At 43.5% G+C, this 112,325-nt stretch overlaps 2 protein-coding genes across 2 annotated transcripts; both read left to right on the top strand.

The window, feature by feature from the left end:
• The first annotated feature begins 5,906 nt into the window (after positions 1 to 5,906).
• Positions 5,907 to 20,975, top strand: LOC132805716 (protein Wnt-6-like). The gene is made up of 4 exons (XM_060820924.1): positions 5,907 to 6,143; positions 9,144 to 9,364; positions 11,384 to 11,685; positions 19,989 to 20,975. Exons 1-4 carry the CDS (start codon positions 6,067 to 6,069, stop codon positions 20,448 to 20,450), a joined length of 1,062 nt encoding a protein of 353 aa, XP_060676907.1. The 5' UTR covers positions 5,907 to 6,066; the 3' UTR covers positions 20,451 to 20,975.
• Positions 20,976 to 29,150: 8,175 nt separating this feature from the next.
• Positions 29,151 to 44,080, top strand: LOC132805752 (protein Wnt-10b-like). The gene is made up of 5 exons (XM_060820983.1): positions 29,151 to 29,184; positions 31,059 to 31,307; positions 31,406 to 31,729; positions 38,335 to 38,699; positions 43,378 to 44,080. Exons 1-5 carry the CDS (start codon positions 29,151 to 29,153, stop codon positions 43,834 to 43,836), a joined length of 1,431 nt encoding a protein of 476 aa, XP_060676966.1. The 3' UTR covers positions 43,837 to 44,080.
• Positions 44,081 to 112,325: the final 68,245 nt, after the last annotated feature.

The following is a 112,325-nucleotide window of genomic DNA, read 5'->3' as shown; positions in this document are numbered from 1 at the left end:
ATGCTGTCTCATTCGCGGGGACCACTCTCTTCTCGCGGTGCTCCTTGAAGTCGCTTTTTTTTCCAAACCTGCGGCTCACACACACACACACACACACACACTCGCGGCGAGGGACGCCCGGAGCCCTGCACTGAAACCGCTCCTGACGCCTCCGTCGCGGTTTGCTCTTGATTTCGTTTTCCTTTCGCTTGCAAAGTGAAATTTGCTGAAGGTGACCGTGAGTTTGTTGGGAGCTGTCACGGACCCAGCCAGCTTGCTTTCAAGCCTCTGAGTGTGTGTGTTGCGCAGTGACAAACAAGCCGAGAATCTATTCCTCTCCCTCAGTCCCATAATATCACGGCACAGCAGCTGAAGAGACTAGAATAGACATCGAAATATAATCGCCCACTTGATAAACTGGTCAACATTTTAAATATGTTCTAACCACCCCGTTCAGAGATGGTATAACACACCTCTGGATCAGGAAGTCTGGGTTCAAACCCCACCTGCTTCAGAGGTATGTACACTACCACTGTACCACAAGAACACCCCTCCTGCCAACCCTGGAATCAGGGAATCATTGATTTTGGGTTGGTTTCTAGGATTTTCTCCAATGTTATGTGGCAGCGACTTTCATTGTTTCTCCAGTCTCCCTTCAACGTTTTAAACTCTCAATTTTCCGTTTTATTAAACCGCTCCCCCAACCCCCACCGCACCCCCTAAAAACTGGGAAATTACCTGAAGGTGGAACTGCTGGGCACGCTGTGAAAACGGCTCCTGTCGCGTCCTTTCATGTACTAAAGATGGTATCAATGTCAAGGCGTCCGGAGCAGCCACCATCGTTTGGAAACGGTGCGAATTATCAATGCTATAACATCATCCATGGCGGCCACTATTTCAATGCAGTTGGAGGCAAAAAAAAACCTGCAGATGCTTGAATCCAGAATAGATAGGCAGGGGGCTGGAAGAACACTGCAAGCCAGGCAGCATCAGGAGGTGGAGAAATCAGCGTTTCGGGTATAACCCTTCTTCAGCAATCGCTGAATGTGACTTAAAAGTTCTGGGATTTACATATTAACGAAGCGAAACTAGCAAAACCATTCTAAAAGATGAAAGACTCAATCGAAGTTTGTTTAATATATTTCAGTTGCATGGCACTGTAACCTTTTGCAAAAAATTCTGTGTCTTATGGTCCTGCTCCACAGATGGAGCAGCACCTCGAAAGCTAGTGCTTCCAAATAAACCTGTTGGACTCTAACCTGGTGTTGTGTGATTTTTAACCGAGAAAAGGAAGAAACAAAGTATACTGCCACTATTTGTCAAATAGACCTGTTCTCAGATTAGCAATATGAGATGATTTAAAAGATCGATATATTGTTGCTGAAGGGTTTGAAAATTGCCTCTTCAGACAAGTTGGGGGGGTGTTCCTGATGATGACTGTCCTTGCGATGGCGCTCTCGAGCCGTCAGAGCAACGGAGAGGACGCCGGCGCCGTTTCCACCGGGGCCTTAGTTCAATGTGACATTGCTTCTTACCCACGAGGGAAAATGGCTTCAACGCTTGCCATTCCCGAGGCGTCAGAAGTGAAAGTGCGAGGCAAATTCAGATGATTGCAACGTCCTCAATCGGTAGAGTTTGACATGGCTCCAAAACCCGATCCTCTCAAAGCAGCAGAAATATATTCAGCAACAAGGCGCAAACGGTTTCCTTGTAGTCTGTGAAACACATCTTTAGTCTAGTTGGAATATTTAGAATAATATATAAAATTCACGTGCTGTTTTAATATATTGGCCGTAGCCTTGATAAACTAGAGTTAGTTTCACGTGTTTGGCATCCAGTCCGATTAGACTTTTCACCAATGAGCAAACTGATTCGTTTTTAGCACCATGCTGAGGTGTATCTGCTACATTTCCAGAGCGTGTGATGTTTTAGAAACGTTCGTGCGTTTTCAGAATCTGGCACAAGTGTAAAGATTTATCCGAGCTGAAAATGTGTTGCTGGAAAAGCGCTTATGCCCGAAACGTCGACTCTCCTGTTCCTTGGATGCTGCCTGACCTGCTGCGCTTTTCCAGCAACACATTTTCAGCTCTGGTCTCCAGCATCTGCAGTCCTCACTTCTTTAAAGATTTATCCGCCCGTGTTTCCATATGTTCAAACCTCAGTCTCTGTATCTCTGACATGATGTGACATAAAATTCCTAGCCGCTTTTGCAAGTGTTCAAAATAGATTCCTTGAGCATTAGGAAATTATTTTGCTAAAGTAATCTGTTTATTTAGAGAAACGCAGTATTTAAAACGCACTCTGCATGAATTTGTGTGTGTATGCAATAGACAATTCAGATCCTGAACTTGTCCCAGAAAAGATTTGTGTTCTACCTAATGACCTTTGTGAACACAACATTCCCGCCGCCAAGTGATAGATGAACCAATTGGAGTCTAATTATAATTTTTCTGAATCTTTGGCCATTGTTATGCACTCTCGGTGGTGAAGTTTCACATCACCCCGAAGGACATTCAGATATAACCCATACACGTGACAGTGCTAAAAAGGCCAAGGCACACATTTAAAATCCTTCAATAATTGGCAAGGAGCACTGTTTCCCCATTTCGCTATCACTTGGCAGAAAGACCTTGGTAATTTCTTTGTCTATGGGGCGCTCCTGCGGTATAGTCCCTGGGAAAGTCCAATTCGCTTTCAGCCAGAACGCCCTTGGTGTGCAGCGCTCTGTTTATTGATGGTCCGCCCATTGTAGTGTGCGGCTCAGAGATGGCATCTGATGCTATTTCCTGTACAAAGCGCTGCCGTTTGCACATATAGTTTATTACTAAACACAAGGTATGATTTTGTGCTGCTGGAGAGTGATTTGGCTGCTAAGGAGTGGTCTCAAAGGGATACCTCGTCACATTCACAATCTGAATATAAGTGCACAATTAGCTAATTCCTTCCCGCTGATAGAATATAATAAAGAATGATATCATATATAACACAATGTAATGGAAACTGCTGTAATTTAATATACAATATCATACAATATCCAGACAGTACACCCGTTGTCTTTCCAAGTGTTGCTGTAAATTCAAGGGCCGTCACCTCAGTAATCCCTTTAATGTTACGTGAGATGGTTCTTGTCTTTCCTGTTAACAACAAATCTTGTAAATTGCGCTTCGTATAACACGCTTTTACGCTAAGGCAATGTTACCTTGTTACCTGATACCTTGCTCCCTCCATGAGCCTGTCCCCACTGGGTGGTACGATGGCTGTAGTTTCCTCGGCAGGTGGTCAACGTGACCTGCTCGAATACAATGGAGGGTCCCCTGTCACTTCACTAACATAACTCCGCATCTCCATTGATCTGGAGGAAAACAATAGTGTTGGGCAGGCAATTGATTGATTGACAGTTCTCCTCGTTCTCGGCAAGGTTTAGACATGGGGTTCACTTTGAGTAAATTCGTCGACAGGTTTCAAAAAGGATTAATAGCGCCAATAAAGCCAAGATTGAAGAATTATTGCCGAGTTCTGGCAGGCGGCTATATGTTGCATTATTATTGTAAAGAAGCACCCGTTCTGATGTGGTGCCTAGTGAGATGTGAGGGACAGATTTGCAGTTCGTGAACTGTTCCTAAGTTGCGCAGCGGCGTTGTTTGCGGATTTCTTTTGGGACGTGACTATCGCTGGCTGGGCCAGGATGAATTGCCCATCCTTCATTGCCCTTGAGAAAGTGGCGGTGAACTGCCTTGGTCAATCCGACTGAGCGCCTCTTTCGGAAGGCAAGTGAGATTCAACCACGCAGCTGTGGATCTGGAGTCACATGGAGGCCAGACGAGATGAGGATAGCAGATTTCCGTCACCGAAGGGGCAGCAGTGAACCAGATGAGTTTTCAGTTACACCAATTCCTTAGTTTCATGGTCACCATTGCTAATATAAAAGTCGTTCCAAAGTTGTTAAATCTCAATTGAGTTTAAATTTCTTAGATCTTTGATTTTGAAAGTTGAATACATGTCTCTGAATCATTAGTCCAGGCTTCTAGCTTAATAGTCCGGTGACATAACCACTATTACTTTACCCCGAATGGATGGGTGCTGCTAGCTCAGTCGCAATTCTCATCTTTATGGACTATTGCATACAATTGTAATCGCTTTGGACTTCTTGCAGCATAGTATGGTAATAGTGTCCCTACCTCGGAGTCAGAACACAGACCTGAGCAAATGCGAGGTCTTGCACTTTGGAAAAAAGAATACAAGCATGGACTACTTTCTAAGCGGTGAGAAAATTCGTCAAGCCAAAGTACAAAGGGATCTGGGCGTGCTAGTCGAGGATTCTCTAAAGGTAAACATGCAGGTTGAGTCCGTGATTAAGAAAGCGAATGCAATGTTGTCATTTATCTCAAGAGGGTTGGAATATAAAAGCACCGTTGTGCTACTGAGACTTTATAAAGTTCTGGCTAGGCCCCATTTAGGATACTGTGTCCAGTTTTGGTCCCCACACCTCAGGAAGGACATACTGGCACTGGAGAGTGTCCAGCAGAGATTCACAGGATGATCCCTGGAATGGTTGGTCTAGCATACGAGGAACGGGTGATGATCCTGGGATGTACTCATTGGAGTTTAGAAGATTAAGGGGAGATTTAATAGAAACTTACAAGATAATACATGGCTTGGAAAGGGTGGACGCTAGGAAATTGTTTCTGTTAGGCGAGGAGACTAGGACCCGTGGACGCAGCCTTAGAATTAGAGGGGGTCAATTCAGAACAGAAACACAGAGACATTTCTTCAGCCAGAGAGTGGTGGGCCTGTGGAATTCATTGCCGCAGATTGCAGTGGAGGCCGGGACGCTAAATGTCTTCAAGGCAGAGATTGATAAATTCTTGATGTCACAAGGAATTAAGGGCTACGGGGAGAATGCGGGTAAGTGGAGTTGAAATACACAGCCATGATTGAATGGCGGAGTGGACTCGATGGGCCGAATGGCCTTACTTCCACTCCTATGTCTTATGGTCTTAAGACCCACCTGCTCTAGAGGTGTATTCTAGCATGACTGAGCAGCTAGATTAAAAACATTTAAATCTGAAATAAGACTGCTCCCAGACCTATGGATAATACATGTGCTGATGGCAGCCCAGCGTTGTGAGTAGTCGCTTGTTCACAGTCGACTGGAGGACTGTGACCCATCATGCTGTGTTCGGGGTTAGGTGGGGATAAGGAATTTCAGAGGGGACAAGGGCCCGGATTTTGGGAACATTGATCACTTTCCTCTAAATTGCTCAAGTTATTTCTCAGTCCTCTCTATTTATCATCGGAATCTGAAATGGCTTGGCGCAACCATGCACATGAACCGATTTCCTGTTCCATTCCTTTACGGAGCCCTTTGTCAGATGTCAGCTCCTCAAAGATCCCAGTTCAAACTCGCTTCCCCAGAAAAAGCCCTCAGACATGAGCGCATCGTGGGCGCTAAAGCCTCGTGGATTGGCGGTGGGATTTACTGGAGCGAGATTCTCTTCATAAAACAGAGGGTGGGGGGAAGTAAACTGAGGAACGGAAGAAAACAGGCTTTTCAAATACAGTCCAGTCAAATGAAGAAAGGGGACGGGGAGATATATATAAGACGTCAATTGATGTATCGGTCTCGATATGCGCATTCCATAGTGAAGATATATTACGTGATGGATGTTAAACATATTGCTTGGGTGTTGAATGGTTACTGGTCTCAGTCTTGTGCATCATTCCGAAACTGGATGCTCGAAATGACGGCCCTTCACCTGCTTCTCAAGCGGCACTGGAAGTGGGACAGGCGCCGTATTACCTTGGGAGAGGAGGGGGTGTCATTGTGGGAGCTGTGGTTTTAGTCCTCATGCCCATTTGAGGAGTCGGGATTCTCCTTCCTTCAGTCCCACCCAGTCGGACACACACAAGTCAAAAGAGAGAGAGAGAGAGAGAGAGAAGCGAAATGAAACCCCCTCCCTCCCCCTCCCCTCTCCCAGTCCTTGCGGGAGATGGAAATCCGCGGGTGAACTGAGCGGAACAGGAGAGGGAGGGAGGGAGGGAAGGAAGGGGTTCCAGTGCCTCTCTCTGAGCTGGACAGACACCGAGATGTGGCCTTTCGCTGCAGCTCAGCTCCGAGTTTTCTTCTGTCTTCTGTACCCCGCCAACATCATCAGCCTGTGGTGGTGAGTCGGGTCGGGTCTCGGGCTCCGGAGGATACTTGTCGGACAAGGCGTTGTTCGGGCTGGTGGTGGGGGTGAGGAGGGTGGAGGAGGGGGGGGGGGGTGGCTTGAGGGAACTTGTAACCGAGGAGGCAGTGGTGTTTTCAGAAGGCAGAGGCGGAAAGCAGGAGAGAGCGAGGGGAGAGAGCAGAGAGTGAGTCAGGGACAGGAGCAGATGAGAAAGAGGGAGAGAGGGGAAAAGAGTACAGTGGGGAGCGGAGAAAGAGGGAAGAAAGTGCAAGGGGGGGCAAGAGAGGGAAGAGGGGAGATAGAGACCAGTGAAAGAGGCCAGAGAGGAGGGATAAGGAGGGAAGAACGGGGCGGAGAAGAGGGAGTAGAGAGACAGGAGGGGAGAGAGAATGGGAGAGAGAGAGAGAGAATGGGAGAGAGGTATGAGGGAGTGAGAGGGCAGAGAACAAGATGGGGGAAGAGGGTGTGGGGAGAGAGAGAAGAGCGGAGATAGTGATTAAGAAGACGGTGTGATAGAGTAAATGTGAAGAAAGGATGATAGAGGGAGTGAGGAGAGAATATGATAGAGGGAATGAGAAGGGGCGGTAATAGAAGGAGTATTGAGAGAGGATAATAGAGAAAGTAAGGAGGGAGGATGATGGAGAAAGTGAGGAGAGAATATAACAGAGAGATTGAGGAGAGAGAGAGTGCACTGGAGAGTGGAGCAGTGAGGGTGAGAACTGTGAGGGTGCAGGGGCTCCATTGTGTTGACAGCCTTTGCTTACTCTCATTTGCAAACAGCACCTGTATCTGGGAAATCCCAGATAGTTGCTCTTTCCCTGGCTCAGGGCCCGCTGTTTCGAAGCGAACGAGCGCACAAATAGCAGAACCACTTCATCAGTCGGATTCCTAACTCCTCGCCGTTTATTCATCACGCTCTGTGTACTTGCGAGGAATTTGTCTCATTCCTGTACAAATTGCCTCGGAGTTCAATCAGTTGCGTTTTCTTGTACACTTCAACCGCGGTTGTGGCACAACTCCTCTGAAAACTCAACTGGTGCATGTGTGCCTGAGAACATGAATGAGTGTGTGAGAGTGTGTGTCTCCATGTGTGTGTGTGTGTGTGTGTGAGAGAGAGAGAGAGAGAGAGAGAGAGAGAGTGTGTGTGTGTGTGTTTCCGAGAGTATGTTTGTGTGAGAATGTGTGAACGTGTGGGCCTCCGACAGTGTGCTTGTGTGAGAGAGTGTGTCTCCGAGTTTGTCTGTGTGTTTCTGTAAGTGTGTGTTTATGTGAAAATGTGAGTGTGTGAGAGAGTATGCCTGACTGTGAGAGTGTATCTCTGAATGTGCGTTTGTGTGAGAATGCGAGTGTCTGGTTTTGAACGTGTATGTGTATGAGTGTACAAGGGAGTATATCTGCACATTAGCGAGATTGTGAGAATCTGAGTGCGTGTGTGAGAATCTGTGCGTGAGAGATTGGGTAGAAGTGTGTGTGTGTGTCAATATGTAAGTTTGAGTGTAGTAGAGTGCAACTATGTGTGTCAATATGTGCCTGTGAGAGTTTATGGGAGTATGCGAATGAGTGTGAGTGAAGTCAGTGGGTTTGTGTCTGTGAGTGAGAGTGTGTATCTGTGTGTGCGAGAGTGCATGAGTATCAGTATTTGTCAGTATGAGAGAGGGAGAGTTAGAGTGTGGCTGGTTGTGGGTGTAGGTGTCGGTGTGTGAAATTGTGCATGTAGTGTGAGTACATCTGTGCGTGTGTGTGTGTAGTAGTGACAGTATGAGTCCCACTGAGTGAATGTGTGTGTATGTGTTTCACTAGACATGTCTGAGTATTTATGGGAGTGTGTGTGAGTGAATATAAGAGAGGGGGATGTTTGCCCGCGTCACTGCATGAATTTGTTTGTGAGTGTGGGTGAATATATCGGTTTGTGAATATGCAAGTCTCAGTGTGAGTGTGCGCGAATGTGTGTCAGTGTGTGTTTTGGAGGTGGTCAGTGTATGTGTGCGCCAGTATGTGTCTGTGGGGTGGGGGGGGCGTGTCAATGTGAGTGTGGGTGTATGTGTCAGTGGGAGTCAGTGTGTGTGTCAGTGAGGGTGTATCTGTATGAATGTGCATGTTTATGAGTGAGTGTGTCAGTGTGTGTCTGTATGAATGTATGTGCCATTGAGTGTGTGTATGCATGTGTGTGTCACTGTTTGGTATTGTATGTCTGTGAATGTGTGTTTCTGTATAAATATATGTGTTAATATGTGTGTCAGTGAGTGTATGTCTGCATGAATGTTTCCATCAGTGTGTGTTTCAGTGATTGTGTTTGGGTGTGTTAAGAGTGTGACTCTGTGTGTCAGTGTATGACTGAGAGTTCATGGGAGTGTGCCTATGAATGAATGTGAATGAAGTCAATGGGTTTGTGTTCTGAGTGAGAGTCAGTGCATGAGTGTGTGTCAGTAAGTGTATGCGTGTTTGTGTAAGTGGGTATTTGTCAGTTTGTGCATGTGTGTGAATGCCACTGATTGTGTGAGACTGTGCGTGAGTGTCAGTATGAGACGGAGAGTATGAGCCTGAATGTATATGTTAGTGCGTGTCTGTATAAATGTATGTATCAGTGTGTGTTTGTGTATGTGTCAGTCTGTGTGTCCAGCTGTATGAGTATGTGTCAGTGTGCGAGTGTCACTGGTATCAGTGAGTGCATCAGTGATGGTAGTGTGTATCAATGTGTTAGTGAGTTAGAATGTTAGTGTCAGTGTCAGTGTGATGCATGTGAATGTGAGTACATATGTGTGTATCAATGTGTGTGTTTGTCAGTGAATGTGTGTCAGTCTGTGTGAGTGAATGTGAACGTGTCAGTGAGCGTGTTTGTGAATGCCAGTGCGTTAGCGTGTGTTTCTGTGTGTGAGTGAATGTGGATTAGGGTAAATATGTGTTAGTGAATGAGTGTGTCAGTGAAATGTGTGTGGAAGGTCTCGCTTTATTCTGAAGTAACGCTGTGCCGCTGGTTTGACCCCCGCGCTGCAGGGCGGTAGGAAGCCCCTTGGTCATGGATCCCAACAGCATCTGCAGGAAAGCCAAGCGGCTGGCAGGCAGGCAGGCTGAACTGTGTCAGACTCAACCGGAGATCGTCAGCGAGGTGGCGAAGGGAGCCCGCCTTGGGATCCGGGAATGCCAGCACCAGTTCCGATTCCGCAAGTGGAACTGCACCACTCACAAGAAATACTTCAGCAAGATCCTGCAACAAGGTAGAGATTCTGACTCTGGCCTGTGTTAGGTTGAGGAGGATAGGAGGGGGATTCTATTCCAACGTTATTCCAACCAACTGGAGGATCGAATGCACACCCATGTTGCAGGAGACCCTGGGGAGTAGGGGCAAACACAGAGCGAGAACCCCCAGACATACGTGCGAGACTATAAAGCAGACAGGGACAGCCAAACAAAGACAGGAAACAAGCTTGTCCAATAGATTGTCAGGTAGCAGGGCGAGGCAACACCCTGGCCAATCAAACCGCAGAGAGGGAGCGAGGGGTGTGAATGAACTGCTTAAACAGGGGTTAGAAAACACAGGAGTTACTTTGCCTCCTCAGAAAGCAGGGTCCCTGCTTAGTCTGGATGGATATCTCATGACTGGAATTCAGCAAAGCTCCTGCACACTGTGGATCATGGCCCTCCAGTGCGCAGCCTCAAGTCCCACTGCTGTAGGATATCTATTTATTTATGTATTTATTTACGCACGATACAAGTTGATTCACGACACACATCGCAGTCTATCCAGGTATCAAGCCACTGTCAAAGATACGGTTTTACACACACACAGTCCTCAGACAGATTGCAGCAGGGCAGAGCTGGCTGGCCCTGGGCATTCCGTCCCCAGCTTCCCAGGATATTGCTAACTTCTGCTGTCAGTTCCGACTCCAGCATTTCTGGTGCATTCCCAGTGTATTCCCAATGTCACATTCGTGTAATCCCATTGTATTGCCGATGTATTCCAGTGTAATCCCGGTGTCCCCCCTCAGTGTTGTTGGTGTAATTCTGGTGCATTCCCAGTGTATTCTTAGTGTATTCCCCAGTGTATTTCTGATTATTCCAGTTTCATCCTGGTGCATTCCCAATGTATTCCAAGTATGTTCGTGGTGTATTCATGCCTCCCACCCCCCCCATTACCTGATCCGCTCTCACTTGTTCCCCAATCGGAATCCTTCCTCCAGTCTGGTGTTATCTGTGTGAACACGTTCACATCGTAATCACTTTCAATAAGTAATTCACTTCCTGGATGTAAACTGTTAATTGCATTTTTAAAAACAACAGTCCTGGTTTCCCAAACCTCGACCCGATTCTTTTTGGGTCCCCTCATTCGGTTCCCAGTTATAAACTGCGCAGGGAGGCTGTGAAGGATCAGCAAGGAAGCAAACCTGACCAGCCAATGGTGACCAACCAGGTTAACTGTCTGCATTTGAAATTCGGTTTTGGGATGTGGCTAGCACTGGCAAGGCCAGCGTGTGTTGCCCATCCCTGAACTGTTCTTGAGACTCCACAGTCTTTTGCTGTTACAGTTTGATACAATTGAATGGCTTGCTGTGCCATTTCAGAGGGCAGTTAAGAGTCAACCACATTGCTGCAGGTCTGGAGTCACATGCAGGCCAGACCATGGAAGGACGGCAGTTTCCTTCCCTAAAGGACATTAATGAACCAGATAGTTTTTGGAAAACCCAGTTGTTTTATGACTATTAGTGAAACCAGCTTTTTTTAATTCCAGATTTAGGAACAGGTTGCATTTACATTCCTGGACTCCCACTGTTACCTTGTCCCAACCCCAAAAGTGTGGTCTCGGGTGCACAGGTTTTAGCTTGGAGTGTGACAAGGGCAGGCAGGCAGCGAAATTGGGCAAAGTTTTGATTTTGGGCTGAGTCTGCACGTGGGCAGACAACAACCCAACGCTCAGAGCCGAAATGAATCCAGAGAGAGAGGGGTGAATGTGGGACGCACTGATATTGGATGGGGGTGGGCGTGGGGGGGTGGTGATGGGAGATGGTATCAGTGCAGTTCAAAGGAGAGAAAGGAATAGGAAGTGATGGGTGAGACAAGAGGCAGCTGGAGCACAGCATTAACCTGAGTTGAATGGTCTTTTACAGTGTGAATGCATTTGATTATGGTGGCATTCATACATTGTATGTAATCCATACATTGTGTATCTGGTTAATTTTGTGTGGTGGCTGTTATACAGTTGGCCACTTGCCATATACTAGCCCTCTTCTTCTCACCAGATATCAGGGAGACTGCCTTCGTTTCTGCTGTCACCTCGGCTGGGGTACTCTACACGGTGAGCCAGGCCTGCAGCATGGGCGAGCTGCTGCAGTGCGGGTGTGAGCGCACCCTGAACCGGGTGCCACTGCCCCGCTCGCCTACTCCTGGCACTGAGGCCACAGCCTGGGAGTGGGGCGGATGTGGAGATGACGTGGAGTTCAGCTACGCCAAGTCCAAGCAGTTCATGGATGCCGAGAAGAAGCAAGGACAGAACGACATCAAATCCTTGATTAACCTGCACAATAACGAGGCTGGGCGCTTGGTAGGTTCAAAGTGCCATCAGAATCGGGTCTACTTTATTTCACACAAATTGCTGTGTGGGTGATTTTCTTATGAAACAAAGTATCTTAAGTATTAGTAACACTTGTTCCTGCTTGCCTGTAGAATCCTGACTGCCCAAAGGCCAACTTATTCCACTGTTCAATGCACTCCTGGAACATCCAGTTACTGCAGTGTCCGAGATCAATGAACACTGCCACTGGGCACCATTCAGTGGGAGCATGTCCAGTTCTGTGGGAGGCTCACTGACCTGAAAGGTTAATTCTGTTTCTCTCTCCACAGAGGCGACCTGACCTGCCGAATATTTCCAGCACTTTCTGGGTTTTTTTGTTTGTTAAAGAGTCAGACTTGCCACTGGCAACGTTTTGAATTCTTACTTCCACATAGTTGGTTCGATTTTTTAAAAGAAAAGATTCAACTAGTTAAACATTTAAGGATAGTTTCACGTCCAGATTTCATCACTGTAGGGTAGGTGCTGTTTCCTGTTGTTATGACCACTGTCTGTATCCTTTTGACAAATCAGAGCCCCCCCCCCCCCCCAGACAACTCCCTTTGCTGGAGGGGAAAATGGGCAAGGTTTATTTTAAAAATTCACTCCCTGGCCAGGCCAGCATTTGTTGTCCATCCCTAATTGCCTTGGGTAGTGATGAGCCACCATCTTGACCTGTTGTAGTCGTTCAGGTAGAGAGACACTCACAGTGCTGTTTGGGAGCGAGTTCCAGGACTTTGAGCAATAACAATGAAGGAACAGCAACATAGTCTCAATTTCTAGTCCTAGTTTGTATGTTCATTTGTAGGTTTGTAAGTCAGGGTGGTATGTGGCTAAGAGGAGATGGTGCTTTCATTGGAACTTGGATGTGTCTTGCTCTTTGTTTTTCATGGGACTTCAGAGAACTTAAGGAAACCATTCTGTCCATCATATCTATACTGGCTCTCTGCCAGCTCAAACCAAACCAAATCCCCTGTACTCTCCTTTTCTGATTTCCACCTGGCAATCTATGCCTTAACTAGTCTCTAGAGCAAAGTATTTGAAGATCTAGCTCTGGGAGAAGCACAAATGTATGACCTCAATCCTGCAGTTAACAACCCTAATTTAATTGGTCTCTCCTCAATAAGGTGCAAATGTCTCTCTTTCGGAGCTTGATCAAACCTCCCTCCAAAATTTAAGATGAAACTGCTTCCCAACCACTCTTCTCTCTCCTCAAGACTTCCTCACCTGATGAAATTACCTTTGTTTCAGTCCTAACCTGTTTGCTTTGCCATGAAGCATGCAGCTTCTCCACATTGTGGATGACAATTGTGTACTGATGTTCTATTACTAGCCAGAAATAGAAATTCATATGGAGCTGTGTTTTTTTGGTTGCATAACAAATATGGATTTTGCAGAAATCAGTCAATATTATCATGAGTATCACAATTGGTAACTTTGATGCTATGGGCTGATTAAACTGAACAAAAGAGGGAATTGATTGCATTGAAGTAATTTCCTGCCATGCACTAAATAGCAGGTGAGATACTAAGCACTAGAGTCATAGAGTCAGAGAGATGTACAGCTTGGAAACAGACCCATCGGTCCAACTTGTCCATGCCGACCAGATATCCTAACCTAATCCAGTCTCATTTGCCAGCATTTGGCCCATATCCTTCTAAACCCTTCCAGATGCCTTTCAAATGCTGTAATTATATCAGCCTCCACCACTTCCTCTGGCAACTCATTCCATACACACATCACACTCTGTGTGAAAAAGTTGTCCCTGAGGTCTCTTTTATATCTTTCCCTTCTCACCTTAAACCTATGCCCTCTAGTTCTGGACTCCCCCACCTCAGGGAAAAGACTTTATCATGCCCTTCATGATTTTATAAGCCTCATTAAGGTCACTCCTCAGCCTCTGATGCTTCAGGGAAAACAACCCCAGCTTGTTCAGCCTCTCCCTATAGCTCAAATCCTCCAATCCTGGAAACATCCTTGTAAATCTTTTCTGAACCCTCTCAAGTTTTACAACATCTTTCCGAAAGGAAGGACACCAGACTTGCATGCAATATTCCAAAAATGGCCTAACCAATGTCCTGTACAGCTGCATCATCATCATCCCCCAAAATAATATTTTAATTTTAATTTGTGGTTTGGACTTTTGTTACTTCACCCCTTGGGAGCTGTCAGCGCTATCCTCTATTTAATTTGGACGATCAGTTAGCATTTAAAATAGTGGATCTCCAAGTCACTGGTACAAGCCTTGTGGCATTGGGGTAGTGTCCTTATATCTGGATCAGAAGGTCCCACCTGCCCTCTAGGTATGCTGCAACATGTCCAACAACTTGATTAAAAGTAACTTTTCTTTTAGAACTCCAAGTCAATGTCATAGAGGAGCTATCAGTCCCAGCAGCAGAGGACCTGCAGTGCACTGGGTGACATCCTTGAAGAACAGCTTGCGCAATGCAACACAGGTTCTACTAGTGAAAAAGCAGAGATGCCACAGTGCACTTCAAATGTTCTGGTTAACTTTGACTTCTTTGCAAATATTAATATATTCACGCTATCTCATTCTACCCCCAAAATATTGAGTTTGTCCGTTCTCGTGCTTTTCCATGTCAAAACTAAACCTTAGTTCTCCATAAAATATAAATGTAATTCTGTTCAAAGTGGAATATATATGCACGAATCAATTTCAACACAGTCTGAAGAGGAAGATTTTTTCACCAATGGACCAAGTGTCAGCACACTCTTTAAATGTATTTGAATAGAATCATTTTTGAAAGGTAATGAGTAAGTAACATGTTACATGACCAATAAAAGATGGACATGTCAGATGCATTTATCTTTAACAGACCTAATACCCACATAGAGCATAGCAGGCAATAGTGAGGGAACAAAGTATCCAATTTGAAAGTGAATATGGACCAATGACAATACTCCAGTACATAGTCTTACACTGGCAGTATTCAATGCTTAATCACCAGTAAAGTCCATAATCTCTTCTTAATACAGAGGTGCATTGGTGTTCTATATATAAAGAGGCATAAAGGTGCTGGTAATGTATACTATTCATTATTTCCCTATCATCAAGAGATTAACTAGATTATTGAGCAATCTCTGACTATTTAGTTAAAACATCTTTCCACTAGAACCTGGACATTCATCCAGCATCAATACTTTCAGTGGTTAGCAGGGCCAGTGACTTTATCAATTTCATACCTTCGTTTAGTAACTACCATGTCCTTTCACCTTCAGTACAGTTGCAATGCTGATTTAAGTTAAACTAAACAACTTTATTAAATGTTCATTTCAGCATTGTTCTAGAAATGGTGTGAAAGCATTTCAATCACTGTTAATTCAAACCCTACTGTGCAAAACTGTATTTATATTCTGCGTAGCTGTAGTAGAACTCACTAAAAGTTAAAACAGTGAATCACTTGATGACTTTTAAGGCAATTTGATTTATAGGGAACTGACCTAAACTGCAAACCTATAAAGTTATTTTTGGGGTAGACTTTAAACCATGTCCCAGAGGTGAAAAGGCAGCAATCTCAGTAACTGTATTACTTAGTCTCTACTGAGAAACAAGATAACCCCAATCAGCCTGAACTGGATTCCAATCTGAAAGACAGGTGACAAGGGTCTGTATTTACAAGCTGTATTAGGAGATTGGATAGGGCAGTCTCACCATTACTGTACCATAAATAAAAGATGTCAATGAATACGCACATTCATTATTCATTTCAGGTTGTGAACTGATGGTTTCCAAATTATATTTCCTTGATAGCTTTTCAGTTGATAAACCAGTTACTGTAAATGTTTATGCTGCTCCTTTAAATTAACTTCAAAGAAATGCAGATGGTGTAATTCTTCCCAGCTGATTTCCTTATCTCTCGGCTGCCTCGGCAATGCTAAATGAGAGAGTCAATGGTTATCACATCCAAACAAGAAAGTGAGGTTGAGGCCACAAACAGATCAACCATGATCTTTTTGAACAGGCTCTCGGGGCCAAATTGCCTACTTCTGCTTCTAAATCATAGGATTGCATGTTCACCCTCCAGGCAGTAAGCACACACATTAAAAACTACCCCAGTGTGCCTATTGTGTATCATTTTCAATCCTCATCATTGCTCTTTTGTACTAGTAGAAGGACCTTCTTCAATCTTCTTGCTAAACTAATTTTCAACATAAATAGTCACAGAACCACTTAAACTACTGATATTCAAGCTTCAGGGTGTTGTTTTCATATCGGTACATGGCTGTTGACTGTTAACACTGAGACTTCTTAAATCTAACATTAGATTAAGGTTGCCTGGAAACCACTTGCCACTGTCGAAGCCCTCCAAGGCTAAAACCAAAGAGGAAAAGGTGAACTGAAACAAAGCAAGCTCGAGTGTAGTGCTGGAATATTTGTGCTACCTTCATACGTCACCTCTGTTTTTGTAGCTCTGTCACCTACTTAAATTAAGTTGGTAAATGCGAACTTGAAATTGTCATCACAGTGTGTGTCATTGAATTTATTTAAAGCTGAGTTAGACAGATTTTTGATTGACAAGGGAGTTAAGAGTTATTGGAGGTAAATAGGTTGCAACCAGATCAGCCTTGATCTTACTGAGTGGCAGAGGAGGTTTCAAATTTTTATGTTTTTGTGCTTTGATCTGAAGATATCAGCAATAGTAATTTCTAGGTTAAGGGCTCATTGGTAATGTAATTACTGAACATCAAAGCATTTTGCCAAATTTCTGTTTAGTGAGAGATGACAAAAGGTAACATAATTTGTACAGTGGACTTTTTTTTGTTTATTGGAATGAACGTAAAAATCCTGCATCATTAGTTAAATGGAGCGTTGTCATGTAGCAACTTGTGTGAAATGCTAAAATTGCAGTTAAAAAAAAACACCCTCTGGAAATGACTTAACGTTTGGGTCATGTAATGTCCAATATGTAATTAAGATTTTACTTTTGCAAATGCTAAACAAAATTCTGGTGCACTACATGTTCACAATCCATGCCTTGAATACCTGTATCATGCTAAATAGTTTAACTGTTTACCTGTTCAAATCCTGATGAAATATTTCAACAAAGTACACTTTCAATGAAGCAAATTCCAATTACAGGTATAGCAAACCTAGATAATCTTATTGCAAAATGCATAGCAGACCTGAATAGAAACAATTGAACGATAGATTGAAGTTGCTGATGGACCTGATATGTAGATTGAGACACAGAAAATTCATTGTCTCAGGTCAGTGCCCATGTCTGCAAAATGAGCCAACATAGAGAATTTATGATTCTCTAGAGTACTGAATACTGGTACAGTAATTTGATATAAATATTCGCAATGTTGGACTTTAAAAAGAGCCGATTGCCTGCACTGTGCTGAAGATATGTGTTTATCTGGAGCAATCTTTTTGCTGTCAACTCTGAGTGTGTGGTTGTTAAGGTAGTTAACTCATGTGGGGGTCAGAATTCCTATGGGCGCAACGTGTCGTAACGTTTTGAGTGTGTTAGTGAAGATTTCCTTTGTTCAGTCCCAACGAATCTCAAACATATTTTTGGAGTTCATAACTTTAGAACATTAACACATATTCAGCCATGCAAATATTTTGGACATCTAATTGCAATCTTTTGGACTACAGAAACAGAATATTTTAGAAAAGAACAAATAACATCCTTAAAACACGTGTTTTCAAATACATTTTCATGCATTCTCTTAAAACACGACCTTTTAGAACACATCTTGCAGAACACTGAACACATTATTTTACCACATACGTTTAAGAACCTGTAAACCTTTTTAGGACATGTGAACATTATTTTAGAACAAATCATTTTGAAATATTCATTTTTCACATGAGCAAAAGTGTTCTTTTAAGAGTGTGCCATTCCTTCCACGTTATATTCGGCATTCACAGAAAGCGATCACATAATGTAACATATAAACACTTTTCAGTACTTAAGAATACAGTATTATGGTTTGAGACTAGTTTCTGTGGAAAGTACAGAAACATCTCTTAGAGAACTTGTTCTTTCAGCACATACATTTGCATTTGCAATAATTGCCAGAGGGAATTTTTGAAATTTTAAAATGTTCCAGTACACTAGAATTTCACAGGAAATAGAGTTCCGATTACTGCGTATAATGGCAGCAGAACAAAAAGCCTAGATTCATTATATGTGCATTTATTATTCATTATAATAATACATTTATAATTTTACTGTAAATAGCAAGTCAAGAAAATATCTGTTTGCAATGGTACCAACACATAGCATTCATCCCTCTCTCACACTGTATGCAACATTTTTGAAACGTTAATTTGAATGTGTATGAATAGTTATATGTACTGATAGTTGGTCATGGTAAGTCAAGTGTAGTCTTCAGGTAAAATTTGGTTAGAGACTAGGGGTAACTGACCAGGAATTCCAGAAATAGTAAAATCCCCGTTTTAAAGTGGTCAATCTACTTGATTTATATTTTCCCATTATAAGCTCCTATGACCTCATTTATAATTAAAACTGCCTGAATAAATTTGTCACGAATTAATTACACCTTCCTATAAGTTGTTTATTTTCACACTTTTTCATTGAACAGCAGCATGAAGTAGTGGAAGAATTTTCAGGTAGATTAAATATCTGACAGGGTAGCATGGACGTTGCTTTTGTATCTTTCCACTCTTCCCTTACAGAATTATGTGAAGTAATGCGAAATATTCCCCGGCTGATTAACAATCTGACAGGCCTCAACGTGAGTGCTTTTTCTGTGTCCTTGGCCCCTTTTTGTTAAACCATGCCCGCCTCCACCTCACCCCCCGAGAAAGCACTGCAGCACTACCACTGGCAGGAGGGTGTCATTACAGCTTGACCGGTTCAGATTGACAATTTCCACAACAAATCTTGACATTTAAGAGACTTCATAGAAAAAAAAAGTTGAAAACGCAGAGTGATGATCAAAAGTAGTCTTTAGGTGTAGCAGAATTAGAGTATGTGTGTCATTGAACCAAGGGAGGCGAATGTAATTCAGTTCCATTGTAAAATCATTCTTATTTTTGTACTTTATTATTAACTCCATTGTCTACATCTACACTAGGATTGTCAATATCCCATTCCCCCACCAATGATGCCACTGAAGTATATTTACTGATGGGGATAGGACGAGGGTACAGCTACAGTGACAAACATATAAGAGTAGCCTTCACTGCAAACATAGACAGAAGAATTTATATGTAAATCCTCAGTTACAACAATCATAATTGCAATAGTGAGTTCAACTCGAAGTTACTTCATTGGCCGAAATCAGTGTTTAATATGTGTTAATCCAAATATTTGAGTGAGTTTGAACTTCTGAATAGATATGCTTCTGTCTCGAAGTACATGTGCTTGTATTTATCAGTGGCACATGTTGAGGAACCAATTAGGGCCCTTAAAAGCGGTAGTGTATTATTTACTATTTAAATGGAAGGTCACACCTCGTCCAAACTTTCTGTCACTGGGTAGCAATATTCTTAACTATATAGTCAAGTCTCCTGTGTTTACAACACAAATTCTGAAGTCCCACCGGTTGCCTAAGAACATACTGATAATAATGCAGAGACCAACTGCCTCAGTGTAGTCGAACTGGAATGTTCTTTTGAATTAACACAGACACATTAGCAAAGCAGAAGTGTCGTTTGCACCAGGATGCTTTTATTCAACATAAACATAATAAATGAAACACAAACCCTGAGAGTGTTAATTTTGTATTCACCTTTTACAAGATCACTTTTCTTTTAAGCTAACTTTTTACATAGTTTTACATGATAGAAAAGGTTACAGGAGCCTTGTGTGGAACACAAATACCATCAACCTGTTGGAGCAGAATCCACAAAATAGACTATTTGTTCCTTATGCCATTGCTTGGTGTGGGGAGTCTGCCGTGTGCAAAGCTTGCTGCCATGTTTTCTACATCACTACAGTAACTACACTTCAAAACGTGAGAGGCTGTCAAACACTTTGAGTTGGCCAGAAAACAAAATGAAAGCCGCTATATAAATGCGAGCCTTCATTTAATTGTTAGCATAACCATCTGTTGCATTTCCCCTCTCACGTACAAGACTAGCATTTAAAACGTATCTCATTTCAATGGAATGTCATTCTTCATAGCAAGCGCAAAGTCAATTAATTGCTGCATAAAATCAATTTCTTGTACAGATCAAACTTCTGTCTCCTTCCAGTCAACCAGTTCAATGCGGTTTTTGTGTTGTTTCAATGACAATGTTCATGAAATATATTGTTAAAGTCTTGTTTCTCTCTCTCCGCTATCGTCTTGAACTTCAGATGATTAAGAATTACATGCGAACTGAGTGTAAATGTCATGGCCTGTCCGGCTCCTGTGCTGTTAAGACTTGCTGGAAGAAAATGCCCCATTTCCGCGAGGTTGGCGACCGCCTACTGGACCGCTTCAATGGCGCCTTCAAGGTGATGGGCGGCAATGATGGGAAGACATTGATCCCAGTGGGGCACAACATCAAACAGCCAGATAAACAGGACCTGATTTACTCTGCCGAGTCCCCCGATTTCTGCCTCCCCAACAGGCGCACTGGTTCTCCAGGGACGCGGGGCAGGGTGTGCAATGGCACAGCTATGGATGTCAGTGGCTGTGATCTCCTGTGCTGTGGCCGGGGGCACCGGGAGGAGACAGTGAGCTTCCAGGAAAACTGCCAATGTCGCTTCCATTGGTGCTGTGTGGTGCAGTGCAGACAATGCGCTGTCCGAAAAGAACTCAGCATCTGCATGTAGCCAGAATGCTTCCCCATAAGACAGTATTCCTCGAACTTGCGTTAAACCGAAATTGCAAAGCAAACCATTTGTTATCCAAAGAGCAAGGATTTTGGATGGGATGAGGTGGAATATACTACTCATATCTGCGCTGCAAAGTCCCCAGGCAGGAATTCGGAGTGAGGGATAACATATGAAAATTAGCGCACCTTGCTACTCTGAAAGATTGTAAAATGTCTTGAAAAGGAGCAATTTTCTAAGTGTTTTGTGGAGTACACCCCATTGTGAGAGGGGATACGGGGCAGGAGGTGCATGTTGCCTGCAGCGTAGAAGCGCTATAAACAGTTAGTAGAAATATATCATTTCTGACTGAACACATATAGAGCTATTTTTGTATGTTTGTGAAAAGGTAGAGGGCTTTTGCCCTGTGGGTCATTAATAAAACGCTGCCCAGATCAGTGTGTTAGGAGGTCAAGTTAATTAATCGTTGCAGCATTGGGCTCCCTAATGTTGGCCCAGTTCATGTTCACTAGCATGAGATGTGAAAATGGGTTATTTAAAAACGTTTGCTTCTCTGATCAAGTGGTTTATTTTTCATTTGCTGGATATCTGTGCAGGAAATATTCTGCATAATAAATAGAATGGAAAAGATCTCAGTGTTTGGTTTTAGCCCCTGGGTGAGTGTCACTGGATTAATCTATGTGTCTGCGTGCCTGAGCCCTGAGAGAGTGAGGGTGATCAGGTGAATGTGTGATTTTGTGTGCGCGTACATGTGTATTGGGTGTCTATATGCATGTGTTTGTGTGTACGTCTATGTATGCGAATCAGCGCGTGCATATGATGTGGTTGTGTGCACTTGCATAGATTTGTACATTAATGCGTACATATTTATGCAAGTGTTTGTGTGTGTATATTTATACTGCACAGTGAAATCCAACAATTCTACTTTGTTAAAACCATGAAAAGAAAAGTTCAAAGTCGTGATGGGTCGGTAACCCGGTGACACCTTACGCTTGAGAGGCAATTGACTTTGGGGCTGGCCTTTAGTCTTTAGAGTGAAGTCTGTCTGATGGGGTACCTTAGGCATACTTGAAGTATTAAGGTTAGAGATCGGTTTTCAATGATGATGGATGGCTCATTACTTTGGTATGGTGGTCCTCAGCAGGTATTCCAGACTTAACAAGTACATACAGCTTTTTAGGATTAAGTATGAGAGCCTTTCAGAGTTTTGACATTCTGTGCTCCTGCTTTACCATCCCCGGGTCTGTAACTCCCTTCGCTTTAGCATTTGTAGAGGGATCGTGTGCATGCAGACTTCTTAATATGAGTGTATTTTTTTCCTCTTTTTGTGGGAGATGGGCATCACTGGCTAGACCATTCCTTAATACCTACAATCACATTTCTTTGGGTCTGGAGTTATATGTAGGCTAGACCAGGTAGGAATGATATAAGACCATAAGACTATAAGACATAGGAGCGGAAGTAAGGTCATTCGGCCCATCGAGTGCACTCCGCCATTCAATCATGGCTGATGGGCATTTCCACTCCACTTACCCGCATTCTCCCCGTAGCCCTTAATTCCTTGTGACATCAAGAATTTATCAATCTCTGCCTTGAAGACATTTAACGTCCCGGCCTCCACTGCACTCTGCAGCAACGAATTCCACAGGCCCACCACTCTCTGGCTGAAGAAATGTCTCCGCATTTCTGTTCTGAATTGACCCCCTCTAATTCTAAGGCTGTGCCCACGGGTCCTAGTCTCCTTGCCTAACGGAAACAATTTCTTAGCGTCCACCCTTTCCAAGCCATGTATTATCTTGTAAGTTTCTATTAGATCTCCCCTTAATCTTCTAAACTCCAATGAATACAATCCCAGGATCCTCAGCCATTCCTCGTATGTTAGACCTACCATTCCAGGGATCATCTGTGTGAATCTCCGCTGGACACGTTCCAGTGCCAGTATGTCCCTCTTGAGGTGTGGGGACCAAAACTGGACACAGTACTCCAAATGGGGCCTAACCAGAGCTTTATAAAGTCTCAGTAGCACATCGCTGATTTTATATTCCAACCCTGTTGAGATAAATGACAACATTGCATTCGCTGTCTTAATCACAGATTCAACCTGCATGTTTACCTTTAGAGAATCCTCGACTAGCACGCCCAGATCCCTTTGTACTTTGCCTTGACGAATTTTCTCTCCATTTAGAAAGTAGTCCATGCTTGTATTCTTTTTTCCAAAGTGCAAGACCTCGCATTTGCTCACATTGAACTTCATCAGCCATTTCCTGGACCACTCTCCCAAATTGTCTAGATCCTTCTGCAACCTCCCCACTTCCTCAGTACTACCTGCCTATCCACCTATCTTCGTATCATCGGCAAACTTCGCTAGAATGCCCCCAGTCCCTTCATCCAGATCATTAATATATAATGTGAACAGCTGTGGCCCCAACACTGAACCCTGTGGGACACCGCTTGTCACTGGCTGCCATTCTGAAAAAGAACCTCTTATCCCAACTCTCTGCCTTCTGTCAGACAGCCAATCCTGAATCCATGCCAGTAGCTCACCTCGAACACCATGGGCCCTCACCTTACTCAGCAACCTTCTGTGCGGCACCTTATCAAAGGCCTTTTGGAAGTCTAGATAGACCACATCCACTGGGTTTCCCTGATCTAACCTATTTGTCACCTCTTCAAAGAATTCTAACAGGTTTGTCAGGCATGACATCCCCTTACTAAATCCATGTTGATTTGTTCTAATCTGACCCTGCTCTTCCAAGAATTTAGAAACCTCATCCTTAACGATGGATTCTAGAATTTTACCAACAACTGAGGTTAGGCTAATTGGCCTATAATTTTCCATCTTTTATCTTGATCCTTTCTTGAACAATGGGGTTACAACAGCGGTCTTCCAATCATCCAGGACTTTCCCTGACTCCCGTGACTTTTGAAAGATCTCAACCAACGCTCCACTATTTCCTCAGCCACCTTCCTCAGAACTCTAGGATATAGCCCATCGGGGCCAGGAGATTTGCCAATTTTAAGACCTTTTAGCTTTTCTAGCACTATCTCTTTTGTAATGGCAACCATACTCAACTCAGCCCCCGACTCCCTTTAATTGTTGGGATATTACTCATGTCTTCCACTGTGAAGACTGACGCAAAGTACTTATTACGTTCTCCAGCTATTTCCTTATCTCCCATCACTAGCCTTCCAGCATCAGTTTGCAGTGGCCCAATGTCTACTTTTACCCGTCATTTGTTTCTTATGTATAGAGAGAAACTTTTACTATCATTTCTAATATTACTGGCTAGCCTATCTTCATATTTGATCCTCTCCTTCCTTATTTCTTTCTTTGTTATCCTCTGTTTGTTTTTGTAGCCTTCCCAATCTTCTGATTTCCCAGGCTCTTGGCCACTTTATAGGATCTCTCTTTTTCTTTGATACATTTCCTGACTTCCTTTGTCAGCCATGGCTGTCTAATCCCTCCCCGGATAATCTTTCTTTTCTTGAAGATGAACCTCTGTACTGTGTCCTCAATTATACCCACAAATTCCTGCCATTTTTGCTCTACTGTCTTCCCTGCTAGGCTCTGCTTCCAGTCGATTTTCGTCATTTCCTCTCTCATGCCCTCATAATTACCTTTGTTTAACTGCAACACCATTACATTGAATTTTGCCTTCTCTCTTTCAAACCGCCGACTGAACTCTACCATATTATGATCGCTGCTTCCTAAGTGTTCCCTTACTTTAAGATCTTTTATAAAGTCTGGTTCATTACATAGCACTAGGTCCAAAATAGCCTGCTCCCTTGTGGGCTCCATGACAAGCTGTTCCAAAAAGCCATCCTGTAAGCATTCCAAGAATTCCCTTTCTTTGGATCCACTGGCAACATTATTTACCCAGTCCACTTGCATATTGAAGTCCCCCATGATCACCGTGATCTTGCCTTTCTGACATGCCTTCTCTATTTCCCGGTACATGTTGCGCCCCTGGTCCTGACCACTGTTAGGAGGTCTGTACACAACTCCCATTATGTTTTTTTTTGCCTTTGTGGTTCCTCAATTCCACCCACACAGACTCCACATCATCCGACCCTATGTCATTCAGTGCCATAGATTTGTGGTGATATATTGGTGAAGCGGACTTTTTTTGTTAATGACAAACAATGATCGTGTCACGATCACCTTCACTGACTTTCATTTCCAAGATTAGTAATGGATCTTAAATTCCTCTAGTTGTCTTGGCTGGGTTTGGTCCCACGTCGCTCTAGCCTAGACCTCTAGGCTATCAGTCCAATGACATTACCATTACGCTACCAACTTCCGATCAGATTTTAGTGTGTGGTAGTATACATGCCCATTATTTGAGATAATTTCATCCATGTGAATACCTTTCTCTACCTGCACCAACCCGTTAAGAACCCAGGCTAAGAACCCAGATGGATGTCTTTAACACAACAGTTGAGAGCTATGACTTGCTTTAAGAACTATTCCAAAAAAACATTAAAATGCCAAAGTGAAGCCCGTTTAATCATTCATTATGGGTTATTTACTTGAGGGATTTTAAATTTGGAAAAACTTGTTTGTTAACATTGCCTTCTGCTTGTGTGTGATATAGGAATGAAGTACTTGCTGATAACCAAAGCTAAAACCTGTGCAAAAATGGACAGACCATGACCCCTTTCTACAGTGCAATGGTTAAAAGGCTGTTACCAAGTTCTTCTCTCCTTTATTTTACTCGAAGCTTGAACATGTTTAAAATAACATGCTTCCACTTAATCAGTGGAGGAAGTAGCCTGATACAAGTATGTTAAACATTTGCATCATAACAAAAAAAAACTGTTAACAGTAACTTTGTTCGACAATGAACAGAATGGATCTTCTCTCGGTTTATTTTCGTCTGGCTATCTGCTACGTGCTACAGTTGCTGTGTTATAATTTGAGATCTACGTGCAGTTCAGTGTTATTTTTATTCAGGGGATCTGGGCACCGCTGGCTCGGCCAGCCTTTATGGCCCTTCTCGAATTGTCCATAGGGCAGTTAAAGTGTCAACCACATTGTTATTGATCTGAAGTCACATGTAGGCCAGACCAGGTTCAAAAAATGCAAGTTTCCTTCCCTAAAGGGTATTAATTAATCAGACTTTTACAAAAAAAAACAATGATGACATTATCAACAGAACAGCTTTTCAACTGCAGATTTTATTATGATGGTGGGATTTGAACCTCTCCTCCCTCACGCCCCCCCCCCCCAAAAAAATAAACAAAAGCATTGGTCTGGGTTTCGGGATGATGACTCAGTGACACTAATATTACAGTACTACCTTTCCCCACTTGTGATCCCAAAGCACGTCTGACAACACACTGAACTCGGAGCAACGGCAGGATATTACAGAACTGAAATCATTTGCAAACGCGTTACCTTCACAACTTGTTGGCTCAGAGCTTATCCCGCTGATGGCTGTCAGTTGCTGGGGAATTTCCATCGCCTGCACCTGGGGGCAACCCAAGAAACTTAGAAAATAATACTGGTTGGAAATGGTTTCCACTGGGTGTGGAAGTGTTAGTCTCTTCAACGCTCAGCCTTAGAACTCTCAACACATAGAGCTGTACGGGATAGGTTACGTGTATGTGGGAGATGTAAGGGAGGGGGTTAGGGGAGGTAGACTGGGGAAGCTGGACGGGAAGAGAATGAATGGGGGTAGGGGGTGGGTAAGCGTATACCGGAGACGGATAATGGGGTGTGGGATATGTGGCTGTCTCTGGGGTGTTTATAGGCTGGTATGGCGTTTCATTGTATGTATTGGTCATGTGTTCGCATCTGTGTAGAGAAGCCTGTGGAAGTGCATGGGGTGTATAAACTGATCCGCGTTCATCTGCACGAACACCTTTCAAGTTAGTAAAAACCTATAAGCTCTTGTAGTTTCGCGATGGATTGGCTCCACGTTCCACACTTCTCCCGAATGTTGCGTGGAAATTGGGCAAGATGGATTACAGGGAGAAAGTGAGGACTGCAGATGCTGAAGATCAGAGTCGAGAGTGTGGTGCTGGAAAAGCACAGCAGGTCAGGCACCATCCGAGGAGCAGGAGAGTCGACGTTTCGGGCATAAGCCCCTCATCAGGAGCGAGGCTCATAGTGAAGGAGGCGTTTGGTATGCTTTTCTTTATTGGTCAGAGTATTGAGTACAGGAGTTGGGAGGTCATGTTGCAGCTGTACAGGACATTGGTTAGGCCACTTTTGGAATATGGTGTGCAATTCTGGTCTCCTTCCTATCGGAAATATGTTGTGAAACTTGAAAGGGTTCAGAAAAGATTTACAAGGATGTTGCCAGGGTTGGAGGATTTGAGCTACAGGGAGAGGCTGAACAGGCTGGGGCTGTTTTCCCTGGAGCGTCGGAGGCTGAGGGGTGACCTTATAGAGGTTTCTAAAATCATGAGGGGCATAGATAGGGTAAATAGACAAAGTATTTTCCCTGGGGGTGGGTCTAGAACTAGAGGGCATAGGTTTAGGGTGAGAGGGGAAAGATATAAAAGAGACCTCAGGGGCAACGTTTTCACACAGAGAGTGGTACGTGTATGGAATGAGCTGCCAGAGGAAGTGGTGGATGCTGGTACAATTGCAACATTTAAAAGGCATCTGGATGGGTATATGAATGGGAAGGGTTTGGAGGGATAAGGACTGGATGCTGGCAGGTGGGACTAGATTGGGTTGGGATATCTGGTCGGCATGGGGGAGTTGGACCGAAGGGTCTGTTTCCATGCTGTACATCTCTATGACTTGATTTACCCTCTCAACACATCTGACACTTTTTGGTTTTCTATTTATTAAACTTGCACCTTGCAAACATTCCAATGCAAACTAAAATTTGGTGCATGCTTTCACCTGCCGAATAAAGCGAGCTCAGAGATAACTGTCAAAAGCATTTTTAATTGGCACTGGGGAACAGGTGGAGTTGTGTCGGGGTGGATACATGTGAAGTAGCGCACTTAAGTAGGACAAAGGGGGGAAAACATGATGAGCTGCAGGACCCTGCGATGCACCTAGGATCACAGAGACCTTGGTGTGCGGGTCCACCAGTTCCTTAAGGTAGAGGGATAGATAGATAAAGTGATTAAGAAGACATTTGGGATGATTGTCTTTACTAGCCGAGACATAGAGTTTAAGAGCAGGGAGATGGTGCTGGAACTGTATAAAACGTTGGTAAGCCACAGCTGCAGTATTGTGATAAGATTGCACTGGATAAGCTTTGGAGGGTATTTACCAGGATGTTGGCAGGATTGGAGAATTTTAGTTATGAAAAGAAATTGGAAAGAACGGGGTTGTTCTCCTTGAAGCAGAGGGGACTGAGGGGTCCATGATTGAGAGGGATGAAAGTTATGTGGGGCATAGACAGGATAGAAAATTTTCCCCTTGGTGGAGAGTCACCGACCAAGGGGCACAGATTTGAGGTCTAAGGGCAGGAGGTTGAGAGGCGATATGGGGAGGTTTTATTTAATCATCCAGAAGAATGTGGGAATCTGGGAGTCACTGCCTGTGAGGATGGTATAATCAGAAACCCTTATCACATTTTAAAAAGTACGTAGATTTTCTCTGCGGATTTGAATAGTTGAGGGATTGTTTTGACCAGCGCAGCCTCGACGGACCGAAGGATCTTTTTCTGTGCTGTAGGCGTCTGCGACTCTACTGCCGAGCGACCAGGTTAGAGACCCAGGTAACAAAAACAGAACATGACATCTGTACTCAGAAACAGAGTTAATGTTTGTATCCAGTGACCCTTCGTCTGAACTGAAGAAAACTGGGGAAAGATGGAATTTATGCTGATGACAGAGTGGGGTTGCAGAAAGAGGTTTGCTGAAGTGCATGTGCAAAGTTGGGCTGTGTGTGTGTGTGTGTGTGTCTGTGTGTACGTGCGTAGTTTGTGTGTACATTTGTGTGTCTGAGTGTATTTGGGCGTGCATGTGTATGTGTGTGTATTTGTGTGCCTGTGTGCGTACATCTGTGTTTGTATTTGTGTGTAAGTGTGTGTCTACGTGTGCGTGTGTTTTATGCACTGTCCTCTTCCTGCACACAGACTGGGATCAACGGGTTTGACAACTCAGTCAGTCGTGAATCAGTTCGGGACAATTGGCTACATGGCACTCTGAGCCCTTTGACCCCTTACCATTGCGATGCTTTGAGACTAGAAAGTTCGAATTGAGGACATTTACGGAAGAAAATGACTCGGTACAAAGCTGTAGATTCCAAAAGAACAGAAATAACATTTGTATCCCCAGCTCTCAAGGTATCACATGTGGTTTTTCGGAGATGCATCCGGCAAACAGCAGGACATTGAAAACGCTGCTCAAATCTTCATGAAACATGACATATCTGGCAGCTTATTGGCTCGGCCCAGCAGCCGGTGAGGGTACACTCAGCACCAAAACGATCCTGAAACTGTGCGCAGACATTGCTTATTCCCGACGCAAAAATAACGCCACTATCTATTGCTGATTTTGTCCACCTCACATCAAAGAGTGCTCCATCCCTTCTGTCCGTTGTTATCACTGCGCTGAGCAATGTTGGAGTCTTTAGCGCGCCTGTTTGCATATCTTGCTGGCCACAATCTCAAAATCGCACGTTTTTGGGCGCCGCTACTAACGCGGTCAATGATTTTTTTTAAAAATCCCCTCCCGCCACCCACCACTCCCCGCCTCATTTTACCTTTACATCTACCTTTCCTGGGAATGGTGAACGCTGTGGTTGGGATCTCGGGATCAAGTAAGTACCAGGAACAGGGAATAGAGAAGCTCTAATGTGCTCAGGCCAGCCCCAACTTTCGGAGGAGTCTCTTCCCCCCCCCCCCCCCCCCCGGCGCCAATCTGTGAGCGGTGGTGGTCTAGGTACTGAGGAAAGTCACGGTACTCCTGAGAGCGAGCAGAGAGAGAGAGAGAGATGAAGCCACCAGCAGTCTGCTCCTTTCTCACATCCAGCTGGGATAGGATAGACGGTTCTGTAGACCGACCGCAGTCTCAGTCATTAACTAACTGTTTTTTTCTCACCTGGATTGAAGGAAACGATAACTTTATCATGTCTGGCGGCGACTTCAGTGGGTTCGGTCTGAAATGAGCCAGGAAGTGGGTGGGGGGTGGTGCCAAATCCTGACTGACCAGGCTGCACTAACCCTGTCATTGCACACAGCCGCAAGTTAGCTAGAGACATCTCTGCAAGTGACAGTGGAGGTGTCCAGACAGGAGCAAAGCAGCTGGTACATTTTGATTCCTTCTGCCGTTTCGGAACTCGCCGGCGGGTTCTTGTTTGCCCCGGGGGCTCTTCCGCGGTTTGCAAAGCGCCTCGGTCCCCGTCCCCCCGAACATACACCTTCCCTTGCTTCTGGGCGGCTGGCCACCCCTCCTCCTCCCTGCCCCCTTTCAGTCTCTCTCTGCGTCTCCATTGTATATACATGGCGATATAAAAGGCTTGGATGTGCGTTGTCACGTTTCTGGGAGAGCTCTCAAAGGGCTTCGGTTGCAGTTGATTTGCAGAGGCTGTCAACGGAAGCCACAGCTGTCCTGTACTTTTCTTGTGCGCGTTTTGAAATGCGCTGCCCCTGAAATAGGGTCAGTAATGGGATGTGTATAAAGAGTGCAGAATGTGTGTGTGTTGGGGGGGGGGGGGGGGGGGGGGGAGACGTTGAAGCACAGGATCAGAATGAGCAATCTACTACACAATGCTGCATTACTGTTAACATCATCCGTCAATATTTACTAATTATGATTACAAACTATTACTGGTGGTGGATGGCGTGAATGTCAAATTGCTCAGAAAAAGCTTCAGGAGCTATCTTAAGAAGTGTTTGGAATTTTGGATGGGGCTGAAGGAGGATTAATGGCCCATTAACGGGACCTGATTGCCCCCCAAGTTTTCCATGCGTTTTCATTGGTGCCTTTATTGTCTGCCCCAGCGTCTCTGCTTGAATGAAAGGCTGCTCGTTTATAGGAGAGAGAGAGAGAGAGAGAGATCATAGTCTCGATGGTTCGGAGAGAGAGAGAGGGGGGGGGTGCGTTTAAAATTTGAGGTCCAGGAGGAGAGCAGGAGTCAGACTTCCATCTCTCTGTCTGTCTGTCTCTCTCCGCATACTGCAAAAAAAACCCCTCCCAGCATCACACTGGCTCCCTCCTTGAGCAGATGCACTTCAAATGAAGTTCAATTTTCAAAGATTTCACTTGAGTATTTATGATGATCAAAGTCTTTGGTTTCAAACAGAGTTTAGTGTTTGATCCAGGAGCGAGAGGGAGAGAGGAGCAAACGAGATTGTGGGGTAGAGGTGGGGGCAGGGAGGAGAGAGAGAGCTAGAGGAGAGAGAGAGATCGAGAATAGACAGGGTGTGTATTGGGGGGCTGGTGAGAAACAGGGGGTTACGGCGTGAGAGTGAGAGCCAATGTGAAGCACCGAACCAGAGAGAGAGCGCGCTCCGCAGCGTCCCTGGCGCAGCAACTTGAGACTGACTGATCTATCTTGGTTCAATCTGCCTTTGAACTGAGGTGGGGATTCCCCACCTCCCCCCCCCCCCCCCCCCCCCCCCCCCCCCTTCCCTCCCTCCCTCTGTCTCTGAGTGGGATTTTTGTTTTAAATCCTGACGGACTCGGCGGCAGTGAACCACAGCCGAACGGGGGCGTTCAAACATGACCCGGTGAGCCCGGCATCGCACCGTACTCCGCACGGATCTGAGAGCTCGGTCCGGGGGAGGACAGGACGGAAGGGCACCGGGGCAAGGGGCGGGGGTTCGGACCCGCTCATCGGCCCCGAACTGTTCTGCGCCGGTTCACTCCCCCCAGCATGGCTGCTCCAAGAATCTCCAGACCCGTCCCTCTCCTCCTCGCCATCTCACTCACACTGTCCGGGTAAGAGTGCGAGAATGCGGTTCCGTCCTTACACCTTTACACATGGGCACCCTGTGCTCTGCCAAGGAGATGCCAAAGTGCCTCTCCTCTGGGGACAGGGCTGCTCATTCTATTCGAGTGTTCATTTCTTGTCGTTGTGGTTGTTGTCGTTTGCTTCAGGGTGGCCGGGAACGAGATTCTGGGCTTGAAGATTCCCCTGGAGCCCATCCTGACGGCCAACGCAGTGTGCCTGACCCTGCCGGGTCTCAGCAAGCGCCAGCTGGGCCTGTGTGTCCGGAGCCCTGATGTGACCGCCGCCGCCGTGCAGGGAATCCAAGTCGCTATTCACGAGTGTCAGCATCAACTCTGGGACCAGCGGTGGAACTGTTCGACTCTGGAGAACGGGGGCAAGGTCCTGCAGGACACGGTCATCCTGAGCAGAGGTAAGCACCAGCTGTATGGAGCGAGAGAGAGAGAGAGAGTTGGCGCTTGATAATTCGCCCAGTGGTAGACAGTGAGGACAGGGAGCAGAGTTGGTGGAGAGGAGGCAAGTTCAGTCAGATTCAGAAGGGGAGCCAGAATTCTACTCAGAACCAGAGGTCATAGTCTCGGGATACTGGATGGGTCACTTAGGACTGAGATGGGGAGAAATGTCTTCACCCAGAGAGTGGGGAGCCTGTGGGATTGTCTGTCGCAGGAAGCACTTGAGGACAAAACATTGAATGCTTTCAAGAACGAGTTAGATATAGTTCTTAGGGCTTAAAGCGATTCAAGGCTACGGGGGAGAAAGCAGGAACAGGGGATTGAGTTGGACGAGGTAAAAACAATGACTGCAGATGCTGGAAACCAGATTCTGGATCAGTGGTGCTGGAAGAGCACAGCAGTTCAGGCAGCATCCAACGAGCAGCGAAATCGACGTTTCGGACAAAAGCCCTTGAGTTGGACGATCGACCATGATCCTGTTGAATGGAGGAACAGGGTTGGGGGAGGGGGGCGGGGGGTGCGCGCATAGACGGACCAGGCGAGATAGCGACCCCATGTCAACATTGGCACAAATTGCAGGTGTGATGTGAAGGTGCTTGGGAGCGACTGGATGAGTTATGGTACATAGTGACAATGGTATTCCTGTCGGGGGGGAGGGGGTTGTGGAGAAGAGTTCTTTTTATATAAAAACCGACACCCCCCCCCCACACACACACACATCTCTGGGATTGTATAATGCGACAGTGACCCTGGAAATGATTGATGCTGTGGAGCCGGTGTTGGACTCCACACAACACCAGGTTATAGTCCAACAGGTTTATTTGGAAGCACTAGCTTTCTGAGCACTTTCCTTCATCAGGGGGTTGTGGAACAGGACCATAAGACACAGAATTTACAGCAAAAGATTACAGCGTCATGCAGCTGAAATGATATATTGAACAAGCCTGTTGAACCTAGATTTGTTCAATATATCGTTTCAGTTGGCTGACACTGGAATTTTTTGCTGTAAATTCTGGGCCTTATGGTCCTGTTCCACAACCCCCTGATGAAGGAGCAGCGCTCAGAAAGCTAATGCTTCCAAATAAACCTGGTGTTGTGTGATATAACCTGTTGTTGTGTGATATAACCTGTTGTTGTGTGATATAACCTGGTGTTGTGTGATATAACCCGGTGTGTGATATAACCTGTTGTTGTGTGATATAACCTGGTGTTGTGTGATATAACCTGGTGTTGTGTGATATAACCTGGTGTTGTGTGATTTGTAACTATGCCCTGGAATTACTGGTAACCCCCCTCCCCTCAGACGCACATCCACTTTGTCCTCCCCGTGTTCCAGGGGTCAGCCCCCGGTGTCTGGCCTGGCACAGGAAGCGGGGAGCCCAGCAGTAGCGGCGTATATGTCCGGATCGCCTGCTCACCCTTGAATTACGACAAGACCTTCGGCTATCCGAACACAGCAGTCCGACAGCAAATGCATATTCCGCCCCCCCCCCCCCCCCCCCAAAAAAAAGCTGCCAGAATGCGCGTAGGTTTTGTCCGTTTCCATGAATTCTGGCTTCTTTGCTAAGCACCGACAGAGGAGCAGTCCTCCCTCTGGGCAAGCTGGGAGCGCCAGGGGTTCAAAGCTCCAACTCCGCGGATTTCGGTTTTCTCATCAACCTGTTCAGAGATGTTACTGTCCATCTCTGGTGGAACTATGCACCCGGGCCTCCTGGTTCACAGATTGGGACACTATAACTATGCCACAAAGCTCCCTGATATCCAGTCCCAGTAAATGCTGGGCTGCAAACACAGACCTGACCGATGCTGGGTGTTCGGGTCCGAAGAGCGAGAGAAACCGACCGGGGCGGGGGGGGCACAGATTTCTGAGAGTGTACCGTACGTTTGGCGTTCATTGTGTTACAAGGAGCGCTGCTTGTACGCAGTGAGTGCGACTAAAACTGTGGCTCAGTGGTTAGCACTGCTGCCTCACAGTGTCCCAGGTTCAATTCTAGCCTCGGGCGACTGTCTGTGGCTTTTCTGTGGCAGTCTAAAGATGTGCAAGTTAGGTGGATTGGCCATGCTAAATTGTCCATTGTGTTAGGTATATCAGTCAGAGGGAAATGGGTCTGGGTGGGTTAATCTTCGGAGGGTCGGTATGGACTTGTTGGGCCGAAGGGCCTGTTTCCACACTGTAAGGAACCTAATCTTAAAAGCTGCCAGGCAATGTGATTCCACCAGCGATTTCCTCAGGGAGGATGGGGCCAGATTTTTCACCCCTGGTTTGGGGGGGGAGGGCAAATCGGCTAGCCTGCCTCCTCCCGGAGAGTGCTGACGGGTACTCCGTGGGCTTTCAAGTGCTTGGGCATGCTGCAGGGTCCATGGACATGTCAGCCCAGGCAGCGGCGTCACTGCTCTTTCATCTGTAAAAAAAATCACCAATTAACTGCAATCTCCTGCCTCGCGTGTCTGTGTCCCCTCCAGCACCCCCTCCCCCATTATCCACTGAGCCCGCCCCGTTTCTTTACGAAGAAAGATCTTTGCAGAACCGAAGAAATGCAAAACAAAACCCAACAGATGTTCCAGCTGAGTGGCAGATGTGTGCCTCTGGTTGGTTTGTGTGTTGACTGTGGCTGAACCGCTCCTGCACGATATGATCCCAACCGGCTCGCAACATCTGCAATGAACCCAAGCTAAGTGAATAGCTGTTATCGCCATATCACCATGTCCACGGAGGAATAGTCCTACTGACGGGATATTCGGGGATATTTGCTCACTCCAGTTCTCCAGTGGCATGGTCAGATTGAGTGATTGGGTCCAGCAGTGGCAGATGCAGTTCAGTGTGTGGGAAGTATACAGAGAACGGATCAAGGGCTTTGATTTTTAAAATTATTTAATGGGATGTGGCCTGATGTGAAAATGTATTTGCCTTGAGCTAAACGCCTTGCTAGACCACATCAGAGAACACTGAGAAGTGTTGGAGTCAGGCTCAGGGGAGGTTTACTGGAATGAGCAGGTTGTCTTATGAAGAAAGATTGCCCAGACTGACTTGTTCCCTTTGGAGTTCAGGAGGGGGTGGGGTGACTTTTATACCATCCTGAATGGCTTTGACTAGGTGATGTGAAAAGGATGCTTCCTATTGTGGGTGAGTTCATAGCTTCCCTTTGAGGGTTTTTCCCCCCTGAGAGTTGAGCAACTTTGGAAATCTCTGCCTCAGAAGACAGTGGAGGCAGCATCATTGAATAGTTTTAAGGTGGAGGTAGATAGATTCTTGTTCGGCAGGAAATCAAATGTTATCAGAGATAGAGTCACAGAGTCATACAGCATGGAAACTGACCCTTTGGTCCAACCAGTCTAGGCTGACCATAATCCCAACCTAAACTAGTCCCACCTGCCTGGCCCATATCCCTCCAAATATTTCTTATTCATGTACTTATCTAGATGTCTTTTAAATGCTGAAACTGTATCCACATCCACTACTTCCTCAGGAAATTCATTCCACACACAAATCACTCTCTGTGTAAAACAAACTGGCCCTTGTCTTTTTACAATCGTTCTCCTCTCACCTTAAAACGATACCCCCTAGTCTTGAAATCCCCACACCTGCCATTTACCTTACCTATACCCCTCATGATTTTATAAAACTCTATAAGGTCATGCCTCAACATCCTATGCTTCAATGAAAAGCGTCCCAGCCTATTCACCCTTCCTTTACAACTCACACCTTTCATTCCTGGCAACATCCTGGTAAATCTCTTCTGAACCCTCTCCAGCTTAATAATATCCTTCCTATAACAGATCTGGACACAGCATTTTCGAATAGGCCTCACCAATGTTTTGTACAACCTCAACTCCTATACTCAAAGGTCTGGGCAATGAAGGCGTGTTAAGTGCCTTCTTAACCACCCTGTCTACATGTGATGCAAACTTCAAAACATTATGTACCTGAACCCCTCGGTCTCTATGTTCTACAAGCACTACCCAAGGCTCTACTTTTAATTGTATAAGTCCTGCCCTTTTTTTCCCCAAAATGCAATACCTCACATTTATCCAAATGGAACACCATCTGCCATTTTCCAGCCCATTGACTCAATTGATCTGGCCCATATCCCTCTAAACCCTTTCTATTCATTTCAATACACTTGTATTGCACAAATTTGAGACTGTACAGTTTTCTTACAAGCTAGAAATATTAGGCAATACCTGCCTCTTACAAAAGCAAACCTCAGAGCAAAATATCCAAAGCCCTTAGTCCCTGATAATAGGATTGCTTGTTCAATGCCAAGATTGAGCATTCTGCTTCAGCTTACGTACATTTCTGTTTAAAGGCTAGACGGAAATGTGGAATTTGAAACACAAACAGATCAGCTATGATCTTATTGAGGATCAGGTTTGACAGATGAATGGCCTATTTCTGCTCCTAAATCATATGTTCATAACCACATTGCTGTGGGTCTGGAGTCACCTGTAGGCCAGACAAGGTAAGGATGACAGATTTCCTGCCCTAAAGACATAAAAGTCATAGAGATCTCCACCACAGAAAAAGGCTCTTTAGCCTACCATGTCAATGCTGGCCTGGCCAAAAAAATCTACTGACCTCCTGACAAATGAAATCAGGTAGGTTTTTACAACAATTGGTTATGTTCAACATCACTGAGACAAATTTTATATTACACCAGTTACCTACTAGCCCAGTGACAATGTCCCTACTCACTGTTCCTCCTCCCCATACAGTAAGTTCCCTTCTAACTAATGAAATGCCAGAATTGTAAATGGCTACAGAGTTTAGGGAATCTGTGAGCAAGAATCACTGAAAACATTAGGAAGGTACAACAAAACAATTAGAAAGAAGAATATCTCAAGGAAACTTGAATATAACAGATGGCACCTGGAGTTCTGCACTCAGTTCAGGGTTCTGTATCTTAAGAAGAATGTTTGAGCTTGGAGTGGGTACAGGTTCATCAGGTTATATGTTAAAGGAATTGTACAGAAGGACAAGGTGGTATTTCCTTAAGCTTGGTGGTTAAGTAATGAACCCACTAAGGATTATTAAAGGAATTTATAGAACTGCTGGAAAGAAACAATTTCCTCAGATGGTTTGGGGGAGGGGGGGGGGGAACAGGGTGCAGGGTCCAGAAGGAGGGGCAGAACTTTAAAACTCAAGCAAGGCCCCTCAAGGGAGATGCCAGGAAGCACTCCTTCACACAAATGGGAATGGAAATTTCCAACTCTCTTCTTTCCCTCCGACCTCGCACCCCAAACAGCTGTGTATGTCAGAAGCCAAGCAAAGACTCGAAAACTGCAGTGGATAGATTTTTGTTCGATAGGGTGTTCCCCACCCCTCTCCCCCAGCATCAAGACAAAGACAGTAAGGACTGCATCTGCTAGAAGTCAGAATCAATAGATGTGAAACTGGAGGAGCACAGCAGGTCAGACAGCGTCCGAGGAGCAGGAAAGGCATTGTTCTGGGCCGAAACCCTTTTCAGGACTGGGGAGGGGGAGGGGAGTCCAGAAGTAAAGAAAGGGAGAAGGGTTGGGCTGGAGGAAGGGTAGGTGGGATGGTGATGGGTAGATGCAGGTCTGGGATTATTGTGATTGGTCAGTGGGAAGGGTGGAGCTGATAGATGAATAGGAAGATGGACAGGTTAGGTCAGGTCAGGGAGGCAAGGAGGAGGGGGAGGGCTAGTCATGGAGAAGGCTGGCGACAGAGGGACTTTGAAGCTGGTAAAGTCGACATTGAGGCCATTGGGCTGTCAGCTTTCCAGGCGAAATATCAGGTGTTGTTCCTCCAGTTTCCATTCGGCCTCACTCTGACAATGGAGGAGGCCAAGGGTGAATGTGTTGCCGGGGGACCAGGAGGGGGAACTAAGGTGGGTGGCAATCGGAAGGTCGGGTTGGTTAATGCGTTCATAGTGTAGTCGCTCTGCCAACCGGGTCAAGTCTCACTCCAGGGCTAGATGGCCAGGGAAGTTGTATTCATAACACAGCCGAACAGGTTAACATTCAACCTGCAAATCCTTTTAACCCAATAGCAGGCAGTAAGAGCAGGAGAGATTCTGGGTCAGCCATGTGATGGAAAGAAATTGGACCCTCTACCATCACTGCCCATTGATCCTGACTACAACATATACAGTATATGGAATGCAACATGTAATTGAATGTGGAATTGTCATGAACGTGAAGCACATTTACGTGAAACTCAACATGTAATTGAAATACAGTCATCTGAAATGCAACAGCCCGAGTGGTCTATAACACACCATCATAAGGGGCAGGGTGGGGAGCTGGGCTAGCAGGATGCAGATGAATGGGAGAACAGGCTGGCGGGGCTGAATGGCCTCCGTCTGTCCTCATGTAACTCCATTGGGAAGCGTGTGACTGTGGAAAGAGATGGACAGCATTCTGAAGTGGTGTGTGGTAATTTTGCAGGCGCTTGTGTTAAGCTCAGGCCTCTCCCACTTAGTAATGTTGCAACAAACACGCTGAAGGCCCATTGCTGCATCTCGGTTCAGCGGCCAGCTTCGCTTCAATGTGTCAAGCCTTGGAATTGTACCTCGGTGACCCTCATGTTCTTGTGTCCGAGCAGGTTTTCGGGAAAGCGCCTTCATGTTTTCGCTGCTGGCCGCGGGGGTGACCCACTCGGTAGCGACAGCCTGTAGCCTGGGGAAGCTCCGTGGCTGCGGCTGCGACCTCAAGCGGAGGGAAGACGACCAGAACCTGCGCTTCAAGCTCCACCAGCTCCGGGTGCAGGCCCTGACCCAGGGCATCCCAGTCTCGATCCTCGAGCCCGAACAGCGTTACCCCGGCCTCCAGGACTCCTGGGAGCGGGGGGACTGCAACCATGACATCGAATTCGGGGAGAAGTTCTCCAGGGACTTTCTGGACTCCCGGGAAACCTCGAGAGACATCCATGGGAGAATGAGACTGCACAACAACAAGCTGGGAAGACAGGTAAACACATCTGTGTGTCTGGACCATTCATTGGTCAGTCTGGTGCCCGTCGTTTTGTCCAGAATCTGTCAGTGAAATTGATCTTTAGTATACTCTGGGATGAAAGGAAGGTCAGTTTAAAATGTTCTAATTCTATCTCGGTAATATGATCTGAGAATTTTGGAGGATTTCAGTTCTACAGCAACCAATATCCCACTAGTTCTAAAGAAAAGCTGCTCCGACTTGTAGCTGAGTGTTAAACAGCGCCAATCAGCATGTTAGCGGCGCCAAAGAGCATATGAGCGGCGCTCAATTATCTTATCTCCGGGGGAATTGTACCTGTGCCTGCTGAATTGTCATCTGTTTGTCTTTAAATCAGAAAGGAAGGCCGCCGATGTTTGTAGCATTAGCAGTTGAGTCCCTCAGGCTGGCGGTGAAGGGTTGTAAACCAGGTTTGGGGAAGTGCTGTCCGTCCTAGTTGAGAGTGAAATGCCTGAATCTCGATTGAGCCAGTGTCGCTAATTATAGTTTGGGCTGTGATCCAGGCAACAACTGCTCGTGTTCACAAGACACAAATGCTAAACCAAAGACGAGAGTTATGCAATCTGAAAAAAAGGGGGATAAGTATCTGCTTTTCAAAATAAAAAATCTGTCTTGGGCCTTGCTTTGCTGGTCATTTCAACAATCCAACAGAGCCATCTTATGAGAGATGTTAAATCCTCAGCCAAACCTGTTTCCCAAGGGCATGAAGATCAGGATGGTGGATAGAAGTGGCTGTAGTTTATATGCTAGCACAGATGAAATGTAGCGATTATTAACATAAATCCTTAACAATTTATACATCCATGTTGTCCTGAAAGCATGTTTGAATAAGCTGAGTATGCCAATGAGCTGAATGCATGGGCACACAGTGCCAATATGGTGACTAGTTGGAACACTCATGCTTTGGCACAGGAGTGTAAAGATGCCTGTGTGACCATGGCAGAATATTGGCTGAAATTGGCAAGTTTTGGTTTTGGTTTGAAGACACTGTCTGCTTTTAATTAGTTTTTTTTTAAAATTACTGCTAGTTGCCCCACCTCTTACCTTTACTAACCATCTGACAATAGTAGGCTGTCTTCTGTGATTAGGATTATGTCTGACTGGAATCTATATTGCAGTCTTTACTGATTTGGCAACTTTCTGCTTTAAATGTATCATTTAATTCTTCAACATAGGAAGAATCCATTTTCAGTGCATGCAGGAAGTTGATCAGGAAATCCCTGCTCTTTCTGACTGATTTCACTCATCCTCAATTTCTTAACACCAGTAATTTGAGGAAAAGTTTCACACACTCAATTAAACTGAAACCAGGCAGATGTGAGATAATAGGGCCCAGGAGGACACACACACAACTATCACAATGAGTAATGTCTCTCCATGTACGACATTTCAATTTCTGAAGATTAGATTAGATTACTTACAGTGTGGAAACAGGCCCTTCGGCCCAACAAGTCCACACCGACCCGCCGAAGCGCAACCCACCCATACCCCTACATATACCCCTTACCTAACACTACGGGCAATTTAGCATGGCCAATTCACCTGACCCGCACATCTTTGTGACTGTGGGAGGAAACCGGAGCACCCGGAGGAAATCCACGCAGACATGGGGAGAACGTGCAAACTCCACACAGTCAGTCGCCTGAGGTGGGAATTGAACCCAGGTCCCTGGCGCTGTGAGGCAGCAGTGCTAACCACTGTACCACCGTGCCGCCCTTATGAAGAGTTTCATTCATAAATTTTGTTAAGTCTTTCAGCCAGCATCAAGATAGTCCTTCTATATCTGGTGACAGACCTTTTTCTTAAACTATTCAAGTCTTTCCCAATGATCATTTAAAATGTGATATGAATTGAGAACTGAAGGCCCATTTCTGCAATTTTAGTGCATAATAAATAATAGAGAATGGTAGGAAGCCATTTAGCCCCCCACACTCTTGCCTTCATTATTCATTATATCTATCTATGTCAAAACCAGATGCACATTCCATTGGAAGCTGCTATGTAAACACTTCCTGTGAGAATTCTCACTTTAAGACGACCACATTTACTGTGAAGATAGTGGGTGGCACTATAGCAGGAATCTCAATGTTAGGCCTCACTTGCTTGTCACAGTGTCTTGGAATCCTGTTGATTTATTCTCAGTGCTCCTATAGAACTCTCTCTACTGTGTGTGCATTTGATAACTTTCTTTTTCACTTTTTAAAATTTAAATCTTAATATCTTGCTGACTTTCCAATCATTTTGAGTTTCCCTTCAATTTGGTCCCAGTAAGGTCTTGATTTTGGCCTCGTTTTCAATATTCTTAATCTCCTAAATAATCTGCCTTTCATCTAATTTTTTTTCCATTTCCACCCCACTCTTCATGAACATTATCTTGTGTGTGTGCTTGCCTCTGCTCTGCTTCCAGACGAACTTGTCTCGCATTACCACCATTTTTGCCAATGCTGGTGCCCAATGGCCACAATTGCTTTCCATCTTCACCATTGATCTCATCTTCCATCCCAGATACTGTGCCATCAATTAATTGTAAGCTTGCTTTTTAGCAACTGAGGGGGGGGTTATCTGGAATCCTTCTCGGCCATTTGCAGGTTATCCTACGTCACAATTTACTTTGAAGGGACAGTAAAAGAAAAGAATATTATTTAAATGGTAAAAAAAGCAGAAAGCTGTAACACAAGAAAACTTGAGGTGTACTTGTACACAAAACACAGAAAGCTAACCCACAGGGGCAGCAGGTAAGCAGGAAGACTAATGGACTGTTAGTTTTATTTCAAGGGGGTTGGAGTATAATGGTAGGTAAGTCTTACTGCAACTGTACAAGGTGCTGGTGAGACCATATCTGGAGTATTGAGAGCAGTTTTGGTCCTCTTATTTAAGAAAAGATATCATTTCATTGGAGGCAGTTCAAAGAGGGCTCACTTTGATGATCCTCAGTATGGAGGGACTGCCTTATGAGCAAAGGCTAAACAGGTTGGGACTCTCATTGGAATTTAGAATAATGAGAGGTAATCTCATTGAAATATACAGGATTCCTAAGGGGCTTAACAGGGTAAATGCTAAGAGGATATTTCCCCTCATGGGAGACTCGAGGACCAGACAGCATAGTCTCAACATAAAGGGGAACCAATTTAAGACCGAGATGAAAGGAATTTCTTCTCTCAGAGGCTTATGAGTCTTCAGAACTGCACGTCACAGCGAGCTATTGGGGCAGAGCTCTTGTGTATATTTAAGGCTGAGATGGGTAGATCCTTGATCAGTCAGGGAGTCAAGGGTTATGGGGAAAGGGCTGGAAAGTGAACATGAAGAATGGTGCATCAGCCATGCTCCTATTGAATGGCAGAGAGGCTCAAGGGGCCAAATGTTCCTATTTCTGCTGGTTTTGATGAGCTGAGGCAGCAACAAAGTTGAGCTATATTACAGAGGTGGACATGAGTAGTCTTTTATGTAACAAATCAGCAATGCATCCCACTAGAAATGCAGAATCCTTTGAGAAAACAAAGCCAGCAGTTCCCAATGTTGCACTCATTGACTGATGAAACAAAACAGACACTGAAATGGTTTACAACAACAAACAAAGATTCATTACAACAAATATCATTCAACACATATCATGGCATCCCCTCATACATCTTCTGGTAAACTTACATATGCACACAAATTGCAGCACAGGAATACAGATAAATTATCACAAGGTACAACTATCACAAGCGGCAACAAATTAACTGAAAGTGAAACATCGACTGTGAGTCAAGTTGCACAGAGAAATCAGACGCACAGAATGAGAGCAATACAGTAGGAACCACTGTGAGCAATGTCGCAGATCTGCTAGGAATATATTATACCCCTGAAATTGGAAACTGAAATGTCCCGAGCCCATTAAAATCTCTGGGTGAGGCTGTAAATGATGCATACTGTTCTTAGTTGGTCCTCGATCATAGACATAGTCATTTTGAACTTTGAGTCATACAGCACAGAAACAGATCAACTTGCAGATAGTGAGAAGGCAGAAAAGAGAGAGCAGCAAACCTGAGGTCTTTTCCTGCTTTTTCCATGATGGGTGCAGATATGCTGCTGCACATTTCCGTATTCCTAGCATTTTCCTTTTATTTTTGGAAGGGATTCTACTGCAATCTTTTGGAAGAAGAGAGGGGGTATTCTTTCTGGTGTCCTGGCCAATGTTTTATTTCTTAATCAGTATCACAAAAGCAGATTATCTGATCGCATTGCCGCTTTCGAGAGCTTGCTGTGCGCAAATTGGCTGCTGCACTTCCAACCTTGCCATGGTGTTCACAGCTCGATAAGGGCCTCATTAGCATAAAGCACGTTTGGGATGCCCTGGAGGAAAAAAAGGCGCTATGTAAATGCAAGTCTTTCTTTGCTTTCTCATTTTTCCAGTGAAGAAGCACCTCTCCCCCACTCACATCTCTGCCCTCCCAGCTATCTATGAGCAGGACTGCCAGAGATTTACAAGTATGTCATAGATTGGACTGCTCCAGGCAAGGATAGACTAGCATCTGATAACAGGGGTCCTATCAGATCATTCCCTTTGATTTGTGTGTTGTATTCAGAGGGTGATGGAGAGGGGTTAGTCAGTCTGTTCATTGCTCTAGTCCTTCCTTTGCTCTTTCTGTTTGATTGCTTTTCTTCTGAATTTCAGGCAGTGATTGACAACATGAAACGCAAGTGTAAATGTCACGGCACCTCCGGCAGTTGCCAGTTTAAAACTTGCTGGCAGGTGACCCCTGATTTTCGACGGGTCGGGGCTGTGTTGAAGGAGCGATTCCAGAACGCGGTCTTCATCAAAACGCACAATAAAAACACAGGCCAGTTCAGCCTGAAGCCCAGCAGGAAGAGGATTTACAAGGACATGGTGTACTTTGAGAAATCTCCTGATTTCTGTGAGAAGGACCTTGGCACGGACTCTCCAGGCACACGGGGAAGGGTCTGCAATAAGACAAGCCAGGGGATGGACAACTGTGACAGCTTATGCTGTGGGAGAGGGCACAACATCTTGAAGCAGAGCCGCAGTGAGCGGTGCCACTGCCGGTTCCATTGGTGTTGCTATGTGTTGTGCGATGAGTGCAGGGTGAGCGAGTGGGTCAACGTGTGCAAGTAAACCATCACAATGCTGCCCACACCGGGCCAGCTTCATTCTCATGCAATACAGACTCTTTCTGTCTTTTTTTTCCACTACATATTATAATGGACAAAAGGCGTACCCAAGTGTAACATGACTGGAGACTGTCCTTGTCACAATTGATTGACAGACATCAGTGTGACATTATAGGGGAGGGGATGAAAGCAACAGCACGTTTGCTAAAGATCTCTTTGGCATCATCTAATCCTTGCAGCAAGTGATTGAGAAGGGGAAATTACCAATGAGCTAAAGGTCTTAAGAGGCCATCTCAAACATGGTGGTTTATCTTATTAGCTCAGCTTGGTGACTTGGTCGGGGGTGGGGGGAGGGTGGGGGGGGGGGGGGGGGGGGGGGGAGTGGATAGGTACCTCTGAGTTTCTGAGTCCTTTCAAAGCTGCCTCGTCCCACTCCTAACCTTTGGATCTATTCTTGAACTTGCACCTGATGCTATCACTGAGGTGAATGTCTGTGCCAACCCTTCCTAATGTGTACAGGGGCTCCAGCATGACCCTGTTTATTAAGTCTCTTCCACTTTCTCGCAGCCTGTGCCCACTACAGTTGGAACTGCCACTCTGCTTATTCTCTGGCCAGCGGCATTTTCAGAATGAACACAACAATCTGCCCCGCCCCGCCCCGCCCCCTGCAGTGTTCAGCATGTCGGTGGGATCACTGACAGAGGAGATGGTTTGCTGTAAGATCTGTATGCATTGTAGCAGCATGGATCCAGGATTGTCATTCATAGGGATAACGGATGTAAAAGTGATTCCACAGCAAGGATGAGCACAGCAGAAACCTGTCAATAGCCACCATCAACAAACATGAGGCAACACCTTGTTACGAAGTTTGTGTCCCTCATAAAAGGGCCAGTTCAGTTCTTACAAGCTGGACATGTAGCAGGGGACTGGTTGGGGAAATAGAGCAGTGAGAACCAAAGGCACCTGACAAGAGAGATATTTTCAAAGTGTAGCAGGAAGGTGAAGTAGTTTTGGAAGAGAGGTGCAATGATTGCGAGATCAGTCCCCACTGGTTAAGCAGAAAGAATGAAAGAGCAGCAGCAATCCTGAGCCAGAGGAATGGAGAGGTCTGGGTTGGGTACTCCCTGGAGAAGATTACTCATACACTGAGGAGAAACCATGGAGGGATTCGAAACTGAGGATGAACTCAATCCCTGGGTCACCAAGAGTTGGGAGAGGACAAAGATGGATTTAGCGGGCATCACTAGGCAAGTGAGAGCATGGGTGAGAGAGGTTTGTATTATTTGAGGATTGAAGGGTGGAAGTGAAAGGAAAGCTAAGGAGAACACCTCAAAGTTCTGATGGACAGGCATAATAGAAAATGAAAGAAGCTGCTAATGTTTTGGAAGCTGCAGAAAGATGGAATCTCGAGCCACAGAGTCACAGAGATGTACAGCATGGAAACAGACCCTTCAGCCCAACCTGTCCATGCCGACCAGATATCCCAAATCAATCTAGTCCCACCTGCCAGCAGCGGGACCATATCCCTCCAAACCCTTCCTTATTTATATACCCATCCAAATGCTTTTTCAGATCAGGATCCAGTAACCTTAGGACATCACTGGGCTCAGCCTGAACAGCTGCTCGGACTGAGTGCCAGAGGCAGGTAAACATTGGCAAAAGGTGGAGAAACTGATGTTAGTTTAGACAGACCAAAGTGGACCGAATAGTGCAGACGTGTGTTGATCAAGGCATGTAGCTGCACAGATGAAGCATTGTGTGTGGAATGAGAAATGGAATGTTGTTGAGCTGGATTTTTACTTTAGCCAAATGCCACCCCAAGTTCTCACCTTTATAGAGGTTTATAAAATCCTGAGGGGCATAGATAGGCTAAATAGACAAAGTCTTTTCCCTGGGGTGGGGGGATTCCAGAGCTAGAGGGTATAGGTTTAGGGAGAGAGGGGAAAGATATAAAAGTGACTTAAGGGGCAACTTTTTATCGCAGAGGGTGGGGCATTTATGGAATGAGCTGCCAGAGGAAGTGGTGGAGGCTGGTACAATTACAGCATTTAAAAGGCATCTGGATGGACATATGAATAGGAAGGGTTTGGAGGGATATGGGCCAAGTGCTGGCAGGTGGGACTAGATTAGGTTGGGATATCTGGTCGGCATGGATGAGTTGGACCGAAGTGTCTATTTTCGTGTTGTACATCTCTATGACTCTAAAGTGGAAGAAGATCAAATACCAGTTCAGATCAAACAATGGAAGCTCATGGGGGTTGTTTGAAACACACTGTTAGCATGAAAGGAACCCAGAGATTGTCTGTTCTGCTCAGTTTTAGTTTCAGAACCACTTTGATAAATCAAGTACAAAGGATTTCCTGTTAAATTACATATCACTTATTATTTAACAAATATTCTGCCTCCTTATTAACTCACATTACAGCCCAGGAGGTTCAAATCCTTCTTAACAAAGTGTTCATGAGGTGGTGGCTGAATGATATTTTTGCTCGAATATTAAACCAGTGACCCAGCTAGTGTTCCACAGATTTGAGTTCAAATCCCACCATAGCAGACATTAGAGTCTGAATTCAAAAGAAAAATCTGGAATTAAGAGTCTAATGATGATCATGAATCCATTGTCGATTGTTGGAAAAACCCATCTGGTTCACTAATTTCCTTTAGGGAAGGGAACTGCCGTCCTTACTTGGTCTGGCCCACATGTGACTTCAGACCCACAGCAATGCGGTTGACTTTTAACTCCCTCTGGACAATAAATGTGGCTGAGCCAGCGATGCCCACATCCTGTAAATGAAGTTTAAAAATGTGGTGGCTTGGCAAACCTTTGGAATTCAATTCTGTGTGGTAGAGGCTGAAGTGGGTGGGGGAGGAAGTAGTACTTGAACCGTTGGGGGGGGAGGGTGGCGCAGTGGAAATGCAGTATAAAGAAATGTCTTGCCCTGCCAAATCTGTGCCACAACCTGCCAATACTTTGCAAGTGATCTGCGATTATTCCCGACCCATAAAGTGCGCTTTGAAATGGAAATTGGCTGGAACAGCTGAAGAAAGATGTTGGAACTTCAAAGTCAGGTGCTGAAACTGCTTGATGAATCAGCCTAATTAAAATTTAACAATCTAGTCGACTGCACTTGCTGCTCACAATGTGGTCTCCTCTACATTGGGAAAATGAAGCGCAGATTGGGTGACTGCTTTGCAGAACATCTATATTCTGTCCGCAAAGAAAAATCCCCTGTGTTTCCAGTTGCCTGCCACTTCAACACAACCCTGTTCCCTGGATAACATCCCTAACTCAGACTTGCTCCTGTGTTCCAACGCAGTTCAGCGCAAACTGGAAGAACAGCACCTCATTTTCCACTTGGGAACTCTACAGCCTTCTGGGCTCAATATCAAGTTCAACAATGTTAGGGCTTGAGGCGCCTTTTCCCATGTCTTTACTCCCAGCCCCTACACACCAGGCCTTGCTATCACATGGTGTGCCAAAACACATAACTCATTGTTAGCCACTAATTGTCCATTGTTAGCTACTCATTCTCCTCAGCTGATTGTTATCCACTCCTTTGCCTGTCCAACTGTTCTTCTCTCTCTTTGGGCTCTATCTCTATCTATTGCTTACTCCTTACCTCAACCCTCCCACCCGATCTTCTGCATAAGAACCAACTTTTTCCTAGCTACTATCAGTTCTGAGGCAGGGTCACTGAACTTGAAATGTTAACTCTGAGTTCTGTCCACAGATGTTCTACACCTGTTGAGCTTTTCCAGCAATTTCTGTTTTTGTAATTTACTTAACATCCTGAGGCTTTCACATGGCAAACCTCAGCGGTGTGCATATTCCAACATGGGCAATGTATGTTTAAGTGGATGCAAGTGTTTTGTCTAAGAACTTATATGTTTTAACAAATATTTAAAACAATTCAATTCAACTTCCAGACTTTTGGCAGCAACCTTGGAAATGGCATCCTTCCTCAAGTGCCCTGTTCACCTGTATTGTGCTTATTTCATCTGGAATATACCTTCATGTTTTTAACATTTATATTAATTGTCTGGTTACTTAAACTGCTGTATCTGGATGGCTAACTGAGAAATTTCAGCAATGCTTTGTCATCTTCAAAGGCAGGGTGCTAAGTGAAAACAATGGTATCTAGACTGGAGGTAAGCAGCAGAAACTCAACACTTGTTTGAGACTTTCCTTCCCCCTTTAAGATGCAGCGACTCCTATTGCCCTGCTCTGAGCAGCACTGTATTCACTCATAGATACAAAGCGGCCCAAGCTTTCCAAATTCTTAGGCGCAATCCTTTCCTCATAGCTCACCCTGTAGATATTTCCTACTCAACCTGTTCAGAGATGTCATGACACATTTCTGGAGCAAGTGGTACTTGAACCCAGGCCTTCAGGCCCAGAGGTAGGGACACGAGCACTGCTCCACAAGAGGCCCTATTTTGTGGGCTGACTGCCATGGGAATGCAATGTACCTACAAACATACTATGTCACCAAGCCTCTGAAATTTCTCTGTCGCTCCAACTCTGGCATCCTATGCATTCCTGGTTTCCTTCACCTCACCATAGGCCATCATTCTTTCAGCTGCCTCATTCCCAAACTCCAGAATTCCCTCCCTCCCCCGCCTTCAGAATATACCTCTGTCTGAAATTTTGGCCACCTTCCCTGACCTCTCCACATGAGGCTCAATGTCAAATTCTGTCTGAGTGCTCTCATGTGCAGCACTCTGGGATTCTTCACTACCTTAAAGGTGCTACCTAAATGTGACTTGTTGTTTTGCTAATGACTGATAGAAGAGTGTTGTGCCTTGAAGCTGTCAAGACCAATAAAGATTCTGGTATAGCTCATTAGGCACAGCACCAAGTACAGTTATACCAAACCAGACATCTCAACCGTGTACAACTCGGCTGAGGAACTGGAGGCAATGTGCCGAACAACAGCTCATATTCAGAGAGTACAGAGAAAGTTAAGTGTGACAATTTGAGTTGGATATATCATGCTGTCATAGGTGCAATCCTGTTGGATACTCAGTGTCTTTTGATGTTGAAAATATTATTGTTCTCTCACATTTGGGAAGTAATTTATTATAGATATATAGCTATTTGCTTTCATACATTTTGATGTAGCAAGCTGATGCCCCTCTGCTGCGACCTCAGCCCACTTTGATTGCGCTTTTGCAGAAAAAGGGATATGCACCGAACGGATAGGTTCCAATCAATGTAAAAACTCTTCCCAGAGAGGAAAGATGTGAACAATCTGGAATGCAGTGCCTGACAGTGTGGCAGAGGTGGAGCCAATCAAGCCATTCATAAGGGAGTTGGATCACTATATGAAAAGATTTGTAGGAAGTGGGTTGGTGAGGTGCTCTGACAGAGACCAACGTGGACATGGCCTCCCTCTGTGCTTGTTCTGCTATTCTCTCAAGGTAGTGGAGCCTGGAATTCTCACTACATAAATCTCAACTAAAAAAGGTCAAACCCAGTACACAGGAAATGTCTCATTTGAATGAAAATCGTGGACTGATTATTGAAGTGGGAGACTGATTCTGTTTCTGATCATAGTTCAATATTCTTCGAGCGCAATGAAGATGTATAAACCATTGCACTTCCATAGTTTTAAGGGCTGACTCTTATACCCCTGAATATTGTGTTGAAATGTACGGATTCTGAAGTGGAACGAAGGACATCAGATTAATACAGTGAACCATGGGCTCATTGCTGTTGTTTCAAGCTGCACTCTTTGGTGTTAATGCTCTACTGCCACAGTCTTAAAATGAGTCTTTATGAAATCTATTCTCACTTTGGTGCTGCATTTGAAATTTGTTCTTCTAACTTACATAGGATGATGTAACGTGAGGTGCTTTCCTTCCCATCCCTTGCTCCTCTCAACACCATGAATCACACATAGCTTTTCAGTATAATTTTTAGCCATGAAATAGAACATTGCTATGTCTCACTTTCATGGCAGTTCATCTTTATCATGACAGAACTGTTATCATTCATTGTTTCATTTTAAATGAAAATATCTCCAGAAACCTGAGCCTTGGAATTTGAAAATGACATCCTGAAACTAGTCACAGCTGAGAATAACTGGCCAGAAACATTCCCGGTATATATACAAACACAGATTACCTCTCTGCAGATCAGAGATTAGATTAGATTCCTTACAGTGTGGAAACAGGCCCTTCGGTCCAACCAGTCCACACTGACCCTCCGAAAAGTAACCCACCCAGACCCATTTCCCTCTGACTAATGCACCTAACACTATGGGCAATTTAGCATGGCCGATTCACCTGACCGGCACATCTTTGGAATGTGGGAGGAAACCGGAGCACCTGGAGGAAACCCATGCAGATACAGGGAGAATGTGCAAACTCCACACAGTCACCCGAGGCTGGAATCAAACCTGGGACCCTGGTGCTGTGAGGCAGCAGTGCTAATCACTGAGCCACCAATGCTGCCCCCTGTTAAATACATAATGCACAACCATACATTTCCTGAGTACTGTGTTCTTCCAGAATATTATGACATACAGCAGTGAGGAGCCTTTGGAGTTTAGGCCTTACACAACTGTGCAAATTCTCTGCTATGCTCCAGATGCCAATTAGATTTTCAACATCTATGTTAATTAATGTTTTATCCAACACATAATTGAACCTTAAACTACCATTGACTTTCAATTCAGTTCAGTTAACTGATGGCTTGCCAAAACTTACAGGGAGATATTTAAACTAATGCTCAATTGGGATTCTTTAAAATAAATGCTTCACTTATCGCTGGAGTTTTCCTCTTTATCAGGGGGCCTCTGAACTCTACTCCATAAAAGTAATTACCTTCTTCCCTCACCTTAACTACCCTCCTCATACCCACTCTCACACTGGCATTCACTCACAGACACGCACATATGCACAAACATGTTCTCACTCACAATCATACACACACACTCACTAATGCACACTTGCAGATGCATACACTCAGACATATACATTTACACACACGCATACCTGCACTAATCACCCTACCCCACACATATGAATACATACACATATACACACTCCCAACCATACACATAAATGCACTCACTCACGTATACACATGAGCACACACACAGTCACACACTCAAACACCCACAAATATACATGCACACCCACTCACACATACTGACTCATGACATACACACACACTCACACATACGCACACATATATTCAACATACCAACACAAACATACTCACACACCCACACACAGAAACACATACTCAAATACAAATGCGCACACACTCAGACACCCTTTTATACACATTCTCACACGTACATAAATACATATACTCAATGCACATGTAGAAGCACACACACACACACAAATGCACACTCACAGTCTCACACAACATGCACACACTCCCAAGCTCGCATTCTCATACACGCATACACATGTGGACATATTCACGCACACAAATACATACATACAGATATACATACAGGGAGAAAGTGAGGACTGCAGATGCTTGAGATCAGAGTCAAGAGTGTGGTGCTGGAAAAGCACAGCAGCCAGGCAGCATCCGAGGAGCAGGAAAATCAATGTTTCGGGCATAAGCATGATGAAGGGTTGCAGAGGCACCGTGAAAATACACATTCACAGAATCTTTCCATATACTGAAAGGCATAAGCATTGGCAAGAAAGTTGGGAAAATACGGAGAGATTGGCAGTAAGGAGCTTCTTGACATCGAGTCACGTGCATGGCTGGACATTAAAGATTGCACTAGAGCCAGGAATCCTGGGAGATTGCAGCAGTGTGCCACATTTCCACCTGTGGCAAGTGGGAAATCATGATGAGCAGGGAACCATGGGGCATGTGGGAGAAAACTCACTCATCAAAACTGACACCACCAATTTCTGGTAAAACTCAGTCCACAGTTTCGACTGTAAGCCACTGTTTTATGATATTTAGATGTCAAAATCTACCCTTAATGATGATTGTGTCATTACCTTTATTGCCATAATGCTAAGCATCTGCAGGAACTTGCCATTTTCAACTTACTTAAATCAAATGGTTGTTTAGTAGTACACAATTTAAGTATTGCTGAAAAACGACACATTTTTGTCAAAGTTTTTTGTCTTGCATGCATCAGGACAATTCACAAGAATACCAGTTCAAGGGGCAACCCAACATTTATATTGCATGAGAGGAGGGTGCTGGTTGGTTAGCAAGTGAACTCCAATTGGTAGAGACATTGCCCATGGAGAATATACTTATGAATAATGATTGACAATTAACAGTACCGCTTTATTTAAATTGTAAATCAGGCTCTGATTGACACTGATTGGTCAGGGCATTGCCTTGAGAAATGAACCAGCAAAGGGTGTTGCCTATCTCATTGACTTGAAATAGGTGGTGTGTGTGTGTGTGTGTGTGTGTGTGTGTGTGTGTATGTATATACTTTGTTTCTACAAAGAACACGGCATTGTATATTAATATATGTCACTTCCAATACACACAAGTGTACCACACAATGAGCCTAACTGACAATCCTAAATTTGTTGTCAGTGTAATACTTCGCACAATCAGAATTATCCAGCAAATGTTGTCTAATTTCAGAATTACATCAAATGTTAGGTATTATGTTGCAGGTTTTTCAAGTGTGGTTTGGATACAGTCAGTATCTTGCTTGTGGCAATCAGCCGAAGTGCCATGCTGTCTGATGTGACCCATTAGTCTCTAGGATGTATGGCCTACTTACCTAGCATTACACCGGCACTCAAGTTCATATATTACATTACCCATTGGTGTGATTTTAGTCTTGATGGCAGCATCCTGTTGGTGGTGAATACCATTCGTGTTGCTGATGCATAATAACAGCATGAAACAGCTTCACCTGTTGCTCAAACATTTTCCAGGGACGTCCAAGGTAGGCTGGGCACTTCTGAGCACGGAGAGAGACTGCCTTAGGTCCTTTCATGAGCATTTACAATGTACAGGATCAGGATCACCAATGTCCCATAGGATGCGCCGTATTTTGACATCAAGCTTGCACAGTGAATTAATAGCTTGGGCCTTATTTGCGAAGTTGTCAATGACACAAACTTTCAGTCATAAGCTAAATAAATACCATATGGTTTGTGACATCTTTGATTAACCTTAGATTTATTTTAAAATGCATGTCAGTTGGTTCACTCAGTTGCCTGGACAACAGGTTTACAATGCTTTCCTGATGAAGGGTTCCTGCCGAAACACAGCGATTTGCCTAACCTGCTAATCTTTACAACACAGACTGATACTAATAGTGTAGGTTCAATTCCTGTACTAACTGAGATTATTATAAAGGATTCTCCTTCTTAACCTTTCCCCTCACTTGAGGCATGGTAATCCTCTGGTTAAACCACCACCAGTCATCTCTCTCTAATGAGAGTGTAGCCCTATGGTCTGGTAGGACTATGGCAACTTTACCTTTACTTTAAACATTGTACTGTGTTAAAGCGCAATGACAATTTGGTGTCACTGCAACACAAGAAAAGTCCTTTTGAATATTTTGAAGGGGTGACAGGCCATGGGTGGAAGTAGTTAGTTAATGGGCATCTAGGGCTCATTAACAAGACCCACAACACTCACCAACTCATGGTAGACAGACTAACACAAACTAAGCTTCAGAAAGAAAGCTGTTTTAGTAATCAATTACGACACTAGCCAATTGTTTCGCTGATGATTGTATGTAAATGTCAATTGTAGAAATGAGCCATTTATAATGTACCTGGCAGTACATTAACATACATTGACTGTTACACATGAATATGCTGGTTTTATATCAACCTAAATGATTGCATGTATACCAATGACAAGTGAGCATTAATTAGATTTAAAACGTATATACCTACAGGGATATGTTCAGTGTCTATACTAAGGTTATCTGCCACTGAATGTGAAAGTTACTTGAGGCAAGAAACATAATTTCATTCATAGATAGGTGAGGCATATTGGATTGTGCAAGTCAAAAAATACAAAGTGACAAATTCCATGTGTAATGGTTTTTACTTTAAATTATTCTGTCAATAGTATGAGTTCATTTTGTTACAGAACCACATCTAATGTAACAAGGGCTGCTGCAGTGCAGAGATCATGCCAATGCATTTATCCATTTTTATTAATGGATTCCACTTGTTTATCAGAGATTTTTGTTCATCATCCTGACGATCCTGTTTGCATGGATTCTGGGAAATTAGATATGTGAATAGCTTGGCCTGGAGCTGATTAAAACTTCAATCTCTGACACTTTGGTACAATGCAAAAAGATGTGTACATGAACATGCTAAAACTGACAGGCACATGCATTCTTCCCATCAATTACTTTCCATGTTGACATTTAAAGAGGCATCAAATCATGAAGGATAAGATTTTGGTTAAGATGGCAAACGATTTAAAAAATAGATTAGTGTTGACAAGACAGTGCTGGACCCAATTTGCTCAAATTGTGTTAAAAAAGAACAAACTGCTGAACAGCAAAATACTATCTCTTGGTTCACATTGAAACTTTAATATAAATTAAGGTATTTAAGCCTGTCAGCATTTAATACCCATACAAACATTTGGCTCTCTGTTAGCACACATTGCTACATGCAAATCAATGTTTCCAGATGCACACTTGCTATTGAAAGTTGCTGCTTAGCTGTAGGCATATTAATATTTCTAGCTAGGAGGACTGCTCTGTTAACGCTACTGCTTGACTACGGCTCAGTGTGTTAGTGTGCACAAATTGAACATGAAATAATGGAACTGCATGCAAATGAAAACATCCAGCTTGCCTGTGTGTGCAGTCTTGTGTGTTGCTATCCGCATAAGTTATCGGTATACATACAGCTAAAGTAATATCAGGTGCATTGATGCATTTAACTATATTAACGGACATACTGTAGGAAACTGTTATGTTGAGGTTTACTCGTCATTTAGGGTGCATAAATACAGCTCACTCTCCATTGGGAAATCCAGTAACATGGCTAATGGCAAAGATATCCCACCCAATGTGCCAGCTCCCTCCTCAAATGACACCCTAAGTGCATGCCATACCTTTCCAATTAGCAGACTGTTAAGTAAGGTTGACAAATTCAGGGAGGTGTTGTGCTGGGTGTAAGTACCAACTGAAATCGCTTGATTTCACTTCATACGGCAATTATTAAGGAACAGGTCCTCAAGGGTTATAATCTCTGGATTGCAACTCAAGCCACGTGCAAATTGGTTTAGAGATTAGAAAATTAGGGAAGTAAACATATGGCTAAAGGACTGGTGTAGGGAAGAAGGAATCTGCGAAAAGGATAAATAGGGTGGTCACTAGGACTTTAAACTAGTGAATTGGGAGGGGAAGGGAAGGGGAATGTGACAGGTATTATGGTGGTAAATAAAAAGGAAAGCAGCAGGTTAGCATGTGTGCAGGAGGGTCTAACTACATGGTAGACTATGAAAGAAGTAAAAGGGAAGGATAACTCAGGCGATATTATTAATGGAGATGTTGGAATTCATAAAGAGGGTACAAGAACTAGCATAAAGGCACTTTACCTGAGTGCTCATAGCATTCGTAACAAGGCAGATGAGTTAACGGCACAAATCATCATGAACGAATATGATTTAGTAGCCATTACAGAGACATGGTTGCAGGAAGGTCACGACAGGGAGTTAAATATCCAAGGGTATCAGACTATTTAGAAGGACAGACAGGAAGGTAAGGGAGGTGGGGTAGCTCTGATACTTAAGGATGACATCATGGTGAGAGATGATATAGGTTCTATGGAGAATAAGGCTAAATCTATTTGGGTGGAAATTAGATGTTTTAAGAAGTCACCGATAGGTGTAGTCTGTAGGCCACCAAATAATCATATCACATTGGGGCAAGCAATAAACAAAGAAATAACTAATGCCTGTAAAAATGGTACAGCAATTATCATGGGGGATTTTAATCTACATGTCGATTGGTGGAACCAGGTTGGTCAGGGTAGCCTTGAGGAGGATAGTTTTCTTGAACAGTATGTAATGGAACCAATGAGGGAGCAAGCTATCCTAGATCTGGTCCAGTGTCATAAGACAGGAATAATTAATGACCTCATAGTCAGGGATCCTCTTGGAAGTAGCGATCACAGTATGGTCGAATTTAGAACACAGATGGAAAGCAAGAAAATAAAATCCAATACCAGGGTCCTGTGTTTAAACAAAGGTGACCACAATAGGATGAGGGAGGAGTTGGCTAAAGTAGACTGGAAGGAAAGACTTTATGGTGGGACAGTTCGTGAATAGTGGAGGACTTCAAAGCAATTTTTCAAAGTGCTCAGCAAAAGTATATACCAGTGGAAAGGAAGGACTGCAGGAAAAGGGATAATCTGCCATGGGTGTGTAAGGCAATAAGGGAGGCTATCACATTGAAAGAGAAGGTATACAAAGTGGCCAAGATCAGTGGGAAACTAGAAGATTGAGAAAGCTTTAAAGGTCAACAGAAAGCCACAAAAAAGCTAAAAAGAAAAGTAAGATAGTTTATGAGAATAAACTGGCTCAGAATAGACAGCAAAAGTTTCTATAAATATATAAAACAAAAAAACTAGTGGTTAAAGTAAACACTGATCCTTTAGAGGATGAGACGGGGGATTTAGCTATGAGATTTGATGAAATGGCCGAGACATTGAACAGGTATTTTGTGTCAGTCTTCACAGTGGAGAACATTAATACCATGCTAGTAATTGACAAAGAGATGAAGGTAACTGAGGACCTGGAAACAATCATTATCATGAAAGAGCTAATGTTGGGCAAGCTAATGGAGCTAAGTGTAGACAAGTCTCCTGGCCCTGATGGAATGCATCCCAGGGTACTAAAGAGATGATGGGAGAAATAGCAAATGAACTTGTGGTAATTTTCCAAAATTCACTGGACTCCGGGGCAGTTCCAGCAGATTGGAAATCAGCAAATGTGATGCCACTGTTTAAAAATGAGGTAACAAAAGATGGGGAATTATAGACCAGTTAGCTTAACCTCTATGGGGGAGAAAATGCTTGAGGCTATTATCAAGGAAGAAATAGCAAGGCATCTAGATAGAAATTATCCAATTAGGCAGATGCAGCATGGGTTCAGGAAGGACAGGTCATGTTTAACTAATCTACCGGAATTCTATGAAGACATTACAAGCATGGTGGATAATGGGAACCCAGTAGATGTGGTGTATCTGGATTTCCAAAAGGCATTCAACATGGTGCCACACAGAAGGCTGCTGCATAAGATAAAGATACAAGGTGCTACAGGCATGGATAGAGGATTGGTTGACTAACAGGAAGCAAAGCATGGGGATAAATGTGTGCTTTTCTGGTTGGCAATCGGTGACTAGTGGTGTGCCTCAGGGATCAGTGTTGGAACTGCAATTATTCACAATTTACATAGATGATTTGGAGTTGGGGACCACATGTAGTGTGTCAAAGTTTGTGGATGACACTAAGCTGAGTAGGAGAGCAAAGTGTGCAAAGGACTGTGAAACTTTGCAAAATAGTTTAAGTGAGTGGGCAAAGGTCTGGCAGAACAAGTACAATGCTAATAAATGTGAAGTTATCCATTTTGTTAGAAATAATAGTAAAAAGGACTATTACTTGAATGGTAAGAAATTTCAGCATGCTGCTGTGCAGAGGGACCTGGGTGTCCACCAGATATGGAAGGTCTTCATCACAGTAGTTGGATTCAGAAATTGATTGTATTTTTATGTGATACACAGATTGAGTATTCATTAAAGCACTTGCTAATTTTTGGTTGCCTTTTATAGTAATGTGTATTAATGTTTATACATTTGATACTTGTTTAAAAAGTGTAATTTAAGGCAACGTTACTGTCCAATTCATCTTCCCATATATGGATTATTATGGGATGCATCGTGTATATTAATATACATTACTTATCTGCCCCATGTACATTGATGTATGTTTGTGTATGCCAAATACTTTCTGGTCATTGAAAGTATTCAAATCCAGATTGTTTGGCAGTGCTCAGAATATAAGATGTGAAGAAGAGCAGAAAACGGGTACAAATACGCTTTGAAATTATGGATTGCAATACATTGAGAACTGATCAAGTATCACTGAGGGGAAAGAATATCAAGATGTGTTGTTCTCTATCCAGAGGCAGACCTGTGTTACCTGAAGTGTTATACACCCAAGTAGATCAATGATGAGGTTAGCATGGAGATCAAAACCAAATGAACAGTCTGCTGTGGCTGTATTTCAAAACACATTGGTCAGTTATGTTTGAGAACTGAGCACTCATTTCATCACATGTGACCCAAGGACACAGTGCAGTAACTTACAGATCATTACTAGAGAAGATACAATTGTAGATTGTACTCAATAATCACTTGTGGGGACCACCAATAATCTGCTAGAAAAAAAAAGGCTTTTTTAACACCTAAAATATACATTTTCAATAGAAGTCCATTACTTTTGATGAGGGTTTCACTTCTGTGGGGAAATGAGAGAAGCTGGGGTTGTTCTTCTTCAGAGAAAATTAATGAGAGATTTGATTGGAACAAGTTTTCGCAAAGTGGTCAGGGAGAAACAATTTCAACTGACAGAAGGGTTGGTGTCCAGAGGACATGAGCGAAAATAACTGGCGAAAAAAGACTGACATGGGAAAGGGGTGCAGGATGCAAAACTTGTTTTTTTAGTCAGCAAGTTACAAAACGCATTGCCTGAAGGAAGATTCAATAGTAACTTTTCCAAAAGGAATTGGACCTCTATTTAAAAATGAAATAGTTGCAGGGTAACAGGGAAATGGTCAGAAGTCACGCGACCCCAGGTTATAGTCCATAGTTATATTGGAAATCACAAGCTTTCAGACCTTAGCCCCTTCTTCAGGTGAACCTGTGGTTGTGTGACTTCTGACTTTGTCCACCCCAGTCCAACACTGGCACCTTCACATACCGGGGAAAAAACAGGGAAGTGGGATTAAGTGGATCGAATGGCCTCTTCTTGTGATGTATGATTCTGTGATTCTACTCAACACCAGAACAACAAAGTCTTGTGGAAATTTGACGTAAGTGCTCAAAATTCTGCAATGCAGAATTCTGTTTACAGCATAAAAGGTTCTGATGATAATGGGAAAGGATGCTTCAATTCAGTACTACTGTGTGAAGATTAGTGGAAATACTTACATGTAGAAAGAAGTCAGAATCTGAGACATTACAATTGTAAGACCCACAAAACTAAGTCAATGAATTAGAAACACAAACACAGAGAATGCTGGAGAAACTCAGTAAATCAGACAACCATTGTGGAGACAGAAGTAAAGTTAATGTTTCAAGTCTGGTATGGCTCGTCTTCAAAATATTTTGCATGTATTTCAATGAACTAGATAAATACTTGAAGTGCAAAATGGTTATTAATGGTAATAAAAGAATGTAGAACAAAACAAATACAGGAAAAGAGCAGGAAAATGGGATGGGATGCCAAAAGCAGAATGGGATGAATGTTCTGCAACTTTTATGACTCTATAAATTACTATTTGGTAGTACATTAAACATCAGTGTGAAACAATTTATAGATAATTGCTGAACAGAGATGTGTCACAGAATCAATTCAATTTGCACTGAACAGATCATACATGAGAATGCCAATTTTCAAATCATCACAATAATTTATAACACATAAAAAAGGGACACTGATTGGTTGACAGAATGTCTACTGTTAGATATAATTTTGCAATGTGTAGAACTTGTTGAACAATCCAGAATGTGCTCATAGCTACACTGACAACCAATTTAAGATAATCAGTCAAGCTTGTAACATGGTTAATTTATAATTCCAGAGTGACATATGTTCATATGTGGGATCTGTTCTCTGCAAACAAAGGTTCAATTCCAAGTTCAAATTTTACAGCTTTTTTGAATTACTTGGGACGTTGGGGAGCCTATGGTTTCCTGTTGCTCTCTACATTGCTGTGCTTCAGCCAATCAGCTTCTTTTTGTCTTGGAGAATAAATTGTTGCGCTTGTTTGAGATGTGTCATTCTTGTAGTTGTCCTGATGAGTGTAAAACAAAAAGCCTTCGTAACATGTCTCCACTTTCAGCAATCTTCTATAAATTGTTTCACACTGATCTTTACTTACTCTTTCTAGACTCTACAATATGAGCTGTGTCTCAGTGGGGAGCACTCTAGCCTCTGGGCATGAAGGTTATGGGTTTGAGTCTCACTCCAGAGACTTGAGCACATAAACTAGGCTGACGTTCCAGTGTGCTACTGAGGGAGTACTGTACTGTCTGAGGTATGCTCTAAGTTAAAGTGCTCTAAGCACTTTCTGCTCTAAGGCGAACACCAAAGGTTCCTTGGCACTACTTTGAAGAAGAACAGGTGAGTTGTTCCCAATGTCATGGTCATAACTAAAAACAGTTTATCTGCCCATTTATTGAGTGGCATTTGTGGGATCTTGTTGTGTACAGTGTGGCCTCTGCCTTTCTTACATTGCTGCAGTAACTACACTTCAGAAATACATCATTGGCTGTGGTAGACTTGTCTGGGGTCATGATAGATGCTATACACTAAAAACATACAGCTCTGTTTAAACTATATTGATACTGCCACAATGTTGGGGAGTTACCAAGGAAGACAAACGGGTCAAAGGGCAAATAGCATAAGATGGAAGGTCATTTGGTACATTGAAGTTTTTATTGATTTAGCCTTGTTCAGGGACAAATCAAGGAGCATTCCCTTGTGAATTGATTGTGTTGAGTTGAAGCAAAGTTTGAGCAGATTGTGAAGGGAATACATTTGATGAGCCAAATGACCTTTCACATTTTTTTTTCTGTTCTTATGATTTTTGAGGTTCAATGATCCACATGATGAGTTCCTGATTTCCTGCTGCAGGCCTTTTAATTTAAAAGAAAGCCTTGCCAGCAGATTTCCATTGATCAGCAACCGAAGATTGTTACTAAATATCACAGAATGTTAACCTTCATCCCACATTCTCAAAATGAGAACTCATTAAACTAACAAGGGGTGGGGAGGATTTCCTCCACACAATCGATGTAAAGCAACTTTAACTATTCTTTATCAACATTTTTTTGCCATACCATGTGCTCTGAAGAAATCCTTCCTTTATTGTTTGTGCACTTCTAGCCTTATTATCAAACGTTTCTTGTATACGATAAGGTAAAAGGTACAGGGAAGGCTAAAGAGAAGGCAGTCCCATCTTTCCCTCAACATCTTTTCCAAAACCGATAGGAATACCAACTGGAAGGTCCCCTCCAAGCCACATGCGCCATCCTAACTTAGAAATCTATCGTCAATCCTTCACTGATGCCGCCCTGGGACGTCTTCTCTGCACCTACAGGCCAAGGACTGCAGCACTTCATGGAGCTGGCTAACAACTATCTCCTCCAGGGCAATTAGGGATGGGCCATAAATGCTGGTCTACCCAGTGACAGTCACATCCCATGAAAAAATTTAAAAAAAAAGAAAACGGTCCCTTAATTATTCACCAATTAAAGGCAAAGTAACTTGGGTTTGCAAGGAGAAATGGTTCTTAATCTTGGATCATGTTATTGCAGTTCAGAAAACTATAAAAAAAATGAAAAGCTGATCTTTACATAATTCTATAAGAATTTACTTACAGAGATTTATTTTATAAGCATTCATGTCCTCACCAAACCGCCCCAGTTTCAGTCAGTTCTATTTATAGGGGCACATGTGCAGCCCCAATTCATGTTCATTGCTTGCATACAATGATATACAATGGGTACATGCCCTTGCCAGGTAAACTTTGATCCCATTTAATTTCAGGGACAGATGTTCAGTCATTGGATTTTCCCTTTCTTAAGTGAAAATGTTTGACCCTCAAGCTTGAGCATTCTCCAAAAGGACTGAGAATGAAAGTGAATATCAACCTTTATTTGTGACATTGAAAAGTGACACTCCACATGACATGGCTGCTACAACATATATCTTGAGATATACAATTGTGAGATCACATGGTAATTATAGAAGAGGAAGGTCATTTAACTCTTACTAATTCATCTAGTCAAGGTGGTCCGAACATTCCCACATTATGACATCAAAACCTTTTCTTAAATAATTTTCCTTCCACTATTCTGCCTGGAAGTATACGGCCCACAACGATCATTTTCTTTGTAAGCAATTTTCGGATATCAGTTCAAAATATTTTTCTACTCAGTTCATGTGCATCACTGGCTAAGCCAACATTTATTGCTCATCCCTAATTATCCAGAAGGCAGTTGAGAGTCAAGCATATTGTTGTGGATCTAGAGTCACATTTAGGCCAGAACAGGTGAGGATGGCAGATTTCCTTCCCTCAAGGACATTTGTGAACCAGATAGGTTTTATGACAATTGATCATTAGACTAGCTTCTTATTGAATTCGGATGTCAGCATCTGCCATGGTGGGATTTGAACTCATATCCCCAGAACATTAACCTGGAGCTTTGGATTACTAGGGCTATGACTTTGCAACCACATGACCACCACATGCCTTTAACTTACTTTTCATCAGTTTGTTTGTGTCTGTTAAGTCTATGCAGTTTAATTCCAGTCATTATTCTATTTCCTCTTGGGATGTGAGTGTTCCTGGCAAAGCAGTCACTTATTGTCCATCCCCAGTTACCCAGCAGGAGCTGGTGTTTATGGATATTCTTCTCTAACTGCCTCCGTTCTTAGACACTGAGTTCCAAGATATTGACTGAGCTGTAGTAAAGAAATGGTGACATATTTCCAAATCAGGATGGTGTGTTACTGGAGATAAACCAGGAGCTGGCTGTATCATCACAACATTGCCACTTGTCCTTCCCAATGGCTGCAGGTGAGGGAAGTGCTTTTGAAGTAACCTTGTTGATTTGCAGCAGTGCATTTTGTCATAGAGTCATAGAGATGTACAGCATGGAAACAGATCCTTCGGTCTGACTCATCCTTGCCGAGCAGATATCCCAACCTAATAAAGTCCCACCTGCCAGCACCCGGTCCATATCCCTCCAAACCCTTCCTATTCATATACCCATCCAGATGCCTCTTAAGTGTTGCAATTGTACCAGCCTCCACCACTTCCTCTGGCAGCTCATTCCATACATGTACCACCCTCTGCATGAAAAAGTTGCCCTTTGGTTACTTTTATATGTTTCCCCTCTCACTCTAAATCTATGCCTTCGAGTTCTGGACTCCTCCACCCTAGAGAGAAGACTTTGTCTATTTACCCTATTCATGCCCTTCATGATTTTATAAACCTCTTTAAGACCACCCCTCAGCCTCCGAAGCTCCAGGGAAAACAGCCCCAGCCTGTTCAGCCTCTCCCTGTAGCTCAGACCCTCCAACCCTGGCAACATCCTTGTAAATCTTTTCTTAACCCTTTCAAGTTTCACAACATCTTTCCGATAGGAAGGAGACCAGAATTGCATGCAACAGTGGCCTAACCAATGTTCTGTACAGCCACAACGTGACCTCCCAACTCCTGTACTCAATACTCTGACCAATAAAGGAAAGCATACCAAACGCCTTCTTCACTATCCTACCTACCTGCGACTCCACTTTCAAGGAGCTTTGAACCTGCACTCCAAGGTCTCTTTGTTCAGCCACACTCCCGAGGACCTTACCATTAAGTGTATAAGTCCTGCTAAGATTTGCTTTTCCAAAATGCAGCACCTCGCATTTATCTGAATTGAACTCCTCAGCCCACTGGCCCATCTGATCAAGATCCTGTTGTAATCTGAGGTAAACATATTTGCTGTCCACTACACCTCCAATTGGCTAATGGTAACCTTCAAGACATTGCTAATGGGAAACTTACTGATGGCAGAGCCATTAAAGGACAAGGTAGTGGCTGACTGTCCTGTTGCTTGAGAATATCTGGCATGGCTACCTGCATTATGAATGCTCCCTGCCATTTGTCAGCCCAATCGTGGATGTCATCTGGGTCCTGATATGTGCTACTCCATTAATGAATAATCACAATCATCAGTGAACAGCCTCATCCTAAGCCTTGTCACGTATGGAAGGTCACTGAAGCACTTGGTTCGGAAAGATGGATGTTTTCTATAGTCTGAGCAATCTTATAAGTCTCAAGAAGACTATCTCTCAGTGGGCTTCATTTCAGCTTGTCTCCAGTGGGAAAATGCAAAGTTGTTCATTTTAGAAGGGAAAACAAAACAGCATATTATTTAAATGGAGAAAAACTGCACAAAGCTACAACATAAAGGGACTTGGGGGAACTTGTGCATGAATCAGAGAAAGCTGGCACACAGGTACAGCAGGTCATCAGGAAGGTTAATGGATCATTGCCCCTTATTTCAAGGGAGTTGGTTTATAAGAGTAACTCAACTGTATGAGTTGCTGCTGAGACCACATCAGGAGTACTGTGAGCAGTTGATGCCCCTTATATGTAGAAAGACATAATTACATTGGAGGCAGTTCAAAGAAGGTTCACTAGGATGAGCCCCTGAGTGGAGGGATTGTATTGTGAGCAAAGGCTAAACTGGTTGGGTCTCTACTTATTGGAATTTAGAAGAATGAGAGGTAATCTCATTGAAACATGTGGGATTCTTAAGGGGCTTAACAGGGAGAATGGTTCCCCTCATAGGTGATGCTAGGACCAGACGGCATAGTCTCAACATAAAGGGGAACCAATTTAAGACCGAGATGAAAAGGAATTTCTTCTCTCAGAGGCTTATGAGCTGTGGAGGCAGAGTTCTTGTGTATATTTAAGGCTGAGATGGGTAGATCCTTGATCAACTGGGGAAAGGGTTAGAAAGTGGACCTGAGGAATGTTGGATCAGTCATGATCTTACTGAATGGTGGAGCAGGCTCAGGGGGCTAAATGGCCTCCTCCTGTTCCTATTTCTTATGATATTCTGGTCATCACACTTGAGGGCTAAAGACATGCCAATCCAGACGCACTGAGCGGTCAGTCACCAACCCATTTTAAATTGTAGAATGCCACTCTGACCCATCTATGAAGCCCTTCAGTGATGTCCCCTCAGCCTCGATGACCAATGGTATAATGCATGGAAGAATTACAACATTTCAAATAGACTCCAACCTGGGTACAACCTGAAGGATCAAACCTTCCACCACCAAAATAGTGAACAGCCAACAACTGTGTCTGGGCCAGCTGTGAGAGATGCTGATGATCATTTTGAGCTTCAGATGATATCACAAACCACGAGTGCAAAAACATGGGCTATTTACAACTGCCCTTTCAACAGGGATAAAACGACTGCCTCCAAGTCTCTTCACTTTACCCAAAATTTGAAAATAACTAGTTATCTCCAGAGGCCTCACATCCAAGCAGTCGAGATCAAATGTAGTCTTGAGGTTAGACACTGGAGGATAATTGGGCTAGGGCAGTAGATATAATTGAGTCCTTATTTTGTATTTCCATTACATATCCCCAAGTGTAATGTAAACAGCCTATGTAAGCTCCTCACACTGTAATTACAGCTCTCTCCAGTGGGGCACTGCCTCTTCTCACACCTCATGGTCTATGAGGCATATGCTGCACCTACTTATGGGTTAAAATATAACGTGTCTCCATTGTGCAATTCCTATGCTTCTAATCAGACCCTGAAGCACATCATCGTCACTGCACTCAGTAGCAGCCTGAAAAGCTATCTACCAAAGGCTCTGATTGGATATCTTCGGTAATTATACTGGTGTTGCACTTTTAGCTACTAGGAGGAAGGTTCCATTTCAGCTCCTTTAGTTTGATCCTCCTCGGTCATATTCTACTCTTTGGCTACCCGTAGTTAAACATTCATGTTGTTCTTGTTGCTTTCTGCTGTCTATTGCTTGGACATGTTTCGCATTGAGTCGAGTAGGACTGCTCAGCCATTTCCTGCAACATCCTTAGCTATTATACCATCACTCCTGAATCAAGAGCAGAATAGGGAAACAAATCAGAGCACTGAAATGTCACTCAAGAAGACAAAGGAGCATTCCTCAAATTAATCTCAGATGTCCCTCGGCTGAATTGCTGGAAGCTGGTTTATCAGGAAAAATGATATGCACCCTTTCATCTCCCACGGTTAGATTCAAAATTGACTGAGGAAGGATTATTGAGGAATATTCCTTCACAATAATTCATCTTTACTACAATTCCTATACATATTCTTCAGTATATTTCTCTTTTTCTTCCCAAATGTTGGTCAGCCAAAGTTAGAAAGCTTCATGTCCTTCTGACGGATGTCTGAAATACATCCATGATCATTTTATTATAAGTATTACTTATTAACAATGACTACACTGTATATATTTACTGTAACCTCTTTCTGAATAATTGAACCACGATTTGGATCTGACTAAAGCTAGCTTTCCTGGCTTGATCATTGCCATTGCAAAGTAAATCATGGGTGGCAACTGCAGGTTAAAAGGATTCAGAATGAACAAAAACTGAAAGCACCACAGAAAATGTCCAATCTGAATCTTGATATTTATTTTAATTGACATTTTTACATGTGAATTGAAGGTGAATTGCTTCATCGCGTGGTTGTACAAAACTTGAGTATCGCTGAAGAAAGAGACAAGATATTGAAGCTTTTTACCTTGCACTCATCAGGACAGAGTTTCAAGAACACTGAGTTCTAAAGAGAAGTAATTATCTGCAAAAAAATATTTACCATCCTCCCGCTGCCCACCATGTCAATTTCTAGTCTAGGATACTTGTTTCAGGTGTGAATAATCTTCCAATAATCAACTGATGAGGTTTTGATAAATGCAGAGTGGGAGTTCTTAATCTGTTACCCCATCTGCTGTCTGAAGTAGACTAACTTTTAATTGTCAATTCCCATTCCTGATGAAAAGCTTATGCTCAAAACGTTGACTCCTGCTCTTTGGATGCTGCCTGACAGCAGTGCCCCACTGGCTGTGCTTTTCCAGCTCTGCACCTTTTGACTCTGATCTCCAGCATCTGCAGTCCTCACTTTGTCCTTGCTTTTAATGGCACCCGTTATGGGCAAAGTAACTGAAAATGAAATTCTCCCCCAATTCCATTTAAAATAAAAATCACTCATGCACTTCTGGCTAACATTTTCCATTTTAGATCCGTATGTCCACAATTTTAGTCATGATGTGGAGGTGTTGGTGTTGGACTGGGGTGGACAAGGTCAGAAGTCGTCACTTGACAAAAGAGCAGCGCTGCAAATGCCTGTTGGACCATAACCTGGCGTCGTGTGACTTTGGACACAATTTTGGTGGAAATGATCTAAGTGGATTTGTCACAGTGCAAGCCATGCCTGCTCTTGTGGTGAAGTGACAGTACCCCTGCTTCTGAGCCAGGAACTCTGGTTTCAAGTCCCACACCAGGACTTGATGGCAAAGGGAGGTGCATTTGTATTGTGGCCAAGCAGATTGACTATTAACATATAACTTCTATGGTAGGAGTCTCTTAATCAGCTGTGCTCGATATGAAGTGGTGCCCCTCAAGCCAAAACCTCCAGTGACAGACTGGCAATCAATTCCAGAAACATTTAGTTTTGGAAGCAAATGTAGCCATGTGCCTTATACACCATGAAGTGTGAGAAGCAGTGCCCCACTGGAGAGAGCTGTAATTACAGTGTGAGGACCTTACATAGGCTGTTTACATTACACTTGGGGATATGTAATGGAAATACAAAATAAGGACTCAATTATATCTACTGCCCTAGCCCAATTATCCTCCAGTGTCTAACCTCAAGACTACATTTCAGCTTGACTGCTTGGATGTGAGGCCTCTGGAGATAACTAGTTATATGATAGATAGTTATTACCATCTTTGGGCTAAAGTGGAGAGACTTGAAGGCAGTCATTTTATCCCTGTTGAAATGGCAGTTGTAAATAGCCCGTGCTTTTGCACTCATGGTTTGTGATATCATCTAAAGCTCAATGAGATTACTGCATATAATCACCCCAGGCATCCATTACTCTCTTTGTAAACATTCTGGGCATGTCACATGCATAACAGCAAAGCCTGGTTATTATGTGCTCAGCATGTTAAGCGAAGTATAAACCTATGATCAAGCAATTTATCAACGCAAATCAGAGAAGCAGCTGATTTGAATTGGAACACACTCCAAGTGTTGTACAACACAAGGCCCATAGGCTGAATTATACCCATATATTTCTTTCATGACTCCCACTTCATGCTTATACTCTGAACAATCAGTTTGCACTTGCTCCTCAACTAACATCACTACATCAGGTGGTTTACTTCTCCTCATGTTACTGATGATGAGATCTTGCTGTGCAGATGTTCACTGTTGCATTTCCTACACAGCAAAACTACATTCAAAAAAGAAGTCCATTAACTGTAAAGTGCTTTAGGAAATCCTCAAGTTGTAAAAAGTGCTATATCAGTGCAACTGTCTTGTTTCTTTAGCGGAGATTACTTACAGTGTGGAAACAGGCCCTTCAGCCCAACAAGTCCACACTGACCCTCCAAAGAGCAACCCACCCAGACTCATTCCCCTACATTTACCCCAACGAATGCACCTAAGACTACAGACAATTTAGCATGGTCAATTCACCTAACCTGCACAGCTTTGGACTGTGGGAGGAAACCGGAGCACCAGGAGGAAACCCACGCAGATACGGAGAATGTGCAAACTCCACACAGACAGTTGCCCGAGGTGGGAATTGAACCCGGGTCTCTGGCGCTGTGAGGCAGCAGTGCTAACCACTGTGCCACCCCATTTTATTGACCAGTTTTCTCTGGCCCTAACTATGCCTGCCTGAATTAGCAAACTCATGCTCTGCAGTGAAGGTCCAAAGGTGAATTTGACACTCTTGTCAAGCCCTGTGCACCGTGTGGCCAGGTTGAAATTCAGCACCAAGTTGGTGATGTGGCAACAGCTGGAATGAATACTTTGGTTACTGGCACCTCAAACACCCTTCCGATCAGACAAACAAAAGGTGGAGTTTTGACTGTCTGCAAAACATCAGTGTCAGTGTAAAAGACAGAGTTGACACATTGCTTTCGAAACTGATGTGCCCCACAATGTCACGACTACCTAGATCCCCGTCAACCTAGTCACTTAGTTTGAATCCCTGAGGCCTGTAGTAAACAGATTTCAATGAGTTTTCTGTCTCAACCTGTAGTCTGCTGAAAGATTGGAATTCAGGTCTGTGCTTGAGTTGGGAGCCTGGTTTCTTATCAAAGTAAGAACTCAGTTGATTTTGCCGGATTGGGAAACTTGTGTCCCATTAATGTATGATTTTTCTTGGCATTTAATATCAGAATATCTCCAATAAAGCACAGCAGTGGACAAGTTTGTTAACATACATCGACTTTACAGCACAGAAAGAGACCATTCAGCACAATTGGTCTATACTAGCATCAAAAAAATAAAGGACTTGCATTTATATAATGCTTCCATGAACAGAGCACCCCAATGTAGCTTCTAGCCACTGGAGTACTTTTTTAGGTGTGATCACTGCTATATTGTAGGAAACACTGCAACCAATTTGAGAACACAGCAAGCTTCCATGAAGAGCAATGTGATAATGATCATCTGGTTTTGTGATTTTAATTGAAGGATAAATATCAGCCAGGACACTGGGTTGAACTTCCCTGTTCTTCAAAATAGAGCCATGGGATCCTTTGTATCCATGTAAGAGAGGGAGCTGGGCTTCAGTTTCACACTTCATTCAATGGACAGGACCTCTGACAGTGCAGCACTCCCTTAGTAATGGGCTGGAGCATCAGCCTTGACTTTTGTGCTCAACTCTTGAAGTGGACTTTGAACCTAGAGACTGCACCCTCAGAGGAGTGAGTGCTATCGACTGAGCATCGGCTGACACCAGACACACCACCCATCCCCACAATCTCACCTTATCAACATATCTTTTTTTTCTCCTTTATCAGTTTATCCGGCTTCCCATTAAATATATGGATTATGCATTGTTCTCTGTTGGAGCAAGTTTCACATTCTCAACATTGCCTGGGAATAGACATTTCTTGAATTCCCAATTGGATTTATTAGTGAATATCTGATGTTTATCTCATGACCTTCCACTTTGGGATTCCTCACTGTGACATTGCTGTCACTTTAACAAGGTTATTTTGTCCTTTTTTTTAATAGAGGTGGTAAAGGCAGAGGTGCCAAAATGTCTGCTTTAACAATGGTAGGGGAGTGGCCAGTTCTCCCAGTTCAGGTTTCTTCTAGTTTGTTAGTGACAAGCTAACTGCAGTGGAGAAAGATTCCAAGCTTCAGCAGATAGTTCCTGACTCGCTTTCTCTCTGAAATCTCTCCTGCCTGTTAGAACCCGTGTTTGAATTTATCTTTTGCCAACAGGTGTGTTTATGGGATGTTGCGGGAATTGGAACAGCTCATTAGTTAAGTTGTTATATCAAGTCGGTTGGGTTTTCAAATAGTTAAGTTATTCTAAATTCTGTTTTCTTTTGCTCGTGTTTCAACTGTCGTGTTCAAATAAATTCTGTTTGCTTAAAGCTGAGTGGTTTGACCAGCTGCATCACTCCTGGAATATCCACTTCACATCTGCCTTTATAATAAGAAAAATTAGGGTCCGGGCTACCTTCTGAAAATATTTTGAGGGGGTCTGGCCTGGTGCGTAATACTCACAAATGGAGACATCTGTTAAGTGCCCTACCAAGTCCCTTCCAAATTTGAAAGACCACCTCCCAGCTGTTTTTTTTAAATAAAGTAGTCCAAGCCTTTTTGGTCTTTCCCGGTAACTGGGTTATTTGGTGCCTGAGATGTGAACCGGCTACTTGCCCATGTAGAGAGCTAGCTCATTAAGAGGTGGGTGCATTTCTACCCTGAGTCTCAAAGGGAACAAAGGCATTCTTGTTATATTTTAGCACAATCAGATGTTCCCTCGGCCCGTGTTCCTCTCCTGAAGGATGCCATCATCTTCCCTGAGCTGCCCTTTCTGAGGCTGCAGTTTGTAAACATATGGTCAGTGTCAAAAATTGGTCTGAAACTCTGTAGGAGATCCTGATCTCTTATCAGACTGCTATGATATTATTAAGTCCATCGAAAACCTGCTGAAAAATCCCAAATGTCACATGACTACACACTAATGTTTCATTTTGCATTTTGAAGGCAATAAAATCAGCCCCACACACGCTGGATCATGTAAAGCTACTAATAAAGGCATAGCCAGCATGTGAGCTATGTTCACTGTTTTTGGAAGTTAAGGATGAGAGCACAGTTGACACAGCAGGTATATATTTTACAATTCCTGAATGAATTCAATGTTTGTTGTCTTTGTTCACTGTTTATCTGTGGGACAATAGCTAGCTGACAATGAATGATACAAAGGATGTAATAGCAACTGACTGCAGAGTGAATGAGCACATTTCACTTTCATATCTTGACTCTGCTCTCCAGACTAGTGGAATACAAACCTTTGCCCTTACTGGCTGCAAGGAATCTATATGTTCATTGCCAAGGATTCAGAGCACTTGTAACAGTTTCTTGTGGGTGCATTCCAGCAGTGGAGAATTGCGTATTATTCCAATTACATTAAGTGTGAAGCTGCCATTGTCCTTTATGTAACGTAAATCTGGTCAGTGGCTGAGGTCTGGGTTTCACTCCTAAAGCTGACAGCTAGTGCTTATTTCTCAACATTTCTGTCATATGTTAAATCCAGCACCAAGACCAAAAGGTGGAGATCTAATAGTCAAGATTAGAGTGGTGCTGGAAAAGCACAGCAGGTCAGGCAGCATCCAAGGAGCAGGAAAATTGACAGTTCGGGTAAAAGCTCTTCATCCCTAATTGCCCTTGAGAGGCCATTTTCCTGAACTGCTGCAGTCTGTGCTCTCGCAATGGTGTTGGTGGGAATTCCAGACTTTTTACCCAACAAACATAGAGTCAAAGAGATGTGCAGCATGGAAACAGACCCTTTGGTCCAACCTGTCTATGCCGACCAGATATCCCAACCCAATCTAGTCCCACCTGCCAGCACCCGGCCCATATCCCTCCAAACCCTTCCTATTCATATACCCATCCAAATGCCTTTTAAATGTTGCAATTGTATCAGCCTCCACCGCATCCTCTGGCAGCTCATTCCATACACGTACCACCCTCTGTGTGAAATTGTTGCCCCTTAGGTCTCTTTTATATCTTTCCCCTCTCACCCTAAACCTATGCCCTTTAGTTCTGAACTCCCTGACTCCAGGGAAAAGACTTTGTCTATTTATCCTATCCATGCCCATCATAATTTTGTAAACCTCTATAAGGTCGCCCCTCAGCCTCCGATGCTGCAGGGAAAACAGCCCCAGCCTGTTCAGCCTCTCCCTGTAGCTCAGATCCTCCAACCCTGGCAACATCCTTGTAAATCTTTTCTGAAGCCTTTCAAGTTTCACAACATCTTTCCGATAGGAAGGAGACCAGAATTGCACGCAATATTACAACGTGGCCTAACCAATGACCTGTACAGCTGCAACATGACCTCCCAATTCCTGTACTCAATACTCTGACCAATAAAGGAAAGCATACCAAACGCCACCTTCACTATCCTATTTACCTGCGACTCCACTTTCAAGAAACTATGAACCTGCACTCCAAGGTCTCTTTGTTCAGCAACACTCCCTAGGACCTTACCATTAAGTGTATGAGTCCTGCGAAGATTTGTTTTCCCAAAATGCAGCACCTCGCATTTATCTGAATTAAACTACATCTGCTATTTCTTAGCCCATTGGCCCATCTGGTCCAGATCCTGTTGTAATCTGAGGTAACCCCCTTCGCTGTCCACTACACCTCCAATTTTGGTGTCATCCACAAACTTACGAACTGTACCTCTTATGCTCGCATCCAAATCATTTATGTAAATGACAAAAAGTAGAAGGCCCAGCACCAATCCTTGTGGCACTCCACTAGTCACAGGCCTCCAGTCTGAAAAACAACCCTCCACCACCACTCTCTGTCTTCTACCGTTGAGTCAGTTCTGTATCCAAATGTCTAGTTCTCCCTGTATTCCATGAGATCTAACCTTGCTAATCAGTCTCCCATGGGGAAACTTGTCGAACGCCTTACTGAAGTCCATATAGATCACATCTACTGCTCTGCCCTCATCAATCTTCTTTGTTACTTCTTCAAAAAACTCAATCAAGTTTGTGAGACATGATTTCCCACGCACAAAGCCATGTTGACTATCCCTAATCAGTCCTTGCCTTTCCAAATACACGTACATCCTGTCCCTCAGGATTCCCTCCAACAACTTGCCCACCACCGAGGTCAGGCTCAACAGTCTATAGTTCCCTGGCTTGTCTTTACCGTGCTTCTTAAACAGTGGCACCACGTTTGCCAACCTCCAGTCTTCCAGCATCTCACCTGTGACTATCGATGATACAAATATCTCAGCAAGAGGCCCAGCAATCATTTCTTTAGCTTCCCACAGATTTCTCAGGTATACCTGATCAGGTCCTGGGGATTTATCCACTTTTAACCGTTTCAAGACATCCAGCACTTCCTCCTCTGTAATCTGGACATTTTGCAAAATGTCACTATCTATTTCCCTACAGTCTATATCTTCCATATCCTTTTCCACAGTAAATACTGATGCAAAATATTCATTTAGTATCCATCCCATTTTCTGTGGCTCCACACAAAGGCCGCCTTGCTGATCTTTGAGGGGCCCTATTCTCTCCCGAGTTACCCTTTTGTCCTTAATATATTTGTAAAAACCCTTTGAATTCTCCTGAGTTCTATTTGCCAAAGCTATCTCATATCCCTGTTTTGCCCTCCTGATTTCCCTCTTAACTATACTCCTACTTTCTTTCTACTCTTCTAAGGATTCACTCGATCTATCCTGTCTATACCTTACATATGCTTCCTTCTTTTTCCTAACCAAACCCTCAATTTCTTTAGTCATCCAGCATTCCCTATACCTACCAGCCTTCCCTTTCACCCTGACAGGAATGTACTTTCTCTGGATTCTTGTTATCTCATTTCTGAAGGCTTCCCATTTTCCAGCCGTCCCTTTACCTGCGAACATCTGCCTTCAATCAGCTTTCGAATGTTCTTGCCTAATACCGTCAAAATTGGCCTTTCTCCAATTTAGAACTTCACCTTTTAGATCCGGTCTATCCTTTTCCATCACTATTTTAAACTAATAGAATTATGGTCGCTGGCCCCAAAGTGCTCCCCCACTGACCCCTCAGTCACATGCCCTGCTTTATTTCCCAAGATTAGGTCAAGTTTTGCACCTTCTCTAGTAGGTACATCCACATACTGAATCAGAAAATTGTCTTGTATACACTTAAGAAATTCCTCTCCATCTAAACCTTTAACACTATGGCAATCCCAGTCGATGTTTGGAAAGTTAAAATCCCTGACCATAACTACCCTATTATTCTTACAGATAGCTGAGATCTCCTTACAAATTTGTTCCTCAATTTCCCTCTGACTATTGGGGGGTCTACAATACAATTCCAATAAGGTGATCATCCCTTTCTTATTTCTCAGTTCCACCCAAATAACTTCCCTGGATGTATTTCTGGGAATATCCTCCCTCAGCACAGCTGCAATGCTATCCCTTATCAAAAATCCACTCCCCCTCCTCTCTTGCCTCCCTTTCTATCCTTCCTGTAGCATTTGTATCCTGGAACATTAAGCTGCCAGTCCTGCCCATCCCTGAGCCATGTTTCCGTAATTGCTATGATATCCCAGTCCCATGTTCCTAACCATGCCCTGAGGTCATCTGCCTTCCCTGTTAGGCCCCTTGCATTGAAATAAATGCAGTTTAATTTATTAGTCCTACCTTGTCCCTGTCTGCCCTGACTGTTTGACTCACTTCTGTTCTCAGCTGTACCTGTCTCAGATCGCTCTCTTTCCTCACTATCTCCCTGGCTCCCACCCCCCCCCCCCCATTTTACTAGTTTAAATCCTCCCAAGCAGTCCTAGTAAATTTCCCTGCCAGTATATTAGTCCCCTTCCAATTTAGATGCAATCCGTCCTTCTTGTCCGAAGAGGGAATAGTGAGTTGTATCCAGGACAGGATACACTCAGACATTTCCAACACAAAAAGAGGACATTCAGCTCATCATGTCTACACCAGTCAATAAAGTTCTGACTATGCTTATCCCCTTTCCCAACTTTTGTTCCATAACCCTGGAAGCCATGGCAATGCAAGTAAATATCTAAATACTCCTTAAATATTATGAGAGTTTCTGACTCAACCACCTTTTCTGGCTGTGAGTTCCAGATTCCATCCCTTCTCTGGTGAAAACCGTTTCCTCAACTCTTCTCTTAGCCTTCTACCTCTCACCGTAAATCTACATTGCCTGGTTATCGACTGCTCTACTAATGCAAAAAGTAACCTCCCAGGCACCCTTTCTTTCCCCTCATAATCTTACACACCTCTATCAGGGCCTCTCTCAATCTTCACTGCTTCAAGGAAAACATCCAATCTTTCTTCAGACTCTCCAGCTTAGGCAGCATCCTCGTAAATCTCTTCTGCACCCTTTTGAGTGCAGTCACATCCTTCCTGTGATGTGGTGACTGGAACTACACACAGTACTCCAGTTGTGACTTAACCTGTGTTTTATACAGTTCCAGCATAACCTCCCTGCTTCCATATCCTGTGCTTCAGCCAGTAAAAGCAAGTATTCTATATGTTTTCTTAACCACCTTATCTACCTTCCTTGATACCTTCAGGAATCTGTGGAGATGCACTCCAAGGTCCATTTCATCCTCATTTTTTGCCAGGGTTCTACCATTCATAGTGAATGCCCTTGTCTTGTTAGCCCTCCCCATGTGCACCTACCTCCTTGACCAGTCTGCTGGGTGGGATCTTGTCAAAAATTTTGCTAAGGTCCAACAGATCACATCGAATATAGTTCCCTTGTCAACAATCCTGGTTACCTCATCACAAAATTTTAATTAAATTTGTCAAATGTGACCTTCCCTCAACAAATCCAAGTTGAATATCCCTGACTAATTTGTGTCTCTCCAAGTGCAGATATATTCCACCTCGCCCTTGGAATTTTATCTCATAATTTCTCCACCACTGGGATCAGACGGACCATTGTTGTTGAACCAGGTCAGTGAAGTCTTCTATAGGCAAACATGACTCAAGTGTTGTCATGTGGTCTCCAGAATTGCTGACATGACCTGTTGAATATTGCTTCTACAAAGCAACACCTTCAGAAACGAAGCAGAGTTGTGGCTTGGCAAAAGTTTACATTTTACCATGAAATTCCCTTAACTCTGAAATATCTTTACTGTTGCCAGGCCATTATCCCTGACTAATTTTTTTAGATTAGATTACTTACAGTGTGGAAACAGGCCCTTCGGCCCAACAAGTCCACACCGACCCGCCGAAGCGCAACCCACCCATACCTCTACATATACCCCTTATCTAACACTACGGGCAATTTAGCATAGCCAATTCACCTGGCCCACACATCTTTGTGACTGTGGGAGGAAACCGGAGCACCCGGAGGAAACCCACGCAGACACGGGGAGAATGTGCAAACTCCACACAGTCAGTCGCCTGAGGCGGGAATTGAACCCAGGTCCCTGGCGCTGTGAGGCAGCAATGCTAACCACTGTGTCACCGTGCCGCTCAAATTTGTGTCTCTCCAAAAGACTGGTAAAGGACATTGTGAGATAGAGGACCCCGTGTTAAATCTCATGCAGGTAAATGGGTTTCGAGGAGTGAAAAGAATATCCGTTTCACCTGACTTTGGTAAGCCACTGAAGAAACACAGTTCACCCACAGGCTTCCCCTTTCAACGCCAGTGTCCTGTTCAGACTGGGAATCTACATGAAATTTGGCCAAAGGCTAAAAATAAATCCAGAAACAATTTTGTATCATTGATCCCATTCAGCCACCTTCATTATGCTTGTGAGGTAACTCAAGAAAGTGTGTGTTAAATTTTCCACAGGTCTCAAATATATGAATTGAATTGAATTTATTGTCATGTGTACCAAGGCACAGTGAAAAGTTTTGTCTTGCAAGCAACACAGACAGATCGGAGTTAAATAGCATAGATAAGTAAATAATAGGTAAACAGCAGCAAAAACCAAAACACAGGTAGAGGCGAATGTGAAGAGTTTGTGAGTCCATTCAGTATTCTGTGTATTTGAGGTGAAAATATAAGGAGAGTGTCAAGTTTCAGAAACCAGTTGTGGGCTAAATATTGAGAGAAAAGAGAAAGACAGACATCAATAAACAGTGTGAGATGAATGGGAAAAAGAGAAAAGAGGCACCAATAGATAACGTAAGTAAGAGAGAGATAGCAATAATCAAAGACAGCAAAAAAAGTCCCAATCTCACAACGAATTCTAGATGAAACCACTAGCATTAAGGCATAGTTTACAGCTTTGAAGTATTCTGTGATGGATGGAATACACTATTTGTATAAGGCTGTCTTTGAGAGCAACTTGAAAGGTTTGTTTAAATTAAAGTGCTTATTCCACAAGGTGTATTTTATTCGTCTATTCCTGATAGATTCTGAAGAAATGCGTTTCAGTGATAATCTGTATTTTTACGTAACATTTTGCCAATTATTTTTTAACCGTGACATTTACTCTTGATTCCGAGAGAGAGAATTGAAGCGAAATATTAATTAACAGTGGGTCATAAGATCACTTCCAATTATTGTCAGACATCGACAATTATAGTCAACACTTAGCTTTATTTCTATTAGCTGACTAATATAATTGGGCCCAGGATTGCTAACCCTTCAGGAGTCCCAGAATCTCCAGGAATTGAGAGATTAATCTCTTGGGCACAGCTGAGAGTAAAGTTCAGGAGAAAAAAAAATCATGAGGGCAATAAAAAATTTTAAATTTTCTTTCCCCAGTTTTGGATGATTTATTAAAATATTGGAAAGTGGATAAACAGGCTGCTTTACTGGACGGCCTGTTGGGTTTGAGAGGCCTCATGATGAAGTCCACACACTAACCAGACTTGGCTACCTTTCCTGGCACTACATACAATTCACTTCAGATGTTGATGAAAATTAGGCCTTGCTAAATTATTATAAGAGGATTATGTAGCTGGGGAAGGAAGACTTATTTGTACGCCTTCTCTCATAGATAGGAGGTCCTGTCCTAAATCACATCCTTCATTATTTTTTCAAAGACATACACATAATATTCGTCATATTACTGCAAAGTCACCTAATGGACCATAGGTCTGCTCTCTCAATAGAGAGACAACTGGTGGTGGTTAAACCTGAGGGTCCCCATGCCTCAGAGAAGGTTGAGAAGGAGAATGCTTCATTGGAACCTCAGCCAGTGCAGGAACTGAACCCAAACTGTTGGCATCACAAATCAGCCTTTCAGCCAATTGAGCTAATTGGATATTTCTGCATTTCCTGTTCCGATCATGTCAGACACCAGTGCACTGCCCTCTTAATCTGCAGCTTGCAGAGTGAACAAAGGTCCCAATGGGGAAAAGTGACTCTCCTGAAGACTTTGAGCGGACCATTCTTTGCAATTACTTTCTCTTTGTTTTCCGCGTGCAGACAGAAGAACTGAACACTAAGAACTAGACACAGTCTGTGTGGCTTTAGTAACAGTTCAGATATGTTCAATAACCAGCCATGCAGAGTGCGGTGCCATGGTTGGCAAAGTCACCACCTGGAAGAAAAGAGGAAGACTTGCATTGCGATGGCACCTATCACGACCCAGGACATCTCAAATTAAGTATTTTGAAGTCCCATCACCATTGTATTGCAGGATGTAGAAAATGGGCAAATATTGGTAAAGGAGGAGAAAGTGAGGACTGCAGATCAGAATCAAGAGTGCGGTGCTAGAAAAGCACGGCAGGTCAGGCAGCATCCGAGGAGCAGGAGAATCGACGTTTCGGGCATAAGCCCTTCATCAGGAATGGGGCTTGTGGGTCGGGCCTGAGAGATCCTTGTAGAGAGAGGAGCAGAGCTTCTACAAGGTAGGCATCCTTGGAAGAGGCTTCGCAGTCAGGTTATAATCAACTAGGAGGAAGTGAGGGCTGCAGATGCTGGAGATCAGAGTCGAGAGTGTGGTGCTAGAAAAGCACAGCAGGTCAGGCAGCATCCGAGGAGCAGGAGAATCGACATTTCAGGCATAAGCCCTTCATCAGGGAATGAGGCTTGTGGGTCGGGGCTGAGACATTATTGTTAAAGGCTTGAATACGATTCATAGCTAGCTTTGTGTGCCTATTTTTTAAAACTCACTCATGGGACATGGGAGTTGCTGGCTGGGCCAGCATTTATTGCCTGTCCCTAGTTGCCCTTGAGATGGGGGTGCTGAAAAAATCTTTACTTTGACAACGGTGTCACAGAACATTGTTGCCATGTTTGTGCTTCTCGCCTCCATTTCTATACTCAACTGAGCTGTTGAAGGAGCACCAAGCAACATTCCCAGTGAGAGAAAGGAAAAGTTAGGGTGTACTTCCTGACCATCCATTCCAGTGGGCCATGGCAGATACCTCAAAGCAGGATGCTCACTGCTTGCTCAACCAATGCACAATATGTGACGCTGTGGGAGCGACCAGACATCTGCATGGGCTAACAAGGCAGGAAATAAGATAAATGTGGCAGCAGTGAGAAGCTTTTATAGGCAACATTTCCTTCCAGTAGCATGAGGAAATGTTAAATCTAATTTCCATATGGACAGCAGAATGTTCCTCAGGAGTTAATAATGTGCTTCTCTGATGTTGTGTTGAATCAACGTTTGCTTCGGTTATTATCTGATCTGGTGGCTTGTGACAGAAGAAGATGCAAAGCATTTCAGAACAACACCACTCCTTTTGAAATGACAGAAGGAAAGGAAACTTAACAGGAGTGGGTGTTAGGAAGCCGGAAATTTGGAGATGATCTTCCTATGAGCTTGAGACCAGTGCTGTTTTTAATTAGATCCTTTTGGAAATTGCACTGGAATTCAGTGATAATTCCAGCGCGTGGGACTCAGGACAGACTTTGCAGGAAATGAACATTATTGTGACTCAAATTCTGGAAATTAAAGAAAAAAATAAGCAGAGACCAATTAGTTGAGGGTTTACTCAACATGTGTGAGCTTATTAGCTCGGTCCTGGAACAGTATCATCAATAAGTACTGCCATCTGCTGCAGACTGGCTTGCTGAATAGTTATGTGTCCTGACATGAAATGAAGTAAGGACAGGGTCAATTTAAAGCCCTATTAATCATTCCCTTGGACTGTTCCAACAGATTTATACATCAAACAGCATAAATCATGAGAGCCTCTTTTAAGACAGCTCAAAATAAAGACAAAAGGAGCTTGATTTTCATGTATATTTTATAGAAATGCAATGACAAATTTTGTCTCCTTTACAAGATGATGAATTGAGTTAATGCACAGTCATATAAAGTCCAGTACATCCACATGAAGAATGGCTATTAATGTATAATTTATGGACAACTTTACTTCCATTAATGCTGAAGAGAAAACAACCAGATGTGATTAATCCACATGGAATTTATTTTTGCCTTATCACTCGGTTCATATCTCACTATCTTGAAATGTAGTTGGTTGGGACAGTGATAAAGAAAAACTCGACTGGTTGTATTAAAACTGGGAAGCCCTCTGGAAATGAGGTGAGACTGCCTTTGACATCATGGCAGCATTTAACCGGAACCCTTGTAAAAGTAAACTCAATGGGAATCAGGGAAAATTTCTCCAATGGTCGGAGTTATATCAAGCACATAGGAAGATGGTTGTGGTTGTTGGAGGTCAGTCATCTCAGCTCAGGACATCTCTGCAGGAGTTCCTCAGGGAAGTGTCTTAGGCCCAACCACTTTCAATTGCTTCAGTAATGATCTTCCCTCCATCACAAGGTCAGATGTGGGGATGTTCGCCAATGATCAGCACCATTCGCGGCTCTTCAGATACTGAAGCAGTCCATGTTCAAATGCAGCAAGACCTGGACAATATCCAGGTTCGGGCTGACAAGTGGCAAGTAACATTCATGCCACAGAAGTGCCAGGTAATGACCATCTTCAACAAGAGACAATCTTACCATCACCCTATGATATTCAATAGTTTTGAAACAGTATGACCACGGAAGGCCAAATTTATTACTACTCTTCTCTAAACATGCCTTCAAGAGGAAAGCATACTTGTCAGCTCATCTTTCAAGTCTCAATGGGTTGCTCATCCTCCTAATGATCGCAAGGTGTAAATCAAGCACAGGAGGCAAATCCTCCATCCTAAAGGAACACAATGGTGTAATGATTGGAATGAGGTTGGCCAGGTGGACCTCATAGAATCTGAGTTCCCTAATTGGGGCTGTTAACCTGGTCCAATCAGGGAGCCCTGGCTGACAGATAGAAACAGGAGGGTCAGAGGTTCTGTTCACTCTGAGAGCTGGCTCTGAGGGAGCTGGATCAGTGTCAATGACTTTCCACCTGTAAATAAAGGGTGATGGGATACTGACTTCTGTGGAATTATTTTAAATGTTTTTTTATGTGACTTACACCAGTGCAGGAGCTCCTCAAAAAAAACACCCCTCGGTTGCATTCAGCCAATAAGCTTTGTCAGTCTCTAATTGCCCAAATGTCTCCATTTCTAGGTGTTCATATTGCTTCCTAACCATCTTGGTATGCTTGAACCTTTCAGGCTGCAGGCTTAATTATTTCCACATAAATCTTGAATCGGAAAAATACCAAAACCCACTGGACATTTGGATGCTCTGAAATTCCAAGCACGGTTTATCAATCATAGATTCAATGGCAATTGTAAAGATTATTTTTCTACCTTCACCGGAGATTAAATTGCACTGACTATCTTTGGAAAAGCTGATGTAGCTAGCAGGACCCCTAACAAACCAATAGTTATGGTATGGGTGCCTGAACTGGGAAATTGATGACAGGAACTCCCTGTTAAGTTCAAAGGCCAATTTTACAGTCTCTTATCAAACAGAAAGATGTGGTTTTGAAACAATTTGAAAATAATTACTAGGATTATATAGTATTTAATATTTGTCTTTTAAGTCCATCTGGTCTTTAGTTATGATTCTGTGCACCAACAGTCCTTGCCTTTGGTCAACCTATTTAGGGAATTATCTAGCCAACGGTTCTGGAATAGCAATCTCTGGGATACTGCTAGACTTTGGATTAGTGCTCAAAAGAGAATAAGGTGTGTCTGCTAAATTCTTCGGGCTACTAGAATTTTGCCATTCACAGGAAAGGTTATCTCTCTCTTCATGCTTTTAAATTTGAGCGCACTAATCCTGAACCAGCTTTGCAATTGTCTGATCACTGTGATTGTCGGGATGGTGTAGCAAGACAAGTGGTCTTGTTAGTTTGTGTTCAAATGCCAATGAGATGGTATAACATTGTATAGGGGGAAATCTGTGCAGCTATAGAGCAGTTGGTAAAGTCAATATCCTGTGGCCGGATACAAGGAAGTGTGAAAGTGAAATTTTACAAAAATAATGATGTAGAAGCCATCATTTTTTTCCTCCACGTACTTGTTACATCTCTCCAACATCATCACTAATCCTGGGAAATATAGCCTAGTCTTGGCTGAAATAATTTGTAGTCCTTTCCAGTAAATATCGTTACCTGGACATTAAGTTCTGGAAGTCAACCCCAGCAGCAAAATCACTTTTGAAACCGAGAATTCAAATGCTTATTATCATTCTAAGCCTTTGAAGCTCTCTGGAGGTGCATGTCCACTGGAAAGCTATTGGAGGTGGGGGGAATAATTGGCTGAAGGGGATGTGTGGATAAGGGGTTGTTGCACAGGATCTTAACTGGTGAAAAATAGTTCAGATTCTAGATTGAGTGGTTAGTATTGAGCTAATAGAGAGAGAGAGAGAGAGCAAGAGAGAGCAGTGAGTTCTATCATGGAGGCTCCACCCTTTACAAGAGCAAATGTGAAAACGTTTTAAATTTATAACGACCATGCATGTTTTCACTTGTAGTCTCTGGTAGTTAGAGCAGTGAAGGGTGGACTGCAGTCCCCTTTGCCTTTATCAGTCGTGGTCATTAGATTGTAAGGACAGGGAGGTCGTGGAGATGTACAGAACTTTGACTGTGCCCCAGCTGGAGTACTGTGTACACTATAAGAAGGATGTGATTACACTGGAGGGCGCACAAAGGTGATTCACCAGGATATTTCCTGGGAGTAAGGATTTCAGGTATGAAGAGAGACTGGCTAGGTTCTGGAGCAGAGAAGGTTGAAGGAGGACTTGAACAAGGAGCATAGGATTATGAGGGGTGTGGACAAGGAGAATAGAAAACAGCTGCTCACCTTAGTTGAAGGGTCAATAATAAGGGGGCATAATTTTAAAGTGTAAAGCAGGTGCTTTAGAGGAGATTTGAGGAAATATGTTTTCACCCAGAGGGTGATAGGGGTATGAAATGCACTGCCTGGGAGGGTGGTAGACACGTGACACCTCACAACCTTTAAAAAGTACTTGGATGAACACTTTTACTATCATAATATTCAGGGTTAGGGGCCTAGTGCATGTAAGTGGGACTAGTGTAAGGATCTTTTTGGTGGTACAGATTTGGTAGGCTGAAGGTCCTGTTCTGCACTATATGATTCTGTAATTCCTTCACGGTACTTTGCCTCAGTTAGGGTTATTGTTTGCATATTTTGTTTGGTTAAATATGAATGCCCTCTGGGAGTTTTTCTACAATATTCATGCTCACTCAATAGGCTTGGCTGTGCTATTGAGGTTGAAACAATGGTTTTAAAAAAAACAGAAATTGCTGGAAAAGCTCAGCAGGTCTGGCAGCACATGAGTTCTAAGGAAGGGTCACCAGACCTGAAAGGTAAACTTTGATTTCTCTTCACGGGTGCTGCCAGACCTGCTGAGCTTTTCCAGCAATTTCTGTCTTTGTTTCAGATTTACAGCATCCAATTTTTCAATTTTGATGTAATGGTTGATCTTATTGTGAATTGTGGAAACTTGACTTTGTTAGAAGGGAAATTGGCAATGAGAGATTTGAAAACATATTTTGTCTAATTCCAGGGTAGACTGGTGCGCTTTAGCAATTGTGAGATTAGTTGCTCTTTAAGTACGTAAACTTTGGTTTCTTGTGATGAATGAATGGGAAGTGTAGATCGATTAGTTGTTTTGAATGTATAACTTGTGAATCTGTCAGATCACTGCTCATGACGCTGCACAGTTTTAACAGGACAGTAGTGTAATCCTATATAATGCAGAATGGCACTGTTCCTTCAAAGCGACAAAGGGTGTTACTCAGCACATACAGTATGAATTAAATGAAGATTTATCTGCACCTTGAACAGTAGGATATTGTTATACCCTGGTATTATTCCTCTCATTTGTAAGAAAGTGTGCATTGACATAACTATCAGTCAATGCATTACACATATGGCAGGACTGATAGTGTCATAGAGTTGTACAGCATGGAAACAGACTCTTCAGTCCAACTAATCCACACCGACCAGATATCCTAAATTAATCAAGTCTCATTTGCCAGCATTTGGCCCATATCCCTCTAAACCCTTCCTATTCATATACCCATCCAGATGCCTTTTAAATGTTGTAATTTACCAGCCTCCACCACATCCTCTGGCAGCTCATTCCATACACGTACCACCCTCTGTGTGAAAACATTGCCCCTCAGGTTCCTTTTATATCTTTCCCCTCTCACCCTAAACCTACGCTCTCTAGTTCTGGACTCCCCAACCCCAGGGAAAAGACCTTGTCTATTTATCCTATCCATGCCCCTCATGATTTTATAAACCTCTATAAGGTCACCCCTGAGCCTCCAACGCTCCAGGGAAAACAGCCCCAGCCTGTTCAGCCTCTCCCTACAGCTCAAACTCTCCAATCTTGTCAAACTTGACCTACTCTTGGGAAATAAGGCAGGGCAGGTGACTGAGGTGTCAGTGGGGGAGCACTTTGGGGCCAGCGACCATAATTCTATTCGTTTTAAAATAGTGATGGAAAAGGATAGACCATATCTAAAAGTTGAAGTTCTAAATTGGAGAAAGGCCAATTTTGATGGTATTAGGCAAGAACTTTCGAAAGCTGATTGGAGGCAGATGTTCACAGGTAAAGTGACGACAGTAAAATGGAAAGTCTTCAGTAATGAGATAACAAGAATCCAGAGAAAGTATATTCCTGTCAGGGTGAAAGGGAAGGCTGGTAGGTATAGGGAATGCTGGATGACTAAGGAAATTGAGGGTTTGGTTAAGAAAAAGAAGGAAGCATATGTCAGGTATAGACAGGATAGATCGAGTGAATTCTTAAAAGAGTATAGAGGAAGTAGGAGTATACTTAAGAGGGAAATCAGGAGGGCAAAACGGGGACATGAGATAGCTTTGGCAAATAGAATTCAGGAGAATTCAAAGGGTTTTTACAAATATATTAAGGACAAAAGGGTAACTAGGGAGAGAATAGGGCCCCTCAAAGATCAGCAAGGCGGCCTTTGTGTGGAGCCACAGAAAATGGGGTAGATACTAAATGAATATTTTGCATCAGTATTTACTGTGGAAAAGGATATGGAAGATATAGATTGTAGGGAAATAGATGGTGACATTTTGCAAAATGTCCAGATTACAGAGGAGCAAGTGCTGGATGTCTTGAAACGGTTAAAAGTGGATAAATCCCCAGGACCTGATCAGGTGTACCCGAGAACTCTGTGGGAAGCTAGAGAAGTGATTGCTGGGCTTTTTGCTGAGATATTTGTATCATCGATAGTCACAGGTGAGGTGACGGAAGACTGGAGGTTGGCAAACGTGGTGCCACTGTTTAAGAAGGGCAGTAGAGACAAGCCAGGGAACTATAGACCGGTGAGCCTTACCTCGGCGGTGGGCAAGTTGTTGGAGGGAATCCAGAGGGACAGGATGTATATGTATTTGGAAAAGCAAGGACTGATTAGGGATAGTCAACATGGCTTTGTGCGTGGGGAATCATGTCTCACAAACTTGTTTGAGTTTTTTGAAGAAGTAGCAAAGAAGATTGATGAGGGCAGAGCAGTAGATGTGATCTATATGGACTTCATTAAGGCGTTCGACAAGGTTCCCCATGGGAGACTGATTAGCAAGGTTAGATCTCATGGAATACAGAGAGAACTAGCCATTTGGATACAGAACTGGCTCAAAGGTAGAAGACAGAGGGTGGTGGCGGAGGGTTGTTTTTCAGACTGGAGGCCTGTGACCAGTGGAGTGCCACAAGGATCGGTGCTGGGTCATCTACCTTTTGTTATTTACATAAACCTGACCTGCTGATCTTTAAAGGGCCCTATTCTCTCCCTCATTACCCTTTTGTCCTTAATGTATTTGTTAGATCCCTTCACTTTATTTGCCAAAGCTATCTCACATCTCCTTTTTGCCCTCCTGATTTCCCCCTTAAGTATACGCCTACTGTCCTTATACTCCTGTAAGGACTTGCTTTTCTTCCTTTTTTGTCCCAGGGACGGAGATAGTGGGATCGGCAGCGGACTCTCTAAGATGGAGATGCCAACAAGGCAGCATCTGCAGCCGAAACAGGACACTTGGTGCTGAGGTGGCCTGGCCTTTGCACTAACAGGAACCCTACTGTTTCTGAACTCTTGTTATCGCATTTTTGAAGGTCTCCCATTTTCCAACCATCCAGCCTCCCCCAGTCAACTTTTGAAAGTTTGGAACTTTAATTTTTAGAACAGGTCTATCCTTTTCCATAACTATTTTAAAACTAATCGAATTATGATCACTTGCCCCACTGACATCTCAGTCACTTGCCCTGCCTTATTTCCCAAGAATAGGTCAAGTTTTCCTCCTTCTCTAGTAGGTACATCCACATACTGAATAAGAAATGTTTCTTGTCCACACTTAAATTCCTCTCCGTCCAAGTCCTTACACTGTGACAGTCCCAATCTATTTATGGAAAATTAAAATCCCCTACCATAACCACCCTATTATTCTTGCAGATATCTGAGATACGATTCTATGATATCCTTATATATATGCTTCTCAATTTCCTGCTGACTACTGGTGGTGATGTTGGTGGTGGTGATGGTGGGGGCGGGGGAGGGGATGCCTATAGTCCAGTCCCAAAAAAGGTGATCATCCCTTTCTTATTTCTCAGTTCCATCCATATCACTTCAGGACTCATGGAAAACAAGCAAGCAGAGTCTGTTTACTCAGCAAACATTGGAATCTATTCACTTAGCGCATGCCAAATTGGGTATATTTTCTCAGTAAACAGAAAATACAATCTATTTACTCAGCAATAAGCAAACAGAGTCTATTTATTCAGAAAACACCAGATTCTATTTACTCAGCAAACAGAAAACAGAATCTATTTACTCTGCACACACCAAACCAGGTCTATTTAATAAGCAAACAGAATCAATTCACTCAGAAAACATCAGAATCTATTTATTCAGCAAATAGAGTCTATTCAGCAAACATACTCAGCAAACAGAAAACAGAATCTATTTACTCAGCACACAGATACCATATACTCAGTAAACAGAAACCATTTACCCAACACAGAAACCATTTACTCAGCAAACAGAAACTATTTACCCAACACACAGAAACTATTTATTCAGCAAACAGAAACCATTTACCCAAACACACAGAATCTATTTATTCAGCAAACAAACTATTTACCCAACACACAGAATCTATTTACTCAGAAACTATTTACCCAATACTCAGAAACCATTTACTCAGCAAACAGAAACCATTTACTCAGCAAACAGAATCTATTTAATTAGCAAACAGAAACTATTTACCCAACAAACAGAAACTGTTTACCCAATACACAGAAACTATTTACCCATCTATTTACTCAGCAAACATGTCTCACAAACCTGATTGTGAGTTTTTTTGAAGAAATAACAAAGAAGATTGATGAGGGCAGAGCGGTAGATGTGATCTATATGGACTTCAGTAAGGCGTTCGACAAGGGAGACTGGGGAGCAAGGTTAGATCTCATGGAATACAGGAAGAACTCGCCCTTTTGATACAGATCTGGCTCAAAGGTAGAAGACAGAGGGTGGTGGTGGAAGGTTGCTTTACAGAATGGACGTCTGTGACCAGTGGAGTGCCACAAGGTTCGGTGCTGGGTCCACTGCTTTTCATCATTTATATAAATGATTTGGACGTGACCATAAGAGGTACAGTTAGTAAGTTTGCTGATGACACCAAAATTGGAGGTGTAGTGAAGAAGGTTACCTCAGATTACAACAGAATCTTGATCAGATGGGCCAATGGGCTGAGAAGTGGCAGATGGATTTTAATTTAGACAAATGTGAGGTGCTACATTTTGGGAAAGCAAATCTTAGCAGGACTTATACACTTAATGGTAAGGTCCTGGGGAATGTTGCTGAACAAAGAGACCTTGGAGTGCAGGTTCATAGCTCCTTGAAAGTGGGGTTGCAGGTTGATAGGATAGTGAAGAAGGCATTTGATATCTTAATTTATTGGTCAGAGTATTGAGTACAGGAGTTGGGAGGTCATGTTGCAGCTGTACAGGATATTGGTTAGGCCACTGTTGGAATATTGTGTGCAATTCTGGTCTCCTTCCTATCGGAAAGATGTGAAACTTGAAAAGGTTCAGAAAAGATTTACAAGGATGTTGCCAGAGTTGGAGGATTTGAGCTATAGGGAGAGGTTGAATAGGCTAGGGCTGTTTTCCCTGGAGCGTCAGAGGCTGAGGGGTGACCTTATAAATGTTTAGAAAATCATGAGGGGCATGGATAAGATAAATAGACAAAGTCCTTTCCCTGGGGTGGGGAGTCCAGAACTAGAGGGCATAGGTTTAAGGTGAGAGGGAAAAGATATAAAATAGACCTAAGGGGCAACTTTTTCACGCAGAGGGTGGTGCGTGTATAGAATGAACTGCCAAAGGAAGTAGTGGAGGCTGGTACAATTGCAACATTTAAAAGGCGTTTGGATGGGTATATGAAAAGGAAGGGTTTGGAGGGATATGGGCCGGGTGCTGGCAGGTGGGACTAGATTGGGTTGGGATATCTGGTCGGCATGGATGGGTTGGACCGAAGGGTCTGTTTCCGTGCTGTACATCTTTATGACTCTATTTTGCATAGAACCCCTCTCTGGTGACACCAGAATTGGGAACAAAAAGGATACTCTTGACTTATATCCGAATGAACATTCTCATCCCTTGCAGAAAAACTCCTTCTTAAAATTTATTTTATTTCAATATCCCAATGCATTGAGTATCCCAGCACATAGGAATGCTCACAGCTTCTAACCTCTCGCTAATTGGTTGTTGTATGATGGAAAGCTTTTTAAAATAAGCAGGTTAAGGTTTGCATCAACATAGTAGCCATGGGAACGCCTAACAAACATGTCGAATGTTTATCCATTGATAACTTTTGGTTTGAAGGTTTATGGGCATTGATAAAATTCACAATGAAATTCACCTCAATATGTGTAACAACTTATATTTTTAATGGTGCCTTTAATGTAATAAAATTTCCCAAAGCTCTTCATAGACTGGTTATTGGACAAAATGTAACTCCAAGTCAGTCACATGAGGAAATATTAGATCAGACAACTGAAGGCTTGATCAAAGAGGTTGATTTTAAGAAGTACCTTAAAGGATGAGAGAGAGGCAGTGAGGTTTAGGGAGGGAATTCTGGAACTAAGGGCCCAAGCAGCTAAAGACACAGCCACCAATGGAGAACTGGATGCAACAGGCCAGAATTTGAGGAGTGTAGGTAACTTGGAAGATCGTGGAGCTGCAGGAAATAAATGGAAACAGGGAGGTGGGGGTGTTGTGGGGTGGAGGGGAACCAAGGTAATGAAGGGAATATAATACAAGGATGAGAATTTCAAGATCAAAGCATTGCCAGAACAGAAGCCAATGTAGATCAATGAGCACAAAGGCCAATAGGGCAATGGGATGACAGGATTTAATATGGGCAGCAGAGATTTTGGTGAACTCAAGTTTATGGTCTGTGTGGATAATAAAGGGCGAGGAGCATTTTGGAATATAAAAGCATCAAACATCATCATCCATACAAGGCTCTCTGGTTGCATGATCAAGCAAGTTTTAAATGTGCATTTTTCCTCCCTGCAATCACTTAATTACAAATAGATGGCTGATGTCCTGCATCCTACAAGTGCATCCTCAGAAATTTACTCTAACTTCTCCTGCATGAGGTCATGGGTTCAAGAGGAAAGTGCAATCATAGAATCATATCAAGGACATGCAGTGAAATAGAAACTCAGACCAGTAGGTTTAATTTGAGTATATATCAGTCCATTCTCACCAAATTCAATTCCATGCAGTGTATCAGTGAGACATGATTTTGCAGTTAACTTTGTACTGGGGACATTTTTCAAAGGCTAATATATGTGGAGATTATAAGGCCAGTTGTTCGGCGTGTAGAGGCTGTACATGAGATTTTACTCTGGCATTTTAAGATTGTTTCCTTGGTAGGCTGGAAAGAGAAAGACTTGCATTTACATAACACCATTTGAGGTAATACTGTGGCTTTAAGAGATGTATTTTTGTCCTGGTTTTTTTATGAAGAAAAGTTGAGTCAGAGGTTAAAAGCAGTTGCTTAAAGCCAATAAATTAAAAATCTTGTGAAGACTTGTTGCTTTTTCTTTTAAAGTTGGAACAATAGAAGCAGCCTGAATGGGTGGGGTCAAGCTCCCACAGAACCAGGATTCCCAGTTTTACCTTTCAGTAGTTGCTGGGGTCTTGAAGGTGGATGTGGCAGGTGTTTGTCCTCTCTCTGTTACAACTAACCTCTGCTGCTTGAATTGCATGTGAAATAATCTGTTATACTGAATTTGTCTTTGCTAAGGGTGTGTTTATTGGATATCACTATATTGGAGTAGTTAATTAGTAGTAGTCATTATATCGAGTCATAGATTCATTGTATATTATTTTGTCAAGCATCCCGAGTTACAATTAAGAGGGGGTGGGGCTGGGGGGGGAGGTAGCTGAGAGTGCAATAGGTGGATGGAGGTGGGGGTGAAGGTGATAGGAAGATGGACAGGTGGGATGGGTCATGAAGGCAGTGCTGGCAGGATAAGGTGGGGGGAGGGGAATGAGGAAACTGGTGAAGTTCACATTGATGCACTGGGGTTGGAAGGTCCCAAGGCAGAAGATGAGGCGTTCTTCCTCCAGGCGTCGAGTGGTTAGGGAGTGGCAATGGAAGAGGCTCAGGACCTGCATGTCCTTTGCATAGTGGGACGGGAAGGGGGAGTTGAAGTGTTCAGCCAAGGGGCGGTGGGTTTAGTTGGAGTGGGTGTCCTGGAGATGTTCTCTGAAGTACTCTGCAAGTAGGGCCTCACCTCCCCAACCTCCCCCCCTCACCTTCATCCAAGGCCCCAAAGGAGCCTTCCACATCCATCAGAGTTTTACCTGCACTTTCACATGTCATTTACTGTATCCATTGCTCCTGATGCAGTTTCCTCTATATTGGGGAGACAGGATGTCTACTCGCAGACACTTCAGAGAACATCTCAGGACACCCACACCATCCAACCCCACCGCCCCGTGGCTGAACACTTCAACTCCCCTTCCCCTCCCACTCCGCCAAGGACATGCAAGTCCTGGGTCTCCTCCATCGCCAAACCTTAACCACCTGACACCTGGAGGAAGATGAGGCATTCTTCTGCCGAAGGACCCTCTAACCCCACAGCATCAATGTGGATTTCACCAGTTTCCTCATTTCCCCTCCCCCACCTTATCCCAGTTCCAACCTTCCAGCTCAGCACCGCCCTCATGACCTGTCCCACCTGTCCATCTTCCTTCCCACCTATCGGCTTCACCCTCCCTTCCGACCTGTCACCTTTACACCCACCTCCATCCCCTATCGCACTCTCAGCTACCTTCTCCCCAGCCCCACCCTCTCCCATTTATCTCTCCACCCCTGAGGCTCCCAGCTTCATTCCTAACGAAGGACTTTTGCCCAAAACGTTGATTCTCTTGCTCCTCAGATGCTGCCTGACTTGCTGTGCTTTTCCAGCACCACACTCTTGATTCTAATCTCCAGCTTCTGCAGTCCTCATGTTTGACTAGTTGAGGGGTGTCAGTGTTGCTGGGACCCCATTAATAACTCCCCTGCTTTTCTTCAGAGAGTGCCAAGGGATGTTAGAAATCTGCCTGAGGGTACAGACTGGGGTGTCTGCTTAAACTAGCTCACCCAAACAACAGCAGCTCAAATCGAGCAGGACACCCTCAGCACTGCAATTGGATGTCAATATGGAGTTTAAAGCCCAAGATCTGGAGGGCTACTTGAATTTGGAACAATCTGAATCCAACACAAGAGCTAAAGCTGACGCTGAAGGCAATTTACACAGAATTTCTTGTTAATTGAAGTCACTTATAGTGAGACAAGAACAAAATGAATGCTGGCTGCTTCGTCCTGCATAATTTAGTTGGCTGTCTGGCTTTAGTGGATACTCAGTCGAGTGGAACCTGAAATAGCCCTGGAATTCTAGCCACATAGAAGTCAAATCTAATCACCGGAACAGGAGACAGACAGAGAGAAAACACGACGTTTGTCTGCTCCTAATTAATTTTATTTCTTTCCTTTCATCCAAGTTGGAGTTTTCTTGTTCAACGGCTGGGCTGCAAACCTCTTCTTATGTCTTTGTCAATGAAATGCCACTGGGGAATCTCTGTCTTGATGTGGTTCTCAGTTCTTCCTCAGTATGGGGGCACACTCCTACTATGCTTGGCACACGTTCCTGGTGGTCTGCTGCCCTGATGTCTTAAAGCCAGCGTCAGATATCAGCTCAAGCAAAAACTAAAGCAACTGCTAACGGCACTGACCCCTCTGGATTCTTGAGGGTCTCATGGAGTTTGAGGACCACGGCATAAAGCCAGCTACATGGAGCAGCTTGAGGCAACAGGACCGTCAATGGACTCCCTCTGTTGGCATTTTTCACTCTGCACTGCGCCTGTGGTAATTCACTGTGTGGAGAGTCCTGGCCATGCATCCTGCCTCCTGTCATACAATGGTAAACCGCATTGGAAGTCACAAAACAAAGTAATGTCGGCTGAAAATGAAAGACAAATTTGCATGTGTGCTAACGCAGAACACTAAATCAATATCTACAGTTGGCATTGTTTGCAAATGCCCTATGAGATGAGTAATACAAAATAGAATTGGCCAACCCAAATAGGTACTCTGTCAGGTAAGGTTTCAGGTTGTACAACACACTGATAAATAATTAGGGCAATACTGACAGAATCTGTATTTACTGTCTACTTCATTTCAATTGAGCATAACAGTGAAGAGTGTTAATAGTTGATCAGTGATAGGTTTATCATGGACCCGAAATGGAAGTAGAGAAAGTAGGAAATGCAAGTAAAAGAGAAGTTCTACTTGGTTCCAGAAAACACCATGAACAAAAGCACCTTTTAGCATCTTCCAAACAAAGATTTGGAGGTCGACATGATTCCTGCTTAACGGTGCTGATTTATGGAGCTAGGAAGTCCAGTACTTCTTTGTTAACTGGTCAAACCTTTTGCGCCATGTATTCCAAGGGAAGGCATGGTTAGTCATCAGACACCACCTATTTTCACCCTTGATGACATCAACCGATTTCAGCCAACTTCAGCTGATCAGCTGCTGAAACCATCACCTATGCATTTGTTGCCTCCAGGCTTAACTATTCTAATTAATCTCTAGCTGGTCTCCCACATATGCAAGTCCCTCCATGGCCTCATTCCCTCCCCATCTCTGGAATCTCCTCCAGCTCCACCACAACTCTTCAAGATATCTGTGCTCCTCTACTTCTGGTGTCTTGTTTAAACACTTCACCTTTAGTGGCCATGCATTAAGCTGCTGGTGCTATAATCCCTGGCATTCTCTCCCTAAACCTCTCCTTAAGACATCCTTAAAACCTGTCGCTTTGACCAAGTCACTTGCCCAAGTTTTGCTTGGTGTCTCATTTTGTTTTATGCCGTTCCTTGGGACATTTAGTTAAATTAGAGAGGCTTTATAAATATAATGTTGGTGTTCACCCAGTACTTTGTTCCAGGAGTGGACAACTATCATTTCATCTTTCATATTGTTAGCAATCATGCTTATGGAGCTTCTCAATCACCAATAAAGGTAACCATGCAGTATCTGGTGAAACTTCGAGAAAATGCTAAGGCTAAACAATGGACTCACTGATAATATTTGACCTTCTCCAGAGAGAGTCAACAACCATGTTAGTTGTACACTGCTGGCTCCAAGGATTGATCTTGATGGGCCAAATGGCCCTTTCTCATTTCATGCTTTCTTGCTTCATTTCGCAATGTTCCTACATTTTTCTTCAGGAGTACTGAAACATAATAGCTAACCTCAACATTAAATCTTCCCTCGCCCCATTGCAACCAAGCACAAAACAACACTGGAGCTGGATCTGAAATGAAAAAAAAGTAGACCAAAGTTCTTATGGATGCATTACCTTTTCTGAAAATGTTTTAACACTCTGTTTTATCCGATTCAAATGCCACCAATTCCCAAACCGCAATAAGTGTTCAGGCAGATGCAGTTATTCAAGTTGAGCAGTGAGATAAATCTTGCCCCACCCAAACATCAAATAAACCATTTCTGAGCACACTTCACATATAAAACCTGTTGGATTTGATACATCCCCAAGCCAGGCCCGGAGCTGCAAATTTCATTGAAAAATGACAGTCAACTCTATTATGCTGTCTGAAAGCTGGCTGATTAAAAGTCAACCTTCAAAATCCTTTCACCCCCAGAGACAGAGGAAAATCCCTTAGCAGTAAAATTAGTAAAAAAAAATTCATGAACAACATGCTCAGGAATAAATTTATCTTGGCCAACCAGAGATAACAAGCAAAACATCACAATAACTTTGTAGTTTTTTTATTATAAAGAGATTAATTGTCTCACACTGAAAGATTTTGAGAGTGAATTTATTTATTTTTTTCTCTCAGAGCGAGTGTCTCTCTCCAACCTATTTTGTAAAGCAAAAAATGCCCCTCTACTCCAGTCAAATGAATGTTGTACACTATGGAGTCTGGGCAGCTAAGGGGTCACACGAGTGACCTTTCCAGGAGCTCCACGCAAAGTCACTCCGAAATCTGCTGCTAGCATTTTGACTTATTTTTTTCCAGGATTTCCCATCTACCCTCGTCTCCAGTGCATGCCCCTGGGCAGCTGAGTTGAGGAATGGAACATGTGGACGATTCAGTTATGCCACCATTCCACATTTTGCCAACCAACACGGGGTGCATTATTGCCTTCCCATTAGGATCACTTTGAGGAGGGATTGGGAGCAGGAAGATCTGACGATGGGCATCATGTACATGAGCTGTTGGAAAGTTGGCCGTTCCTGTGTCCAGCTTGTGAACATTCCCACTGTCCTTCCCACTCTGCCCTCCACCTGTGACACTGTGTATCACCCAGACAGTGAAGACAATGACCTAGTCTGTATTGCCACTCCACTCACCTCTTCAAATACATCATGTTTTTCATCATTAGATTCCATAGAGTATGGAAACAGGCCCTTCAGCCCAACAAGTCCACACTGACCCTCCGAAGAGTAACCCACCCAGACCCATTCCCCTCCCCTATATTTACCCTTGACTAATGCACCTAACACTATGGGCAATTTAGCATGGCCAATTCACCTGACCTGCACATCTTTGGATTGTGAGAGGAAACCAGAGCACCCGGAGGAAACCCACGCAGACACGGGGAGAACATGCAAACTCTACACAGACAGTCACCCGAGGGTGGGATCAAACCCGGGTCCCTGGTGCTGTGAGGTAGCAGTGCTAACCACTGAGCCACCATGCCACCCCTTTAATGTTTTTAAAAAAACATTATTGGAAATAGTGCCACAAATAATCAGCTTTGGAAAGAAGTGACCCCAATGGAATTGAACATTGGATAACCTATCTGTTGGAATTAATCTTAATTATGTCTTTCTCATAAGAAAGTAACAGCATATATATTCTGCTGGCCTACATGTGACTCCAAACACACATCAATGTGGTTGACTCCCTTTGGACAATTATGGATGGGCCATGAATGCTGGCCCAGGCAGTGATGCCCAAATTACTGGGCATCACTGCCTGGGCCAGCATTCATGGCCCATCCATAATTGTCCAAAGGGAGTCAACCACATTGATGTGTGTTTGGAGTCACATGTAGGCCAGGTCAGATAAGGACAGCAGACTAAAGGGCATTAGTGAAGCAAGTGGGAGGTTTTACAGCAATTAACAATGCTTACACGGTCACTATTGCACCAACTCTTTATTCCAGTTTTTTTTACTGAATTAAAATTACACCATCTGCCACAGTGGGATTCAAACCAATGTCCCCAGAACATTGACCTCTGGATCTAGATTACTAGCCCAATGACTTTACCACAGTGGAAGCATCTATCACTCTGGGTAGGGTCTGCCCTGTAACACTTAATTAACACCAAAAACAGGCTTTCTGGCCATTTTTCACCTTGCTGTTAGAAACATAGAAAATAGGCCATTCATGCAGGCCATCCACCTGCTGATTATCCGACTCACCAGCCTGTTCCTGCTTTTCACCCATATTCCTCTAATCCTTTTCGCCCCAAGTGCCTTAACCAACTCCGTCTTGAAATCATTGAAAGTTTTAGTCTCAACCACTTTCTGTGACAGAGAATTCCACAGGCTCCCCACTCTCTGGATGAAGACATTTCTCCTCATCTCAGTCCAGAATGGTTTACTCTGTATCTTTCGACTGTGACCCCTAGTTCTGGACTCCCTGGTCATCGAGAATATACTTCCAGCATTTATCCTGGCTGGTCCCATTGGAATTCCAAAGGTTTCCATGAGATTCCCCATTTGACTAAACTTGGGCAAGTATAGTCCTAATCAATTCAACCTCACCTCATACATCAGTTCCTCCTTCCTCAGGACACAGTCTGATTAGCCTTTTTGCATGTCTCTATCACAAGAACATCCTTCCTCAGATAAAGAAACCAAAACCTCTTTATTCCTGCTCTTTATTTCTAGCCTGCCAATCAGTTTTCTATCCATTTCCCCATACTATCCCCAATCCCACAGGCTTTAATTTTACATTCTAATTTCTTATGTAGGACTTACGTCAAAAGCCTTCTGAAAATCCAGGTAAAATACATCCACTGGCTTTCCCTCATCAATTCTGCCAGTTACATTCTTGAAGAACTCCAGTAGATTTGTCAAGCATGATTTCCCTTTTGTAAATCCATGCTAGCTATGCCTGATCCTGTTTTCCAAGTGTTCTTGGAAACAAACCCACCAACACACTAAAACAGCAGCTAATGAACTGAAAGATCCTATACAGACAATGACCAAAACTAATGTCATTTACAAAGTACCATGCAAGAACTGCAATAAACACTACACTGGACAGGCAGAAAACTAGCCACCAGGATACATGAACACCAATTAGCCACAAAACGACATGACCCTCTCTCACTAGTGTCTTTACATACAGATAAGGAAGGACATCACTTCGACTGGGACAACACATCCATCTTAGGACAAGCCAAACAGAGAAACACACGAGAATTCCTCAAAGTATGGCATTCCAACCAGAACTCTATCAACAAACACATTGAGTTAGACTCCATTTACCATACCCTGAGAAAAAGAACAGGAAATGGCAACACCACAGGAAATGACATCACCACTGGAAATGACGTCACCAACCAAAGAAACCCAAGCACATAAATAGAAAGCAGGAAACATGTACAGTGCTTCGCCTGAGGCCCACTGCAGATGTTACCAAGTAGGGTGATAATACGTCTGGAAATGAACCTTCCAGCTCAGCGAGCAAACCTACATCCATTACACTTCCATAGTGCTGTCAACGTAATTATGAATATACAGACGTGCTTCACAGGAACATTGTAAAACAAAATTAGAAACTGAGCCACATAATGAATGCTATTTTATCCTGGATACACATTCGCCTGCATTTCAGCCACAAGTTATTTTATAGCCTCAGTAACTAGGTTAAAAATATACAAATATGTAACACCAATGTAGTAACTAAAACAAATACCTTCAGCAGGGGACAGGGAATGAAGTATTAAAGGAAAGAATATTGAATTAAAACCATTGCCTTTCCTTCACTGTCACTGGGTCAAAATTCTGGAAATTCCCTCCCTAAGGGCATTGTGGGTCAACCTACAGCACATGGACTGCAAAGGTTCAAGAAGGCAGCTCACCCCCCACCTGCTCAAGGGCAACTGAGGATGGGCAATAAATATGGGGCCCGGACACCGCTGCCTGGGTCAGTGAGTGAACAAATAAAACTCAAATTGCAAAGCAGTTCACAATTCTGACATAGCATGCATCAAATTACATTTAGTGTTCCTCACTTATGTACATTATCAAGGACTCTCAACAAGTATGCAATAGGAATATATCAGCACCTTTCCATCCTGCACCTTACAGGGTTGAGTATAGTTGAATCGCTGAGTTGTCTTGATTGGACCAGGTGAGATCGTGCGAACCATCTCTGAAGTTGGGGCGATCGCATAAGGGATTTTCCAAATGTAGTACCAACATGAACCCTCTAGTCTGCTAACTTTCAATCTTTACAGCATGAAGGGCATTGTCATATGACTGGGAACCTAAGGAGCTATACGTGGAGGTAATCAAATACTTGATCAAAGAATTGGGTATTGAGGAGGATGAAAGTGAAGTAAGGAAGTGTAAGGAGGGAATTCCAGAGCTTGAGGCCTGGGCAGCTAAAGATATGGTCACCAATGCTGCAGCAACTCAAATCAGGATGACCAAGAGGCCAGAATTAGAGGAGCGCAAATATCTCTGAGAGCTGTGAGGCTGAAGACATTCACAGAGATAGGGAGGGGGGTGGGAAAGGCTTTGCATGGATTTGAAAACAAGAATGACCGCTTTCAAATTGAGGCCTACTCTCATGAAACATTAACCCTGTTTCTCTCCATAGGTGCTGCCTGCCCTGATACATTTTTTTCAACTTCAGATTCCCAAGATCTGTGGTGTCTCATTTCTGTATTCATGTGGAATCAGGGCATGGCTTAAGTGGGAGCCAGTGTAGGGGGTCAGAGGGCCTGCTTTGATTTGATTTGATTGGCATGAGACGGGGTGGGTAAAGGGTGAACAGGACTCAGTGACTGTTAGGAGATGGGCAGCAGAGTTTTGGATGAATATGGGAGACCAGCCAGGAGTGTGTTACAGAGTTGAATATGTGAGGGAAGCCAGCCATGCAGTGTTGCCTCTTCACAGTAAAAATACACACTGATGTGCCCCTGGAAAACCCAGTGTTTGCCATTTTGCCAGCGAACGTATTTCCTGCATGTTGCCTTGATGTGGCAGACCTTGCCTGTGGTGGATCAGAAAGATGTGGTAGCTAGAACACTTTATACCCTGTTAATCTTTTCTTTCGGCAGTGTTTCAAATATTCCCTGTTCCAGATGTTGTCTGCAGATTATCCTGCAGGAGAGTATAGAACTCTGGGACTGCTGATCCTTTGACACATGGACAAAAGGTTCTGGTGTGCTCTCTAACACTATCCTCTGGATTTGGCACAGAGAGGGAGAGGGAGAGAGAAGAAAGTCAACAGATCTCCCTTTGACTACTTAACCCCAGGCTGACTGATCCTGGCAGCTCTGGAAGGGTCATGGGATAGGTACCAAAACAGAATGCAAGAACATCTTTTGACCTCTAAGCTTTACCGAAATGCCCTCTGCTCCCTCCATTTGTGGGCAGCATCCCCTGTGTTCTTTCTGCTTCACTTCCATTCACAACTGAAACCTAATAAAACGCCAATGTTATTTGCCAGGAAATTTTATCCTGGGATTAAAATTATGCTTGGATCAGGCTTTCGATAAAAGCTGCAGTTAAAGATAGCCAATTTGCAAATCTTTGTACATCAGCCCATTTAATCATTCAGCAATTCAATCGAAACAAAACCAACATCAGAATACTTTTAACAAAAACATATTTTACACAAAAATGATTAGACTCTTGAACTGTGCTGCTGTTTCTGAATAAAATTTGGCACTGGATAGGTTACACTTAGTCTGCTGAGCATTAAAAGCATATGGTCAAGCAATATTTTATGCTCAGGAATTGAACCCTATGAAATGAATTGGGACACAGTTTGGTATATTGGAATTTTGCGCTTCAGTTAGGTATGTGTGGAATTGAGTTCAGTGGTCCTTCTCCGAGTCAGTAGGGAGACTCCTGCACTAATAACCTGTGGTGAGTGGAGAGACATTTGTTATCATGGAACTGGGCTGTATCTAAAGAAGACTACCATGTTGAATCCAAACCCACCCAAGAGATTTGAGCACATATGAATTACAGCTCTAGTTCAGTGCTGAGGCAGTGCTGCATTCTTTCAACAGAGACATTAACTCAAGACTCCATGCTCCCTTCATGTCAAGGAAGAGTTGGGGAGTTCTCCCAATATGCAGGCCAACATTTATTCCTTATAACACACATTAAAGTGAATGATTGGGTCATTTATTTCATTCTCTCAGGGTGCACAAAATGGCTGCCATCCTTTCCAGCTGCACAAACAACTTGCTTTGTGAAAAAAAAGCCTCATCTTTCTTGTTTCTTACATTAATTACATTGAATCTATGGCTTCTGAAGGAAAATTATTGATAAAACCAATGATTTCAGGTAAAAGAAAATAATTCCAAGAGATTCCTTTGCTTATAAGCTACTTACTGCTGTACTGAGATCACAGTCTCTGAGTTCTTTGCATTTCTATAGTGCTTTGTCATGGTCACAAGCCATTCCAAAGCGCTTTCCAGCCAAATGAAGTACTTTTTGAAGAGTAGTCACTATTGCAAAGTATAAAATGCAGCAGGCAATCTGCACACTGCAAGATCCCACAAGTAATGTGACCCTGACTGAGGCTAACAGCTAATACAACTTTGGATATTTTAATGGTAGCCACACCTTGGGTTGAATTGGCCTGGCATCCAATATTAAACAGCCCAGCTATGGAAACATATCCATTTGCCCACTCCTGCTACACATTCTGAAACTGGTTTGTTAATGGCTTTGCAGGCTTTGACTGACAATCATTAATATTTGCAAATATGACACAGATAAAAATGAATGCCATTCACTGCAACAGATATAAAAATACTTGGTTTTATAAAACTCCTGTTTTTTTTTACTTAGAGTAAACAATTCAGAATAATGAAAACATTATCAATGTTGCGGCTATACAGGACATTGGTTAGGCCACTGTTGGAATACTGCGTGCAATTCTGGTCTCCTTCCTATCGGAAGTTGTGAAACTTGAAAGGGTTCAGAAAAGATTTACAGGGATGTTGCCAGGGTTGGAGGATTTGAGCTATAGGGAGAGGCTGAACAGGCTGGGGCTGTCTTCCCTGGAGTGTCAGAGGCTAAGGGGTGACCTTATAGAGGATTATAAAATCATGAGGGGCATGGATAGGATAAATAGACAAGGTCTTTTCCCTGAGGTGGGAGAGTCCAGAACTAGAGGGCGTAGGTTTAGGGTGAGAGGGGAAAGATATAAAAGGGACCTAAGGGACAACTTTTTCACACAGAGGGTGATGAGTGTATGGAATGAGCTGCCAGAGGAAGTGGTGGAGGCTGGTACAATTACAGCATTTAAAAGGCATCTGGATGGGTATATGGATAGGAAGGGTGTAGAGGGCCAAATGCTGGCAAATGGGCTGTTAGGTTAGGATATCTGATTAGCATGGATGCGTTGCACCAAAGGGTCTGTTTCCAAGTTGTACTGATCTGTGACTCTATGATCATAGTTTTAATAATTTCATGGTTATAAGTGCACCTCCAGGAAAACTTTATTCAACTATTTTTCTTTTCCTTTGGCAAATTTAAAATACCAGGTAAAGAAACATAACTGTTGTGCACTGGAGGTTTGAGCTTCAGGCTCCACCTGAGCAGTTCAGTGCAAAATGTACAGCGCAGTACTGAGGGAGGGCTGCCTTGTCGGAGGTGCCATCTTTTAGTTGAGATGATAAACAGAAGCCTCCGGCTGTGTGAGTGAATGCAAGGATGACGTTATTTGAAGTGGAAAGGAGAAATGTCCTTACAGCTCACTGCTGTGGGTATGATCTTGCTGTGTTCAAATTAGTTGTCCCATTTGCCTGCATCTTAACAATTCCACACTAATTATTGGCCTTACAGGTGTCTGGGAGATCTGAAGGGCATCCTGAAGTGTTACGAAAATGCAAAGCTCTGTCTCTCTCTTAACATTTCGACTCTCACAAGGTCAGGAGAGGTTACTGCTGTTCTGGGCCAACCCTTTTGTTTGCAGCTTATATGTCCTGTGACACTGCAACAGATGAAATTGAGATGTTGTGAATATCTTCATCCATGCAGCATTCACCCTCAATTAAAAAAATGGCCTTGCAATGCAATTTTAGTGAGAACAAGAGCACCTTTTCTTTTTGCTTATCCTGCTTCAGTTCATGAGGGGCAGATTTTGGACAAATCAGTTGAGGTACATTGTTAGGTTATAATAACTATGATATTGATTAATAATGCATTCCTTTAAAATCAGTGCTGAAAGAAAATGTATGCTTCATGTATCAGAGAACAACACTGCTGCATTGTAGTAAACAGCAGAGTTGATTTCCACACCGCAATCTCTCACAAATGATGTAATAGTGACAGGATCGACATTGTTAAGCTGCTGGTTGAAGTATTGCATGTTGATCCATAAACTGGGAGATCTTAGCTGACCTCCTTCAGACAATGCGATCTTTTATGATTAGAATAGTGCTGGAAAAGCACAGCAGGTCAGGCAGCATTTGAGGAGCAGGAAAATCGACATTTCGGGCAAAAGCCCTTCATCAGGAATGAGTTGATGAAGGGCTTTTGCCCGAAACATCAATTTTCCTGCTCCTCAAATGCTGCCTGACCTGCTGTGCTTTTCCAGCACCACTCTAATCTTAACTCTATTCTCCAGCATCTGCAGTACCCACTTTTGCCCAATGAGATCTTTTACGCCTAAACATCACAACTCCGTTCTTTTGACAAATGACATTATACTGCAGCAAGCTAAATATTTACAGTGTTTACAAAGACATGGTTCAGCAGGACTCGATTAAAACCTCTCCCATCAGGTCCCTGCTCCATGTCATTTTTTGAAATAAAATCATTGGGCATGGATACTTATTGCCCAGAGGGCAGTTGAGACTCAACTACATTGCTGTGACTCATTGCAGGCCCAAGTGAGGATTGCTTTCACAAATAGGCCTTCAGTGAACCAGGTGGGGTTTTAAACTACAGCGGTTATAATTAGATTAGCAGATTTCTTTAAAACTGAACTCAAATTTCACCATCTTCCACAGTAGGTTTCAAAATCACACCCCCAGAATGTTAGAATAAAGCGAAGAACTGCAGTTGCTGGAAATCTGAAACATAAACAGAAATTGCTGGAGAAACTCAGAAGGTCTGGCAGCATCTCTGGGAAGAAAGCAAAGTTAATGTTAGCCCAGATTCTGGATTACTAGGCTAGTGTCATACCACTGTGCCACTGCCTCTGCTTAACTGACATATCTATTGAGGTATACTATTAGCATAACAGCAATTAACCCCCTAATGCTATATTTTATGCCTACCTACAATTATTGACAGTGAAGAGATGTCCAAGTGGCTAAAGGGGGATATTCACAAAGAAATGTACTCACCATGTAAACTTGAGTGATGGTTGGTCTGATGTGAAAGTTGACCTCTGATGTATGCCCAAAATCCCATTTGTTTTTCATATACAGCATGTGAGTGTTAACCACTAACTTTGCCAGAAAATCCAAGCTTCTTGGACTTGCCATCTGCTTGCTGCTGAGGTCTCACTCTCCCTGGTGCAAACCTACTCGAAAGAATTGTAGCTCACCATTCAAGATGCTGTTCCAGCTCCTCTTGCCTGTGCAAAGCTGAAACATTGATTCTCCTGCTCCTCGGATGCTGTCTGACCTGCTGTGCTTTTCCAGCACCACACTCTCGACTGTGATCTGCAGTCCTCACTTTCTCCTCCTGAATGCATTAGAGTTCAAGAAACCAAAGAACAACGTTGGATTTTGGAGAAGCTCTCTACACAGTTTAGGCAGATGCTGAAGAATAAACCTGCAAACAGTGGAAAACCTAGGCTGAGAGGGAAGTGATGGGAACAGGGGGTTACATTCTCTCTCTAATGTTACTATTTTATATAGATATTTTTATTGAATATTTAACATGTTTTTACACGTTTACAAAAGAAAACTAAAAAAAACCAAATATAAACATTGACATATAATTAAATCTTAAATAAGTAATAACCAAAATCTATCAAACAGAAAAAAAATACCGAGAGACAAAAAACAAAACTCAACTAACTACTCACCTAACCTACAACTAACCAGAGGGTATGATTAAATCTCTTACATTATTCATGAGAAAAAAAACAACGGGTAACACAGAAATTGAATAGTGTTAGCATCAGATCACAACAAAACAGGGGAAAACAACCCCGCTCCTAAAGACAGAGATAAAATAGGATAAGGTAACCATCTTCCCCCTCATCTACATGAACTAGACCCCCCTGGCCTATAATTTATCTAAGAGAGTTCAAAAGTTCCTTGGCCTTCTCCGGTGATCCGAAGTTATATACGGCTGAAGCCTAAGCGTAGCTGGGTAGCGCAAGGAGTACTGAATGTTTAAGTCCCTTAAGCGCTTCTTCACTTCGTCAAATGCCTTCCTCTTTTGAACCATAGCTGGGGAAAAGTCCTGAAATAACATAATCTTGGATCCTTTATAAATCATGGCTTGGGATTCTTTTCCCAGATTTCTGGAAGCTTCCAAGAGCATCTGCCTCTCCTTGTAGGCCCATTCCACCCTTATCTGCCTGATCCAGCCTCCAGATTTAACAGCTGTGGAAGCCACTGTTTGAGAAAGGCTGTAAGCTGGCTGCCGCCTTCCCGTTCGGGAAGGCCCAGCAAACGAATATTTTTTCAACGACCTCGATTTTCTCTGACTTGGCGTTCGATTTCTTCGATGTCTCGGTCGTGCTTTTGTAGCGCGGCCGAGAGTGAGTTCCATCGGCTTCGGGACTCTTCGATGAAGGCATTGGTCTTTGCATCGAGTTTACAGAGTATTTCTGCGAGGCTCGCCACCGTAGGTAAGTCCCCCGGGGCGGCTGTGGACGCCTCGGCTGCAGTTCTCAGCAGGCAGGAACCCCTCCCCCACCTTCCCCAGCATTGGGACCCTTCCCCCAGTCATTTTTACAGGACTGTTTAAATTTAGTACTGAGCAACTAATTACATTGAGTAAAAACTATTTTAAATGATTTGGTGAGTGTGGTGGAGGCGGGTGGCCCATTTTGCCCAAGTCTTGGGAGGAGCACTATAGACTCAGACTTGCTGAGTCGCCGCCATCTTGGATCTCGTTACTACTTTTTGATTGAATAATTGTATTCGAAACTTGACTTGGACTTGAGCAGTATGAAAATGTATCTCACCACGTATGAAAATGGTAACTGTCAAGCAAAATAATGTAACTATTCACACACATTGTATGCACTTGGTTCAACAGGTAGCACACTCAGCTTGAAGGTGAAGATTAGGAGTTCAAGCCATGTTCCAGGATTTCAATGTAACAATGCAGGTTGAAGGTGAAGGCATTGAAATACTGGGCCTTTCACTGGATCTAGACTATCTCATGGCACCATATCAAAGATGAGCACAGGAGCTTGTCCTGGTCATATTTATCCTTCAATCAACATCACTAAAATAGATTACCTGGTCAATCATAATTTGTCTGTGGAGTCTGCAGTTCCTATGCTACAACATTGGCGGCATGGTGGCTCAGTGGTTAGCACCGCTGCCTCGCAGAGCCAGGTTCGATTCCAGCCTTGGGCGACTGTCTGTGTGGAGTCTGCACATTTTCCCCGTGTCTGCATGGGTTTCCTCCAGGTGCTCCGGTTTCCTCTCACAGTCCAAAGATGTGCAAGTTAGGGTGAATTGGCCATGCTAAATTGCCCATAGTGATAGGTGCATTACTAGGGAGTAGGGGTATGGGTCTGGGTGGATTACTCTTTGGAGGGTCGGTGTGGACTTGTTGGGCCGAAGGGCCTGTTTCTCACTGTAGGGAATCTAATCTAATCTAATCTAACATAGGCTGTCCTTCAAAAGTAAAGCATGTGGGATGTCTGGTGGAGGTGCTCTATAAATACTAGGAAATGACCGTCTCCGATAAGAGACCATCTAAACATTGCACCTTGACGTTCAATGGTATAACCATCATTGAATCAATCCCCCACTCTCTGTGTTCTCGGGGTTAAGTATTTACCAGAAACTGAACTGAGCCAGCCACGTAAATACAGTGGCTACAAGAGCAGAGTCAGGGGCTGGGAATACTGCAGTGAGCAACTCATCTCCTCACTCCCCAAAGCCCGCCCACCATCTACAAAGCACAACTCAGGAGTGTGATGGAATACTCCCCACTTGCCTGGATGGGTGCAGCTCCAACAACACTCCAGAATCTTTACACCATCCAGGACAGAGCAACCTGCTTGATTGGCACCACATCCATAACTATTCAGTCCCTCTCCCACCAACACTCAGGAGCAGCAGTGCGTTGCAACTATAAGATGCACTGCAGAAATTCACCAGGCTGCTTATACAGTGCCTTCCAAACCCATGGCCACTTCCATTTAGAAGGGCAAGGGCAGCAGACACATGGGAACACCACCACCTGCATGTTCCCCTCCAAGCCCCTCACCATTCTGACTTGGAAATAAATCATCGTTCTGTCTGTGTCAAAATCCTGGAATTTCCTCCCTCAGGGCATTATGATTCAACCTACAGCATGTGGACTGCAGCAGTTCAAGAAGACAGCCCACCACCACCTTCCTAAAGGAATAGGGGATGGGCAATAAACACTGGCCCAGCCAGCAGTGCCCACATCTCAGGAAAAAGTCTGGATGGTAGGCTGAGAAAACAAGACAAGGCTGGTTCCAAATCAATAAACTGCTTTATCCCTCAGCAAGGAAGCAGTTTCTTATTTCAAAAATATACTTTATTCATAAAATATCTTTCTATACATACATAGCGTGTTTTGAGAAGATTTGTAGCTCAGGTTGAGGTTCTGGATGTAAGTTTGCACGCTGAGCTGGGAGGTTCATTTTCAGACTTATCGTCAGTGAAGTGCTGGTGTTATGTCCCGCTTTCTATTTATGTGTTTAGGTTTCCTTGGGTTGGTAGTGTCAGTTCCTGTGGTGAGGTCATTTCCTGTTTTTTTCCCCCAGAGGGTGGTAAATGGGGTCCAAGTCAATATGTTTGCTGATAGAGTTCAATTGGAATGCCATGCTTCTCTGAATTCTTGTGCATGTCTCTGTTTGACTGGCCCTAGGATGGATGTCTTGTCCCAGTCGAAGTGGTGCTCTTCCTCATCTGTATGGAAGGATATTAGTGATAGCAGGTCATGTCTTTTGTGGCTAGTTGGTGTTCATGTAACCTGGTGGCTATGTTTCTGCCTGTTTGTCCAATGTAGTGCTTGTTACAGTTCTTGCAAAGTATTTTGTAAATGATGCATAGAAAGATACATACATAGTCACTAAAGCAGTTCAGTTCTGTACAGTAGCATATGAAGTAACAAACATTGGAGTTTGACACTATCCGACAAACAAACCAAAAGCATTTCTTACTTGTACAAAACTATATTTGCATACAATTAAGGCACTGGGAGGGTCCGATAACTGAACAGACTCCCATTGAACTTCAGCAGAAAGGCAGCAAGGAAGCGTGCAGAAGTAAAGCCAACATTGGGCTCACTCAGTTGAAACAATACAGCACGTCTGCACATTCTCTTTTCCACTAACTTTTAAAGTCAACGTGGCCTCATCCAGTCTGATCCATCCAGACACCAGAGTGAGTTCAAAATAAGTGCAACAATGTAAATTGCTGCATTTGAAATGCCTTTCTGATGAAGGGCTTCTCCACCTAGAAATCACAGTTGAGAACAGTTGCATTGGTGTGAGGGGCTCTTGTGGTACAATGGCAATGTCCCTACCTCTGAGACAGAAGATCCCAATTCAAATCCTACCCACCCTGGAGGTGTGTCTGAACAAGTTGATTTTTAAAAGTATATTTTCCAGCATTGGTGTAATTGTCTGGTATTTTAGCACAGCCATGAATTAGCCTGTTTGTTTCAAATGGGTTGTCTCCCAGATTGTGCAGAATAAACTGTGGAATGTACCCAGTTTCTAACATCATCCATTGTCACCTGCGCATTTCAAATTTGGAAGTGCAAACCTAGAAATGTTAGATCTGGGCATTGCGGCTCCATCATTATCGCTCATCCAACCCCTTAATGTTCTTTGAGCATAATCAATAATGCAGCTAAAAAAATCCCCAAACTGTTCTAAGTGAGCCAGCCCATTCCTGCCTACCCCCCACTCCTCAATTCTATTATACTTAAAGGATGAAATGCTGTTCTCTATAAAAGAACTCTCAGCCTCTGTGCACTCTAACACAGTGTGCTTATGTTTTGTTCTGTTTTTGGATTCTGTGGATGCTTAGACCAGTTTGAAGAATAGTCAATTTGCATATAATTGGAGCTCATGATGAAGAATGTAACCTTTGAAATATAACAACACATTAAAAGAACAGAAAATGAAACACATATAATTGCTAGAGAGAAAAGATGATTTTCTCTTTTAAGTGTGGAACATTTCTTAGCTTAAAATTCACTTTGGAGCTTTTAATATTCCTGTTATTTGAAGCAAATTTTACTTCACTTTGATCGGAGCTGTACATATTGTAAAAATATGCTCCGACGCATATTTTTGGTAATGAGGCAAATTCTTCGCAGTATTTTGTTGAGTGAACTGAGATAAACAATACCTACAATTCCCCAAAATCGTTATTTTAAAAAGTTAATTAGCCAACAGTCATTTACAGATTATGCGGCTTTCTTCCCAGAAGATGAGAAGGCTACAATGAAAAATTAGAAGGCAATGAAAAATGTTTGTCCCACTGAGCAACCACAGTTTTATCAGATGTTCCTGTTCCTTTGAGAAGTAATCATCCAACACCAAAATTAGAAACAGATTTAGGCTCAGGCAGAGGTTTCAAACCACAACACAGAACATTTTGCTCATGTGCCAAGTCTGCACCATATAGAGTGATGGCCTCACCATGAAGGAACGGTGACCTCATTATTAACTGGATTCAAGCTCTGCGTAGGTATCCTGAGCTGACCCATATCATCACTTTTCACTAAAGCAAAGCAAACCAACACCCAGAAGGTTCCATGTAAATGGCAAGAGCATGCAAATTTGCGACAGGTCTCCTTCCTAATTAAATGCATTTTTGCATTATTTGAGGGGACAACTGTCCTTCCTCAAGGCCTGTGCTCTGTTCCCTTTGGAAGGTGAAGGTCAGTGGTTCAGTAGCATATCACAGGTTGTGTTTTTTTTCTAGAGGTATTAATAGGCAGGTCAATGAAAAAAAATATGATTAGATTCACTGACAGACAATTGCTCATTCACATTAAAGTCAGACACAGGTAGAATGCACTTGGGAGCTTCAAATGGATTGGAGCTCTGTGCCCATGTTCTACCTAGCATTACGGCAGCTCCTGGCGCTCGCCAGATTCACCATGCCTGGCTTAGTCACGTTATCACTCTCAGCTGGAAAGTAGAACCAAGAACACCTTAAGAGACAGAAGTTCACTTTACACAGCTTCCAGTGGCAAATCATAAATTAACACGGGCAACGCCTTTCTAATTATATTGTACTAATTCAATTAATGGGCAGAAAACAATGCAATGTAATTAGGGAATACAAAGTCACTTTTATCAAGACATACTTCTGATCTCTCTCTGGCTGCTCTCCGACTTGAAATCTGTTCTCCCACTTGTTCTTTCCTCTCCCTAACTCCTAACGAAGGGAAGATTCCTTACTCTGTCTCTTTTGTCAGGACCAAGTTCACAAAATTTCAAGGTGTGCTCGATTGAACCTCGCAGAGACTGCTCACGAATTTCATTTTGGAACCTGTCCAATGTTCAGAGACTGCTATGATCCTCAAGGTTCTCTGCTAACTTTATGATCCCAGCTGATGGTTGCATTGAGTTTTTGAAGGGTTTTTTAGCGCGAAGCCTAACAAGTTCTCTCAGATATCTTGCCGAAACCCACCTCATTAACTACCTACTGTGCCGCTGTAGCATTTCTCAGTTCCAATTTCCATCTCTTCTCACCATGTGCTGATCTCAGTACACCTCGCCATTCAGGAGAAAGTGAGGACTGCAGATGCTGGAGATCAGAGTCGGGAGTGTGGTGCTGGAAAAGCACAGCATCCGAGGAGCAGGAGAATTGACGCTTCGGGAATAAGCCCATCTGCTCCTCGGATGCTTCCTGACCTGCTGTGCTTTTCCAGCACCACATTCTTGACAACTCACCATTCAGTGAATATCCTGGAATTCACTGACATCTCGTGTACACGTGCCATCTTTAAAAGCCTGAAGTGCACACAGGAAAGTACTGTTAATCTGAAGCTGCTCTAAACATTTGCCCCAAACATGGAAGAAAGAGGGAAATCAGCACCCTGCCTTATGGGCAGGGTTCAGAAGGTCCTGCTGGATAGTGTGGTACATAGGTGGGACGTCCTCTTCACCCAGCAGTGGAGGACACAACACCAGACCATGCCCAATCTGATCCAAAGGTACCACCTGGCTCAGTGCAGTCTCCGAATCTGGAGGAATGCCCAGGGCAGTAGGAAGGAGGTCAGTGACCTTCCCCACCCCGCCAGTGTAAGTGCTGCCATCTTCTCTCTGATACCTCACACTCTCACTGTCTCTCTGCTCCTGTACCCACCTCCCACTCTCACTATTGGTGCAATATCTTCCCTCCCTCACTGTTATCCACCCCAACCCCCTGACATCGCTAACCCTGCATGTCCTCTGCACTGCCCACTCACTCACTGAGGACACCTCCTCATCTGGCACTCACATTCACCTCCTCAATACCTACCTCTTCGAGGAGGACAACAGCCTGCAATAGGGCAGAAATGGTCAAGATGGGTGGTGTGCTGCCTGTCATTTGACTCCTCACCCCTTATGTGGACAGCATCCTCACTCAAACTGCCCTAAGCAAAGCATTGACTGGTAGTGGAGACTGCCCTTGACTTATTGTGCTGGGAATCCCGCCTTTGTATCTACGCTAAATGGCATTGCTGGACAGCAGTAAAAGAACATGACATGTCTGATGGAGGGAGCAAAGTGCAAAAAGGCAATGAAATACAAGATGCTGTGAGCATCCAGGTAGGCTCAGAGTGAGTGAGTGCTATGGCAGCGAGTGGAATAGCCAGAGATGCAGTCTGGTCCAGTCCATTATCTCCATCTGTCTCCCCTGAACACACAGTGTCCTTGCTGCAGCATTACAATGATAATTTCTGGTGCAGCCCAAGGTGCAGTATTCAGAGCTCCTGCCTGAAACATCGATTTTCCTGCTCCTCGGATGCTGCCTGACCTGCTGTGCGTTTCCAGCACCATTCTAATCTTGACTCTCCAGCATCTGCAGTCCTCGCTTTCGCCTTCCCCTTGATGAAGCTGTGCTGACTCAACCCGATTTTACCATGCACTTTCACATACTCCACAACCTCATCCTCAATAATAGACTCTAAAATCTTACCAAACACTGGAGCCAGGCTAATTGGCATATAGATTCCTTTCTTCTGCCTCCCTCCCTTCTTAAACAGAGTGTTACATTAGCCATTTTCCAGTCCTCTGAGACCTTCCCTGACCCCAGTGATTCCTGAAAGGTCACTACCAATGCCTTTACAATCTCCTCAGTTGTCTTTGTCTCCTACGAACTCCAGGGTGTAGTCTGTCTGGTCTGGGTGATTTATCCACATTCAGATCTTTCAGCCTCCCCAGCACCACACTCACCTCTGCCCCCTGACTATCTTGAAGTTCTGGTATGCTGCTGGTGCTTTCACTGTGAAGACTGATACAAAGTACCAATTCAGTTCCTCCACCATTTCTTTGTTCCCCATTAATACTTTTGCTACCCCATTTTTCAGTGGTCCAATGTCCACTCTTGCCTTTGAAACATATAAAACAAACTCTTGTGATCTTTTATATTGTAAGCTAGCTTACCTCATATATCTTCTCCCATCCCTTATTGCTTTTTTAGTTGTCCTCTACTGGTTTTTAAAGGCTTCCCAATCCTATGGCTTCCCACTAATCTTCACCACATTGTATGATTTTTCTTCTGCTTTTATGCTGTCCTTGACTTCCCTTGCCAAGCATGGTTGCCTCATCCTCCCCTTAGTATGTTTCTTCTTCCTTGGGATGAATTTCTGCTCTGCCTCCTGAATTACCTCCAGAAACTCCTGCTATTGCTGCTCCACCATCTTCCCTGTTAGACTCCCCTTCCAATCACCTCTGGCCAGCTCCTCTCTCTTGCCTCTGTAATTACTGTACCTGTACTCAATTATAGTACTGTTCCATCTGATTCTAGTTTCTCCCTCTCAAACTGCAGGGTGAATTCTATCATTTTCTGGTCACCATCCTCAATGGATTCCTTCACCTAATCAAGTCTGCTTCGTTACGCATCATCAAATCCAGAATTGCCCGTTCCCGAGGGGGCTCTATCACAAGTTGCTCCAAAGACCATCTTGTAGACACTCCACAAATTCCTTTCCTTGAGATGAAGATGAAGCGAGATGATCTCAATTTCGAG

Source organism: Hemiscyllium ocellatum, chromosome X (assembly GCF_020745735.1).
Source record: "Hemiscyllium ocellatum isolate sHemOce1 chromosome X, sHemOce1.pat.X.cur, whole genome shotgun sequence".
Classification (NCBI taxonomy): domain Eukaryota; kingdom Metazoa; phylum Chordata; class Chondrichthyes; order Orectolobiformes; family Hemiscylliidae; genus Hemiscyllium; species Hemiscyllium ocellatum.
The sequence above is the reverse complement of the archived record's forward strand: the minus strand, read 5'-3'. Positions and strand labels throughout refer to the sequence as shown.

Coding starts and splice junctions, on each gene's coding strand:
- LOC132805716 (XM_060820924.1), top strand. CDS start 6,067: ATGTGGCCTTTCGCTGCAGCTCAGCTCCGAGTTTTCTTCTGTCTTCTG. Junction 9,365..11,383: donor CAGCAAGATCCTGCAACAAG/GTAGAGATTCTG, acceptor TCTTCTCACCAG/ATATCAGGGAGACTGCCTTC. Junction 11,686..19,988: donor ATAACGAGGCTGGGCGCTTG/GTAGGTTCAAAG, acceptor CTTGAACTTCAG/ATGATTAAGAATTACATGCG.
- LOC132805752 (XM_060820983.1), top strand. CDS start 29,151: ATGGTGAACGCTGTGGTTGGGATCTCGGGATCAA. Junction 31,730..38,334: donor CACGGTCATCCTGAGCAGAG/GTAAGCACCAGC, acceptor GTGTCCGAGCAG/GTTTTCGGGAAAGCGCCTTC. Junction 38,700..43,377: donor ACAACAAGCTGGGAAGACAG/GTAAACACATCT, acceptor TCTGAATTTCAG/GCAGTGATTGACAACATGAA.